Source organism: Limanda limanda, chromosome 14, assembly GCF_963576545.1.
Source record: "Limanda limanda chromosome 14, fLimLim1.1, whole genome shotgun sequence".
Classification (NCBI taxonomy): Eukaryota; Metazoa; Chordata; class Actinopteri; order Pleuronectiformes; family Pleuronectidae; genus Limanda; species Limanda limanda.
This window is the reverse complement of record NC_083649.1, coordinates 6245078-6388161: the sequence shown is the minus strand read 5'-3', so window position 1 is coordinate 6388161 and position 143084 is coordinate 6245078. Positions and strand designations below refer to the sequence as shown.

The following is a 143084-nucleotide window of genomic DNA, read 5'->3' as shown; positions in this document are numbered from 1 at the left end:
GTCATGCAACAAAGTTTCAAGTGAATTTTGCGTCCGTCGCTACGAGTTTGAATGAGATTGTCTCCACGCGTGTTCCTTTTTTTTAACGTTAGCAAAGTTTCGTTACTCCATTAACAAAGTGCGTCATCTCATTTACGTGTATTGTGAAATAAGCACATGGTGGATTTAGCCTCCGCAGCTTTTATTTCTTTTCGGGACTTTTATCTTTCAACATTTGTTTCTTTTCACCTGAAACTGTCGCAGTTTATTTAAATAGATGCAACTCGTTACATCTTAATTACCACAGGCGGTGAACGCATCAATTACCAGAGCATGCACCGAGCACGCGTTCCGTGCGTGATATGCGTGTTTCTCTTGCTCACACACCTGCGGGACAGAGTTATTAAAGTTATTAAAGAAAAAGGTTTTTCATGCAAACATCTGAAACACCGCAGCAGTTCATAGAGAACCACAGGAGCGAACTGGGCACCAGTTAAACCAGCTCCGGGATGGAGGAGGCTGGGTTTGATGCACAGGACAGAACAGTGCATGGCCAGTGTGTGTGGGTGGGTGGGTGTGTGTGCATTCGTGTTTTTAGTACCTGTGTCAGCCCTACGGGGGACAAGAAGTTCCGGGAAAACCCTAATAAGGTCAATAACTCAATTATAAGGTGAAGACATGTGTTTGAGTTATAGATGGTGTTGGGTTTCAGCAAGTAGTAGTTATATACATTCATTATAACCTTAATTATATATTGTACTTGCTGAAACCTAACTCTAAACTGGTATTCACCTTAAAAGTGATTGTTTTACATTATAGAGGCAACAAGACTAATAAAGTCCCCATTATGTAAATCATCTTTTTTCGTGTATTAAGGTTAAGGTTGCCTTAGGTTATTATGAATGTCTATGTAATTTCTTCTGAACTGATTTATTCTTCATTTATCTGCAGATTAGATTCTCTATTAATCGTCCAGTAGTGAAACAAAAAATCTGTTCAGTCCAAAGTCACATCTTCAAATGTCTCGTTTTGTTATATGGTTTTTTTTATTTTTTTCCGAGATGTCTTGTGAATATTCCGATGTATTTCCTGTGGGATGCTCCTTCTTCTTCTCAACCTTCTGGTTAATTGCTTTGAGGTGTCCATCACTCCAGGAGGGTTGGACGGTGAACCACACCTGTCACCACACAACCTGTCAGCCTGTTGGTGTAAAAACACAGATTGGGTGTGGCATCCATTTTTAACTAGATGACTGGATGGGTAATGATGCTTTAAAACACAGAAACACAATAGAGAGTCACAACTGAGCACCTGCAACCAGATAGTGTTGACATGTTGTCTTGAAAAACAAAGAACCAATTAATTGAGGACCGAAACAGCAGCTGATTGATTTTGTGCCAATCAACTTATTATTTCAATGCTAATCTAGTAAATGAAGTGGTAACATAAGGTTAAGGGAACGTAAGGTGAACGGTGATGCTTGTCAATCACAGACAAAATCGTTCTGCCATTTTCATATTTATCTTGTAGGTCTTTTTTGTGTGTGCAGTTTTCCTCAGATTCCCATTATCAACTGGTTATATACTGGTGCTCCATGTGGTCAGCCATCTTATTTGCTTGTAGGCTACTGGGCATCAAAGCTGTCTGGTTGATGCAGCATGAAGCATCACAAATTACTTCACCTTTGTGTTGCAAGGCTCATGATTAAGTCACAGAATTATGCGAACATGCTTGTTTTTCTTTGTTGGAGATCGACCTGGCAGCCGTTTAGCCTCTGTACGCTGCTCCCTGCCCTCGTGTCCCAAGTAACTCAGTTTTCTGTCGTCTTTAAAGCCCAAAATCCCCACTTAAATGATCTCAAAGCACATTGTAAGGTCAAGATGTTACACAACTATAGAGAAACCCAACTGTTCCCACTTGAGCAAAACACCAGTGACAGTGGAGAGGAAAAACCAGCAGGACCAGACTCAGCCTGAGGTAATTGGGATGATTAATGACTAAACCAATTCAGGATAGTGGATTAAAGGAAGAATTAAACTCATGTGAGAGGATTTATTTTTTCCCTTACACCAACAAAAGCATCATGTTCTCCATTGTTACTGTTTTGTGTGTGGAGGCCTCAAATCTCAACACTGTTCTATCAATTTTCACCATTTCAAACAGGTGAAGTCTTATTTGGTGGTAGAGCTGTGTGCTGCATTGATTTTCTCAAACCCCCCCTGCACCCCCTCCCCTCCTCACGAAAACATTGACATTGACAATGGACCCATCTGTGTCCAGCCCCCCCCTCCTCTTCATGCACACTCCGGATCAAAACACGATCATGCACAGGAGGAAGCATTGTTGTTGTTGGCGTTTCCCCACAGAGATGACGGCTGACGTAGCACTCGCACACGGGATTTTAGCCTCACTGATCCATGTGCTTATTGGAGGAATATCTCAAATGGGTTCGCCCCCCCCCGGAGGTGCAAAGACAGCCTGGACCCGAGGTGTTAGATAAATAGAGTCCCTAGAAATCTAAGAAAACACAAGTGGCAAAGCCGTACAGTCCGACCAGTGTGATCAGCCATCCCATTAATTTGCTCTGAATATTTCCAGGCTTTAGTGCTGCAGTGGCAGCTGAGGCAGCAAGAGAGGAGAGGGGGGGCTCAGGAAGGGATGGATGTTGTTAATGAAGAGAGAGATTCAAGAGAGGAAGGGAAGGACAGCGGCCAGAGCCGGCGACAGGCAACAGGTGAGATTGACAGTAAACACAGACATGGAGCCGTGTCCCGTCAGCTGCCACCATAAATAGAATCCAAAACTGTGTTCACTGATGGATTACTTAACTCGAGCAAGCTTTAATCGACATAATTAGACAGAAAACCTTCCTCCAGCGTCTCTCACAACAGGACAACACTCACTCTGTCCTGGCCTTATCCCTCTTTTTCTCCTAAATCCCTGTTTTTTACTCCATCAGCCTAGTCTTAATTGGGTTACCGCTATTTAATCCTCATCTCCCCTCTACCTCCTTCGGAGACAGAGTAAAGCTGTCTGTTTTTGGATTAGATGGTTGTCCTCCGATAGAGACCCCCGGTCGTTTAGAGATCCTCCTAACCCGTCTCCGTCAAAACGGAGCTCCTCCCTAATGGTCCATGAAGGGCACTTACTCCAATACAATTTGTGGCTGAGAGCATTTCTGCCGTATGGAAATAAAGCCGTCCTGAGCATGAGCAGAAACCCAAACATGTAGCTGGGTTGATGCATTGTACTCTGGACTCTATTGATCCCACAGACCTGTGTTCATCAGTATGATGGCCATGTTGTGTGACGGGAATGGGCAAGTGCTCCGGCTGTAAATCAGCGCAGCGGCAAAGCTTTTATGACGACATTTACAGAAACAGAAAGTAGACACGAAGGACGGGTCACGTAGTTCAGGCCATTGTGAAATACTTTTATCCTTAAGTGCATTTAGCTGTAATGTGGATCTTAAAGAATCTGGGTATTTTACCAGCTTGAAACCAGATTTACAAAGGATCTGGCTATCAGACTAAATATGGTAACTTGCTTTGCTTTGACTGTTTAGTCTCTGAGATGCTTTTCTGATTTATTTCATCATTTATCATCATCAGCTGAATATCTGCTCAGTGGGGGAAATAAATCAAAATATTTGAAGACGTGAGGCTCGGGTGTTTGAAAACATGACCTATTCATATATTAAAGTAAAGATGTAATGTATAACATTTCTTCATTAAAATATCTAACCGAAGTTATATATAGTGTATTCAAATATGAAAAATAAACATTATATGCGGTAGGTTTGGTTTACACTACTCACTATGAATGTGTAATTTTCTCAAAGGCTTTGGAGAACCTGTTCATTGTATTATTCATTATGATTTAAAAAGATTTATTGATATTCGTAAATTAAATTAAAACCATTAAATTATAACTCAAACTACCAATCATATAATTGAGATATTCATATTGTTTTGACCACAAGGTCAAACTGCATAAAGGGAAACAATATTTATCTCAATATTAAATTGGATTGATAGAGGCCATAATCCTTGGTATGAGACTATGATCCAGAACCTTCATGCCACCAAACTTTTCTCGATCTTATTTGCTCGTTCTTTGAATCGATTATAAAGCAGTACTGAAGTAGTTAAGTGTCCAAAACTCAGTTGAAAGGTATCCCAGCGAGTGAATGTCCTGAATGTAAATAATGGTGTTGGTCCCTGACCTCTCCTTCATCTGTCTGAATGCCTGCGCTCCTCTGCCGCTGGGCGTGTCTGGATGGGGCAGGAAGTGTGCAGCTGCTGGCTGCAGTTGTTCGTGTGGGATTAGGGACTTTGCCTGAGTGATAGCTGGGCATGACAGCCATGTAATCTAATGTATTGGCTCATTGTTTTCATTAAAGAGAGTGCGCCGTTAGATCCTTGTGGTATTTCTTAAATGTTTCCTCGGTGTAACTTTAAGCATATGTAAAGTAATTCAACCAACATGTATGTCAGCACAGTGAGTAATCAAACAGTATTGAATTGGACTCTTTAATATATTCATTTAATAGTCTACTGACTTTCACATTTATGATACCGCAGCTAACAGTGATGAGTCGACTGGACGTGAACAAGACAGTGGAGACATCAGGGTTCACCTCCTGCGTCACTTCAGATTAGAGATTGATAATCGATTGGCTGATATGAGCCTTTCACAGACACATGGGTAGCTGTGTTTATTCTGATATGTGCTGATATTAAAGCTATATTTTTTAAAGAACAAAATGCTTTGTCTGTTAGATTAGTGGTTAGTACATAGTTGTTTATTATCATTAGATAATTGCAAGATAGCTTCAATGCAGAATTTCCTAATTCTCCTTTTGTATATATAGTTATATATCTTTTTTTAATAGTTATGTACAATGAAGTTCAAAGTTAAACTGTAAAATATCAAGACTCGCTTACATTTTTTTGTCATTAGCTATTTTTCCAGAAATATAAACACTGATATATTGGTATCTGTTTTTTTCTATTCCCTAACATCGGTATTGTTGTTGGCCCCAGGTTACATTTGTTACAACAGAGTTAAGGGAAATATTATTATGTCAATACTTCAAGTCTTGTTCTTCGAGTTAGTTTTGATTAGTTTGGTATTTAACCAAGACAAACATCTTTTCCTAATCTTCACCAAGTGCTGATTTACCTAAACATAGTACTATCACCCATCAAGCTTCAGTTGCCATGAGTGGTTATTGTAAATAAAACCAAATGAAGCATAATATTCTTGGTATAAACAGGCTTTGTTGACTGAAACTGTCCAAAAATAATTCTGTTTGCAATTGCCTTGTTCTAGAGGCTGAGTTTTTTGTGTGTGTTTGTAGTTGGAGTCTATGGTTTAAAGCTTGTATTTGCTCTGAGGATCCAAGACATGTTTTGGAAAATCAAAGCTGTTTAGCTGGCAGGAGCAGAGCTGACATCCACCCCTAAGCCTCGACTGAAGGGTTTTCAAGGGCCTTGTCTTAGCATGTGTAGTGTATTTGCAGCCGGTGGAATGGTTGATGTTTGAGTGGGATTTTATATCCAACAGCTGCCTCTGTAGTTTGATCCCCGGCCTTCGGGGAGGGAATTTCTCCAGTATCGACTTTACCTCTCTGGTGCTGAAGAACTGCCCAAAACTTCTCTGGCTGCTGTGTGTATTCAAAGCACATCGTTCACCACAGCTCAAATAAAAAGAAATCCATACAGTGAACAATCCACCCTGCAGAAGATTGGACCTGTTTCTAGAGATTGCTGATAACGTAAATTTAAGGAGAGGAGATGCAGGAAAAGATGATGGAACATGTGCATTGAGGGTGTGAGGAGCCCGTGAGGGACCGGAGCACTTAACACTTATCACACTGTGTCAGGAACGTGAACAAAGCCTCCTGCAACGCTGCACTACTTTTTTATTTATTTATTCTGTATTTATTTCTTTAAAAAGAAGTAGCAGAAGTGCTGCGGGGCGCCACTGCAGAGGGAGAGTGCTGAGAGCTTCACTTCTTAAAAGCCTCTTTCAGGCCCAAATATTGGATTTGGCTGCACCGCTTGCACTGGATTGATTATTTCGGTACATTGTTGTGAGTGCAGCGTGATGAATGGAGAGGTGTGTGTTGAAGTAGTACCAATTTTTCGCTCCGCAGACATGTGAACTTGTTTGCAGCTTGTAACATCTGTCCTGGCGGTTCCGATTGTGTCCAACCCAGAGGAGTCCTGGGCTATTTTGGCAGTTTTTGAATGCTTTTAATTTTGCCTGTATACAACAGGTGATCAATCTGGAGGGATTGTCAACTCCAGGGGGTAAATTTTATTGAGAAATCAGTTTTCATCTCTAAAACTGTTCAAACCCCAGAGTCTGGGCTGTAAGCAATTCAGGGATGTAGCCATGGTAACAAGGTCCTGCTGGTGCACGCTCTTGCCCAATCACGAAGCAGTCCCAGCTGTCGATCATGTAATCCAAAATGACAGAAACCATTAATGTTCCATCCACTAACATGGACGAGGTGGGGTTTATTACCATTGCTGCAGCCAGCCACCAGGGGGCGAATAAGACGGTAACGGCTTCACTTTTAAAGAGCTTGGTATTAGACATATAGTTATAGATATTCCTGAACAATCTAGTAACTTAATACAGGGTTGTGGAGTAAGCAAGTACAACGTTGAGCCTCACACCTACTGTACCTCGTGAGCAGAAGTACATAAAGTCCGTTTGAATCAATAACACCCTCCGGACTAAAAGCATGTCGCTGATTAATTACCAGAAGGACGACGTGATCAATCCGTCATCGCCACCTCAGCTGAATCGTCCTCTGAGCAATTTGGTAATGAGATCATTGGTCCTATGACGTGGTTCTTGTTTCTCTGGGTGTTAATGTTATCAAACCTCGACTGCTGATGTATCTCAGTCCCAATATGTCACCGCCTCGCAATATTGTCAATGTCAAGATATGATAATTTACTTGTTATCACATTGGGAATTAGATTAGATAATATCATGAGCAATATGATCTGGCTCATTCCGCTGTCCTTGTTTTTGTTGGAGAAGATTGAACCTCCAAGAACAGATTGTTCTTTTTGCATAATCAGGGTTTAAATTAATCTTAAATAAAACCCATAACAGTGAGAGCACTCAGTCTTTTTGTATCAGAAAGTCTTGATCTTTGTCCTCTGCCTTATCACAGTTTGTACTTGGAATGAAGTCATTATGTTTCGTCACGTGAAATGCAAAATGTAACACGATGGCGCCAGAGAGGAGCAGAGAACAATGGGCATATCTCAAAAAGGAGGAGGGAATATTTTTTAAATATCTATATTAAGAAATCTTTACTTTGAAATGTTTTTAACATGTGAGGAAAAATGTACTTTTTTATCGCGCAATATCAGTTCTCTAATCATTTATTATGCTTTATCGACTTACATAACCCTTTTCTTAGGTTGTACAGAGTTCAAGAAGATAAAATACATCAAGAAATGACATGTCATGACAGCAGAAATACCAATGAAGACACTAGAGGACCATTTGTCCTGCAGAGTTCAAATAGGTTAAAATAGGATGGAGCAAGAATGTGAAAAAGAAAAGGCAACAATCTGCTATATCAGCGTTTTCCTTCATATTCTCTCTCTTTTATATTGATTTTACTTTCTCTGTGAAGAGAACAACTAAAGTAACAATTTGTGGTAATGCGTTCTATAGTGCCACTTGTTATATATGCTAAATATACTACAGTTATGCGATACATATATACTTTGGGGTGTGCACATCTCTACGGAATAAGACAGGACTGTTTTCGTTGTTTTTAAAAACAAGATATTCATTAGTCGTATTTCAGTCTTGAGCAGATTTGTCTCAAAAAAGTGCTCAGGCAAAAAAATGTGCCATCTGTAGGTGACGTCCCTTCATATTTGGAGGGCCCATCTGTGGGGCACATGGCGCTCTCATGGGCCACCATCCAAGTCCTGGCAGGAGTCCCAACAGTGCCAGAGGGAGAGACACACAAAAAAAAACACCAACCCTTGAGTCGCGCCTTCATTCAGAAGCGTTTCCTTCCTCTCTTCCCCACTTCTCTCTGGTTCGGCAAACAGAGCTGAACCAGCAGCTGCACACACCTGATGCCCCCCCGATCCGGCGGATGAGGCACATTCTGGTATGGGGTTGGGGTGGTGGGGCAACAAGCAGCGGCTCGCGTTACACAGAAATCGAACACCACAATGGTGTTTGCCTCCTTCCCGCCTTTTCTAGAGGCCTTGTCTCTTCGCACACCTCTCTCATGCCCCCCCGCCTTTCTTCTTGCCGAGCCTGGGAATATTTACTTTGCTGGTGTTGTTGTTCTGATGAGTGCAGCAGCAGCAGGAGTACACAGGACAGGGTTGTATGCAGATGAACTGACCGAGAGAGATTAACCCTGCACATTTGTTTAAAATTCACCGAACTCTGATCTTTTCCAGTGTTAATAATAATCTTTGTGCAAAGTCTGAGTCGATGCTCGGTAATCTTATTCCAGTTGATGGAGCTTTGGCTCATGAAACCTGGCAGCGCTCAACATGCCACCCACATGGAAAGACTCTTTTTTTTTCTGGAGCAGTTCATTAGGGGCTGGATGACTGTACTTCCAAATGGGTCCAAATCGGCAGCGACATGAGATTCTGATGCCAAAAAAAATAATAAAACAGTTCATTCAGTCCAGTTCAGTTTGGTTATTTTCAAAACTTGTGTAGTCTAATGTTGAAACACTGGAAACTTAGAGAGAATCAATAATAAAGTGATGATTAATAGTAAGATACTGTATTTTAGTTGTAGTACTAACCTTAATACTAATGAGGAAACCCTCAAACGTACAATATGTAACTTTGGTCGAGCTTAAACTTTATATTTCCCGTACAGACACTTCTAAGTATAATGACAGATCCAACTGGAGATAGAAAGAAGTTTAGATAATTGTTTGGAGATGTATTTATATTAAAAGTGTGCAAAACAAACATAAAATTTGAGTCTTGAAGTTAGTTGTTATCTTGTTGTAGAATCTTACAGCTTCGTGCAGTCTCCTGACCCAGAGGCAGAATAACCCAGCCTGTAGTCCAGCACACTCAGCACAGTTTCCCATTAATCAGAGAAGCTGTTGAGTTCTAACTTTCCTTGAGGAACTAACTCCTGGAAGGTGAAGAAGCACAGATCCCCCTTTAAATCCTGAGGCGTTGAGGTGTGTGTTTGTGTGAAATGTGACCACAGCCCTATGTCACTGGTTGGAGGGTTCACTTGTATCCGGAAGGCTTCTCTGTGGTAATGGATACGAGGTGGGTTTCTTGGTGAAACAAAGCAGATGCCACTGACTTGTCTCCAGTATTTGCTGCAGGCTTCCCCTCGCACCACGTCATTGTGCCGAGGAATGTTAACTCCTCTGATTTCCTTTGTTCTCTGGCATTGAGTCAGACTGTCGAACCAGCCAGTGTGTAAGTGTCACCTGGGCCCGAAGAAAAATCATTAAGTGTAACATTCAGCTCATCGCCTGGATCAGGTTGCAGAGTGAGATAATGAGGGGATGACGAATGTAACCAAATCGTAAATATCACTCACAGGTAATATTTGTGTTTCTCTTGACATTTTTGGGGCAAAGAGCACAGAGGTGGAGTTTACACCTGATGGTGAGAGTGATTTATTATGACAGCCACCATAAATAACTAATTTATGTTTCAGAGTTCATGTTTTTAAACCAAAGATGCTTTAGGCTGTACTCCTTTTTTGTTTGGGGCAAAAGGATTTTATGTTTAGGACTTTATTTTATGTCTTGACTCATTCAGGTTTCCACTTGTTTTGAATTTTGAGTGCAATAGTATTGATTTTCAACATTTCCAATACCGATATATTTCCAGATGTGTGTATTTTTTGTAGTTTGTAATGATTCCTGAGTTTTCTATTGATCTCTCTCTGAAGCACAAATTTGTTTCCGGGTTCTGGATTAAGCTTTCTATTAAGAAAACCTATTTTTCCTTAAATATGTCTGATTACTTTCATCAAGATCCATTAACTATTCACTGGGAAATTGGTGAAAATGTCAAAAAAGTGAATGATTTCATGGGGTTCTTTCTTGGCCCATGTCCAAGCCCTCTATAAAGTTTTATGGAAATCTGTTCCCTAATCCTTCTGACAAACAAAGCAACCATGCAACAAACAAACCAACGGACAGGGGACGACAAACTCAACCTCATTCCTCGGACATATATGTTGTGGAATGTTGTTGCCATTACATTATGAGACTGCATCTATTGTTTCCTGCCATTCAGCTGAAATGGTAAATGTCTGGCCCTGTGCCAGTCAGTTGCCTGTCACATCGACTTGCGTTCGCAGCTGTTGTGAAATTAAAATGAAGTCGGTTTAAATCAGGACCGACTTTGATGGTGAAAAGCCACGTCTTGTGTTCGGTGGGTGCATGTGCACATGAATATGCATGAAGACCCCGGGGCCAACCAGAGCGTCTTTCATGGTGTTTGTCTCTCTCAGCTAATGGGCTGTGCCATGCCGGGGATACGCCATACATCCATCTGGCAGTGTTGTTGCTTTTCTCTGATTAGTCTGTGTATTAATCTGAATCGTGCAACCAGCTATTGGCTCTGAAATGAAATCGGTTTGGTTTTCAAATCACTTCTGGTTTTTTTGGGGTTTTCTTTTTCATGTGTAGAGCAGGATTGCAGAGTCTTGTGTCAGGGCTGTGAATCTTATCCCAGCGCCGGAGGCTCAACGATCAGTCCGATGGTGGAGGGCCAGATCTAGCTCACATTTCATGCTTTGTGTGCGACTCAAGCCCTTCAGCTGATTCATAGTGCAGGCCTAATTATTTTTGGTCTTTTTCTGTTGTTCAGTTTGTGGTTCCAGAGCATTTGGATGCCAGATTCCCCCGAGGGCTGATCTCTTTGTTAAACGTCCCTCAGGAGAACTTAGACAGGCAGAAAATGCGCCTGGTGAAGCAAAACCAGCAGCAACTGTTGATGGGGCATTGGAATTTAGCTGGAATACTTCCAGTCTCGTCTTTTACTCCTCATCATGGCAACACGCGTGTGGAACTGAATACGTTTGCACGGTGAGGCTTTTTGCAGACGTCCTTGTGAAATGTCAGCGGCACTGACGTGGAACGTGATAACAGGCTTTGTTCACAGATAAGAATCAAGACCCTTAAGGCTGATGTCCAAGTCGCAGACAGGATTTATTAAGGAGCCTCGGCGCAGAGTCGACTTTTGGGGCAATTGAGAGGCTGTCAGACTCAGCCGGAGTCTTTTGAAGACGTGTCTGATGAAAGCTGTAATGTGATCTTCCTCTTCAGCTCAAGTTTGGGGTCTGGAATCTGCCCCCGCAGGGCTTTTTCTACAACTGCCATTTAAGAATAAAGAAGTGTCGGGGATCCAAGCAAAACTAACACTCGCCCAAAAACTGTAGAAACTGGGTTGAAGACTCTCTGAACCCCCATCTGGGATTGATCGGGATTATAAAGATAAAGCTTGTGGTTACTGTGTTGGAAAGCACCTTGTAGGTTTATGTGAGAAGCAGAAGTGAGGTTAAAAGTCAGCCTGTCATTCCTTGAGATGATTTAATGACTGTAACTTTTTTCCAAAAATACAGCATCAACCCTACCTAGAATTTGAAAACTGAAAAAATACAATAAAGTTTGACAAACATCGGATTTGTGAAGCGTGAATTCAAAGCTGGGAATCTGTCCAGCTCTTTGGCAGCCAGTATTATGCTTTAAGCAAACTAAGATTGGTGTCAGTGGGATCAAAATAAATCTCCAACACATGTGGGTTTTATTTTTTGCGGTCAGTGCAGAGGTTTTTCACTTGTCTGTTTGTGCATTGGACAGTTTTACCCATTTTCTGAATATGTGAGGTCTTCTCCTCACTTCGGTCCATCACAAGGTGTTTCTGAAAAAGTAATCTCCTGATTTCCAAGAACTTTTGTTCCTACTCGAGAAAGAACATTGTGTCACCGCCTTCACAAACAGTCACATTTGACATCTCGTAAAGCACCGAGCAGGACTTGCAATCGGGTGTTTGTGCCGTTGAATTAATCTACAAATAGATAATGAGTACTCTCTGCAGGTTGTTTAACTTTTGACTCACCAACTTTTGCAACTTGAAAAACCTTGGAGAAAACCATGTTCCTGTCCTGAATGCACCTCTCAGCTGTGACAGGAGACTGAAACCTTCCTGTCTTCCTCTCTCTCGAGGTGAAGAAACAAGAACATGAATCTCCTCTTAGCCAGTGTCCCTGTAGTTCCTCCGACATCGGAAGCAGACCGGGCTGTCAGACCAGCAGCCTGCAGGTGGTTTGGGCATCTGGCCGCCCCCCCCCCCCATGGAGACTGAAGGAGCTGGATGACGTCAGCGAAAAACAAACGTCTGAGCTTCTGTTCTCGCCTTGTTGTGAAATCGACCCTGAACTGGTTCGATGATCAAGTTGATCAATTCATCGATGGACAGCAAGCAAACTATTTGTGTCACTCACTGCCGAGTTTCGTGTCTGTTATCAAGCTACAGTGCTTTGTGGCTGTGTGTATGTTGTGTTGCTCCTAGGGACGAGGGATTAACCCCATGTATAGGTTGTAGCATATGTCACACTAATTTAATATGCAGTGGTATTGATATAACAGACCCCATCCAGAGTCCATCTTAATAAATGATGACCCTTAAAGGTGCACAGTAATCAGCTGTTTCTTGTCGTGTACAGTACAGTACGTCTGCTGGCTTCAATCATCAATACCATCACTTAAACTGAGTAAATGCAACTAGTTTTATTTTGGAAGCCGTGTCCGAAAATACCCTCGTCAGGTTGACGTGCAGAAAACAAATATCTGACTCTGCAAACCCCCCTGCAGGGCTGGAGGAGTCGTGACGCCATGGGCTTCCTCCACCTCCAGCCAGCTTGGCATCTGCTGCCCAGCGAGACCAGGAACACTGATATCGACGGGCCCGAAAATACACACCCGTGGTTATTATTGGCCGTGTGTTGTGTCCCCATTAACAGAGATGTACAGTTAGAAGTGCTACAGGCCGTGAATCCTGCAGGACGCCGGCAGATATTTTATTTCTGGAGCCAGTTCTGAACGTTGGTTGTTAATACAGAATCTCACCACCCACCCGCTGGGAGTGTCATTTAGATCAGTAGTTCTTAATGACTAAACCTACCCACCATGCAGTGCACGAGACCCAGCGGCAAAGATGTTACTTGAGTGCAACATACATCTCTTGCCTCCCCTCCCCCACCCCCCTCTCTGCAGATGGAGACCAGTTGATTTATGGTGAAAGCAAATCTTGACAGATTCCGAGTGTTTCCAGAGTTAATTCTAACCCCGGAGCTACCGAAAGAGATCAGCTAAATAACAAAATGATGGTTCGGATTACAATACGGCGCCTCCTTCATCAATCTCACAAATGAGTCGTGAGGAAATTAACAGAATTTTTTATCAAACGTTACTCAAACCGGAGGGAATAAGGAATTTGCTGATGGCTTTTTTTGTGGTTTAATATGCATTTGGTTCCGTAGTGACTATTTTGGGCTTCAGTGGAATTTACTGATAATTAACCAGAGTTTATCATAATACAGAAAGTGGTGCGGATACCTGACCTGAGCCGGGACCCAAAGAGTCGGCCCAGGGTCGAACTCGGGTCAGGTTTGATCACATCAGCTGGTCTGTACTTGTTCCTGGAGTCAAGGGAAACTTTGAGTCGGTTTTGGGTCCGACTATGTTCTCTTGGGCTCGGCTGAGGTTGGACAGAAAATTGCTATCTGAGACGCAATCTCTAAAAGAACAAGTACTTATGTGGCTTTGGGCTCTTTAAGGCTTTGGCTGCACAGACAGACCAATGTTGGATTTGAACAGAATCAACATGGATCCCTTAATGGTTCTTCAAATGTCACATTACTACTGCAGTGATTGCAAGAGACAAAGCTGGTAAAACTCTGGATCCTACACTTCCCACGATTCCTTCCTGTCTGCCTGGTTCTTTCAAACTCTGATTTGTATTGGAGGCTTTCTTATGATAAAATGTTCTCCTTCAGGCCTGAGCTGAATTATCCAAGTTTTTTTTAACTCCTCCAGAGTCACAGGACGTTACACGAGTGTTTCCACAGGTCGAGATGGACTCTTCATGGTGAGTCAACGGATTCTCATGTGTAAAATCAGTTGAGGTTTCCACTGTGCCAACCTTTTCATCCTGAAAGATGCAGCCTCACCTCAGAAAACTCTTTGGAACTTGAAATAACTTTAAACTACTTTCTAAAGTTTGGTAAATAAAACTTGTTCCGTGGACCCGATCTACAATGAACATTTGATTGACCATAGTTTATATTTTGTGAAAAGCCATGCAGATTTCCAAATATATATCGGCCAGCTGTATTTTATTGTTTTCTCTTTTGTGAGAGATGCATTAAAAAACACTTATATCTGTTTATAACCACATAAAAGTTTATTATAAACCATTTATGTTGTACTAAATAAAAAGGCTAAAATGTTTAGTGGTACTTTGGCTTCCTCTCACTGTGATGGGCTCTAAGGTGAACTTCATTTTTCCTCTGCTCTATCTTTGGCCTGCTGGTGTTATTTTTGGTGCGTTGCCTTCCTTGGATCCAGTTCATCAGACTCATCATGAACTGGCAGTGCTTCATATTCACTAACACAGGAATAATCCTGTAGCAGCACATCCATCTCTTCTGTTTTATCATAGAGATTAAACCCACTTTCATATTTGTCTCCGAGCTGAAAGGACTGTGGGACGTGAGCTCCGCATCCCAGACGCTGCTTGGGAAAGTGTCCTAATTGAATGAGTTGAATTGCATTAGGGACGGCTCAGGCATTCGTTGAGCATTTCATTCCAGAGAAAACACAGCTTTGACTGGATTACTCATGTCTGACCTGAGCGTGAGGAACAAACATCAAACGCCTGTTTACAGACTCTTAATGTAATCAGAGTTAATAATCCTCCGTGTGTACCGACCCTGCTCGTCTCTGCTGTGCGATGACTGTCGGTCAGGGGCTGCTTGGTAATTCTCCGGGTCGTCTTAGCCCAAAGATCAAGGCGGCTGGTCTGGATCTTTGAACTTGACATTTCAAAAGCCAGAGGATAAAGAGATGCTTAAATATCGAATCCTCCCCCACACCCTCAGCCCTGATATTGGACACTGTTAAAAGATTAACCGCCTAATCAAAGACGAGCGTATCCACCACTGGATTTTTCACGGTGTGCTTGTCTGCGGAATTTAATTTATGCTCATTTCGGCGTTAAAAAGGGGGTTATCTAACTTTTGTCTCATTTGGTTTCTCGTCACAGACCAAGCTGCTGACTTTGCCACGGAGGTTGACTCATATTGTGCCTGATTAAAAACACTCAGCTTCAGGGAGGTCGCTGTGTGTTCTTATCTTTGCAGTTTGAAAGTCTGTACCTGTGACTGACTTCTTTGCCAAGTGGGGAGTGGATGCATTAATTGCGTTAAATTTAATTTCCTCTGGGAGTTTCCTTTTCTGGTTGTTGGTTTCCTCTGACAGGGAGGTTTTGTTTTCACCCCTGGTTGGTGGTTGATTGGTTGGATTGTCAGCAGGACAAACCGAATTTCGATCTATGTTAAAGGTGAAATTCTCAATACGAATCATCATCTATTAAATTTGTCAGGAACTGTTTTTGTCATCGATTTTTGTCGATTACTCGTTGCATCCCTAATGTGTTGCTGAGATAATGTGGATCAGAAGGAAATCAACACTTTCAATAGTTAAGAACTTTGTCCAAAATTAAAGGGGACTGTTCTGTTGGGACCTGGCGCACTTGACTGAGTTACTTGTTTTAAATGTGAAGTATAATAAATGATTTAACTTTGAACTCCGAGTTGGGAGAGAGTTAGAGGAAGTGCAAGATGTTTTTATGGGTGCACAGGTGTGTGTGAGAGGGAAATCAACAAGCGTTTCATTGTGTGTGGTCTCGTGATAACACTCTTCTGAAGTTAACCCTCCCACCACACACACACACACACACACACACACACACACACACACACATCCCAGCTCTCCTCTCACACACACTAACTCTTATTTCCCTCCTTCCTCTGTTCACTGCTCATTCACTTCTTCCCACAAATCACTTGACGGATGTGCTGCCCACAGGTGATTCTGGATCCTCTCCTCTCCAGCTGCCCCTGTCCACCACAGCATGGGAACACAAGTGGTGGGGGGGGGACAATCCTATTGTTCACAGCTGCTTGTGTCAATGTGACATGCCCATCTCCTCCGTCTACCCCCCCGCCCTGGCCTCCCCAGCACAGCAGGATCCTATGCCACCGGACGACTTGGAATCCAGTCATAACCACAGTCCCCGGCTCAAGGTCTTGGCACGCCGCGGCCGACCGACTGAAACAAGAAGTGGATATTGTCTGCTAAGCCCTGAGAACCGGAGCCTCCCAGTCTAGAGATCAAGATAAAGTAGGCGTAGAGGCTGCTCACGAGAACACAGATATATCATTGTGCTGGACATTGTGTCCGACCGGCCGCATGTGTCTGGCGTTAAAGAGAAAGTGGAGAACGTGTTGTTCCCTGGAGGCGAGGGGCCGTGTTTTGAAGTGAAGTCAGGGGCAGGTTTGTTGTGACAATACAGAGGTTTTAGATCTGTGAGACGTGTCAATACGGCTGAAGGTGAACGTGTTGTTAACCTGCGACTCTCTCTCGTGTTTACATGCACACAGCGACAGTGAAGCAAATAGTACGGCCGACGTCATTCCTTGATTAGAACTAGTAAATACATTTTAATAACTATTCGTTTATCCAGTGGGGAGAAAAGTTTACCTGGTTTCAGCTTCTCAGATTTGACTACTTGCTATTTTAGTCGGTTTCATCACTGTTAATGGTTAATCCCCATCGTTAATGGGTTTTAGTCGGTTGCTCAGACACAACAAGCAATTTAAAGACGTCACTGTTGCATTTAATTCCATTTTCTACAACACCTCTAAACTTGGAGTGAGCCATTGATTTTATTGAGAGTAACATCGTGCTGATTACCTCCACAGAGGAGGTTATGTTTTCACCCTTGTCTATTCGTTTTTGCAAGCAAGATTTTGCAAAAACTCGTGGAAAAATTGGGATGTAACTCTGGCAGGTTGCGATATGCTTCAGGGAAGAACCCAGTAAAGTTTCACTTATTTTAACAATTGGAAATAGAGCATTTTCCACATTTTCCTTGATATCTTAGAGATTAATTTAGGGGACTTAACATGCCTGATAAACGAGTCTGTGCAGTTTGGTGCAGATCCAAATAAAAAATCTGGATCTGAATACCGTTTTTACTTCAGGCCAGAAAGAAATGCATCGTTCTCATTCCTTTCAATACCTTGTGTAAGTTATGGCCTGCAGAGAGGGAGGCAGCCCGGCCATTCAGAGAAACAGAGACGGATGATAACATGATTGTTGCCACAATAGCTTTCCAGGGTTGTAAAGTCAAGTCCTGCAGTCGTATAAACAGCCGTGCAGAGTTTCTGAATGCCTGCAGTCATCCAGTAGCAGCGAAATCCCACATGTGCTTTGTTTGCTTCCCATCCCCGCCCTCCTCCTCCTCCCGCGTCCCTCCCCCACTCCCCCACTCCGCCATCGCCTGCCACTGTCTGGGCTGCACTCTCCTTAACCTGCGAGTAATTGTCCTTCACCCGGCATCTCACAGCTCACCAAACAAATGATTTACTGATTAACCAGACAAAACACTGACATCCACAGGTTTAATCTGGGCCCAAAATCTTTCTCTTCTGCCTCTTTCTTTTTTTTTTTTTTGTGGGTTTCCTTCGGCTGCGGTCTGGCAGCTGCAGAGTGGCTGGGGTGATTTGACTGATAAGATTCCAGGACAGGGACCCGACCACCAGCCCACACGTTCACACACAGATCCTCTTATCCACGGTTTTCATCTGCCTCCTCCCTCAGAACAGCTGCTCGCATGTGTGGTCAAATGTCATCTCTGCTCGCGGAAGTTGAAGAAGTGATCATTATTATCTCAAGAACTCACATTTGTACACATTCTTTACACAGAACCATCATATAATTATAACAATATAATAATGATAACGTTCACAGAGGTCTCCAGGAGCTGTAATGCTTACATTCCCACTGGATTACTAACATGAACTCTGCTTTAGTAGCTGATAAGCCTTCGCACTAATGCATCTGTTTCTTAAAGTTGACTTCCAGGATTGTGTTTCATATCTCACTAGTATCTGAGGCAACACTTCTAGAGCAGATTCAAACCTCCATGACGCCGACTCCCCAAAGTCTGTGGATATTGATTTTGAGAGACACTATTCCTTTTGAAGCATATTCCCTCATTTTGTGCTTTAATGATGATGAGGATTCAGTAGTATCTGGAGACAGTGGCAGGCACAGAATTGTTTTCGTACTCCTGTCTCATGTGGAAGCATCTGCAATTACTGTATGCTCTTCTTCTCACTTTCACCTGAAAATCCATCGGTACATGATCCAGGTTTCTGTCACATTCCTCTGAAAACACGCCGCTTCCCAATTTGTGAGGTATTTGGAACTGAGCCCATTTGCACACCTGGCCTATGTGTTTGTGTGTGTTTGTGTGTGTTTGTGTGTGTGTGTGTGTCTGTCTGTGTAGTTAGTCGGACCGGCCTGGGCACAGGCAGTAGCCTCTCCTCTTCATTAACGCAGTTGTGCACCTGTGATCACTCTGATATTCTCTTTGAGAGCATTAGGGTTCACAGCAGGGGATTGGGGGGGGGGGTGACAGGGGGTTCGCCATTTTGATCCCAGTGAATTAGGTGTGGCACGCTCGCCCGACAGCACGCCTCATGTCGGGGAGATGGGATAAAAGGAGAGGGAACGCACAAATAGGCCTTTGTTGTACGACGGGCGCCGCTTGAATGCTAATAAACTGTGATGACACAAACAGACACAGACTTCAAAAATATGCAGAACATTTCAGACGAGTAGGAACACACACAAACACACACACACACACACATGCACACACACACACAATCAGAGTGATGGAAGTTCGTAGTTTGGAAGTTGTTTCTCTGAGGCTGTGTGTGATGGAGGCGTTGTCTCGCAATCACCATTAAAGCTAATCGTGTAAGATCTTTATGTAAAAACACAGCCGACTCATTGCAAGTGGGGGGGGCGACACATCAGAGAACATTCCCAGTGAATAGATTCAGCCTGTTTACATAAATGATTATGACGACCAGAGGAATTACTCACTCGCTGCTGCTGTTGTATAGAACCTCTTTTACACCAAAGCTAGTGGGTCCGGGCAGGTAGAGACACTAAAAACATATTTGAAACATATTTGACATCACGAACACAGAAAGCTGTGAAAACTCCTGTCTACTGCAGAGTGTCAATAAAAAATAAATGGCGATTGCAATTTTCGGAGCTGAGATATAACGAGTCCAACTCAACACAAGTCTGATTTCTCCAAATTGCGGGCAGGTGCAGGGTAAATAAATCAGAAAGCCGATCAATATCTCGTATAGATGCTCTTTTACACCAAAGTTAGTGGGTTCGTGCAGGTAGAGACACTAAAAGGCTATTTCACTTCATTTACACATGTTTTTATTCACAGCCGTTGAGTCATGTTAGACGTCACAAACACAGAAAACTGAAAAGCTGTGAAACTGTCTACTGCAGAGTGTTTTGACCCGAAAATAAATGGCGAATGCAATTGTCGGAGCTGAGATATAACGAGGTAAATAAATCAGAAAGCCGATCAAAACCCCAATAATCGTTTCAACATTTTGTTCTCTCCTGACCCATCGAGTCCCCACAGGCTCGGGTGCGGATCCACACTCGAGTTCACACCTGTACTGAAAGCTTTCTGCTTGTGAATGTTGATGTCATGTCTGAACTGGGTCTGAGTGGGAGGCAGCACATTAGACCTTACATTCTGAAGTGTTATTCATGTGTAAGTCCTCTCCACAGCTCAGGACTCTACCACTGTCGGGTGCTAGTTCTTAATATCTGTCAAAGGAGAGGAGTTACCAACACGCCTGCGTACACATAATGCACAGAAACACCCACACAGTGTAATCTGTTGACCTTCAGCTAGAGCTCGACTCCTTAACTGTTCCCGTGAGAAACCGAACCTCGTATCTAAGATTAACTCCCAAGCTTCCCATTCTCTGCACTAATGCAAAAACAAAAGGGACTTTGTTACTCAAGATAAAACAATACGTGCGTTTGTCTTTTGCACGTTGAGGTCAAACACAAGATCAGTGATTTTTCAGCTAGGTGGGCATTTGAAAAGCTTGTTCTATTTACGTAACAGGACAACCCCCCCCCCCCTCTCCAGGGACAGGACTGGATCCCCACAGTGAGTAAAGCTCGGTGTTAAATGTCATGGAGCATCCTGAGTGGAAGGTGCCGGTGGTGATGGGAGGATGGTGGGTGGGCAGCTAAAGGTGTGACAGGAAGTGGAAATGACAGATAAGATTAAACTAGTGTTGAAGAAATAGCTGAAATAATGTACACCTAGAGAGGGATAATGGTCAAAATACACGATGGTAGACCATGTTCTTCCTGTTTCACATGAATCCTGAACCTTCTTATGTACATCCATCGACCCGTCCATTATCTGTAGCACTTATCCATCCAGGGTCGTAGGGTTGGAGCCAATCCCAGTGGACATTGGGCTACAGGTACCTGGACAGGAAACCAGTCTAATGCAGGACCAACATACTGGGTCAAACAACCATTCACACTCACAGCTGCAGACAATTCAGAGCTGGCAATTCACCCAACGTACAAATCTGTGGACTACGGGAGTTTCTTATAGTAGCTTGTGAGCAGTTTAAACCCAAAATTGAAAATCTTAATCTTATTCTTATTGTGGGTCATAAAGAGATGTGTCATATAACCAGTTAGATTTTGTCCAACTGCTTTTTCTCCACGTCCAGCCTCTGTCTCCGCACATTTCCAAAAAAAAAGTGCCTAAAATAATACTCTATAGGCCCGCTGTGCTTATAAAAGTGACTTTTTTTAAAATTCCGAGTTGAGTTTCTGGGAATGGAACTGGAAGCGATTACCTCAGGCCGGTCCTTTCTGCTGGATGGCTGAGGGAAAGCTGATTGAGTTGGCTCTGGGTTTGTGGCGTTCGAGGATATTCAGCGCTCTGATGATGACCACAGGGACGGGGATAAGAAGGCCTTTGTTGGAGTACAGCGGCAAAGTCAGTGTGCTGTCATCAGAGGTTTGATTGGGAGAAAGGTCTCCTATTTTTAGTGCTAGAATAACAGGCCTCGTACCTGGCCCCTCTTTACTTAATGCCTCGTCTTTCATACACTTTTAATAAGAGACGAAGAAGGACTCACTGATGCTGTCTGATGAGAAATGTCAATTTCTGCTTACTCTCTGCAAAGCTGGATGACTTGACATGTTGATGCATGTTTGGTTTATCAGTTTGATGCATGTTCCGTACTCGTGGTTTGTATTTAGTCCATAGATACCAGATCCATTTAGAGGAAGGAAGAGAATCATGCTTGAAATGGAAACAGAATTACACTCAGCGTTTCCTCAGTGTTGTGGTTCCTCTGGATTATGAAGCTGCATTTGCACTTGTTCCACTTTCAGGGACTTAAGTCTCTCCCGCCTTCTGGTCATAGACTGATATATGACCACAGTTCTTGGATCCGGTCTGTTTTTTTGGCAAGTGGGATAACTGGATAATCCGTTTCCGATGTATTTCCATGTTTTTAGCCGTAGGGTCGAGTTTCAAGTAAACTGTTTCCCCTCGGCTCATTCTACGAGCTTGTTTTTGTTCTGCTGTGACCTAAAGGAACCTCCGATCCCTTGATGTAGATGCAGTGTTTAGCCTGTTGACCTTTAATTTGCCATCCTGTGGCTGTGGAGCAACCTGCATGCCAGAGCCCAGCAGCTCTGCGGGGGGGGGGGGGTCGTCTATTGATGAGCAGTGGATGCCGAGGAACAAGCCGCAGTTCACCGCCGAACATCAGAAACAAGCATTAATAAAACATGAATGTTGCTCCTTTAATGAAGACTCACCCACCGGGTGCGACGATGAAATATTAATGGAGCTGCTGAAGAAGCTGCTAACCAGCGGGAGCGATTAGCAATTCTTTAAACAAGCCAACGTTGGCAAACTGTTGGAGGGCGAAAGATGTGGAGGAACCCCCCCAAAACAAGTGGAGAAGCATTCCGACACGGCAACATGTTTTTGTGAGTCATGCAGGTTGAGAGAGACGCCAGGGGAGGTTCATCAGATCACTTGAAAGCAGTAACTCAGAAACCCAGATTCCATCTTGTGGACACTATAATGCAAATATGTTCATTTTAGACAACTTGCAAAAATAAATACAGAAGGAAAACTGCTGCTGGTGTTAATCTATAACCGATACCAGTGAATTAAAAACGTGTCCATGCAAATCAAATCTGTTTTACGCACATCAAAGCAAAATACACTGAAAGTTTGATCATATTTTTCTTTGTGTAATGTGTAGCAATGTTTTTGTTTTGTCTACGCACCTCTGTTGTGTCGTGTGTTAGCCACAACAACAACCTGTGCTCAAAAACTATCAAAATCCAACAGGTAAATACAGCAGAGACTTTTACTGAGGTTATTCATATTATATGGTCATTTTTGGGGGGGTTGAGCTTAGTAGCTTCCTTTGTTCACTGGCTTTTGTATAGAAACTTTACAAAAGCACACATTATAAAAAAGGTGATGTCTAATTAAAGTGCAGGATTATAGGAAATGTTAAACTTCTTTTTAAAGCGGGTTATTTTTGGGGGCATATTTTATATCCATGAGCACAACGGCAGGCTTATGCCTCCTCCAACGAGTGTTTGCATTGGAAGAAGTGGTTCAAAAGGTATAAACTCAAGTAGGATCAATCCAAACGAGCAGCTAATTTGCAGTCTATTGTTTCTTCTGTCAAACACAACTTCAGCTGCACTTCTCCAGCTGCCTTGGTGCAAGGGGAATTGTTAGCAGCCGGAAAAATACCAAAAAAGGTCCAAGAACGTGACAACTGTCCTGCAGTGAGTTTACAGAATGCAAGTTCTGGCCCAAAGGTCAATGTCCCGTCCTTAGAGTAGTCTTGAGCTGAGTGAGTCCACCTCAGCATTGATCATGGCGGGCCTGTGTGCGTGCTCCTGACCTGGAGCGGTTGTACACTGCATGAAAAGGAGGGAGATCACTGATGCACAAAGAGGAGCCTTTGAGGAGATTTGCAGCGCTGCCTTATCTCTCTATGTGAAAGAATAAAGCCCGGGCCCTTCGCTGCCACTGCCTGTCACCGAGGGATCAGGCTGCTGTGAGATTTGTGCCAGATGCTGCTTTTGAAACAGCAGCAGCATCAGTAGGATGAGAAGCTCTCATCTCCACTGTAGGGCTGTGTGCTTTCACTGGGTGTGAGTGTGGGTCTGTGTGTGTGTGTGTGTGTGTGTGTGTGTGTGTGTGTGTGTGTGGCTCTTTGATGTTGGGCAGTGCACTGTGTCCCCCAGGTGTTCCAGAACACACCAGGGCTGCGTATTGAGAATTCCTCCTCCCTGTCATCCACAGTTACATGCTTGCTTTTTACACCCTCCGTCCTCGGAGGGAAACTCGGTGTCTACACACGACTTTTATTCACGGAGTCTCCGGGAGTCATGAAAAACTCTGAAACGCTGACCTGTTCCTACATCTTCCCTGTATGCAGCTTGAAAATCTAGATTTCTCCCCAATATGTAGCATGTGGAATAAATTGAATGGCACATACATAATTCAATGTGTCTGCTTTTTGCAAGAATTCTTTGTTCCTCTTGTTGCAATATTTAAACCCCAGACACCAGGTTTTCTATAGCTGCTTCCAGACATGACGTTTTCTGGATCGATTTCATGTGAGAGCGTAGATGTCTGGGTCTGTTGTTTTGAAGTTTTTCTTGAAATACGTGAGAATAACTTCACAATGATGTCAACTTGGAAAAACGATAAGATTCAAGAGCTTTTGGTGATAAGGTCTGATGGCAGTGTTGAGCAGAATATACGTGTAATGCCCAGTTTCCTGCTGCTTCACCCAACACGCCCCCACTTGCTTGATAGTTCCAGACATTTTCCTGTTTTTGTAAACGTGTTATACTCCCACAATCTTCTCCTGCGTGAAAGGCAAAGTCCAGACAACTGGGTCTGGATATTTTCCAGAGTTCATGTCTGAAAATGTCCCAAGAGTCCTGATAAACTCATGGAATAGATTACATGTTCATAATGTCTTAGTTCCTCATTCTGTCATATTCAAACACCAGGTTCTCTACGGTGACACTTACAACAAATTACAATTAACACACCTCCCTATTGTTTTCTACTCAGCGTCCACTGATTTATTTTTTTAACTTCTCAGAGACATTCAGCCTCATTTCATGGCTCGTCGGGCAGTGGGAGGATTAGGCTCTGAGTAAAAGAGGCTGATTTGTCGTGTCAGAGGTGATTTGCACTCTTATCAGTGGCAGAGCTGTAGATCCACCAGAGGCCCTAAGCCGACTGGCCTAATCGAATGGGGAAGCCCTCGCTGGTGACCACTTGAGTTAGCGTCTGAGGGTATTGTCTGTGTGTTAGGCACATAATGAGCTACTGTATGCAGAGGCTGTCCTGGAGGAAGCCGCCTCATTACGTCTGTTGTTTGTCTCATTTGTATTGTGTGAGGCTGCCTAGACTGAATGCACAGAAAAAACGTATTTGTTGGAATGATTTGTTCTGTTAATTCTGTCTGTATCTGCTCTCACGTCCTCAGACTCCCCCTGTAAAGGTATTAGAATCATTTTCAAATACATTAATATATATTAATACAATCACTATAAACCCCTAACCAGACTTTAGTCCTACAACCAAACATAGACTTTTATAAACAATCAAAATATAAACAAAACGTAGAATTCATAGAAAAGTAGATTTCCCACCTTTGTTTCGATTGTTTTTAACTTCAAATGCATTGTTTCACGTGTCATAAACCAACATATTGGAGAAATAGAATATTTGACGGGAGTATGGTGCTCGATTAAAAGTTAAGGTTCATGCTCAGTCAACTTTTATCGTTTTGTAGAAATTTGGCTTTATCGACGGAAGGTATGTAAAATATTTTGGTTTTGGCATCAAAAGATGAATTGACACCAGTATTTTTATATGTTGAAATGATATTCAGTCCTTGGCAATATGGCAACACTAAATCTAATTTATTTCTGAGCCACAAAGGAGAGAAAGATGTGGGGAAAGAAAAGTGAAAGAACGGAGCAAATTCAAATCACATCATGGCCGTAATCTTCAGTTTTATTTAATTATAGACAAAGTGTTACTTTAACATTTTAAACAAAGAACCATAGTATTCCACCAGTGGAGAAGTTTACTTTCAATTTGAAATCTAATTGTTATTGTTGAGCTGTGTCTCTGCTGGTTTCCTCCTCGGACCACTCAGCGATTCGGCCCCTTGTCCTGCAGCTCTGATCCTGTCAGCACATTCAAATGCTCCTGAATGAATTAGCTCTGTATCATCCAGACACAGACAGCAGACAGCCACAAATTTTATGCACACAGCCGCACACCCTCAGACGTTGGTTCTGGTTGTCAGGGTCCATAGATCATGGGTCATGTGTGTTTGTGCTTTAGTCCGTGCAGCATAAAGTCACAACAGGAACAGATAAGACCAGTCCCAGGTTGGCTTTGGGAGCCAAATCCCCAGCAGCCCCCCGGTGCTAATCGGATTAGCTGAAAAGTTAGCAGCACGGCCCCAAACAGACACAACATTTTTTACACTGACTTCTGTAACATAGTTTGTTCTGCAGCCGCCATAATCTGCCTGTTGTCCCACCTCATCTTCTGCCACAGTAAACAACAGTCACAGTACATGATGAACTGATTTTAACCTCTGCAAGAGCATATTTTGGTTGTGTGGTGTGTATGTGTGTGTGTGTGTGTGTGTTGGGGGGGGGGTCTGGTCTGCCCAGGTGGGGGAACAATGGCGCGGCCGCTTGTCTTAAAAGAAATGGTTGGCTGAACATGAGGAGGAGGGAGGGACCTGCAGGAAAAGAAAAAAAAAATGAGTTGTGAAATGATTGGGGGTGGGTGATGGGGGAGCAGCCGGCTGAATGGGGGGGCAGCAGGGTGGCCACTGGACTCTTAAAGCTCTTTTCATGCTTGGTCTGTTTCGACCAACGCTCAAAACACGGCCGAGGACACTGAGGCCCGGCTAATTGTTTCTCTTTTAGATTTTTAGGAAACCATTAAATTGTATTTGAAAAGAGAAAATGAAAGGTCCCATGTTTTTTTTTTAAGCCCCTTTTATATTTGACTATTCTATAATTTGGTTCATTTTTATCATAGTAAATACATTAATCCATTCATTAAAAAGGTCTATTTTGCTGACCTGTGTACTCACATTATCCAAAATGTGTTTACAGTGTTCAAACCCAGTGAAATCCACAATGTTACTCAATGTTTAATTTTTGTTCGACTTTTAATCGCGTCATATCCGTTTTCTTATCTCTGCTATAACTTCGGTACAAACAACGTATGACAAAGGAAAAACACATTGTTAGCCAGTTAGATTTGTTTCTCTACTTGCTGCGTCACGTTAATAAAACATAAGCCAGAGTCTCGTCAGGGAAACGCGATCCCGTGATCCCACATGCTTCACAACTTCATAAATCTTTTGTTATTGTTTTGACTGAGAGACCCCTAGTGGCCAAAGTACATTTAAGAAAGTTTGGAAAGATACCAAGTACGTTCTTTTGTGACAAAATCTCTCGTTTAACCCCTAGGTTTTAATTTTAATACAGTTTATTATTCAACCATCATATTAGGACATTTAAGACTGTTATCGTAGCTTCCTGTGGAGCCACAACAAACTCAGGCTGCGATTATCCTGAATCAAATAACACTGATGTTTTTTTAAAGAAGAAAGTGGTTTGCATAAAAACTCGGGGTTCCCAGTGGCAGAAGTCACACAGAAATGGAAACAATCGCTGCTCTGTACTTTCTGTTCTGCAGACAAATGTGAAACTGGAGGCGTGGCAGCTCAGCTGTAAAGAAGGTGGCACTGAAACAGTTAATAACACACGACAGAATAAACCCACTGAACATCCCACCTGCACCGCAACTCCAAACCAGATGAAACCCAGACAACTGACTTTTTTTCGTGCCATCTTGTTTTCTTTTGTCGCTGTACGAGCCATCCCCCCCCCCCCCTTTATAACAGCCAGCCAAGCCCAACATGTATAAGAAAGCTCTTGGCTCTCTGAATCAACAGCCCACTGTCAAACTGGCAATGCTTCCCCATGGCTGCATTCCCCCCCCATCGTCCCCGGGGGAACGGATTTTCTGGCCAAGATGTGGTTTTGTGGTTTTACAGTCAGCCAGGCAGGATGGGTGAACATTATGCCATGTGGACAAGAAGCCTTTTCTTCTGATTCTGCTAACATGGCTGACCGGCTGCAGATTGGCCTGGGTGGACCGACATCTGCCAAACACAATGCATCTTAGAATTATGGAGTATATCAGTTAAATGCCTGTTTTGTGGCTTTGAATCAACCTTGACTAATATTTCTGTGTTTGTGTTTTCCAGCTTGGGCCAGGGTGGAGGTGACCATGCAAGCAGGCGTTGAAGCGTACCTGAGTGACTCGGCTCAGATCCCCTGCCAGTACAGATTCTCCAACGTGGACTCTGAGCCCAGCTTCGTCATGATCCAGTGGTTTGTGGTGAGTGCGTCTGGACCCGCTGCCAAAAACTGACACCGTGCAAAGTTATGCGACTGCTCTCGAGCTCGGCAGGGCTGCAGACTCGGGGTCGACAATTCAAGTCATCAGGCCGAGCTCAGGTTCTCGTTCAGGCTCCAGATTTTAGGAAGAGATTTAGATCTCGAGGGTTAAACACTGGCCACAAGAATTAAAACAGCTAGACTCTTAAACATGAAACATAAAACTACCACTTAGACTCTCCTCTGTTCATTTCTACTGATTTTTCACCAATCTCCTGATTTCAGAGTTACAATCAATGGTGAGTTTATAGAAAAGGAAAGAAAGTTGAGAAGATCTTCCGGATCTGAAAGATACGACATTTTTGGCAATTTCTTAAAAAGAAAACCCGTATTACGAATAGTGGTGGGGGAAAAAATCGATTCTGTTCAGTATCGCGATATTTTGCGCCCGCGATTATATCGATACTGTAGCACAAAGTATTGCAATATTTTTTTTTTTTTTTAATACTTTATTTACAATTATATATGTAACAGACCCTGGCTGGCAAAGCATGAGGAGGAGAGTTTCAGAGTTTAAAAGATACCTAGTGTGTATGCGGAAAGGATGTTCTCCACTGCAGGATATATAGTAACGGCCCAGAGGAGCACTCTAACATCTGAGCTTGTTGACCAACTCCTTTTTCTGAACAAAAATGCCAATTTTCCCAAATGAATTTAACATTTTGGGTCATGACCTTGCAGCCAACTGGACTGGACTCTAGTAGTACACATTTGTTTATTTTTCTCAATTTGATTGAAGCTCTAGGTGACTCTTATTTATATGATTATTCTCAGGTTTATGATACTCTATTATGTCTGCTTGATGTTACTGTATTGTATCGCAATATATCACAGAATCGCAATACTATTGAATCGTCACATTTTTGACAATTCCCACCCCTAATTCGTACCCACCTGCAGTTTCTGGGTTCAGGGGTTCGGTTCTTGTGGCTCTGCACAAGATAATAAACAATTGCAGATCAAATTATACAAAACATTTACATTTTTAAATCCATAATATACTCACATACATGTAGAATTTTGCATTTAAAAACTGCCCTGAACTTATTTACCCACAAAGTGCTGCAGGGTATATGGAAGATGTTGAGTAAGTGGACGTTTGTCTCGTGCAGACCGGCGTCGGCCGCTCACGGACGCGGATCTTCTACTTCGATAGCAACGTTAGCACCGCTGACAACAACACGGACTTCACCGGCCGCGTCCAAGTGACTCGAGACCCTGAGGGAACTGTGCTCACCATCCAGGACGTTCAGCTCTCTGATGAGAGGGAGTTCTTCTGCCAGGTCAACGGGCTGGAGGCCGGGGCCGCCGAGGGCAAGACCCACCTCAGAGTGTTCGGTAAGAAAGTCCAGGACAAGAGAAACTTTTCTGATTGTTTTAAAAAGAAAGAGCTAATTCGATTTCTCTTCATTTTTGTGAACGCAGCTCCGCCAGAGGCTCCGGTGATCGAGGGCGTCCTCACTGGAATATCTGTGACCAAAGAGGGGCCGTCTAAGGTGGGGCCACTTACTTTTACATACTCAGATTAACCAATATCTTACCACGTTAAATACAAAATATATTGTTCCTCGTGTCCTGCTGAAGTTTTCTCAACAACACTGACTCTCCATCCAGGTTGCATCATGTGAGGTGACCAACGGCTTTCCCAAACCCAACATCACCTGGTACAGAAACAACCTGCCGCTGAAGCCAGATCCAGGAAGTAAGTGTGAGCAGCAGATGTGTCACGGGGTTGATTTCTGCCTTGAGCCCATTTTCAGGCTGTGGTCCACATGTGTCTTAATTGTCTTGTCCACCCTCCAGATGTGAACGTGTTGATCCTGACCTGGGAGACCAAAGGCCTGTACTCGGTGGAGAGCACGCTGGAGTACAAGGTGGTGAAGGAGGACAGAGAGGCCCGTTTCTCCTGTGAGGTCAGCTTCTCCGTCCCGGGAGCCATCAGGACAGTGGAGTCAAACAGCATCAACATCACGGTTCACTGTGAGTTCAAGATCAGCCTGTTTTTATATCGAGGTCACGTCAGCCCGGGTCATGGAGCTGATTGAATGTTTGATGTTTGCATCGCATCTATTTCCGACCATAATTGTCCCAGAATGTCCATAAAAGCCTCAAAATGCCAACGTGGACAAAATACCTTTTTCCCACTCGGTCTGAAGTAGAAAGAGACATTCAATAAAATCATTTGATAGCTTAAACATTTGTCTTTGCCCATAAATCATGTTTTTGTAAAGACCAATATAGCCAACATAAGAAGCTCTCCCTCTAAAGGCCGGCGCATGCTTCTGCAACGGCGACTGCGGCTTTTCATGCAGTTGTGACGCAGGACTCGTTGTCATTCATGGTTTTACAAGCGTTTAGCGCAGGAATGCCAGGGTGAAATTGGACAGGGGGCCAGATTTTTTCAAGCAAGACCTCAGGGGGCCGGATTACACTTTCGGACTGAAAATAAGAAATTGCATCGGCACCAAAATAGCCTCACAATGAGGCCTAAAATTACATAGCCTAAAGCAGGAGACAGTTACCCTCTAAAAACGTTACATTTTCCTATCCATGCAAGTAGCCTACATTTATAAATTAGAAATGCAACAAAATAGACTAGGTGCCAACAAAACACATTTCCTATAAATAACACAAGTGTAAACTGTTAATTACTTTTATTATATTTATTGAAGGCTTGCACATGAAAACAAGTCAATGCAAAATAAGGCCAATTAAAAGAAGGCCAGGCCTAAACAAGTCACAGAAAGAAAGCGCCAGAATAAAGTAGTCCAACATTAGACCATGTGATTGAATATCCAGTAGGAATTAGTAAAACAAAACGGTTCTTGAAAAAATAGGCACATATGAGCTATCTAAAAACTAAATTGGCTCAATAACAGATGAGGCACATTAACTTTGCCAGTCATCACCAGTCACCAACCCATATTTCCACACACCCATGTTCCTTTATGGCACTAGCCTGGCTATCAGTCAACCCCAGCCCCTTTTATTCCCTCCCCCCCCATATCACACTGGAAATGATAAATTGGGAGACCAGCCTACTTCAGCTACTTGTCGAAGCCAGACACCTTTTAATTTTCACCAGCTTGTCCATATCGGGGGACAGTTTCTGGGCAGTGGCTATTTTCATAACATCATTCAGATGTCCGTGCGTCAGGCGATTGCGCATTTTCGATTTATTGATATTCATCACAGAGAAGGCCTGCTCACATAAATATGTTGTCCCAAACATACAAAGTATTTTACCTGCAAAGGCCGTGAGCATTGGGTACTGTGGTGGCAAGGATTGATAGAAGGATTCGATTGCAACAGATGCGTAGTTATCCTTCAACTGTGCGCAACACTGCAGTTCTATCAGTTCCATTTGGATCGCCTCTGGGACCTCGGAAGCGTCAATGGTGAATGGAGAGCGAAAAAGCGCAAAGTCCTTTTCCAGTTCATTAAAAACCGTGAATCGATTGTCAAACTCATGCCTGAGTCCGGAAAGCAAGTTTGCGTACTTGTCCATACTCTGATGATTGACAGGCAGAGATTTTAGACAGGGGAAGTGGGCTGCATTGCGCTTGGAGAGCTGCGTCTTCCATAATGCCAGTTTACTTTGAAAAGCACGAACACTATCATAAAACTCTGTGACGACTTTGTTGCGGCCCTGCATATTAACATTCAACACATTTAGGTGTTCTGTAATGTCCACTAAAAAGGCAAGATCCCTGGTCCATTCTGGATCGTCCAATTCAACCACAGGCTTCCCTTTACCCTGCATGAACTCGGCTATCTCTGTGCGTAATTTGTAGAAATGTTTGAGCACTGCGCCTCGGCTCAACCAACGCACATCGGTGTGATAGGGAAGGCCATGATGAATGTCGTTTTCCAATAAAAAAGCGTCGAATTGTCTATGGTTAAGTCCTCTTGCTCTGATAAAATTCACAGTGTCAATAACAACACGCATGACATGGTCCATTTTCAGACTCTTGCAGCACAAAGCCTCTTGGTGCAGTATACAGTGAAAGTTCCAGAATACTTGCTCTGGATTAGCCGCATTTACCTTTTCTCTGAACTTCACAACTACTCCTGCCTTTCTTCCTATCATAGAAGGCGCACCGTCGGTAGCCACACTGACAGCGCGACTCCAGTCCACCTCCAGTTTGTCCAGGGCCCCGACAAGGCTAATAAACAAGTCGTTAGCTGTTGTGGTGTCTGTCATTGGCACGACTGACACAAACTCCTCAGTGACATTCAGGGAAGCATCCACTCCGCGAATAAATATCGCTAATTGAGCTACATCAGTCACGTCAGTGCTCTCGTCAAGAGCAATAGAGAATGCGATGAAGGACTTAACCTTGTCTTTTAGTTGACTCTTCAAATCACCAGAAAGTTCTTCAACCCTCTCCGTCACTGTAGGCCTCGATAAGCTTATGTTAGCTAAAGCTTGTCGCTTGTCAGGACACACTAGCTCGGCTGCCTTTAGCATGCAGGTCTTGACAAATGCACCCTCTGAGAAAGGCTTCGATGCCTTAGCAATTTCCCAAGAGATGATGTAGCTTGCCTTCACTGCCCCTTGAAATGAAATGAAATGTATTGTCATTATAGGTATAACGAAATTGAGACACTCCTCTTTCAATAGAGTTGAAGAAGATATTGTAACATCCCCGCTTCACAGACGACACAGAACTTCTTCTTATATTTGTAACTTTATTAAAGTTAACATGAACATGTCCACTTCTTATTCCTATCTCTTCACTCCTAACATCAAACTCCTAATATTGTCTTTTGCACACTCTGTCTACATATTCTTAAACTCATAGTATATTATATGACCTATTGTATAGTCAAATACTTATATTCATATTCATACCTCTACTATATATCATATATTATATCATACTCTCTGTATATTCTTTGTATACATAAGTCTATATACACATATTTATACATGTGTACATGTTATAATTACTATTATTATATCACTATTACTATTATTATTATATATACTGTTGCTGCCATTATTACTATATACTGCTTTTATATTGGTATAATTACTATCATATATAAATATATATTATGTTATATTATATACTATATATACTGTACTATTCTTATATACTGTCTAACAATAACATTACCATCATATCATCAGTACTATTACCATCATCTTGCCACTGCACCTTATCTACCTATTTTATTTTATCTTGTGCTTCTGTTTTTTATTCTTTCTACCTCAATATTTTTTATTTTATTCTATTGTATTGTTTTTTTGTATTTTATTGTATTCAAATGTACCGGCTGCTATGACAACTTAATTTCCCTTCGGAAAGTAATCTATCTATCTATCTATCTATCTATCTATCTATCTATCTATCTATCTATCTATCTATCTATCTATCTATCTATCTATCTATCTATCTATCTATCTATCTATCTATCTATCTATCTATCTATCTATCTATCTATCTATCTATCTATCTATCTATCTATCTATCTATCTATCTATCTATCTATCTATCTATCTATCTATCTATCTATCTATCCATCAACACTCGTCTTCTCCCTCCACTTCCTCATTCACCCCTGACACGCCAACGAACCAGCCAATGAGAGCCTGTCATCCCACACAGCCATTGGTCAAGAACTGTCACATGTCCGACCCCGACCTATTCACAGACACTCAGGACATCTCAGTACTTATTCAACACGGTGTACTTAGCGGAACATTCATAACAACCACATATCAAGCAGTCAAACAGAACAGAACTCAACTATCAGTTCGTTACATATGTATTCAAATAAAACGAACCTTCGTGTGTATCTCGACATTTGGAGAATACGGCTTGCTGTTTCTGTAGCGATGATGCTAGCTCGTTTAGCTTTTGAGTCCGGAGTTGCCCTGTGTACTCGCCGTATTTCTCGGCGTGGGTCTCGTAGTGTCGTTTGATGTTGTACTCCTTTAGTACAGCCACTTGTTGACGACAGATAAGACACACGGGTTTGCCTCCTACTTCCCAAAAGAAATAATTTTCTCTCCATCTATCCTGAAAGATGCGAGCTTCAGTGTCGACCTTCCTCTTCTTTGACATCTCGATCAGCACTACCGGCGCTGCTGCAGCTGAGGCGGGCAGCAGCAACAGACCAACTAACGGAGTCCACCGAAAATTTAAATTTTTTTTTTTTTTTTAATTCCATCAAAATTAAATTAAAATTTATATTCTCCCCTTATCACCCGCGGGCCAGATGTGATGTACAGTCGGGCCGGGTCCGGCCCGCGGGCCGTAACCCTGGCATCACTGGTTTAGCGTGTTGCCAAGCAATTCCCCGCCAGACCACTAGGGGTAGTAATTTTTTTTGTCGAAGTCGGCTCTTCTTCGTGTGTGGCACGAAGAAGAGCGGTTTATTTACATCGCCACGACGGCTCCTCAGAGCCTTTGTCTGTCTATTTCCGACCATAATTGTCCCAGAATGTCCGTAAAAGCCTCAAAATGCCAACGTGGACAAAAAACCTTTTTCCCACTCCCTCTGAAGTAGATAGAGACATGAAATGAAAGGGTTAGGGTTAGTCTTTGCCCATAAATCATATTTTTAAAGACCAATATAGCCAATATAAGAAGCTCTCCCTCTTACTATGACCAGCTGAGCCTTGAAATTCCGAGTATTTCAGTGAATCACAGCTTATTTCATCACATGTCTTGAAAACGTTGACATTATATACAATGTGCACACGTCTAATCCGGCTCTAAACAGAGACCCAGTCTTAAAGTTAAACACATGAATATGACACATCAGGTCTAAATGGTTTGAACTTCGTTATAACCAGTAACGACAGATGAATTTAATTCTGATCATCTAAAAGCGTTTTAATGTGACTTCCTCTTCCATCTGCTCTGTGGGTCCATTGTCGTTTGAAGCTGTCTTTGTGTGGACATTGTGCCAAACACAGTCTGGGCTGTCAACGCTGTGGAAGTGGCCTTGTTATGTGACTTCAGCAGGCGGCTTAATTTGATTGTGTGTCTGTGTGTGTGTCTGCGTGTGTGTGTTTAGACCCTACCACCATGGTGGAGCTGTGGAAGGAGAAACCCAAGGGCCTGGTCAAAGAGGGGGATGCTGTGGAGCTGCATTGCCAAGGCGATGGCAACCCCCTGCCGACCTTCATTTTCAGCAGAGGACAAGTAAGAATGGAGGGTCTTTTTCTCACCCTAGAAGTCCCCCCAGAGAGAATGGGTGACACGCTGGAGACGTGTAGGGAATGTTTTTGATATGCAGAGCTCACAGGGCCCCATGTAGACATGAGTGGCCGAGGTCTGTGGAGGCCCTGTCAGCTCTGACCCTGCAGATCCAGGGCCGGGGGTCCGAGATCGGAGGCCAGTCTTGTTCCCATGTCACACACGCAGCCATTGTGTGTGCGGACAATGCAAAACAACTCAGCCTACACTGCCGTTATAGCTCCACTATAACTTCACAACCTTGTTCCTGGTTTAATACCTCTGGGGCTTTTCACGCTGTGTTACGACACAACATTTGTACTCACTCCACAGAATTTACTGCTGAGATCTGGAGAGTGAGTTTCTCTGCAGGACGCTGCTCGAACATGTCGGGTCAGAGCTCCGCGTCTGTCGAGTTCAGTACAGAGCAGAAAACAACAACTGCTGCACGGAGGAGAAGGGAGAGACAGATTCTAAAGACAGATTTTTATAAGAGAGTGAACGATGCGTCAGTTCTCAGTTGTCAACACTCATTAAAACCAAACCTATCAGAAACATGAGGACTTCAACAAACATCAGTGTGATAAGCACTACCTTAAAATGACAGAAACATTGTTTGGGGGAAAATTTAGATGCACCTTGAGTATTTAGTTCGGTCCGACTAACAGGTAGGAGGCGGAAATCACGCCTTGTACTGCAGCCAACCACCAGGGGGCGATGGAAATTATTTGGCTTCACTTTTTGGGAGCTGTCATGTCGTCCATCTTCATATTCATGTCTAGGTGTCGAGTATAAACTGCTCCAGAAGACTGACACAGAAGTTTGATGCTATTAATCAAAATTTTTAATAAACTGTGTGAAACTGGCAGTTTGCAAAGTAGCCTCGGACTATTTCCTCCTCCCTTCAGTTCCTCTTTAATGAATTCAATCATGTACAGTCTAGAAAACAACACACTGGTGGAGGTGAATGATCCAGCACAGAGGAAATAGGAAGAAGCTCATGAGTTAGCCTCACGTCACTCAGAGCTTCTGGAACCACATATTTTGTGAAGACATGTTTTAGGTCTTTAGTCAGGACAGGTGTAAAGTTTGACTTGGGAAATACCCTGGAGGAAAAACACTTCACTTACATAAACCAACAGGTATGTAGAGACCAGGTTTTAATCACTGGTGGGTGTGAGAGGGTTTTGAGTTATTATTGGACCTGAGACGAGAGGGTGATCTATTCTGTGACAGTGAAGAGAACGGACGTTTATATGTCAGATGTCTGAAAATGTACTCGATGTTTGTACAAAGTCAAAAGGCAAAGTGAGATGAACCGTATCGCAGACATTCTGTGTTTCATTCCTACTCTTAACGTAAGTGGGTTTGGATATTCGATGTTAAATATTTAGGATTTCTCAGAGTCGGACCACTTGTGGCTCTCGTCCTAATGGATTCTGGTGTAAATTGTTGTGTCCTGATTCCTCAGCTGCTAAACTGGTCAGTAAATATTTCCATTAACTTTAAAACTAGGAACAGGAAGAAAAAGAAAACTGGCACCAACTTCTGACAATAAGTTTCAGATGTCGTCGGGTTTGTCTCTGCAGAGTTGAAAGTAATGACTTCATGCATCATTTGGGAAAACTGTCATTTTAAACTGGAAACCAGAAGGATTCTCACTCTGTGTTGACACACAAGTGGGCGTGTTTGATTTATCAGCTCTTTTACAGCCACAGACTCTTTCTCCACAACATGAAATTGAATCAGATTTGTCATCACCTGCTCACATGATCACAGTGTGTAAACTTGTGTTTCTGTTGCAGGAGGAGGATTACGAGGCCAAGCCGGGCGTCGTGTTGGCTCTGGCTGCGGTTTCACGGAAAGACAGCGCCCTCTACCACTGTCGGCCGGCGCTCGCTGACGGAAACGCCGAGGTCGGAGGGCAGGTGCAGCTCACCGTGCACTGTGAGGAAAACACACACACGACACATTTAAAACCGACTTAGAGACATTCACAACTTAGGACTCAAAAGGTTATTTAGTCAGATTTAAAGGTTTAAGCTTTGTTGAAAAACGTCTCCAGCTCCATCTGATCATTTCAACCATATTCTATTCCTGTTTCCTTTTCAATTCATTCATGTGTCTTGTTTTCTGTGTGTGTCGCCTTCAGATCTGGATCCAGCTGTGGTTGTACCTAAAGAATCTGAGTTCATGAACAAGGGAGAAAGTTTGACCGCGAGCTGCAACGCTCTGTCCTCCCTGAAAACCTCCACCGTCTGGTACAAGGTTCGTACATGTCAGACTCTAGCGAGGAGGATTTATGTTATTATTTCTTCATATCAACACGTCAGTACCTTTTTCAAAGTAGAGCAAAGTACAAAATACCTAAAAACATCCTGACACTGTAACCAAAACTCTGATATGAACATGAGCTACGGACGGTTTGTAGAACAGTCTCAGATCATCTGCTCGCAGCTTCAAATCACTGATTGCACATGTGTGTGTTTGTTGTCTCTCTCTCTGTATGTGTGTGTGTGTGTGTGTGTGTGTGTGTGTGTGTGTGTGTAGGATGGCAAGCAGGTGGGTAAGGGCAACACCTTGCACCTGCAGGACGCCACCTATGACACAACAGGAGAGTACAAATGTGAGGTGACCGTTCCCTCGCTGCCGGCGCTGAAAACCAACGGCTCCGTTAACATCATCGTTCAAGGTCAGTCGCCCTTTTTCAACCAGCTTCTCTTTAACTGTGACGTCAGCTGGACTTCTTTCAGTTTCTACATCAATGAAACACATATCTTAAACCCAAATGGTCATGACATCCTCACAAGCGACTGTTTCTGTTCCAACCGGTGTGATTCCCTCCTCAGTATTTTGATTTGAAACACCTGTGCTCGGTTCTTTAAACGCCAGCCAGGTAACTGCCGGGCTTTATTTTGAAGCCTCAAATTAAAAAACAGGAAACAGAGGGGTTCCGGGCCATGTCAAGACTTTTAATGTGAAACACATGTGCAGGAAGTGTTTGGTTTCCTGGTCAGTAGCTCAACATGGAGCGAGAGTTGAACTGAACTTTGTGTGTGTGTGTGTGTGTAGGTGGTCCACAGCTGATGGGGGTGGAGCAGGAGGTGCAGCTGGAGGAGGTGCAAGGCCAGATGATCAACCTCAGCTGTGAGGCGATGGGTCATCCACTGCCCGATATCACCTGGAGCTTCATCGGAGTCCAGGTAACAGATCTGAACTCGCAGTGTAAATTCGGATTCAACTTACAATGCCTTGTCTCTATTGTTAGTTATTCAAGGTTCTTACGGTCATGGAAAACCTGGAAAAGTCATGGATTTGTTTAAGGTTTATTTCCAGGCCTGGAACAGTCATGGAAAACAATAAAACCCCAAAAGTTTTGGAAAAGTCATGGAAATTTGTTATATTCATATTTTCATGTCGTTCACTTACGCTGAGTCTTAAATAATTCACATGCTTTTAAAGAAATATGTTCAAAATATAAGCAGGCAAACTTTGGTTTGTGTCATTTAAGGTATACTGTATGCCTTGGAATTCTCATTCTTAGTTTAAATACTACATTTCGTCACTTTTTCACGTACACACCGAGATTTCACAAAATGTTTGGTCATGTAAATTTGGTTCAAAGTTATTGAAAAGTCATGGAAATCCATTGGCCAAAAAGTGTATGAACCCTGGTTATTACTCTTCTCATATTTTACTATTTCAATTTATTCTTTCTACTTTCGTAGTTTCTTTGAAGCCACTTTTTATTTTATTTATAACAATATTAGACTTGTTCAGTCTGTTAATGTGTTGTGTGTGTCTGCAGAACTGGCTCGAGGTGGAGGATGCGAGAAACATGAAAGAGCACATGCGGAGGAGCGTGGTGTCGGTGAAAGTCACCTCGGACATCAGCGCTCAGTGCAACGCGTCCAACGAGATGGGCACCGAGGTCAAGACCTTCAGCATCAGAGCCGGTAAGAGCTTCTCTGTCACTGGGGGGGGGGGTACTGGGTGGAGATGATGTCGATCAATCAATCAGTGGTTTCGCTGTCTTGATAAAATGTGCTCAAAACATTAAAAACGTGAGATACATGAATTTATAAGTTACAATTATTATAGCATCTGATATAAAGTGAAACCAGGACCCGTCTCATTCCTTCTTGCATCCTTTTGCCTTTTGTAGAGGACATCGATTTAAAATTTGCATGAAACAGAGTACAAAATACCTCAGAGCAGATCTTCTTTTAGCCTGTTTGTTACCGATCCTGTCCGAACGTGTCAGGAAGAACTTACACCACTCCACATTCTGCAAGGAACTATGATGTAGCCTGTGTGAAAGAGACTAGAAACACGTGCAGTCAGCTCTTCATGCCCCTCAGCTCCAGAGGAATATGGGATTATGTGTAATTACTGAAGCAACTGGCAGTGATTGCATGCGCGTGTGTGTCCATGTGTGTGTGTGTGTGTGTGTGTGGACATGGACAACTGCCCACTTTAAGTGTTGTTCTACTTGTCCACAGTTCCCAGGGCCACCACCACCGCTCCCTTCTCTCCCGGTAAGACTGCTGCCCGAACGCCTCCTGTCTCATGTTCAAAAACAAACAACACAACCACGCTTCTCTTTCCGTCTTGCACAATCTCTTCTGTCTCAGTCTTCACACTCTAACTTCTGTCTGTGACAATGAAGGGTTGGACGAGCACATGCATTATTTATGACTCCCACGCGGCGACTGTGGAACAGGACGGTCTCTGGTTCGCTGGCATATCTTCTCCATGGCCCGTGGGCGTTTTAAATATTCTGTTTGATACAGAGAGCGAGAAAAAAAAACTCTCTACACCAGCAAAGAGCACAAACATTTTCATAACACTTGGACCTAATGCTCTGCTGGAGAAAAACACATTATTTATATATCAAACTTTGTCTTAGAGAAAAAGAAATACCCTAAAATCACACAGCGTCTCACTTTTACTGACTTTTCCAGACAGTGTTGTGTTTAATTGTGGATTTTTACAAACCAGGAAAAAAAATTGCATTTAAATTTGGATGGCGAAAACTTTCTGACTTCATCTTCTCAGTCACTTCACGATCATTAAAATCCTCACAAGCCAGCAGGTAATAATCTCCCATAAAGAAAACTATACACAAGAAAACGTTAAAGACATGTGATATACAGTAGATGGAATTTGAAGTGTTGTGTTTCTGCCATGGAATAAATATTTACAGTTAATAGGGGCTGTATTTATACGAGAATTTCTTCTATGTGTCACACAGTGATTTTAACTGGACCAAAAAAACACTTCTACAGTCCCTCAGAGAAAAAAGGTTTCTGCAAAACCCTTAACAAGAAGTGCAAGACGCTCTTAAATAATGAATTACATCACGGTTTCATGACACAGAACCGTGGCTGCCTCAGTTTCTCAGTTTTCATTGGTTCAGTGGAATCTGGATCATTCAGGTCAAGTCAAATTCAGAAAACAGTTTTATTTATCACTGGAAAAAAGGCTACAGAGGGATGTTAAAGGGTAAATATAACTAACATGTATATGATTTTATATGACTGTGATAAACCGGGGCCCAGATCCCAGACTCACAACAACATCATGAAAACATTAAGAGATGGTAGAAGCTCAAAAGCTGCATTAAAGCCTGAGTGGGGGGGGGGGGGGGGGGGGGGGGGGTTGGAGTCGTTCCTATGCAGTTTCACTCAGATTATGAATTTACACAAGAAAAAGACATGACATCGTTTTATTACATTAAAGTCCTGCAAATATACAGTATATGTATATATACATCAATCTTGTGGGTTGTCTCCAGAAATCCTATTTATATAATTTCATTATGGATAAAGTACATATTCCGCTAAAGGCAAACAGTGTATCTATAGGAGGACAGTGTGTTTTTGTTATGTTAATAAATCAGGTCAAAATAATACAATCACTGATTTGCTGAATTCCATTTAGCTGCTTCAGTCTCCGGATCGTGATGCTACGAACAGAACGGATCCTTTGTAAATATTATGAGAAACATCTCCTCCTGCTTTCCCTGCTTAAGGGAACATTAATATTAATGCATATTAAATGTGGGGGTAGAAATAATGAGAATGTTTTTTTATTTCTTCTTTCTGTTTTATATTTTACCTCTGTCAACTGACCATATAGAAGATAATTACCCTTTCTCATCAGATCCAAAGGTTTTTCATAATTTTTCGAAACCAATTCTGATTTAATAGTTAAAACTTTGACTTTGTCTTGGCGCGTCTGTGATGATCGAATCCTTTTCTGTTCTGTTTTGTTTGTTATTTGTTGTGCGGATTTTTTAACCTTTTAATAAACTGCAGTAGTTTGTAGAATTGTATCGAAAGAAGAGTGATGTTTCTTGTTAATATTGTTCGCTCTTCGAAAAGAAACTTCAACTTGTTCGAAGCCAAAGTCCAGTAATTTGCATATAATCTCTATGAGGTCAATTATTAAGGCTCAAGGTCACAGATGCAAAGAGGAATAAATTAACATTCTCCTCGTCCTCTGTCTCTTAAATATAACCTCTGTCATTTCACACTTGGATAATTATACCTTATGCATAAAATGGACCTCGTTAAATAAGCGGCTTAATGGAAGTTGTTTAAATGATTTGAACGTGAAAAACAGAGTTTTTCTTTATTTAAAAAAAGCGTACGTCGGCAGTTTAGATCGTCTGGTTCCTTCAACCGACTTCACGCAGCCAAACTTTGTTTTTATCAGACCTTAGTGGATGAAAAACACTCGGGGTCTTTCATACTTTACACTACACGGTCTTTGTGTTGCATGTTCAGACTCAGACGGGAGGTTACATGAGGTCGTGTTCCAACACTTTTCCAACAAAGCTGGTCCAGAAACACAGGGGACACTACACTCACTGTTTAACTCGCATGAACTGACTTTATGTGTAAAAGTGTGGAACTGCTCCTTTAAGTCACACAGATCTTAGTGTTTCCTTTCCACTCTGTTGCTGTGAGGTGTGGAAGCATCTAACACGTTGTGGTCTGTGTGTGTCTTTGTGTAGTTGACCGCAGTGGAGGGATCATTGTGGGGATCATTGTGTGTCTGCTGCTGCTCGCCATCCTCGGCAGCGTCCTCTACTTCCTCTACAAGAAGGGAAAGATCCCCTGTGGACGCTCGGGGAAGCAGGAGATGTGAGTACTGACTCTTCTGAACCTGGTCATATATATATAATACATACAATACAATACATACATATAACTGTCTACAGAAGTTAAGTTGCATTAACTTCCTTGTGTCTTTCACTCTGTTATTCTCCTTCTCGTTTTCTCTCGTGTCGTCTGTTTTACTTTGACGTCCACTTCCTGTTTTCCCCTCTCCTTGTTGGTGCCTTCACCTCCTCTTGCTTCCTGTTTCCTCGATCATCACCTGACGTGTGTCACCTGTCGTCTGCTCCTCTATTTAAACCCTGTGTTCCCCCTTGTCTGTTTTAGTTCTGCTTCCCTTCTGATTTGCTCGTGTGCTGTTTCCTCTTCTCGTGTCTCAGCTTCACTTTGTGTTCTGCTGCTTGAGTTTTTAGTTTTGGATCCACTGAGTTTCTTTTCTCTGTCTGCACAATGTCTCTTGTCTCTAAACCGTCGTACAGTAACACACAGATCAGCTGTAGAAACACACAGTCCCACCGGAGTTGTGACTTTCTGTTGGGTTCCATGTGCAAATCTGAAAATGATCTGTGAAAAACCTTCCCAAACAAAACATGCATGAATTAATCTTAAAGAGAGCAGAGGCAGAAATGAGACGAGGATCATTAGAGCTGATCCACAGCAGACGCCTCACTCACTCTGCTGTGGTAGAAAGGAGCAGCTGGATAGTGACAATAGAGAATAAACATGTCTAAATATAAAAAAACAGTCCCTGGGTCCATTCATATCACACAATGACACACGAATGACCCCCCCCCGAGGCTCCTCAGAACCGAGCGAGTCCGTAACGCTCTCTTGTTTCTCTGCAGAAGCAACAAGGAAATCACCAAAGACGACATCGTTGTGGAGATGAAAACCAACACGAAGACCGAGGAGACCGTCCTGCTCAAGGCCGTGAACGGGGGGAAAGGGTCGCCCAACGACAAGGTAAGGGTCTGGAAGGAAGAACAGGACGCCTTTATAATACACTGTAAAAAACAAGAGACCTGAAAGACTCGCCTCTGCCCCCTAGAGGCTGGAATAGTCACTGCTTCAAACAACAAGCATCATACAGACACTTTTATACTATTTTCAAAAAAATGTCCTGAGTTTTGAGGCAACAGAAAACAGTTAGTTACCCTAACAACACATAAGATTGTGTAGATGTTTGGTGCATGTGTAGTAGCGTGGGTTAGCATCATCAGTTCTTTACCGTATGGTGAGGTCTCCAGTTTTCTCTTTTTTTGTAGCGTAGCCATAATTACGCTCATGTAGTTGAAGATGAGGACTCAGAGTATTTCCGCCCAGCTCGACCCTGAAGTCCTGGCACAACGTGTCGTTGTTGACAGGTGAACTGCATGTACACAAAATACACAAAACTCTCATTAGTTATTGAGGGAACACAAAGTACATATAATACCGTAAAGGTCCTAAAAACTTCTGATCAGGGTCATTATTTGTGTATTTGTACACATCGGAGGCGCTGGTTATAATTGAAACTGCATTTAATGTTTATGACATGGACACGGGAGAGTTTGTTGATGATGTCTTGTGTAAGTTTGTGTTGCGCTGACATGCTCCTCCTCCTTCTCTTCCTCCTCTTGTTCCTCCTCCTCCTCTTCCTCCTCCTCCTCTTCCTCCTCCTCCTCTTCCTCCTCCTCCTCTTGTCTCTTTCAGTAACGTCCCTGACGGTCCAGCTGCCTGAAGACGGCAGCGTCGGAGCATCGGACGGGACGAGAGATCTGCAGGAAGACACCACCACACAGACCTGGACAACTCCCCCACCATGCTTTATTCACAGCAGTATTCAATAGTTTTACACAGGAACACATACAGACACACACAAACACACACACACACACTGATGTACATTTTGTTTGCGCTCGGCCGTTCGGAGCCAGTGCTCTGACGTCCGTGTTTCTCGATGCATCCTTTTTGTTTTTTGTTTCTATTTCTATGAAGTGTACATATTATATATATTTTGTTATTTAAGATATTTTGGCACTCTGATTTCTTTGGTTTCATCATGGCAGCGTCTGGCTCGTGTGCACGTTGATCCATGTTCACGTGTCCGGGGGGATTTTTAATTTCTCTTATTTTTTTGTTTATTGCGGACGAGACCAAACGAGACCAAACGAGACCAGCTGCTCGGCCGCGGCAGCTCTTCACCGCCGGTGCAGATCCACCGAGAGGCTCGCCAGCGTGTCTGATCCGGTAAATCAAATGATTGACGCCAATATTCGTAGATGAAACTTACCACCCGCCCCCTAAAATACATAAAATACAAAACCTTTCCTCTAGAATCAGCCGTTGTACCATTAGGGGGCGCTACACCTCAGCGTCCCGCCCCTAAAAGCTGTGGATCAGACACGCTGGCGTCCTGCGAACTACTGTCACGCCCTCGCACTGATTGTAAATACGAGTTCAGACCCGCGAGTGGAGGCTCGGCCTGTCACTGAAGGTGAAGAGGTCAGAGGTCAGTGATCTGCTGTGCCTGTTTCTCAGAACGCGTCGTACACTGAAATCTTTTTTGTGATTTATTTCTTTGGTTTGCTCCGTGTGCTGTTTGGGCCTGAAGGAGCGTTTTGTTCATGTCGTGCATGTTTGAGCTTCACGTTACAGATACGAGTCAGAACTTGGATTTATTTCAGTTTTTGTTTCTGAGCCGTTAAAGTTGTGTTTCTGCAGATTGATTAGAGAAGAGTGAAACCATAGATTGTGTATGAACTGTGTCCTTATACACAGTCTATGAGTGAAACTGGTTTAGAACTGAACAGGCCAAGAAGTCATTTAATTGAATATACATCTGCAGCTAGAGAAATGAACTGGGGATTTTACAAATTTTTTTAAATCCAAAGGTCATTTAAAAACGCTCACAGCTGTTTTAAACGCGGAATCTTTTAAACATCTGGATCCAAATCGGACGAGAGAAAACGTTTCAAGCACAAATTTTTTTTTCATCCACACGCAGATTTGTTTTTCTGTCACAATTTTCATATTGAAAGACACAAACTGATGCCAACCGGCTCAGAACAATGACTCCTCCTCCCTATCTGTAGTGAAGCAGCTCAAACGTGTCACGCTGCTCCAGGCCCGTGTTGTGAATATGACCGATCCCTCACCGTGTAGGTTGTTGTGAAAAGATTGTTTTTGACCTTTTTGTTTTGCGCTAACGTCGCCCCGAGGACTTGCAGCAGAAACAGAGTAGTGACATGTTTTCTTGATATCATTTTGTTTTCTTTGAGATGTGTAAAGTTGTAGAAATTATCCAGGTTCAGATCGTCCTCAGGCAAGAAGCAGAGTCCCAAGTTCCTCTGGTCGGCATCTCTTCGTCTTTTCACACAAAGACATTTTCTTTTCGTTGTTTCTGGATTTTTTCACCTGTGGGAAAGTACAAGTTTTAAAAAGTGAACGTTGCAGTTCTTTGTTTTTGTTTTCCTCAATGTGAGTAATGTTTATGTGATGCTTGCGTGTTTTTATATTTTTTGCAAGAAAATAATGCCAAATAAAAATGTTCCATTTGAAAAGAGACGAGTTTTCTGTATGTTATTGTTTGTTTTCCCCCGTGTGGTTGTTTGTTTGTTTTTCAATTCTATAAAACTTTATTCATCGCAAAAGCAAATTGATTTAGGGAAACACATAAGAGACATGTGCATCCACGTAACTTAACACAATAACACACAATAAAAGAGCTTTTCAGCTTAAAGTGTAGTTTCTTTATGAATATACTAAATTTCTTAAAAAATATTTAGCGCTATAATAAGTACAGTAGCTGTCATGGCAGACAGAGTAAGTGTGTTTAATAAGCAGGATCACACTGAACTTCCACAAAACTTTATGGAAGGATGAGACACTAATAATGTTTTTCACTTTCTTAAACATTGTTTAGAAGGAAGTTTTAGACATTTTCACCCATGTTCCAGGGAAAATTCATGGATCCTGATGGAAAAAAGCAGGTACATGTAGGAGTCTGATATCTTTGACGGCAAATCTACATAGAAATCCACATCTAGCAGATTTACATGTGATTTCTTTGGTGTTCAGGACGAGGAGCAGAAGTGACCGGGGTCTTTCCTGTCGGGCTCCCACCCCGAGGAGAAGCATCTGATAAAGTGTTTATTGGTGTGTTCTGATCTTAATGTCTTTTTCAATAATTTTATGTTTTATTTAATTTTGTACAGTGTGATCTTGCTTTTAAATTGTTGCTTTTCAAAAATTTGCCTTAAAAAAAATAATTGCTTTGAAAGGGGCTATATAAATCAATACAGTAAATAAAGTTTTATATCATAAGTCAAGGGGCCTTGTTGGAGACGTGAACTTTACCGAGACTTTATTTATTTTTATGCAGAGGCATGAAAGAGCAGTAAGAATATAACCGCTGCCTTTTCTTCAGCCTGCGGCCTCAGCAGGAACCAGAACAACAGTGGGTTCAGAGTGTGTGTGTGTGTGTGTCTGTGTGTGTGTGTGTGTGTGTGTGTGTGTGTGTGACTGTGTGTTTCTGTGTGTGTGCTCTGGTGTCGGCCCTGCACAGTCCCACAGTGAGGAGGAGACAGGAAGCAGCTCTGCCTCCAGACCGCTGTCAGCAGCACGAGCTGGAAATGACTCCAACAGTAGCTCAGGTTTCCAGCTGGAGTCTGGAGGAGGAGGAGGAGGAGGAGGAGGAAGGTCAGAGAACACTCAGCTCACATCTGCAACGAATTCCGGCTCCGATCTCCGACCTTCTCACTGTAAAACAAATCAGCCGTCCTCCTCTCACTGGGAAGAAGACACGTCTCCAGAGATAAAGAGTAACGTCTGAAATGTTCCACTTGTCCACCGTGTCTCAGACTGACCCGAGTCCATTCTGTGACTGGGCTGTGTCCTGGTGACAGTTTCCTGTCCTCTCTCCAGTCGAGGGTTAAGAACAGAGGACGTGGTACCTTGTTGAGTCCAATGAGACAAATTGTGATTTGTGAATATAGTCTTTAGATATAAAGATGGATGTATTATGTAGATTCCTGTTTGTATGATGAGAGAAAACTCCAAAAAATATTTAATTATACCAACACATCCTCGCTGAGAGTAGAAGGTTCTCAGCATCATCAGTTATTAGACCCTCACAGATCAGGGTTGTTCATGTTTGCTGATATGAAAACTGCTATTTTGCAGAGTTAAACTTACATTTTACATAAAGAAATGTTTATCTTAAATAAAGTTATATAAATAAAGTTCTTTATATTTAGTTGTATTTGTAAGTTTCTGGTTATACTGTTTAACGTCAAGCCTCAATTACATTTCTGTGTCACTAGGGTTTGATAATATCAGCATCCGCCCCCAGAAAAAATCCAAATCCATCCATAATTTATTGATAAAAACTACAGGAGATCAAATCCAGTGTCTACAATATGTGTTGTTATACTTTATATCGTAAATGTAGAAATCTTTGTACTTTGTGACGTATTTAAGGACAAACCACAGATCAAATGTTAAAGAAAATACTGTTTAATTAAAAATCTTAATGGCTTAGGCATGAAAACATGGCAACACAATGAATGCTGAGGGTATTAAAAAGACAATAAATAAAATCATATTTACACAGGCAATAAAGCGATGAAGACAACTTATTCTTTAGGAGGCAAGTTCCTGTTGACAAGGCTCGTTAACGTGATTACACCACACGTGTCATTAACGGGGGTGTGAAGCGACACGTCAGCTGAGGGGAGTGTGTGTGTTTGTGTGCGTGTGTGTGTAAGTGTGTCTTCCTCACACGCAGACACTTTCATGGTCAAGAGTTGGTCCCTGTTAAAGAGTTGAAACGCCGGGATCAAGCGAACGCGAAGCCAAAGGCCTGACGACACGTCCTCTCGGTATCAGAAGGAGCAGGGGGGGGGGGGTCGGGGGGGGGCAAGAAGCGGCAGCTCGATGCTTTGAAACACTTCTGAGTTTTAGGGGCAATTAAAGCTGGAGGGTCTCGGAGGAATCACATCAAGACAGAGAACTTGAGATGGAAGATCCAACCAGTGTCTCCAGGGACGAGGACGAGCTTCACTTTAACATTTCACTGCTTCTCACTCTTCATCTTCCTCACTGGATCTTTTTCTAGAGCACGGAGGCGTCTGAAAAGATTCTAGAGACGAATATTCAACATGTTTTTTTTTTTTAGAAGAAATTGTTTAAAACTAAAATCTGTCTAATAGCAGCCAGAGAAATTGACCAGATTTCAGTGAATAAGTAACAAGAAAGTGCAGAACTGAAATTACAGCCGCACATTTCATCCACTACATTTAAAAACTTGAGATGATTCGTTATTATGAGCTTATATTAAAATTAGTACATATTATTTCACAATTGCAATACAACTTAAATCAGACTTTAATTGGCTTTTAACTGGTTTTAACGAACGTTGTTAGTTTTTGATATTTTTCTTGTGTTATCTTGCTTATTTTAGTTTTTTTTCTTGATTTATTCAGTGTAGTTTTATTCTTGTAAAGCACTTTAACCTTGTATAAATTGGTGCTATAGGAATTAAAAACATTTTTTACCATTATTCTTTACTGGTGAATGCGATTTTTAGCTGTTGTTTGTCCACCAGGGGGCACTAACACGTTTATTATCTTTCTATCGTTAAATATTCCGCCTAACAACTGTATTAATTATTAGTTTTTGATAATAGCTGTGGATCAAACAACATCATGTGAAGAAGAATCTTCCAACGTTTGACGTATTCTTACTAAATGGACAAAAACTGTAAAATAGCTCAAATTAAAGAGAACAAATCAGTTTTGCTTCAAGCAGTAAATGTGGAGAGGGAGTTTTGGTTTGGTGTTCGACAGAAGGCACAGGTACTGTACATGTTACTATAGAAACATCGTGACCATTAAAGCTGTTTCGGTAAAAGAAAAAAAGGGAGAAACTGCTCTCGGAGTTAAACAGAAACAGAGGAAACGAGTCCGTCTTGTTCCTTAATGTGCACATTAATATGGAGCAGCCATCTTGTTCTCTTATTATAAATCTGTATTCCGCACCGACTCGGATCAGACTCCCTGCCCTGATGACTCAGACTTCCTTTCATCTTCACTCTCAATGTGCCTGTGATCCTGTTGGTTGGTTAATGCTCGATCCCTCGTGTAGATCACATCAAACCCGCGCTGATGAGGCGACGCATGATGAAAGGCGGGGGTGTGGCGCCCGGAGCTTGACTCAGCTGGAGAGAAACCTAAACACCTGATCTGAGGGAAGTCACAACTTTACAGGAGGATTCTGTGTAATTCCTTCCTTCAGTTGCAATTTCTTTGTTGGAGAGTAGATGTGAACGACTCGGAGATGAGGCCGGATCCGACTCTGATGTTCAGTCGCTGAGCAGATCAGTAAATTATTCACAGGCAGCTGATGGTGAGATCTCACTACAGGGTTGGATATCTCATCTATTAAGGTTTTGTCCTGTAACGAGTTTAACGAGCGGCCGAGAGACTGAAACATCGGAGCCGCACGAGAGCTTCGGGGGAAACGACGTCGGAAACCGATTTTTAAATATCAAAACCTGCGGGTTATGTGTGATTCCAGTGTCAGTCAGGAAGTGATGAGCAGGAATATTTAACACCTGGAATGTTTCCGTGAGAACGAGTCCACAACCATCGCCGCTGTCGTTATTACATCATCCCTCTGAGTCCGTTCAGCATCAGATCGTTTAAAACCGACTTAACACCGAGTACCTGAGTCCACATGACAACAGCTGCAGGTGTGTGTTTGTCAGCAGGTGTGCACAAAACAATACTGTGTGAAATTCCACAAAAACCTGGTGGAACGATGGGACAAGAATCCATTAACTTCTGCTGCTGATCCGAACCAAGAGGCAGATCTAGGATCAGTCTGAGATTGGGGCATCTGGTACATTAAGGGGAGCTCAGTGTGAACCCTTTCAATTAGATTCTCATTGTTCTGGTTTAAATATGGAACATTAGCATGTGAGAGGAAATCCAACAGTTCGCCTTTAAAAACGTCTTTTCACTCCTCAGAAAGAAACTATATGAGAATACATACATAAGCTTTGACTAAATAAAAACCAGCCTCCAGCGAGTTAATGAGACAATGAACTTATCCAAAACAATTCAGCCATTGTTAGTACCACACTCAGCACAACACGTTATGAGAGTACTTCAACATTAAACTTGTTATTTCACTACAGATCCGTCAGTGACTCGAGAGCTGAGAGGAGGAGATATGGAGCCGACGTGTCCGATCGCCATGGAGATGACGGAGCGAGCCGCAGGTGACACGTACGACCACGAAGCCCGGCGATACTGCAACTGAACATTCACATTCGTTAGCATGAGCACACGCACGCACGCGCCACCGAGTTAATCACTACGACCACAACGGGTGTCGCTACATCTTCGTACGCCACGATTTTTTTGCCAAGAAGCCCGGAAAGCACCAAACTGAGCGGCTGCCGGCGGAGAGGACGATCCACAGAGGTGACATCAGTGTAGCTTAATGAGAGGCGGTGCCGGGACCGGGGGGGGGGGGGGGGGGGGGACGCCGCTACAGCGCGGCAGGGGTCGAAGCTCTGCTACGGAGAGCACACGGTCAAAGGCTTTGATTCTCTGCGTTTGCTGCATTCAGGTCATAACAAGAACCGGGAGAAAGATACTGTTGCCATCGCCGGACAAGGAAACGTCAATCTCAAAAATGGCAAATATGAGGAAACAAGACAAAGAAACTGTCTACAAGCGTAATCGAAATCCTATAATTTCACCCCAGAATTCCTCTCAGAGAAGCATAACCTGCTGAAGTTTGTTAAATGGGACTTTTTATCGATTAAAGAGATTCAGAAGACGTCTCCGTTCCCTGGTTCATCTTCTGCTATGACGTGAACGCAGCATCGCTCCTCACAGAAAAGCCTTTTGGCAAGTAACTAGTGGCCCTGCAGAAAAAGTGCTTGTTAAATGCTATCCACGGTCATGGCACAGAGTGAAGACAGAGGGCACGAGGAGAGGACGAGCGTCACCGCGGCGACTATGTGGCGATGTGCGTCGCCGAGGGGATGGTGACAAACTCGCGCAGGATGTTCTTGGCCGTCTCCAGGTTGTTCTGGGCGATCATCAGAGCTTTCTGGATGTCCTGGATGGAGTAGCCCTGAGACACCAGGCACTCGATCTCTCCGTTCAGCGCCACGCTGCCAGGGCCCGCCCCCGCCGCCGCAGGAGAAGCTTGAGGAAGAGGAGCGGGAGGAAGAGGAGCAGGAGGAAGAGGAGCAGGAGCAGGAGGAGGAGGAGGAGCAGGAGGATCAGCAGGAGGAGGAGGGGAGTCAGAGGAGGGAGCAGGGAGGTCTGGTAAAGGAGCAGGGTATTCACGGTTGATCGGCCGAGGCCGCCGGTCAGAGTTGGCTCGCCGGGGGAGGGGCTTGGGGGGGCGTTCAGGTTCCACGGCTGCGGCAAACATACCTGGAGACACACGGTGAAGAAGACGAGTCAGTGAGGAGGAGGAAGGGTGTGGATGTTAAACTGATTTTAGTTTTACAAGATCAGGGTTCATACACATTTTGACCAATGGATTTCCATGACTTTTACATGACTTTTCAATAACTTTAAACCAAATTCCTATGACCAAACATTTTGTGAAATCTCGGTGTATACATGTGAAAAAGTGACGAAATGTAGTATTTAAACTAACAATGCAAATTCCAAGGCATTCAGTTCACCTTAAATGACACAAACCCAAGTATGCCTGCTTATATTTTGAGCGCATTTCTTTTCCAAATACACATTTCCAAAACGTTTGGGATGTTATTGTTTTCCATGACTTTTCCCGGCCTGGAAATACACATTTTACAATTCTATGACTTTTCCAGGTTTTTCATGACCATAGGAACCCTGAAGATGATGAATAGCAGCTTGTAAGAACAATGTCTGGCCTTTGGGTTTTTGGATTCGTAGCTGTGATCAGAAACCATCATGAAACACATTGTAATCATTCAGTCACATGATAACTTCTCCCTTCACTCATGTCAGCAGGTCAATGTGCTGAGAGGATTTCCAAAAACCTTGTAGAAGAAACCTGGTGGAGACACATACTTGCTTCCACAGGCCCGTCCATGCTGAGGCTGCTGAAGGCAGCTGAGGAGGAGGAGGAGGAGGAGCCGCTCATATCGGACACGGTTCTCCTGGTCGGCGCAGGAGGGACGACCGGTCGGGGGCAGTCGTACTCGTAAATGTCCTCCTCACTCGAGTCGTCCTTCAGGTCCTGAGGGACGGCTGCTGGAGGTGGAGGTTGGTCTGAAATACATACAACACCGTGATGAGGACAGGCAGCGACAAGCCTTCATATGAGAGAATCCATACAGGGTCATACTGGTGAAAGGACATTTCATTGTGTTTTTACCCAGATCAGACGTCTGTGCTGTGTCACAGGACCCAGCCTGAGCCTGGATGTTAAACATGGACTCGTAGACCTGAGGGTCATCAGAGTCGCTGTCAGCCGCCTCACTGCTCAGACACACACAGAGGAAAACAAATCATTCAGGAGAAGTGTTATAAGTTATTCTTTGTTTCTGGTCTTCACAGGAACTGTAATCGTGCAAACCTTTGTCTTTTTATTTCCATTGTTGTATTTGGAATTAGTATTAGTATCATTGAGAATATCCTAAATAAGGAAAAACGTGTGTAAAACAATAACATTTTAAATCCACGCATCACATGTCTGAAGACGTGATGAGGACATTGTATGATGAGGGATTTATTTCAGTAGAAATAAAAGAGTAGATCTATTATTTGGAATAAAACATTGTGAGATAATAAATTAAGAACAAGACTTTTCCACGCATTCGAGCATTTCTTTTCAATCTTCATTTCGGATAAGCATCTAAGATTCTTTCATATTCTCCTCAAAGAATTCCTTTTCTAGGAGGTGGGGGGGAATGAAAAATAATCTTTTTATTTCCATGCTTGTACTTGAGATTAGTATTAGATCATTGAAAATATCCCAAATAAAGAAAAATGTCATTTGAAAACCACTCATCACATGTTTGAAGATGTGATGAGAACATTGTATGATCAGGGATATATTCCAGTGGAAGTAAAAGAGTAGATATCTAGTATTTGGAATAAAACAATGTTTAAAATGGGATAATAAATCAGTCTATTTCACATCTTCTGCAGACAAAAACATGAGAATTTTAAAGCATTTCTTTTCAATCTTCATTTAATTTTAGTATTGTAGATTCTTTTATATTCTCCTCAAAGAATTCCATTTCTAAACTGGGGGAAAAATAATGTAAAGGATGTGTTGAAGGGTTTACAACTGGAGCAACTCTGGACAAACAGCGCTCCCTGGTGGACACTCAAAGCACAGCACCAGATATTTGCTACAACAGGAAATTGACAGCACAGAATCATGTCAACATGGACACATAATAATCTGTGTAAACTGGGTGTTCTCCTGTTTACCTGATGTCGTTGTGTTGGTTTGCCTGTGTCGGCGGGGGGGGCACCAGAGAGCCTGTGATTACCCAGGGTGCACCAGCGACCGGGAGGGAGGTGGGACTCATGTACTCGTTCTCCTCGCAGTCAGAGGACGACAACTCGCAGCTCAACACGGATGAAGCCGGCAGAGACCTGATCACACACAGGAAACACAAAGTAATGAGGGATTCTGTTTTGTAGTTTATGAATTAGATTCATTTAAGATAAATCTGAGGACATGTAAACATTAACATTGAAAATACAAAACTGACTTAGACAATATAACATTGAGGCTCAGACCACATCACAAACTTTTATGTAAATGTAACCGTTTAAAAATTAAGGCTTGTCAGCCAGTTCCAAAATTTGTCGGCAAGTGGAAAACTGTGTAGCGTGAGAGCCGAGGCAAATTTGCTCTTCCTCAGTTCCTGTCTCCCTGTGTTACTTCCTGTCCACTACACCCCCCCCACCAGCGGCGCTCCCTACCTGGCAGCCAGACAGTAGACGGCGTTGGTGGCCGACTGAAGTTTGCTTCCCTCTCCGCTGAGCTCGCCGCCCTGAGGCGTGGAGGACAGGGCCAGCGGGGGGGCCTTGGTGGCGGGACGCGGGACCATGTAGTTGGAGGCCCAGGCCGGCTGGTCGGGGGTGGAGGGCAGGGGTCTCCTCTGGAGTCTGGAGTCCTGGCCGACCATGGAGGGGCGCTCCGGGGGGGGAGGAGGGGGCAACTCTCTCAGGGATGGAGGCAGAGGTAGAGGCTTGTCTCTGTGAGTCGCTCCCATCTGCACAGAAGACACACACAGACACACACAGTAAACACACACATCCTTTAAACTCTGGGAGAAGCTGGAGGTTTTGGTGAGTCTGTGGTTTCATGGTGGAGCTGCAGCACAACACACTTACACACTAACACACAAACACACACACCTTGGCTGTGGCTCCCTGGGCCAGTGCACTGTGGGAGGTGCAGGGTCTCTGCTGCAAGAGGTCCAGTCGGGGGGGCACCGGGGGCAGCTGGGACACTGGAGATGGTGGACGTTCCACCTGAGCACAGACACACACACCATTACAGATGCTGCATGGAACCAGAAGGAGATTTGAGTTGCGCTTCCTGATATTGTGTGTGTGTGTGTGTGTGTGTGTGTGTGTGTGTGTGTGTCTGTGTGTGTGTGTGTGTCTGTGTGTGTGTGTGTGTGTGTGTGTCTGTGTCTGTGTGTGTGTGTGTCTGTGTGTGTCTGTGTGTGTCTGTGTGTGTGTCTGTGTGTGTGTCTGTGTGTGTGTGTGTCTGTGTGTGTCTGTGTGTGTCTGTGTGTGTCTGTGTGTGTGTCTGTGTGTGTGTCTGTGTGTGTGTCTGTGTGTGTGTGTGCGTGTGTGTGTGTGTGTGTCTGTGTGTCTGTGTGTCTGTGCGTGTGTGTGTGTGTGTGTTGTCCTCTAACCTTGGCGCAGGCCAGCCTGCTCATGACCAGGTGCTGGTCCTCCAGGCGATCGTCGTCTTCATCGTCGTTCCCAGCAGCCTCTGCTCTGCTGGACACCTGGAAGCCAGCGAACGAAGCCCCGCCCAGTTTCGGGTGGAAGGGGTCCACGACGATGGGCTCCGTGCCTTTGATCTCACAGCGACAAAACGGGCAGCCTTGACCCTCCGACTCCTGGTAGAAGACACAGGGACACACATTTTACAGTTTAGCAAGATAAGATCTTTGCAGATATGAGACTGAAACATACAGGAGATCATTCCAGTCTCACCTGCCAGGCGGTCAGACAGGACGTGCACATCAGGTGCCTGCAGGGCTCGATCTTCACGTCCTTGTCGTTCTCTGCACAAATCTTACAGAGCTGGAAGGTGGAGCCCATCTCACAGTACAGCTCGTACTGCTCCTGCAGGGGCAGAGGAGGAAGAGGAGGAGTCACAAGCTGTTTGTATGGAAGACTTGTTGTAGTGTAGCACGGTGGCACTAGTTTGCCAAACGTGGAACTTATGTGTTTGCTGATGAAAAACAAACCGGGTCAAACCTGAGTAACTTTGATGTGGTCCTGTGGAGACGGTTCACACAGCCCGGTGAGGTCTGGGTTCTGTGCACGGCCATCAGGGAACAGATAGCTAAAGAAACACACACACACACACACACACACAGTTCAGTATTTATTCAAACGACGAGCAGAGTTGCCCTCTGCTGGTCATTCAAGAGCATAAAGGTTTCTGAATACAGATACCTCCACATTAGCTTCACTTTCTGGATCTTTTCTGAACTAATGTTTTAAGCTATTTATTGTTAAAGAATAATTGTTTTGATCAGGAGAAAAGAAGTGTATTATACTGCAGCGGTGTTTTTAAAAACAGATTTAACCAGAACAAACCAACGTAATGCCTCTATCCCCACTGTTATCAATTCACAATGATTATCCTTCTCTGTTCTAAATAAAAATTGATTTTCCGGGGTCATTATGGCAATGGCTTATCTTTTCCAACCTGTCCCTGGAGGCAAGTATAAACTATAACATCCTATACTGACAAAACATGCATGTTGGTGCTCAGACACTGGTTTGTAGTGGGACTCACAATCCTTCTCTGTATCCATCAATGAGGGCTTGGAAAAGGGGTTTGTTATGGGGGATGGTCTGCAGGATGTTCCCATCAGCCGTCACGTAGCCGATCGCCCACTGGCCGAGCCGGGTGCAGCTCAGCCTGAAGATGTAACTGAAGGAAAGAACGACAACGATGTAAACAAACTGCAGGCAGACAGTGTTCACATGCAAATCACATGTTTGCTGCCGTTGGAGAATGTGACTGTTGGGACCATCACTCTTCGTCTCACCTGCCAGGTTTGTGGATGAACCGGTGCAGTCGGGCCTTGACCTCATCATAGGTCAGGAAGGCCATGTAACCAGGGTGAGTGACGGCCAGACTGTTCCAGTTCCTTAGAAGAGACGACCATGGCTACAACACAAACACACACACAGAAAACTTAATTATTACATCAAGTCTCCAGGTTATTTAAATCCACCACCATTGAGACATTAAAAGAACCTTGTTCCTCTGATCAACAAGTGGTGGGAAGATGCTTAGAAATGCAGCAATGTCACATTCAGGATTGGTCGGGATGGCAGTGAGTCCCTCTGAGTTTTTTGGACATTTTATGTAATAGAAACAAAAATATTCATGGTATTTACATTGCTCCACTTGAAAAGAGCCTCTGTGGAATCCTGGACTCACTTAAATCATGATGACCCAACATGCACTGACCGTCTTGTGTCAATGAATGTCTTCTCCGACACATCGGATTCTCAAATTGGAAACGATTCATCCCTCTAACACTGCGTTATTTTTATTTTAAGTGAAAATCTACCATCTATGCATAATTTACACACCAGGGCTTTTGTAGAGCTGGTTCATAGTTTAAAACACGTTTATCAGGTTTACCTGGAAGAGCCTGGTGAAGATGTCAAACTCAAAGACGGAGATGTAGTCGTTGCAGGTGAGGTCGATGGTGGACTTCAGGGCCATGGCCTCCAGGCCCGAGCTGATCGGGTGGAACTCGTGAAGAGCCTGACGGAATGTCCTCCAGGGCACGATGGTCCTTCACGGGCGGGAGGGGAACAGGAAGCAACAGGTTTTTATAGGAATCCAAACATCAAGAAAAACTAAGATTTTCTGTATTAAATCTAATCAAGAAAGTACAGGTGCAGATTTGCAAAATGAATACATTAAAACTTCAGATTTACAGAAATTCACATAGAAAAGTACAAGCACAAACCTGTGCTTTTTAATTCATTAAAATACCAGTTCAAATACTAGTTCCTCCAGTTAATTTCTTTCAACTTATTTAAATATTCAATAAAGCAGAAACTCACTTGTCCCCGAACGACCTTCTCCAAAATTCAGCCGCGTCAGCTTTGGTGATCCGGAAGTTGTCGCCCTGAAACAGGCCGTTGGGGAAGATGGCTTTCAGCTCGGCCAGCATGTGACTGAAGATCAGAGACAGCTTGGTGAGGTTCCGCCTGAGTGAGAGAAGAAGAAGAGAGAGAGAGAACTCAAATTAATACAGGAACCAATCAGTCAACCACAAACAAATATTTCACACTCACTTTTTCCATTTATTTTATTAGGCGGGGGTCAAATGGTGAAAAGACTATTTTCACTTTTTTAAATATCTTAGATGTCTTTAATGATTCTAGATTTGCCAAAAATCGAAATACCCTCTTCACATCCTGATAGTTTGACAGTTTAAGTGTGAACAAAAACAACTGCATTAATGAAATAAAGCTGGTTTCATGTCTAATAAAATACTTAGGAACTTGGTAGTTCACTTTTTTTATGTACAAAACGTATGCCAGTTAGTAAACCACTAAAAGTTATTAAAAGACAATAGGTCCATTTCAAAAAGGAACTTTTAGCAACATGTAGGTGGATTTCCTTTTCTCCTCTGCACATAAGTTCTGTAAAAGTCTGGTCTGTTAACTATATACTTGCAATAGCCATTCTGGGTAATAATTGTTTCACTTTTTTAAATATCTTAGATGTCTTTAATGATTCTAGATTTTGCCAAAAATCGAAATACCCTCTTCACATCCTGATAGTTTGACAGTTTAAGTGTGAACAAAAACAACTGAAGCTGGTTTCATGTCTAATAAAATACTAAGGAACTTGATAGTTCACTTTTTTTCATGTACAAAACGTATGCCAGTTAGTAAACCACTAAAAGTTATTAAAAGACAATAGGTCTATTTCAAATAAGAACTTTTAGCAACATGCAGGTGGATTTCCTTTTCTCCTCTGCACATAAGTTCTGTAAAAGTCTGGTCTGTTAACTATATACTTGCAATAGACATTCTGGGTAATAACTTTTTCACTTTTTTAAATATCTTAGATGTCTTTAATGATTCCACGTTTGCCAAAATACGCCTGAACATTTTGTGTCGTTGCGGGGTTTTTTTCCGTTCAAGCAAAAAGCAGAACACATTCACATGTGGCTGTTGTGACATCGCACACATCCTTAAACCCAGACTGACTCAAAAAATCATAATTTGTTTTTTTGCGAACAGAAATGTGTGTAGTTTTTTTAAGCACATAGAGCCGGGAAGTGATATTTGATCACAAGGAAACACATTCAGGACGTATTAGCACGTTTAGATTGAACTATCAAAGTTGCTTTCAGAATCAGTCGACCTGGGTCAGAGCGGTTTTCATGTTCGATATGTTTTTGTAAAGATGGTTTATTGTGCTGTGTGTCCTCTGCATTCTTACACTCTTATGATATAATTGTGTAGTGTATAGTTAGCAGTGGAAACACTTGATAAAAATCTGAGAGGAGGAAGGATGAACTTTAGCCGAGTCATGACTTTTTCTCAGAAACAGAGGAAGTGGGCACGGTTGCGACAGTTTCATCGCGGCTACATCACACAGTTGAGTGATTTTCATTCAGATCGCACCGCTGGTCAACGCTTGGAAAAATGTCACGAGTTGCGTTTCATCACAGTGATGGAAAGTGGAAAAAACTTTTCAGAAACTTCAAATAGCCGTGTGGTGTTTTTCACAGTCGTCACAAAGCCGTGACAGAGTCTGTGTCTTTCTTTAGATCTGGTGGTCAAAGCCCAAACTTGTACAATAATTATCTCAATGGGTCACCGCCGACAGAGGAGCTGTTCACCAACTGGGCCGGAGCAACGTGAATGAGTGACTCTGACATGTGTGTAAATTATGTTTTTCATAGTCTCCTGGAAATAAAACAGTAACACAGACAGAATGGACAGAGAACTCCCACTGACTGACTTTTTTAGTTTGGAAAAGGTTTGTTTCATCCTTGTTCAAACAACAGTCTGGATCCATTCAAAGGTTTTCACTCATTTAGCCTGAAAACCAATACTATGTGCAATACTGATGTGTAAAGACGTGTTATTTATGTTAAATTAAAGCACAAATCTTTCCACTTAAAACATGGAAGTAGCTGCGTTCAGCTCCAGCTCTGCTAAGTCAAGAGGTTTTAAACAATACGGATTTTCAGAATCAATTTTATGGATATGGTACCAGCTCAAATCATGATTAGCTCAATCTGTCAGTTACTCAAACACTTCACAGCTCCTTTCTTCTGCCAGATCCTCATGTATTTCCCCTTCAAGAATAAATAACACTACATCCAGACATGAGACTACGGTCGTTTGAGTTCCGGAAAATGTCCCGACTTTGTCTTTCACATATGAAGAGCGCAGCAGCCGCGTGACCCAGTCGGACTGTTTTCACATTAACAGGGAAATGTCCAGAACATCCAGACAAAGAGGTGACGTGTGTGTGGAGCATGCAGGAGGAGGGACGTGACGTATGAATTCCACTGCGGAAAACAGTGTTTGTGTTTATAGAACATCAACATTGACCCTCATCTCCGAAAGCTCTTAAACCAAGTTGACGTCTACGTCTCTGTTTGGGTCCACTGCACGTTGGAAACATTTTCATCATGTCCACTCACTCGGAATGAATCTTTTCTGGACATTTTCCTGCCGTATTCTCACTTGGGTGGACTCAGACATTAAAGATAAAAGAGCTGGCAGTAAAAGCTCTGCAGCAACTGTAAAGGAAATATAACAGTTGACCATAATAATCATGTATTTCCCGTCTGTTTGATCACAATTGAATCTGTAGACAGTAACCTGGTTTTCTCTATGTTAATGTAACCTTTATCATGCTGTCTCCTTTACTATTGAATGTGTATTGACTTGATTACCATAGCCACTGTAACCATCATTTCCTCTAGACAATGTATCTCTGATCATGCCGTCTTTCCTGTAGAAACTGAATGTTTATTGGCCTGATTAACATTTACACTGTCACCTGATTTCCTCTAGACACAGCCCCTTACTACTGAATGCATTGCTCTGATTGCTAGACTAGGCATTGTTGTTTTGATGTGATTCAAAGATCTCAACCTGTCCTGTAACAGTCCCCTCCAGAATGGGAGGGGTTAGCCAATGTATAAAGACAGTGAACTGTTTCCTATCTGGTGTGCATATTACAGACTCAACCCTGTGGTATGTACCATGCTCTGAGCATTAAAGTGTGACAATACTGTAAGAGAGTTTTGAGTCTCGTTTTCTCGTTGGTAGTGGGATTATTGTGGAAATTGCCACGACCAACTGACTCGCAGATAAGTGTTCTCGCATTCAGCCCCTCCATGAAATGTCCAGACTTCAGTGCATGTTCGAGAGCAGCTTACCTGGGCTGAGAGTTCTCCTCGAACATCCTCTCCTTTGCTTCCTTGAAGAGACTCATCGTCTGCTTCGTCTTGTTGGTCAGGTTCTCCATGACCACGCGGAAATACTCGTTTTCCCCGAGGATCTCGATCTTGCCCTCGTACCGGGACAGAATGGTGCGGAGGTGCTGGTACGTGTCCGGGAGCAGGTCCAGGATGTAGGGGGGGCTGTTCTTCAGCGCCACCTTGGGGTTCTGGCACAGACGTACCACCTGGATAGGAAACACAATGGCCAGATGAGACTCAAACAAAATGAAACATGAAATGAATATTTGACTGAATTCATGAAATTAAATGAATTCAGTCAAATATAATGTTTATATAAGTTACCATGGGAGAATAAATGTGTTAACAAACCTACATATTAAACTTCCTTGTCTGCAAAGCTGGGGTTTGCCCAAATGATAATACTGAACACTAGACCTAATGACATTATGTCACTGGAAACACTTAAACAATCCAAAGATAAAAGTAGCTTTTAACTGGTCCTAGTGGGAGAAATTCCTAAAAACAATGTTAGGACAGTAACTCCTGAACTGTTACAGCTCTGAAAGTATCTCACAAGTCTGAGGGAAGTTAAATCTCCAGAACCTGATCACGATCAGTCAACAACGATCCAATCAACTTATCAATAAATCAAAATTACACCTGAGAGGCTGGTTAGTGCAATTCAAATAAACTCAAATATTAATTTAGCAGCACTGAGGAAGTTGGAGTATCTTTACCATCAGTCACAAATATGAACTGAATCTAAATACACTCTTCACATCCTGATAGTTTGACAGTTTAAGTGTGAACAAAAACAACTGCATTAATGAAATAAAGCTGGTTTCATGTCTAATAAAATACTTAGCAACTTGATAGTTCACTTTTCTTCATGTCGTATGCCAGTTAGTAAACCACTAAAAGTTATTAAAAGACAATAGGTCTATTTCAAATAAGAACATGTAGGAGGATTTCCTTTTCTCCTCTGCACTTTAGTTCTGTAAAAGTCTGGTCTGTTAACTAGACATTCTGGGTAATAATTTTACAATTTGTCAGCGTTTTCTGTAGAAGGTGAGAGCAGATCTGACGCCTCCTGATCCGACGCTGCTACAGCAACACGGCCGCATTCCTCAAACTCAGCAATTAACTCTGTGAATAGAATGTTTTTACTCTTAGAAACAATAACGGTCTGAGCCACGTTGTGATATGCAGGACTAGAGGGACAGAAGCATCAGGGGCCCGAAATGTACATGCATGTATTTTACTGTGACATGGTTTTGGAGATGTGTTTTAATCAACCTGGACTCAAAGTTCCTCAAACATGTCGCTGACTTAATTACTTCACACCTGTAGACTGTGAAAGCAGACTGTGAATTCTAAGTTCCGCTGTTTATTTTAAAACGAACTTTGAGGGCATTTTACTTTCTGTTCAGGCGGTGAAAACAGGAACAAGGAGGGTTGGCGGGCTTCTCTCTTTTTTTTTTACAGCAGATGTTAATGAATAAATAGTGACAGCGACGCTCTGTGTGCTTTTAATGTTTGCTTTGCTCAACAACATGACACTCGATAGCAAACTAATAACGTACTGCAGCAGCGGAGGGGAAAGAGCCACAGGAATATGAAGGTGAATTAAAAAAGGTCAAAATAATAGGACTATTTGTAATATGTACATGCAAACATTGGGGAAATGTATGTGAATATAGATTTTAAAAAAAAGATAATCTTCTTCACTCTTGTGCATCTCATCAGACAGAACTCACAAACATTCTCCGATACCGATTCAGTCACTTCTTGATCATACGAGGAATCATGTAACGTGGAGATATCAAAAGTTTTAAGAAGGTCAAACAGCGAAAGGGATCAGTGGGCGCCACGTGACATCGATGACACATTAACACTGTGGTTGTCAATGAGGAAGCACAGCCACGTACAGACGGGCGAGGTTATATCATAACACGTCTCTGTGATGGTGTCGCTTTTTTAATCCAGGGCTCCTGAATTAATCTCCTCGTCCCTCTCTCTCCACTTTCTTCTCAGCTGCAGTTAGTGTGACAGCCAGCGATACTGTACAAAACCCCCCCCCCACGGCACACAGGCGCTACCTCTTAATCTAATACCAAATATAGTGCGTTTTCCACTAAGTCTATTGCACAATCATAAAGAGATTAGTGCCACTGTGACCCAATTCATTATAAATTAGGCTAATCAGATCATGAATCCAGAGCGTCCGCTGCACGTCCAGTTGGTTTGGGATTCAGTTTGCCCCAAAAAGAGGGAGCTCAACAAGTCTATAAGCAAAATTAGATATCAAAATATATATTTCTTTATGGATGCAACAGCTAATCTATCGATATGGGTTTTGGGAGTAGTGTTTCATTTTATATATAAGGTCGGATTCACAGTAGGTGAAGGGGAAATGTGAATTTAAATGTCAAATATCTTTCTGTATAAATGTGTGAGAGTAAATCTACTGCAATAGGCTGTAATAGTATTGTTTCTCGATTTAAATAAAGTCAGATTCACACTAGTTGAAGGTGAAATGTGAATTTAAATGCCAATTATCTCTCTAAAAAGATTTGTGAGAGTAAATCTAATGCAAAGGCTTGTACCAGTACAGTTTCTCATTTAATATAAAGTCAGATCCACAGTAGTCGAAGGGGAAATGTGAATTTTAATGTCAAATATTTTTCTGTATGAATGTGTGAGAGTAAATCTAATGCAAAGAGCATTAACAGCAGTGTTTGCTATTGTATATAAAGTCAGAACCAAATGAGGTGAAGGGGAAATGTGACTTTAAATGTCAAATATCTTTCTGTATGAATGTGTGAGAGTAAATCTAATGCAGTAGGCTGTAATAGTATTGTTTCTCGTTTTAAATAAAGTCAGACCCACAGTAGTTGAAGGGGAAATGTGACTTTAAATGTCAAATATCTGTCTGTATGAATGTGAGAGTAAATCTAATGCAATGAGCATTAACATCAGTGTTTCCTACTGTATATAAAGTCAGATCCACAGCAGGTGAAGGGGTAAATGTGGATTTAAATGCCAATTATGTTTCTAAAAAGATGTGTAGAGATGCAAAAGGCTTGTAGTAGTACAGTTTATCATTGTATATAAAGTCAGATCCACAGGAAGTGAAGGGGTAAATGTGAATTTTAATATCAAATATCTTTCTGTATAAATTTGTGAGAGTAAATCTAATGCAATAGGCTTTAATAGTATTGTTTCTCGATTTAAATTAAGTCAGAATCACACTTGTTGAAGGTAAAATGTGCATTCAAATGCCAATTTTCTTTGTATAAAGATGTGTTAGAGTAAATCTAATGCGCAAGGCTTGTAGTAGTACAGTTTCTCATTTTATATAAAGTCAGACCCACAGTGGTTGAAGGGGAAAGGTGACTTTAAATGTCAAATATCTTTCTGTATGAATGTGTGAGAGTGAATCTACTGCAATAGGCGTTAACAGTATTGTTTCTCGTTTTAAATGAAGTCAGATTCACAGTATTTGAAGGTGAATTTAAATGTCAAATATCTGTCTAAAAATATGTGTGAGAGTAAATCTAATGCAAAAGGCTTGTACCAGTACAGTTTCTCATTTAATATAAAGTCAGATCCACAGTAGTTGAAGGGGAAATGTGAATTTAAATGCCAATTATGTTTCTATAAAGATGTGTGATAGTAAATCTAAGGCACTGAGCATTAACAGCAGTGTTTGCTATTGTATATAAAGTCAGACCAAATGAAGTGAACTGTGAATTTAAATGCCAATTATGTTTCTAAAAAGATGTGCAAGGGTAAATATAATGCCAAAGGCTTGTAGTAGTATTGTTTCTCGTTTTAAATAAAGTCTGATTCACACTAGTTGAAGGTGAATAATGAAGTTAAATGTCAAATATCTTTCTGAATAAATGTGTGATAGTAAATCTAATGTAATGAGCATTAACAGCAGTGTTTGATTCTGTATATATAGTCAGTTCCACATGAGGTGAAGGGGAAATGTGAATTTTAATGTCAAATATCTTTCTGTACAAATGTGTGAGTAAATCTAATGCAATAGGCTTTCAAAGTATTGTTTCTCGTTTAAAATAATCAGATTTACATTAGTTGAAGGTGAAATATGAAGTTAAATGTCAAATATCTTTCTGTATGAATGTGAGAGAGTAAATATAATGCAGTGAGCATTAACAGCAGTGTTTGCTACTGTATATAAAGTCAGATCTACAGTAAGTGAAGGGGTAAATGTGGATTTAAATGCCAATTATGTTTCTAAAAAGATGTGTAAGAGTAATGCTAATGCAAAAGGCTTGTAGTAGTACAGTTTATCATTGTATATAAAGTCAGATCCACAGGAAGTGAAGGGGTAAATGTGTGTTTAACTCGTATAAAACTTCAGGTTATACACAAACAAATGTGACCACAATGATGATGCTGGAGAAAACAGGGACGTGGCAGCTTCAGCTCCAGCATTTACGTTTAAAACGTGTATTTCCAGTCGTGATTAAAGGATCGATACCTTGTCCATGAGCTTCCAGCACTTCTCCACCATCTTCTTGTCCACCACGGCAGGTTGGTGCGGCTGCAGCGGCTGCTGGTGCGGCTGGAAGGCGTCCTTCATCAGGCCGATGAGTCCGGCGCCCCTCCTCGGATTTCCGGCCATTAAGATCGGTCGACCCCGGGGCTGGAGGGTTGACAACCGGGAGGGATCCTCGACTCGTCCTTCAAGCAAACACCCGCGGTTCCTGCGCCTCCTCCGGGGTTAGCATCGGCTTGTCATGCAGGGTCCGTCCGGTCCGGAACAAAACGCTGTGTGTACACGGTGCTAGCTGCTAGCTAACATGCTACATCCGAGCAGCGTCCCCCACGGAGGCTCCGCGCTTCAGCCGAGCTGCTCAGGACATGTCCGGCAGGTCCGTGGCCGGCAGTCAGCCACCTGGTCCCGGGTGCGGAGAGCTCCACCCTCCCGCTGAGGAAGCGACCCGGCTTTTAGGGTGAACTCCGGGCGTTAATAAGCCGCTCGGAGCGACGTGCAGCCGGGGAGAGAAGCAGCTTCAGCACCGAGGAGCAGCGGCAGCCCGGGGGAACACGGATGTCCGGCACGCACCTTCACAATAAAGGCACGGACAGTGGGCGAGTTTAACTGGGGTGAAATATGATGCAGGAGTGTGAGCAAATATTTATCTTTCCCTTACGTAACACTGGCAATACTATAATGTGATGATTCATAATGATAATATCAGCAGTATGATACTATCGAGTATATTATACTCATGGAGAATGGCCTCAACACAATGAATACATCAATATGACACTGAATTCATGAAAAATTTGGTTTTTATTTATGAAAAATAAATGTGGATCAGGTCTGTGAAGGAGTGTGGGCAAATATGTATATTTTACTTAAGTAACACTGACAATTATTATATTATACTAATTGGAGAATGGCCTCAAAAAATGAATACATCAATATGATATTGAATGCATCAAACATTGTTTTATTTATGAAAAATAAATGTGGATTGGGTCCGTGGGCAAATATGTATATTTTACTTAAATAACACTGACAAATATATAGTACGAAAATGCCTAATGATAGTATCAACAGTATGATACTATCAAGTATATTATACTCATGGAGAATGGCCTCTTTTGAGTGTCATTACTGCATCATTATAAATACACAACACAATGAATACATCAATATGACACTGAATGCATGAAAAATTATGTTTTTATTTATGAAAAATAAATGTGGATCAGGTCTGTGAAGGAGTGTGGGCAAATATTTATATTTTACTTAAGTAACACTGACAATTATTATATTATACTAATTGGAGAATGGCCTAAAAACAATGAATACATAAATATGATATTGAATGCATCAAACATTGTTTTATTTATGAAAAATAAATGTGGATTGGGTCCGTGAGCAAATATTTATCTTTTACATAAGTAACACTAACAACGCTATAGTTTGAAAATGCTTAATAATAGCACCAGTATGATACTATCAAGTATATTATACTCATGAAGAATTACCTATTTTTGGTGTCATTACTGCATTATGATGAATACACAACACAAATACATCAATATGACATTGAATGCATGAAAAGTTATGTTTTTGTTCATGAAAAAAAAATGTTGATGAGGTCTGTGAAGGAGTGAGCAAATATGTATCTTTTACTTAAGTAACTCTAACAATACTATAATGTGAAAGATTCCTAAAAAAAGTATCATCAGTAGGATACTATTATTATACTCATGACGAATGGCCTCTTTTCAGTGTCATTACTGCATTATGATAAATACACAACACAATGAATACATCAATATGACACTGAATGCTTGAAAAATTATGTTTTTATTTATGAAAAATAAATGTGGATCAGGTCTGTGAAGGAGTGTGAGCAAATCTGTATCTTTTACTTTAGTAACACTAAAAATACTATTGTTTGAAAATGCCTAATGATATCACCAGTATGATACTATCAAGTGTATTATACTCTTGAAGAATTACCTATTTTCAATGTCATTACTGCATTATGATAAATACACAACACAATAAATCAATCAATATGACATTGAATGCATGAAAAGTTATGTTTTTGTTTATGAAAAATAAATGTTGATCAGGTCTGTGAAGGAGTGAGCAAATATGTATCTTTTACTGAAGTAACAAAAATAGTATCATCAGTATGATACTATTATTGTACACATGACGAATTGCCTCTTTCAAGTGTTATTACTTTATTATGATAAATACACACAATAAATCAATCAATATGACATTGAATGTTATACTGTATTATAGGTGTACGGAGAACTGAAAAAATACATAATACAATAAATAAAACATCAAATGCATGAAAAATAATTTATTTGTGTTATTAAAAGTATTAACAGCTACATTTGTGAAGAAGAGCAAGAACAATTTTCGGCCTGTTTCATCACATTGGCAGTTTAGAGAGGATATGGACAATCTTTCTGATGAAACAACCAGTAGTTGCAAGAGAATCGACACCACAGGAGTCAACAGAGGAAGTTGCCATATGTATGATGTAAATGAGATTATAACATTTACACAGGAGCTCTCATATGAGACACAATGGCTCACTAAATCGTTTGATGAGTATGAAATGACATGAATAATATTCATTGTTCTTTCACACTCACTATATCTCAACCTGATAGACGGCGTTCTCCACTGACACTGTTCTGGAAGGTCAAGGTGGAACCAACACCTGAGAGAGAAAATTCACATTTCTTTTTTCTTCCTCTTTTCTATGCAACAACTGCATTTTGACATACTTGTGGACATCAATACATTTTACGTTTGACTTATTCATTGTGCAGATTTTAACCAATACGCGCCTCTAATCTCTGGAGCATTGTTGACTCACAGGTCAAACCAATCCTGTAGTGCCTTCAATTGCTTTTGGACAAACAGAGTTCAGGTCAAAATATTAACTGGGACAAACTTAGTCAAACAGCCACAGGAGAAAAGGGAATCAATAACAGCAGTCAAGTCCACAAGTCATGACTCTATGCACTAATGATGTGTGGGTTTCTTTTTCTTATTCCTTTGCAATCCAAACATTCATATTCATATTAAAAAATCTACTGTGCACTGGTCAATTTCGTAGAGGACAGGAACTGGTGATGACAGTGTTGTGTATCCTCTGTTAACTGTTGGGTTTGGAGAGGAGTCACAGGTTCAAACTTCAAGCCTTCAGCCCTATGAAGGCCACATCTTCATCCTGTTTAAATGCAGAACAGTTCAAGACATGTCCATGTAGTCCAGACTCCCATCTCTGATTATACAGTTTTTCTTTGCCATCATCAGATCAGCTCATATTGGAGTTCCTTGAAAACTCAAAGCCATGTCCAACAGCTGCGCACCCAGCTCTGCCTGCTGCCCTCCAGGTAGGAACTCTGCAGACAGCTCTCTGTAGGTGCTGCAAACTCTACGCTCATGAACATGCTCCCTGTGAATGCCGTGTTTCCACCTGTGCCGTGCCTCGTCGTATAACACCACCAAAGATCTGCGAGGGAGATGCAAGGCTACCTGGACATCCCCTCCCAGTCCCAGCTCAGGCAGACCCTGTTCAAGCGACATGGTGAGAGTGGTGTCTGATAACATGTTGATGGTGACCAGGCGCTCCCCCCACAACCAGGAGTCGTCGAGGTGTGGGTCGATGGCAGAGCCTCGCTGAGGATGGTAATCCAGATTGCACTGCTCCACTGGCTGGAAGCAGGAGAGACTGGGCTCCTGCTGCATCCTGAGCACTAGTTCTTGGCTTAAAGCAGGGAGCCCACTGAAGCCAGCCACACGTACTTTCTTTTTCTTGAAGTTCACCTTTGGACCAAAGTCCTGCAACAACAGAAGAGGAGAATTTTGTTTATTTCATCAGATAATAATAATGTAATTTTTGTAAACGCTTACATTTACACGTATTGTACTCTTGGTTTATTCAAATGTGTTGCTGTAATTGTATCTGGGAGGAGTTAAACCTTGTGGCAAAACTACCAAAATGTCAGAGCAAGCCAATGTTGATTTTCATTTGTCATAACCTGTTTCCTTCGCCCAGACTGGGACAGATTCCACACATCCTGGTCCATGGAGCTTATCAGCGCCTTCTCCTCTGCTTCTGATATGAAGTTCTCCCACAGGAAGACACCAGGAAAGGGGAAGGACAAAGCCTCTGCATCATCGCTAACAGCCAGTCTTGTCTCAGGATTGTAGAGAAAATGATGCACAACCTTCGCATTAAATAAAAACAATTACGTTAGTTTTACTATAAATTACTAATAACTGTTAGGTCATTGTGTAATGATAAAGCACAACGTTACAGTAATGAATGAATGCCTTTATCAGAAAAGTGGAAGGTTCATGACTTTAGTTACTTCCTGTCCAGGAAGGACAATGTCACTCAAGCAACGAAGCAGCATAACTGTCATAAACAAAAAAAGATCTTTCCTAGCAGACAGTGGTGTAAGTATTATATTTGAATGACATAGTACATTTAGGTACTTGTACTTTACTTTACAGTTTTTACATTTTACAGCTACTTTAGTAACTTTTTAATTTAATGCTCAAATAATTTTACACACAAAACATATGGTGTGCACGGAAATATGATGCTTTGTTTGATACTTTAAAGTATGAACAAGTAGTTGTAACCATTTAGCTGATCTGTCAATTTGTCCAGTGACAGAAAATACATGTTTGATAATCATGTGAGGAATATTTCATGCAATATTGGATCATATTTAAAGGTTCTATGATGATCTATTTTTAATCCTTTTTAATTAATCACAATGGGTTAACAAAACAAGACGTTTAATGTTGTGACTTCGGACTGTTGCACAACTTTCATAATTTTCTAAATTAATCAAGTTCACTAATCGGATTCCTACAGAAAAACGTATAAGTTATAAATCATCTCAAACTCAACCAGTTGCAACAGTAAAACGCTGCTTACACATGAGTCATAATAATATAGAGCATTGTAGTCAGAGGGGACAATTAACTGAAATAGTTTACTTTATAAGTATTACTTTATCTATATAATAAATGTGCATTTTTTTCCTGATGACTGTCAAAATACTTCTTACATTTCCAACGCGGCTTTTACTTGTGATAGAGTATTTAAGGGTATGATATAAGTAATTTTACCTAAAGGATCTCCTCCTTGCTTTCTAGTGGGCACAAGTGACAATAATGTAGTAACATGTGGATGATTACTTCCGTGTATGTTGTTGCAATAAGAATAAATGGAAGTAAACGAGCTCATGTTTAACATATTTGCACAAAGTAGATTTGTTTCTGAACTTTTTGCAGAAGGACTTGTCTTTTCGGGGAGTCTGGACTGTCCTGTGAGGGCACCCGTAGCTAGCTTTGAGTGCTGTTAGCATTAGCTTTGTCGCTTTCCTGCTCATTGAAAACGATGTTAAGGTAAAAACAGTTTACAGAAACATTCACCTCAGGTTCACTCGGCTCCAAGTGACTCGTTCCCTTCACCTGCTCACACACCAGACAGCGGCGGACGCCTTTACAAGCACAGCGGGGGTCGCTGCTGTCAGGAGCAATCATCCTGCTGCTACTTCCGGTATCAGCCTAGTGAGCTCAAAGTGCTGAGCATCGCCCCCTAGCGGAACCTGCTTGAATATTCACAACCGTTATTAAAACAACTCATTTCAACTGAGAAATTAGAAGCGAGGAAGTTTATTTTTAATTCAAACTATTGTTATCTTTTAAATTATTTTTTTTTAAATTAAAATATTCTGGGCAGGGGTATTTTATCAAGCTGATACATACTCCTGGAATCAAAACTTGAATATCATATCATATCATATCATATCCAGTGTAAATGTATTGTGTACAATTAAGAAATAACACATGAACTCCACACAAAGAGGAATTTCTCAAACCACTGCATTCAGCCATTTATAAATATTTTCTCTTCATACAAACACTGCCCCCCCAATTTGAGACAGTGCCAGGAATAAATTAGGGCCAGGCAATAAAATAAGATCAATAATAATCACAATATAATTATCATCAATGGTAATTTAACAACAGTCAAATATAAACTGATTATACTGCTTATGCATGGTGCCAACACAGTGAGGATGTATAAACAGAACTGATATCTTGATGATTGATTGTTATTTATCAAATGTCAACTGAGAAGAAATATTAATGTCACATTGATAATTACTAATATCGCCTGCTATTGACATTTTTATCTTGATATAATCTTTATCATATCATATAATAACATCCCTGGTGCATATGAGAGGTCCCGTAACGTAGCAACGGCTCTGTGCTTGTCACGCATGCGTAGTACTGGGCTCAGCGCATGGCTGAAACCACGCCCACCGGATGTGCATAGAGTTTTCCCGGGAAAGCTCAGTTTGTGGACGAGCTTCGTTGAAGCTGCTGAGGAGTCAGTGAGTAGTTTAATCTACATTATTATAGATGTATAATATATAATATCACAGCTATGATCAAACTGGTGTTTGCGCTTGAGTTGGATATTCACCTAGTCAAGAATCAGTGTTTTGTTGTATGTTATTATGTGACCGTTAGAGAGTCGAGACACCAGGAAGTGAAAGTGCTTCAAGCGTGGTTAGCCGAGCTTTGTTGTTTATCAGCAAAAACACCCCTCGTTTAAGTTACTTGTTTTTACTTTACAAATATTTTATGATAAATCCTGAAAGAAGAGTTTATGAAAGTAATCTGAACTTTGTTGGAGCTTCAAATACAACAAATATGGCTTTAATTTATGATGAGTGATTCTCTAGCTTTAACTGTCTTGTATATACACAGTGAATGTGTATTTTGATTATAGGAATGATATAGCAGTTGTTATTTTTGTTAAATAAAACAAGACTAAACAATAGGAACCCAAACAGTTTTTAAAAAATATTTACCTCCAATTAAGTATCGCATGTTCCTTATTATTACTCAATGATGCCTGTTTTTGAATGTGCTGCTGTAATATTGGAAACTGTTGTGAGACTGATAAAGGATTATCTTATTTCTATAATATGTAATATTTCCTGTGACCGACACATGTTTTTGGAAGTAGGAGTTTTAAGAATAAATCTGATTGAGCTGTGGTTTTATATAAAATAGACACGTTGAGATGTGGCTGCATTTTATATGTTGAGACCGTTGTCTAGTCACAGAAACTTGTGCCCCAGGGGGTCCGTTTGCACTTGAATATGCGTAAAAGCAATCAAACGAGCTGAGTGGTCAGACGCTTCTCCCTGTGGTGCTCGTACAAATGCAAACTTGACTGAAACCCAGTGAGACAAAGACCTTGTTAAGACCTGGTGTTCCTGCTGAGAGAGCCAATCACACAAGTGCTCAGCTCCCAGTTTGGGTGTGAAAGCATTGAAGTGTTCGAGATCTGATCACTCTCCAAACACCCTCTGTGCTCTGCAGTTGTTTCTTTGGTGTCTTAACTCAAGAGTTCCTCCCTACAGATATACAATGGAGAAAATAACAGAGAAACTACTGCTGGAGAAAGGTTCTCCCAAAACCACCAAACTGGACAAAATCAAGACACTGAAGTAAGCTGGAACTTTCCCTCTGTATTTAGTGTTTGCTCTGTAGGTGTCAGTTTATAACCTACAACCTTCCTCTAGCCAGGAGAGTCAATAATAATGCTGAGATTAAACCATTGCCACAGATTGTATTTAATTCCCTGCTCTGTGGAAACACTAACTTGAAGCTCTCTGCTCCTCTAGTCTGTCCAAGCTCCAACTGAAGCATCAGGACTTGCCCGTCAAGCTGCTGTCCGGTCTCAGGTCCCTTGAGCGCTGGGATCTGTCTGGGAACAGAATCCAGGAGTTCCCCAAGAACCTGGAGCTGCCTGCGCTTCGCTACCTGGACCTCAGCGACAACCAGATGGAGGATGTTACGACTCTGGAGTCTCTCAGCGGTCTGGAGGAGCTGAAGCTGGAGGACAACCTTTATATCACAGTGAGGACACGGTTAAAAATGCAGAAATGAGAATATTCACACTATTTATGCGACATAATGCAGAATATCAGTATTTTCCTATAGGAATGATTGGCAGTAAAACTTCATACTTACACCTCAGGTACTGGAAATGAAGGGGACTTGATTTGGAGCACCTCTCTGAATACATTACCTATATTTGTATGCTAATGAAGTGAATGAAGCTGCTTTAACGTTATTTAACTTTAAGCAAACAAGTTCAAACTAATACCGGACATGTTAAGTGCAAAGACAAACGTGTTGGTATAAAAGATCCTCATTTATTAATGAGATGATTCGCTCAATTAGGGGAAAAGGAATGATAAGTAGACTTTAAATGTTGGTTCTCTTCCTCAGGTGAGTGATAATCACAAGCTGATGGTCCTGTTACCCAAACTGAGGATGTACAACGGTAAAGATATCAGTACTAGTGCCAACCACCTGCGCTTCGTCTACAGTGAGAACCTGAGGACCCGGGTATGAAACTGACTGATTATTTTTGACTGGTGTGTCAGTTATCTACAGTATCTAAATTGTCAGACTCTTCCTGATGTCGGTGAACAAACTGTCTTTTGTTATTTTAGACAATCGCAGTTTGGGAGAAGAGCTTCACTCTCCCGGATCCCGTCACAGCAGAGAAGCTGTCGACCCTGGAGAAGAACTTTGTCAATGCCGCCCGGCAGCAGGTTAAATACGGACCAAGCTCAGTCTCTGACTTCACCAAATGGAGGGTTAGTTCAAGATGTCTTGTGCCGACATTTTCTTTTGTTTGTCCGTCTGTCCTTTTTAAGTAACCATCTCTGTGCTTCGGTTTGTTTAAGGTGGAGATTATAGCTAAAGAGTACCTGCTCTCTCTGGTGGAACCAAAGAAAGAACCGGAGAGCAACGAAGTCACTGAGACAAAAGACAACTGTGTAAGGATTTGAGGGATGAACTGCTATAACTTCATGTTTGGACCAAGCTTTACTGGATGTTCATCGTGACTTTAAACTGGGCACTCTCTTCAGATTGTAATGGTGGCTTCTTTTGCTCAGTGTGGATCTAATCAGGTTTTTTGTTTACTGTGCAACAGAGAAAATTCAAAAATCTGTGGTTATGTCCACAGCAGTTATATATATTCAAGTGATAGTATAGAAAATATGGCATTTTCAATCTCTACTGTGGTTTATATCATGCATTTGCTTTTTTCAGGAAATCTCAACTCCTACCAAGAGGAAACAAACTCCAATAGTAGATGCCAACGTTAGACTGACGCCTCGCAAAAAGCTGCGTACAGATCTCCCAGACTCCCCGGTCCCAGCCAGTCCTCGCAAAACTACCCTCCGCCTCAAACCTCAGACGCTAACCGACGGCGTCCGGTTGAGCCCCCGCAAGCCCGAGCGTACTCCGTCTACCCCCAAGAGAGGGCGGCCGAGGAAGGACACGCCCAAGAGGGCTTCTAACATAGAGGACACGGCTCAGATTGAACAGGAGGAAAATATCATCAGAAAAGTTTCTTCTGCCACAACAAAATACGTGATGCCGATAGTGAAGAGCTGCAGCAAGGTAAAGTAGATGCATCAGATAAGAGAAACAACTGTGAGGCATCAGCATGTGGTCATACAATATCTGTATCGGGTTCAATCCCAATTAGGGTTGCAAAATTCCGGGAATATTCAAAGTTGGAAACTTTCCATGGGAATTAACGGGAATTAACGGGAAAAAACTGGAAATGTTGTGGGTAATTTATACTAACTGTATTTACCTTGTCATATACAGACATAAATATAAACATTTTGTTGTGTCATAGGCTGATTTGAGCCCTGAGGAAACTTTGGGCACTTGACTCTATGCTTCTGCATCGTTGTGTCATTCTTAACATAGGTCTTTGCACAGTATTTGTAAATGCACACAGCCTTTCCTTCTACATTGGATGAGGTGAAATGTCTCCACACATGAGATAGTGCACGTGGCATTGTTCTGTAGAATAAGATGAGAAAAAAGTTTGTAAAAAAACACTAATGCAATGCCAGAGATATAAATAGTTAGCCAAACAATTGGAATCGTCTGTAAACATATTTTACAATTGATGGATAAATGAATGGAAATAGGCTAGATGAACAGATGGACAATCCTCAATCAGCATGCTAATATATTTTCTCCAGTAATATCATGGAAACTTACCTGACTAGTCCTTCACTCTACAGCAGGCCTCAATAGCCCTGCTGTAGAGTGAAGGATGCTGGGAGTTATCTGTGCATGTGATGGAAGAATGCACAGTGAAGGGTTGAAACTCAACGTGCAGCGTGTACTGCATTCCATACATCTTTAAAATAGAGTTTTGAATGATGTTTGTATTGCTCAGCGTTTAATTTGCGTATTTTTTAATTTTTTTTCAAAATTCCCCTTAACTTCCCATGGAAAGTTTCCACCGCTTTGCAACCCTAATCCCAATACTTTAATAAAGTGGTTTTCTTTTCATTGTTCATCTTGTATCTGCACAGAACCTAATGCTCAGTCATTGTGTGTTGTGTCTTAACATTAAACTCCTTTCCTTTATGTTCCTGTTTCTTCCCTCTGCAGCCGTTGCGTCTGAAGCCTCTCCACGTGCTCCAGTGTCACAGTAAACAGGACAACCCAGACGACCTCTCCACTCAGCTGTGGGCCTGTGCTTTCCAGCCGCTGCCAGATTCCACAGGTACATGACCATCACTTCCCTCACTTGTTTCAAAAGCAGCTTCAGAGATCTTTTTAAAAGCTGGATTAAATGATAAAAATTACAGGTTTTAAAAATATGCTTAGCTCTTCTTTGTAAATCTCTCTCCTGTATTGACAGATGATTCTGCTGGAAGCCGCTTGGTTGCGACCTGTGGAGGAGACTCTGTCTGTGTGATTGACTGTGAAACGGGGATGGTGATGAAGAAGTATAATGTTTCCGGAGAGGTCTGTTCCGTTTATTCTCCAAGATTCCAGTAACTTTTCTTAGAATAACTTTGGCTGAATTAGCTTGTGAAGAAAAATTTAAGACGTCATAGAAATTAATCAAATTTTCCATCCTCGTGGTTATGACACAGTTTCCCCCAAATTACCAGGAATCATCTCCTATTTCTTCCCTGTGGTCAATGACATCTGCTCATATATTTCAGCTTGGAAGAATCTTAGGTCATTAGCACATGTGACATGTTATTTTTGTAAGTTTTGATAAATCTGTGATGCACATGATAAAACTGGTGCTGCAGGAAAAGAAGCCTAATCTTAGAAAAATTGTGTGGATTAAAAAAATTGTGTTTATGTCCTAAAATGTTTCTTCTTTTCAAACAGGAGTTCTTCTCGTTGGCCTGGTCCACGGTGTTGATGTCCCGGGGAGGGGGGGCCCCGGCGCAGCACTGCAGCATCCTGGCAGCCGGTGGAAAGAGAGGACTGGTCAAACTGATCCACCCCAGAAACAACGTGGCCTACGGGGAGTTCAGAGCCAGCGGCAAGGCGCTGTCCGTCCTCCGCTTCAACCACCAGCAGGGAAACTTCCTCTTCAGTGAGTCACTTCTTACAGAGTCAAATCCACAGTTTCCACACCAGTCTCCTGGTTTAACTGAGACCCGCTGCATTAAATCAGTTTCAAACAATCAAACATTATTTGCCTGTAAAGTTTTGGACAGTCCCAGTGGTTTTATACCTGACTCAGGATCTTTGACATTCCTACTTTGCGGGCATTTGTTCATCCCACACCTTTTCTCCTGCAGCGGGATCTTATGATAACAAGATCGTGATGTGGGACATCGGTGGAGTGGACAGCCAGTACAACTACAAAGTTGTGTGAGTATTTCTGCTTCTGTAATTCACAGATTAGAAATGTGTCTGTAGAACAACAGTTTGATCGGAAAGTTAGGGCTGTTTCTTTTTAAAACAAGTCACCAAAGTTTAACTTTAATATTTCTGCTCTGTTTGTTGATCCAGTCAGCTGATGCTGTTGGAAACCAGCGCCACCCCCCTGCACATCTGCCTCCCGCCCAAGTCGCCCGGCACCCACCTGCTCACGGCCTGCGAGGATGGTCTTCACTGCTTCAACACACAACTCGGGAACAACAGCACCACCAAGAGGTAAAGACACTCATCACAGGAAGATGCACAAATGTTTGTTTTCTTGTAGGTGTCTCATTCTTTCAAGAGCTTTGCAGTGATGAACATAAACGTACTTACAGATTCCACGTTTTATAGTAAAGATGGTTAAAAGGAATGCCCTCATATTAATGTAGAGACAGCAGCACATGTCTGCGTGAGACTGGGTTTGTTATCTGGAGTTTTACTGTGTATAAAATTATACAGACTGACAGTAAAATATGTGTTTTTATTCTTCAGTAGGTCCAAGGAGATGGAGATAACTTTCCCCATTTATAAGAAGGAAGACAAAGATCATGACTACCACACTGTTGATGGCCTGAGTTTCCTGGCTAATGACATAGTTGGTAAGAAAAGCTCTTACAGTGGATTTGTTTTATTTACGGAAATTCGAACATGTGCCCACATCTCAAATTGTAATCCTTGTTACTCCTCTGTTTCTCCTCTAGCCTCCAAGAACCACCTGCATGGTTCTATTTACTTGTGGAGCTGGAGCAGGACAAAGGCTCAGCGGCCGGACAAGAAGAGCAGGACGGTGTGTGCTGTGGTTCTGGCCGAGCTGCAGTGGGCCAACACAGAGATTCCTTACCTGGCTCTCAACACCTGCCCCGGTAAGTTCACATCAACAGTCGAGCTGCGTTCACCATGTTGGTTTCATTTCTTAAATCATCTTTTCAAGGCACAAAAGCTCAGTGACTCTTTCCATAAATACAATCCGAGTTTATAGTTTGGAGGGTTTATAGCACTTGTGGTAGCTAGGGGGCGCCATCAGCAGTCGAGTGATTTCCACGTTGCTCGCCAGACTTTTATTACCTTCAACTTTAACAGCTTGTTTTGTACAAGGAGGCCGTCGACCATATGCTTGGATTAAGGAGTCTGTCAGTGGCTCGAAGGAGAGGGACATAACACAGACAGTTTGTTCTGCTTCAGTTCAGCCACCAGCTTGTTTGTCTCAGTTTGAGGCTCGACCAGTTTACAGTGTTTCCTGAGCTTTGTCTTTGAGAAGCAAAGAAACAAAGTCTGTATGTGAGGAGCAATTTTGTTTAAAAGCATTGTTCTGAGGATTAAGACTTTGTTTCCCACGAGCCTGGATAGGGTTAAAACCTTTAAAATAGTCTTTCATGGGGATTCATTAAGTTAAAATCAACAATAATTATAATAAAACTATAAAATCAGTTAAGAGGCACAAACACACCTTATAATATGCCATATGAAAATACAAGAATGGTTAAAAGTAAAAAAGAATAAATTATATAGTCGCCTCCCTCAAGAGGGGTAGCTGCCCTGGCTCATCTTTATTGGTATAATGATTAAATGAGTAAAGCAATGTTAAAAATTATATATCATTTCTATCTATATTCAAACATATATATACATGTATAAACATGCGAAGTTTGATTCAAATAGAAACATGTAAGTGCAATTAAAAAAATAAGTGCTAAATCATTAAAATAAAAGGTGTAAGTGCTTTAAGATAAATTGTCATTTACTTAAGCGGTCAGGCATTTAGTTGTGATGTTTAAGATAAGGAGTTAGGGAATGTGTTTTGTGAGTAGTTCCTGCTGTGATAGTGACAGTTGAATATGTGTGTGTTTGTTTGTTCCCCTCTCTTTAGGACAAGTCTACGTTGTGTGTGGTGACGACAAAGGACGACTGTGGACGTACCACATCACCGACCTCCAGAACAACCGGCTCCAGAGCGGGAAACCCATTCAGCCCACTGAGGTATCGCATAGAAATGTTCCCTTACTTCATAACTCTCCTTGCATGAAATATTGTTGGGTAAAGCCTATGGCAAGGACAGTTTGTAAACATCTCTTATTTACACACTCTTTTCTTTGTTTGTCTTGGCAGGTGTTGGAGTGGCCGATGCCATTGAAGAAGGGTCACAGCCAAGTGGAGGGCCCCTCCATCAACAGTGTAGCAATGGACCCTGAGCTACGCTACCTGGTGGCCCTCAGTGACAAGAACATGGTGATAGTGTGGAAAAGAGACTAGTGCTCCTGAAGAGAACAGACTTTAACTCCTGAAGGGAAATCATACAAGTGATTAGAGTTTCTGTACTGGAGAAGCAACAGTAGAGAATGTACCAAATGTTGGTATATGTGAGAATGCGTCCAATACAAAACTGTTTATGTGATGGAACGTTAGGCTGTCAGTGAACTGCCTTGCTGGAAGTTTCTCCAGGATCTGTTTTTTTACTCATTTCCCTCCGTTTGAGTGAGGAAGGTCATGTTGACCCTGCTGCTGCAGCTACATCCGTCAGAGCCAAAAAAACACCAGATAGTTTAGAGATATACGATAACAATTATCAGTATTTTCTATTTGAAAAATATGTTATTCCACACACACACACACTTTTATTTTATACTGAAAAGTCACAACTGGAGGCGATAGTTGAGTAAAGTAGGAAAAAGAGTTATGGATCTTTTTTATGTAATTTGAAAGTACAAATCCCCTAAAGTCCAACCTCTACAAATATGATAGCAAACATTCAACAAACACATTTTCTGTAATTCTGGTATATAGGGGTTAGACCTTTAAACAGCATAAGAACTGTAAATAAATATGCACAATTTAGGCCAAATAACCAACCCTACACTGTAAATTGAGCTGTAATTGGTCTCAGGTATATTTATCTGAGGTCTTGTTCTAAATTCCCTTGAACGTGTGGTTTTATTTTAGTCCTCTGCTCAGTTTCATGTCATGGTTTCAGTTTGGTTTTCATAAGGTGGCTCCGTGTTAAATATTACTCTCCTCAGTTGTAATGAGAAGCTGCTGACACTGGTACTTTGCTGTTCTTTTACTTAATGAGTAACTGAAGCAACTGAACATGGTCCTGTTCACCACTGTCAACGTGTCCTCAAATAACCGAGAGATGGATGAGATATCTGTCCAGCAGCTATTTTCAGTCATACATACAATTTATCCATTTTTAATTATATTTTCTTCTTTCACCTTGAAATGTACATATTTATTTTTAAATCTGCACATGTATGAGCTGTTTAAAGACCAGCCTTGGACCTGTCTGTGTAGTGGCGCCTTGTAATGTGCTGAGATGTTCAGGAATGCAAACACAGCAGCGTCTGCTGCTCTGCAAGGACGAAGTGAAGATGCAGCTGGAAAGAGATTTCAGCGTGAGAACAACGTGTTCCTTCCTGTGTGTTTACATTGATCTGAACACACAGTTTTATCCCACACTAGTTTACTGAGCCTGAGTATTTGTACCAGTTTTGTACATGGACTTTATTCATTTAAATAAAAAAAGGCTTTGAAAAGAATGGTCCAAAGGTGTCTCTATTATTATTTTATTTGAACTGTACCATGTATTGTAATTAAATCCGTCTTTTTCAGATTTAAAACACCTTTAAACCGGGAACATAATCATCCATGATGCACTGTTCAGACTGGGATTTAGTCAAATTAATTACATTTCAATTTATTCCTCTAAAAGCTAAAAGCTGCATAGTATTGTCCCTATGGCATGGAAAGATAATCGTCACAACTTGTGTCTGGATTACTGTGTCAAAGTGTCCCTCACCTCTGAGTAACAACCACCTCCTTTTAAATAAAGACACTCGCTCGTCCTGCGAGGTCTAAGAAAGGAAACTATAATAAAATAAGTAAATACATTTCTCAATTGTTTGATCTGTACTGTTTGATCTATAAATAGTGAGGAAACTGAGCAGCTGTAATGGTCTTCAAATGGCTTCTTTTATCCAGTTCAGGTCCTCAAATGATTCACTTTCTATTTCTATAACTGAGAAGCTGGAAAAACTGACATTTTATAGAAAAGATCATTTGAACGATTAATAGCCGAGCACTTGTTTCAGCTTTATTTTTAACCGAGCAGATGTTTTGTCTGAGTGTCTGAGTGTAACCTTGTATACACAAGCATTGCACACATAATATCCAATACAGCAGGGCTGCAGAATAAAATCAGAAGGCAAAACGCTTGTGAATACTGCACAGAATCAGAATCAGAATTATTTTAATTGCCAAGTATATTTGAACATACAGGAAATTGCCTTGATGTGGTTGGTGCACATAAATAACAATCAGACATTAAACAACAATATGTATATATATAAATATATATATAACAATATAAAACAAAACAATATATATAGTGAGAGAGTTATGGGCACGTACAGTGCTAAGGTGCAGAGATTTTCTGGAATAGGCGGTGACCGTTAATATTCATTAACAAAGAAAACAGCTGTGTGTGTGTGTTGTTGTGTGTAAAAGTAACTCTGGTGACTTGTCAACTGAGGTTAAACTAAGTTAACCTCTTAGTAAACTGAACAGTTGCATATATTGGAAATATTTGAAATTGCCACTGTACATAAAAACAAAACAACAATATATACAGTAATAACAACAATATATGCAGGTGGTGTGAATAACATTTTTTTGAAACAAACAATTTAGTAGCACTTAAACTGCACTTACTTATAGCACTTTGTGGTTTTTGCTTAATTTATTTCCTCAAGAAAAACCTGGAAAAGTCATGGAATTGTAAAATGTTTATTTTCAGGCCTGGTAAAGTGCTTGATAAAATATACTGCTCCATATACTGGAACACTTACTTCACATCATATGTGATATGTGTTAATATAAACCATATTGATATTATATATCATTTTATAAAATAATATTGTCTTTTGCACGCTCTGTCTACATATTCTTACACTCATAGTATATTATATTATCTATTGTATAGTCAAATACTTTTTATTCTTTCTACCTCAATATTTTTTATTTTATTCTATTGTATTGTATTTTACTGTATTCAAATATACCGGCTACTATGACGACTTAATTTCCCTTTGGGGATGCATAAAGTTATTTATCTATCTATCTATCTATCTATCTATCTATCTATCTATCTATCTATCTATCTATCTATCTATCTATCTATCTATCTATCTATCTATCTTTCTATCTATCTATCTATCTATCTATCTATCTATCTATCTATCTATCTATCTATCTATCTATCTTTCTATCTATCTATCTATCTTTCTATCTATCTTTCTATCTATCTATCTATCTATCTATCTATCTATCTATCTATCTATCTATCTATCTATCTATCTATCTATCTTTCTATCTATCTATCTATCTATCTATCTACCTATCTATCTATCTATCTATCTATCTATCTATCTATCTATCTATCTATCTATCTATCTATCTATCTATCTATCTATCTATCTATCTATCTATAAAAGGTGATTCTTTCTATGATATGAAGGAGGGGGTGATGCTGCTTGGCTCCGCCCCCCTCCTCGCTGACCAGCCGTCCTGACGTCACCCCCTGCTCGCTCTCCCATTGGCTGACGCGTACAAAGCCCTTTCTGTTCCTCGTACTGTACCACAGACGTGCGACCATCATGGTTCGACCCCGGTGGCTCCGCAGCAGCATCTGAACCCCTCAGTGCTCCCCCGGGTTTAGGGTCACACGACCCGGTCACAGGCACACAGGCTCCCCGGCTCCCCCTCCGGCTCCTCCTCGCCTCCAGATGCACCCCGGGCTGGCGGGTCTAGCGGCGGAGATGCTCAGCGGGGCTTCGGGCAGGATGAGGCCGAGGCTCGGCAGCCTCTTCCCGGCCGCGGGCACCAGGACCGCACCGCCACCACCACCGACCTCCAGCTCCCGGTTCCGCTCCACGTCCTCCGTGCAGGGCTTCACGGAGCTGGCGAGGGAGAGGTCCAAGTCCGTCACGTCCTTCTACAACCAGTCCGGCATCGACGTGTCCGCGGAGAAGGTGAGGGAGTTGTAGGATCTCTAACCCGGTTAACGGCTCCTCCTCCCGGGGACCGATTGTCTGTCCGGTCGGTCGCGGTAAGCTAGCTGTTAGCATCTGACAGTTAGCCGTTAGCCGCCCGGTGTATGCATGTGTGTGTGTGGTGCGTTCAGGGACACAAGGCAGTGAATGCAACTTTGTATTTGTATTGACAGGTTAATTCACTTCTAGACAACATGTTCCAGACCAGAACCGGTTTCCAGTCGCTCTCTCCCCGCTATTCTGATCGATTTTACCCGCAGGGCTCGGACGCAGTGTCCTTAGCTAGCTAGTTTTCTTATCCCGTTGAATTTAGCTTAATAATCATTAAAACCTGAATAAGATTTATTATTTTGAGTGTAGAAGATAAGCTGTAATTTCCCACTAGGACCACACAGAAGGTCACTGGTATCAGACCAGTAGATGTTGATCTTTGAACGCAGCACTGTTTGATCTTGTCTCTTTTTGGCTTTGATACAGATAATTAAACATTCAATTATATGAGATAGAAATGTACCAGCTCATAAGTAACAATTAGGAAAGTTGTCTTACACAAATATACCCAGTTCTCTTATATAACCCACTTATTTTGGTCAAATCATCCCTCTCTTCTTCTTCAGTCCATGTTTGCCCCAAAGTGTTTTGATCCCTGGCACAACATGGATGTTTTGGATGTTTTGTCCCAGATATCAGATCCACATGAGTCTTCCTCATGCAGCTGCACGTCCAAGATCAAATCCTGAGATATGATAAACTCCTACTTCAGCACTTTTTAAAACACACAAATGACTGGAGTTGCAAAGGAGTTGTGATCTTTCCCTTGAGGCTGAATCTCTGGAGTTATTGGCAAGCTTTGATCTCTTCTCTTTATCTACAATCCGGTCTACTACCACCACTCGCTCCTTGTGTACCGTACAGTTTCCCGTCTGGTACGGACGTGCACTCATGCCTCCCTGCACTTGAGCAAATATTTCCACAGGGTCGTAGCAGCAGGGGTCATTGGAGGGTAAACACGGACACACAGCCTATAAACTTAATGGCTGTTTCCCTCTTGTGCACCACTTTGGCCTCATTTGGACCTTAGGGCATTAACATGAGATCAGATCCCAGTGGGAGTCTGCATTGGAGGATTGTGGTTTGGCTGGTCCCATCTCAAGTCACGTTGCAGGCTTTTACGACTTTTATACATGTGGTCCTCCATATGAAGATAAGAACTCCAGATACAGCAGGTCCCAGCAAGAACTGACTGCAAGAGGAACGTAAACAAGACCTGGGATTTGGGATGATAGAAGCTGCAGCTAAATATGAGGTGTCACTGGAACACTTACTTCACATCATATGTGATATGTGTTAATATAAACCATATTGATATTATATATAATTTTATACAATGTCTTTTGCACACTCTGTCTACATATTCTTACACTCATAGTATATTATATTATCTATTGTATAGTCAAATACTTATATTTATACCTCTACTATATATCATATTACATCATACTCTTTGTATATTCTTTGTAAATATAAGTCTATATACACATATTTATACATGTGTACATGTTATTTTTATTATTATATTTTCTATTATTATTATATATACTGTTGCTGCCATTATTACTATATACTGCTATTATATTGGTATAATTACTATCATATATAAATATATATTATGTTATATTATATACTATATATACTGTACTATTTTTATATACTGTCTAACAATAACATTACCATCATATCATCAGTACTATTACCATCATCTTGCCACTGCACCATATCTACCTATTAATCTTGTGTTTCTGTTTTTATTCTTTCTACCTCAATATATTCATATATATACTATATTCGAGACTCTAAAAAAAAAGGATTATAGTTAATTTAACTCTGAATGAGATGATCACATCTTTGTATGCCATCATCTGTAGGTGTAACAGTCTTGTTGGTTCAGTGACCTGTGATTCACCACCTGCTGTCTCGCATTAGCACGTTTCCCTGGCTGAGCCTTGTATAATATACTGTGTGTATAACACTATATCATTTATCACTAAGTAGATTTCAAATAAATGTTTGGCTCAGAGGTTTAAATTAAACTGTAGGTATATTATTTCTCGTAGAGCACAACCATTTCTGGACTGTCAAACCCAATATTGACATTAGAGAGTTAAAACACATGATAGTAAATTGGTCAATAATCATTTGTTAACATGAGCTTAATGACCCTATTTTAATTAATTTGTAACAGAGTTAAGCAAGAGGTACAAACAGTGTTTAATTTAGGATTGATTCTTTTGTGCTGCTAATTTAATATTAATAAGATATAAGCATTAATAATGGGAAACTTGTCACTGTACTCTTAATTTTGGGAATGTGTCCTCCTGAGGAAATGGTGAATATATAGCTGTCTTTTTCTTTATCACTGTTTATAGAAGAAAGTCTCTTTCCCCTTGAACCTGCAGTGTGAACTTTATTGTCTGTGTCTTTGTTTCCTTTAGGCCTCAGTGCGACTGACCTTAGCCACCCTGTTGTATTCTGGGAAGTCTCCTGATGGGCATCACATCTTGGTAAATACGTCCTCCACATTGAGGGTACCTGTAAGGAGAAGCTGTTTGATGTCTTTGACTCTTCACTCACTACCATCCCTGTGTCTGTGTGTGATTTTCAGAGCAGTGCCAAGTATCTACAGAAAGAGCTGCCTGTACGAATCGCTCATCGCATCAAGGGCTTCCGCAGTTTGCCCTTCATCATCGGCTGCAACCCCACAATCCTGCAAGTGGTAAGATAACACAATTCTCCCCCGGCTCTGCTCCTGGATACAGAGTGAAGCTTTAAATGAAGTGCGGGTGTGTCAGTGGATGTTATAATCAGAAGGGGACCAGGAGGCCACAGCACAGTAGAGGCCTTGACTAAATTTTGGATGAAATTAGCAAAGTACTTTCTCACAGTGAGTGTGTGCGGCTGCAGCCTCCATTGTGGGCAGAGCACTAATTACGGAGTTGGCAGATCCGTTTGTCCCACATGTCCTGTCCACGTTTTCAAGTGTTCCTGGGCTGGACATCAAATTACCCCTGATGCCCGGGCCAGCACCTTGCATTGGAGCTCACTGCCGTCAGTGTGAGTGTGATTGTTGTATGAAAAGCTCATTTAACAGCAATGCAGCCATTTAGCGTTTACTCTGTGTAAACCATATATACAGTCTATGGTGTACACACAGCTGCTGTGACAAGGAGGGCACAGCATGTGACTGAAAAAGACAAAAATACTTTTGCATTGAGCCACTTACATATAAGTTGTACAATTTTGTACAATTTTAAAATGTTCTTTTTTTAAAGGAGACATATTATGCCCATTTTACCGCAGTTGATATTAGAGACGGGAATCGGCAGGGACCTCCCGATACGATACTATCACGATACATAGGTGGCGATACGATATGTATTGCGATTTCTGTGGGTATTGCGATTCTGTAAGTATTGCGATTCGATATTACGATTTCCTGGGATTTCTTTTGGTTATTTTTTTTTTTAAATACTGGACCATGGAAAAATGTTGAATCATTCCTTCAAATACAACACAGTCAAATTCACTTTGAACTTTACAAGTTTTATTTCAAATATTAACATTAACTTAATGACTGCCGGGCAGCCAATAGAGAAAATAAATAAAAATGTGCCATATTATTGTATTGCCCCAGTCAACTGCACACAAACTGACAGATTAAGAAATGTATGCCACTTAGGCTACTTTTAAACAATAAATAAAAGGTAAATTAAATAGAATGAATAAAAGTTTACTTAAAATATAAACTTTGAAATAAACAAAAAGTAGGCTATTGTTGTTTGCATGTAGGCGATACAAAGCTAGTGCTTGGGTATGTTTAGATTCTTGTGCAAAAACAAGAGCTGGTCAACATGTTCTGGGGTCATGTTGCTCCCCCAATATATCCCCCCCGGTATAAACCAATAAATATGTTTTAAAAAACAAAACAAAATTATTAAAAAAAAAATCGTCTTTCACAAGAATCGCGATTTGTAACTGAATCGATTCTTCCCCCCATCCCTAGTTGATATGGTTCCTTGGGGTCTTAATGAAATGTCTGAAACATATTTGGGTCAAAATATGTAGTATCATTTAAAACAGCACCTTTTACCCTGTCTAAAGCAGCCCTCCTCAGATTGCCCTGGACGGTAGACATGCTAGATACCCAAATTAACGTGTAGAAGAACTACAAAAGTGGAATTTTCATAATATGTCCCCTTTAAGGCTCGACACGTGAACTCAAGCTACTTTAGGAACACAATGTTTTTCTGCTGAAGCCACTTCCTGTTTTCGACGCTTTGAAGGTTGTTCTGATGGAAACTGTCCACAGTCAATGGAAGCATTTTGCACATACTAAATTCTTTTGTATGGAGGTGTTGGCATAAGGCTCATTATACACAGTTGTCCCAAACCCATAAATCTGACTCTGACACATAAAAGCAGTCGTCAGATTTTCTTGCACGCAAACAGAAGCAGTAAAACAACACCAGAGTCTGGAATCAACACGTGTGTCATGGTTTCTATTTTCAGGGAGAGTTCCTCGTTTGTCTTGTGCAGCCTTCACGTGGGAAACGTGCTCTGTCTCTCTCCCTCCCTCTCTCCCTCTCCCTCCCTCTCCCTCTCCCTCTCTCTATGTATTTCCAAGCAGGCCCTTGAACTTTCACCCAGATCCCTTCCTTTTTGGCAACCCGCAGCTCCTCTGTGCCGATTACATAAAGCGTGACTCCCGTTTGAATGCCACCAGTTGAATCGAGGTTATGGCGGCTTAATTCACTGCCGCAGCTCTTTCATTGACCAGTAGCACAATGGGCGCCGCAGGTTTAGAGTTTCAGCCGATTCGCATCATGAATGAAAAGCCCCCGATATGATTTCAGCTCGTACGCAGCTGTGCACTAGGCGTTGTTTTCTGTGGGGGAGTTGTGCAAGCTTTGTCCCTAACAAAGATGTTTTTCTAAGAAGTGTTCTGTTTTGCAATGTGAGCCACGTGTGGAGCTGTGCTGCCTCAGGGCCCAGGCAAGGGGCTCAGCTGCTGGTGTGATGATTTCTGCCTGGGTGGATGATGACTAAAGAATCTGTTTAACCACAGACTCCACCTTCTTTCTTTCTTTTACAGCATGAACTGTATATCAGAGCGTACCACATGGTCAGTGACTTTCCACAGGTGAGTTTCCTAACCACACCAAGACACACAAACACACTCAAACAAACACAAGGTGACAAGTTCAAGTTCTTCCTTTCTGCACGGAACATCATCATCCATGACCTCAAACAGGAAGTGGGAGCATTTGCTTTCATTTCTCATAGTCTTGGCTGCTGCGACTTCAGAATTGGTTAAGCTCAGCTGCATGTGGTCTTCACTCAGTGCTGCAGATCAACTAAACCCAAAACAATAATATAGTTTCCATCACATCAGGTCTGAATAAAAAGCCCCAAGTGACGTGCAACCCCCTCCTCCATGTTATTTAATTTACAAAGACCTATAGAAGAAAGAGACTCAAATCTGATTGATTAAATTGAAAAAGGTTTGTTTCCCCCTTTTAAATTCTCTTTGGACAATTTCCCTAACATGCTGTTCCCTGCTATAAAAATAGAAATACTTTCCCACCCATGGAACAGGCAGCAATAAAAGTTGTGTAATAGGTTTTATTCTTGTATGTTTGTAGCGGTGCTGCGTGTTTTCCAGAGTTTGGAATGTCTGAAACTAAGATCACGTATGATTTTAACGTCTTTTCTAGTCATTATTGAAACTGTCATAAGCGCACATCTTATGCAATCTTAGTTCCCTCTGGATTCAGTTACAGAAAACATGTGCGTGCTGGAATGTGGGTCGGTCATCGTGGTTGTTAATTCTTGACGCTGACAGTGAACAGCCTCAGCTTTGGCTTCTTACTCAGTCGCTTTGTCCTTATGGCGACCCGGCAAAAAAGGCAAACGTGTCCTACTTGGTCCTGCGTTCATATTTATTACACTGCAAATATTCATCGTACCATTCTGTTCGGCTCTATATAAAGACAGCCGGGAGTGTGTGAATGTGTTTGTGTGAGTGGGCATGTGTGGGCCTATTTAGAACCAGATCATTCTGTCCTGAGAACGCACCCTCTTCTATTTTCAACGTACATATAGATTCTGCAGAGGCAGAAGAATGTATATGTTACAGTGGATGTACAGTACGTTAAGTGTGCCCCCTACTGGTGGGTCTTTATAGCATTAAATCACTATGGATGTTGTCTGTTTTTTATCTGAAAACTTTGAACAGATAAGAGGAATATATGACGTTGATCTACCAATTTGATAAAGTAATAATCAAAGAGATTTTCACTGTCAGAGATACCAGCAGGTGTCGGCCATTATTAGCTCTGAAGAGAATGAGGTTGAGAAATCGCCTTTTGTTCAGCAGAGGTCAAAAGGGTTCTTTCATATGCACTTTTTCACAAAACCAATTCCCTTTTCTCATTTTCTTTAATTACAATTTCTGTCCATTATTATCATTATCAAGCTGCAGGTTTTTCACATTAAAAGCCAGAAAAGGATGTGATTATGCCCTTCGATCAAATGGGGGCATTTGTTGTGAAACATACATGAAGTATATGAGGGTCACTTATCAGCAATAGGGAAATAAACACTAAATTAGAGGTACATGGAAACAATGAATGAATGATAACTGAGTTTTTGTGGGCAACAGAGTGGTTATTATGATGCAACTCTGTCGTTCTACTCCTGGATTTATCGCAGTGAAACTTTACATTCAGATGAATTTATGAAAGCCTCAGGTAAACATAATAATAAAACATTTTATTTATAGTTGCCTTCCAGAGCACCTTACACGGCAGAGATCAAAACATGAAAACAAAAAACAATGTATCCAAAACACCAATAAATTAACAGTGAATAAAACATGGTGTTTTCAGTGTTTACAGCAAAATAAAGCGTGAGTAGAGAAACCAGTGACTTTGATTTGATCCTGTCACAATGGAAGGAAGTGACCTTGACATGTGGTGATTTTGGTTTTGACAGATAAAAGATCAGGAATCTGATGCTCGGTTCTGTAAACTGGTGCAGCAGCTGCTGGACGACCACAAAGACGTGGTCACCATGTTGGCTCAGGGCTTCAGGGAGTGTCGCCGGCACATCCAGGTGAGAACTGCCCCCCCCCTCCGCACCTCATGATTCAAGACAGAGACAGTTTAACTGCAGCAGGGATGTTGGAGATGATTCATAACTGATGATGCAATGAAGGGACTTACACTTAAGCTTTGTTTAATTGAAATCAGTCTTTATTTAATGAGAGTTTCGTCTGTGACGCAGGGAACTTTTCTTTTCCCTTTCATTTTTTCAGGACGAGTCACTGATCCGAAGCTTCCTGGACACGACGCTCTGCTCTCGACTGGGAATCCGAATGTTGGCCACGCACCATCTCGCCCTCCACGAGGAAAACGTACGTCTGAAAATATCTACGATTCAAATGATTTTAACGTTTTTGAAGTGTTTTGTTTGCCTAAATTTTCAAATTACTCTTTCATAAACATTGGTGGGATGTGTCTGAACAATCCAATCTCTTTCTCAATGCTCCACACTGACTGTCAGGGTCATTTCTCTGTGTTCTCAGCCTGATTTCGTCGGGATGATATGCAGACGCCTCTCTCCCAAAAAGATCATCGAGAAGTGGGTGGACTTTGCCAGGTGGGCGCTTGTGTACACGGCCGTGTTTGTTTATCACCTTCCGATGACTTTGTGTGAACGAGATATGAGCTATCAGTCCTGTTTACTCTCAGTCTTATCATGAAGTGACATTCAATGAGGTCAAAAAGAACATTTCACATGTCAAATCTCTGTTTGTGTGTGTTTGTGTGTGGACTCATAATCAGTGAATAGCTGGGAAATGAGCTCGTCTGTTATCGATTGGGTCAACACGAGGAAATCAACACCTGATAGATATGATTCTCTGGCATGGATAAGTTTCAACAACTATGCTATAGATTACTGGGAAATTAGTGTTTGGTGAATTAAACACTAAAGTTCCCCAAATACTGTCCTGTCCATTCAAGCATTTAATACCAAATTAAAGTTTATATTTTTGATTTATAAACCGCAAGATGAATACATGCCAAATTTAGGTGAAACAAAATAAAACCTATTTAATAAAAACAGTCTTTGTGGTTTTCCATATGTTCCTCTTGTCCCACCAGACGTCTGTGTGAGCACCAGTACGGGAACTCGCCCCGGGTGAGGATCAACGGACACGTAGCCGCTCGCTTCCCCTTCATCCCTCTGCCGCTGGACTACATCCTGCCCGAGCTGCTCAAGAACGCCATGAGGTGACGTTAACACTCGTTGATCTGCCTGACTACGTGATTCTCCGGGAAACCTCGAAGAATTTAGCTATTTTTAGTTTGTGTCCTCCATAAATCATAAACTGTCCATAACAAGTGTCTCTGTCCCCCCCCCAGGTCCACCATGGAGAGTCATTTGGACACTCCGTACAATGTGCCTGATGTGATCATCACTATTGCCAACAATGACCTTGATTTTGTCATCAGGTGAGTGGCTGTTCAACTGCAGCTGGTTTCATGAATATTTCAAGTTCAAAATCCTTAAATGAACCAATCATAATCAGTAAGATTGTTGTCTGCGTGTGTGTCAGAGAAAAGGACGCAGCAGTGGAGTGTTGTGCGACTCACAGGCTTTTTAACACACAACATGGTTTGTTTCAGGATCTCAGACCGTGGAGGTGGAATCCCTCACAACATCCTGGACAAGGTGATGGATTATCACTTCAGCACGGCCGAGGAGAGCGCCCAGGATCCTCGCATGAGCAACAACCTCTTCAACAACATTACCAACAGTGGAAACCAGTCCAGCCCCATGCATGGGTAAGACTGGGAATGTACACTTTGTTCAGTATAACTTTTAAGTTGTGAGTGTAATTGTTCACATACTTTCCGTGTACTACATGTGTACTATGCCTGTTCCTGGAGTCGCTCACTAGATGGGACTTCACAGAACGTGGGCACATTTCAATTCTGTAAAAAACTAGAACGTACTGCCCCTACTGGTCATATGCATATTGCATCCTGGTGCTTTCTGAGGACATGAACAATAAAAGCACCAAACGGATGCAGGATACATGAAGCAGCCCTGATGTGGACACTTAAGACTAAGTGTCCACATCAGTGTTCCTTCCACTGACCTGAACAATCATAAACGGTCAATGATTAGTACACTATCTTTGTCCGTAAACATTGAAGTTGTTTTGCAGGATTGTGTTTTATCGTCTATGAAATGTCACACTGACTTTTTACCTCTGATTGCACGTGTCTAGATGAAATCCCAGATGTGTATTTGTCCAGTAGATGGTAAAAGGTCTATTTATAAAGCACTTTCCTGCTCCTGATGATCAATACTCTTTGCAGTACAGTCATCCACTCATTCAAGCTGCATTTAAGTGCAGCACTTACATCAATAATCTGACCGCACTTTCCTAAGTAACATGACCGGACAGTCTTCCTCTTGTGAGATAAGTTTGGAAAAGCTTCATTTGCTGATTATTGTCAAATGAAGACAAAACGCATCGAAAAACACAATTTCAAACTTCCTCAAATTGTTAAAGCGGATGTTCACCACTTCCTCCCCCACTTGTTTTCAACGCTTTGCGGACAGGCGACCATTTTCATCCAGCTGTGAAACCCTCAATGCTCGATGATTCATTGCCTGTGTCTTTCCCCCCCCCGCCAGGTTTGGCTTCGGCTTGCCCACGTCTCAGGCCTACGCCGAGTACCTGGGCGGCTCCTTGTCCATCCAGTCCATGCAGGGCATCGGCACCGACATCTACCTGCGTCTGCGCCACATCGACGGCAAAGGAGAGAGCTTCAGGGTGTAAAGCTGCCCCCCCCCAGTCATCCCTGTAGACCCCCACCTGGGATTCAGGCCGTGCAGGAGTGCAGAGGGGCTTCCTCCTCCTCCCGGGGGGCTGGCATGGACTACAGGACGTTGGTCCACAGAGTGATAACCTACACAGTATGTTGTCTCACAGAAGCTCCTCATTTCACCAACCCACTACTTGTTTGTATTGTGTTTTGTTTCTTTCTGCCTTAGACTGATTATAAGCTATGTTAGCTGTCAACTCGATGATTTCAATTGTTTTTTTCCTCTTTGTGTATTGTACCCTGTGGCTTGTTGTCTTGAAGGTTTGCTGGGGGGGGGGGGGTGATTGTGTAGGTTCATGGGACAAACTGTGCACGACAGTGATAGTTAGCTAGAGAGGAAGGAGACGTTCACTGTGAAGTTAATTGTTGCATACGCCTCAGAATGGGGACGGACGTTTTGATGGACGACTGTTTCAGATGTTTCTTCAGAGACACTCCAGCGACTCGGTGGAAATCTCCTCCTCGACCGTTTGGATCCACAGATCCTCGCAGAGCGTTATCCGCCGGTGGGTTTTAGTTCATAAGGACGATTGCGACCGTTTGCAGTAACAGTAGTTTCACTTCAGGGTCTTTATATTAAAGGAGACATATGATGCTTTTCCTCCCGTTCGTCTTTCCTTCTGTCTGTCCTCTGCGTTCTGTTTGTCAGTATTCATGCTCGTCTTCTCAAGGTTTACAGATACAGAAGAAACAGCAGTAGCACAGGAAACTGGAGGCAGTGTAGCCAATCAGCGAGAACCATGAGGAATTTTCTGAGGAGAGACTTGTAAGAATCTACTACTCATATACATATATGATGTTACTATATGACGGCAGCTTTTGCCTCTTTCTAAAGAGGAACGTCATCACAACCTCCTCCACGTCTCGGTTGTTGTTGTCGGAAACATCTCGACTCTGCGCTGCCCTCTAGTGGATGTTATTGCTTAAAAACAATGTAAAAAAAACACTTGGAAGTCATGGTGAGATTGTTTGGGCATCATTCGGACCGGGGTCAAAAAATCGGACTAAGAAGAAGACAGAGGCTGATGAGAGGAGCTGCAGCAATGGATGTGCAAACATTTCAAGTAATAAAGATCAGGAACCTGAATATGAGCAGAATATGTTTCCTTTTTAAAGACCATACATTTGCCAGGATGTGCGATAAACCTCGGCCCTCGACCTCCAGTAGCATTCATTTTACAAACCCGCCTCCAGTTCGGTTCGGTTCAGCCGTGGCTGAGAAAACCCAGAAGATAAAAACGCCAAAAAATCACCAGATGCTCATTAACAGATTTGCGTCTTGTTCTGTTTTGAGAACAAACGACAACGAGACGACAGTAGATGTTTGTGGATCTTTCAGGCAGAGAAGCAACCCAGATGTTCAGTTGCCTTACAGACGCTTCCACTGCATGCTTTCACTCTTCTCTGCTTTCTTTATTTCTCTTATTATTATTTTCCGTTGCCTTTATTGGTTCACACAGATGCATGCCGTGTCAGTCATTCATTAGTTGGATGTTTAGTTATTTTTTCACAGCAGATTTTGAGTTTATTGTTCACACCTTCAGAGTAACAATATACCAGAGAAGTATTATCTTGCATCGTCTGCTATTTCAATTATTGTTTTTTTCGACTTAGAAATTCTGTTTGGAAAATCTCATTTGTGTTTTTGAAGTAAGTTTTGTATGAGATCACATCTGTGGGAGTTTAGATCAGCGGCGGTTGTTAAAAATTATCTCCAGATCGCGACTGAATTTCCATAAGACAACAAATGGCCACTTGTGTATTTTGTATAGTTTATTTTAGGAGTTTTGACCCCTTTTTTTAAAAAAAAAAGAAGCATCTCTACTTCCTCCCACTGTCCAGAAATGAAGCTTAAACTCTCGAGTGATGGAGTCCCGGTAGTGAGGTCCTGTCATTTCACGTTTTGCATAAAGATGGTGGGATTGTCTGTCCGGTAGCGATTCTGCCATCGAACAGGAACTTTCATTTTGTTCCAGAAGTGCATCACCAAGCAAAACTTAAGCATTATGTATAAACCAGGTTATTATCTTCAACACTAAACATTTTATTTTTGATGTCATTATCTCAGGATTACAGGCTTCTGAACTTTGTGGTCAGTCCGAGTCAGTTTGTATCAGTCATTCCTTTTTGACCTGAGGACAAACGGATGATTATTACAAAACACAAACATCCCTCTTACGGGAAAAGAGAAAATATGTGAGATGAAATTTAAATTAATATATTCAAGTTGTGATCTTTCCCCGAAAGTGATTAGTAACCCTTACCCCTCTGAGTTTCCAATTTAATTTACATGAATCCGGTTTTACATTTTCAGCAGATGTCGTCTCCTTCTCATCTGCGTAACATTCCCCACTCGTTCTCAAGCAGCAGATCAACCTGACGTCTCCTCGTGTTCTGGGAGCAGGTGTCATGATACTGATGTTGGGAATCTTAACGGGACAAACGGGAACATCTGTGAACTTTGTAAAAAAATCACATGACCTTGTGTTTAAAGAAGTTAGATTTCCGATTTTTTGGGCTGTGAGAGATTCACCCTGTGCATTATCGGTTGTATCACTGGCCTTGAGCTGTAACATTTCAAATCTGCATCTTGAAAGCTTAAGAAATCGCATAGATATTATAAACAGAATAATGGAAAAAGGACTGTTTGTTTCACAAGTTATGAATAATGGAGGATTCTGAAACGTTTTTTTAAATCTTTCAAATCAAGTAACTGGTTCCCTTGAATGTGCTTCATTTCTCTTTCCAGTTCGTTTACATTCAAAATGTCCCTTAAGTTTAAGAAAACACAAGTGAACCAGTTATTTCAGTTGTTAGAGATCAGTGACACAATCTGATTGAATTAGTGAGAAGTTCGTCTTTATGAAACATAACTTGTTAAACTGTGTAACCTGTATTCTTTGCTGAGGCCATGTGTTTATGACTTCATGTGTTTTTATTGTGGATTTGAAGGTTCAAGATGTCGTAGCTTGTGCATGTGAAGCTGAGGGGGGGGGGAGAGGGGTGTAACACCACGTAGCTGAAACATGGATTAAAGTCTGTGTCCTTTTTCAGGCATGTGATAAAGGATTTTTATTTCCTCTAGTCGACCAGGATGTAACTTCTTGAATTTTGGAAACCAGCAGTGTCATGTATGAATTGAAACATGTGCACTGTCTGCCCTCTGCTGGCCTACACAAGAAGTGCATCCAGACCGAGCATCGTTTCAGTTTTTAAAGAAAAGGAAAAGAGGTCATGCAACATAAAAAAAAAAAAGAAAAGATAGATTATTTCCATTTTCCAGGTTTGGGGTTTGTTATTTTTGCAGATAGAAATGAAGATGATTCATGTTACTGAGAAACTATGCTGCCATGATGGAATGTGTTTGTCTCCTTGACTAAAATCTGCTTCTCCCACATGTTTTTTTGTTGTGTTGAGGAAATTTTAGACAATAAATTTTATTTGATTGGAACTTTTGATTCATGGTTTTTACTCGTTTGTGATCAGACAGTTGAATTTACTCAGAATAGCACATATACAAGTAGTCACAGACTGTGTGTTGACCTGAGCTTTGCAGGGGAGTTTTCTCAGCTGAGCGGGAAGAGGACATATAGAAAACAAGCCACAGACTAATTACACCTGACAACACAACAATAAACACATTGAAATGACAAACAGTATATTTTCACATCCAGGGGCAAAAATATAAGTCACTTGGAGTCTAGTCTGAAGCCAAACTGATGAATTTAAGAGATTTTCACTCTTGCTCCGTCTTTAGCATTATCACTTATCTGGAGTCATGTTTGAGTCCGAAAATTATTCATCTGTTAAAGGTGCAGTTATTATTGAGGGATTTGCTTTATGAAACTCATCTTAAGCTTATTAGGTGGCTTCCACTATTCATGGATTTAGTTTTCTTTCTCTATTATCTTCTCGTACAGCACTCTGGTTAAAATATCAATAAATTTGAGTTGCTATAATTGAGTGAAAAGGAGAAACGTGATGTGAAAGAGTAAGGAGGTGGAGGGAGATGGAGACATTCAGCAACACTTCCTACATTTGAACGACTGAGTGGTTATAAAAAGACGAGGACACTTTGGAATTAGCATATATACACATTTTAATGTTTGAAGTTCTGTTGCCGGCTGTGATTCTCATCATCTCAATGAGCTCCACACTTTCCATTTAAGAAGCACGAATCCACAAACAGTCATTTTGCCGCAACAGCTACAAAGTGCACTTTCTTTTTCCATCTCTTCGGAGAAGCAGGAAACAAACAACCGAGCGTCACTTTGGTCAGTCATCGTATTGTGGAATGTGATAAACAGGTTGTGATAACGTTTTCCTTTTTTCATAATATAAATCAATAAACAAACAAACACAGTAACATAGTCCGGCCTCGTCCAACAAACCATCTCCTGCTTCTCTCAGGTAACACAATCTTAAAGGAAGATCGAAGCCTTCACTCGTTTCCATTGTGACGTTTGCACATTTCCAGACGACAGAAACAAAAGATCTGCTTGTGTTGAAACCTTACACGTTCATAAGAAGGCATCGTTCAGTAAGGCAGAGCTGTATTTGGACAGTAGCACATTCATATCGAAGCAGCTTGAGCAGCATCAGTTTGCTGAATCGACAGGTTTGATATAAAAAGCTCTTTGACGGAAGAAAACGATAAAAAAGGTCAGAGGCTTGCACGAGTTTTTCAGGACATAATAAAAACAAACAAACAGGGACAACAACGTCTTTGCTATTTTACATCGACACTTTAAGACTTGACAGTTTGTTGTTTCTGATCCATGCTGCACACACACACACACACAGTGCAGACACACACACTCCATCAGCCACAACAGAGCAAAGCAGACAAGCAGGATGCGGTGACAACATTTTCTGTCCATAACCAGTTCGGTGAAGCTTGAGACTGAGTGTGATCGGGGGGGAAGGCCGTGGTTACCGGGCTGTTTGTTTGTGGGCAACAACTAAGAAACAGATTTCCACGAAACTTGGTAACGCAATGCAGAAAGTGTGAGAAAAGAACACATTCAATTTTGGTGCAGATCCCCGACAAAGATACATTTTTTTGTTGCTTCTCTCTTTAACATCGTGAGATTAGGCATTTCTCAACCTCTTCATAGTTTTCCAGGAAAATAATACATGGGCCCCACATTTAGGGGCCGATATCTACGAGTGTGTGAACTTACTCTAATGTGGACGGGTTTTTACTCTTTCACCCAAATCAGGCTCATTTTAAAAAGGTCTGATATCTACGAGTGATTGCAATTTGGTTTGGATCCAAATAAAGTTGTGGATCCAGCAGATTTAAATGTGGTTGCACTGGGGTTGAGGCTTTAACTTGTTCAATCAACCCATCATTCTTCCAGAATAGAGATTCTGATTTTGTTTTTTTGCTCGTTGAATATGAATCCTAAGAAATCAGAATCTCTTTTGAATCCTTTCAACTTTTGTGAATAACCACATTTATGAGTAAGAGTTAAACTGATTTAAGTGGATGACTTAACTTGTAAAAACTTAACTTTGGCACTTCTTATTTTTCGTCTTGCTCCAAATGCTGATCCTGGCTCATAGTTATTAATTTAAAATCAGTGTAAATTATTGATGTTATATGAATTTAAAAAGAGATTCACGCCGCTCTGTTGATTTAACGGCGATTCATTCATTGTCTACATATAATCTTTGGCAGAGCACAGTTCAATAAGGGATTCCAGAGCGAATCTGGATATCTTGCCGACGGAGAACCAGACCCTGAATGAAACAACTCATCACACGACGCTTTCACGCAAACAACATGGCACATAGAACCTAGTAGCCCTTTTGCTGTAAACCTTTTTTAACGTTATTATTTGACCGACACAGACGACACATCGCTAATGGCACGAAAACCTACGACAGAAATTGACCTTAAGAATAAGTTAGCGGCCCGACACGTAACAGCCGTTTGAATCGCAGAGAGCGTTAAAGCCTCCGAGTTCCGAGCAAGGCAACATCAACGACCAGGAGTCAGAGCGGTGAGAGGGTTTAGATAAAAAATAAGATACAAGTGGAAGTTCTTGAAGCTGCGGTGAGGCCGTCACACAGTCTGGAGGGATCGCTCGTGGCCGTCCAGCTGAATCTTAATCTTGTGCAGCTCCTCTATCTCCTCGTGGTGCCGGTCGGTCTTGTGGCGCACCAGAGAGCGATAGAAGTGGATGGTAAACAACACGAAAATCACCCCCACCGGGACCATGATGATGGTGGAGGCCAGCGCCGCGTCCCGCCCACTGTGGTCCGAGGTCTTGCACTTTATCGTGGCGCCCGTCGTGGCGCCCGTCGTGGCGTTCTTTGGGTCCAGGCACGAGTCTATGGGCAGGAACTTGATCCAGCAGAGGAGCACCACCTCCGTGAGGAACAGGAAGATGCCCAGGGCGGTGGAGAAGCCCCAGGCCAGCTCGATGTAGTAGTGCATGCGCTCGTGCGGCGACTCGCTGACGGAGTTGAGGTTGTGGATGTTGCTGACGGCCTCCACGTTGGGCAGGATGCAGGTGCTGATCAGCAGAGCGAAGAGGTGCACCGCCACCAGCACCGTGGTGCACACGCTGAAGGCGATGAGGAGCACCCGGGGGTAATCGTACTTCATCTCCAGGTTCACCTCCACCATGGCCACCTACAGCATCCAGACACATGCAGCAGAGGGTTAATGCATAGAAACAAACCCCTGGTGCCCTGAGGTCAACGGAACCTGGTTCATATCAACACGATTCACATATAGGGTTGCAAAGGGGTGGAAAGTTTCCGGTAAATTTCCGGAAACTTTACGGAAACTTTACATGGGAAGTTTAGCTCGGGAATTTTGAAAAAAAAAAAAATACGCAGATTAAATGCTGAGCAATAAAAACATCATTCAAAACTCTATTTTAAAGATGTATGGAATGCAGCACACGCTTCACGTTGAGTTTCAACCCTCCACTGTGCATTCTTCCATCACATGCACAGATAATTCCCAGCATCCTTCACTCTACAGCAGGGCTATTGAGGCCTGCTGTAGAGTGAAGGACTAGTCAGGTAAGTTTCGATGATATTACTGGGGAAAAGATATTAGCATGCTGATTGAGGATTGTTCATCTAGCCTATTTCCATTAATTTATCCATCAATTGTAAAATATGTTTACAGACTATTCCAATTGTTTGGCTAACTATTTATATCTCTGGCATTGCATTAGTGTTTTTTTACAAACTTTTTTCTCATCTTATTCTACAGAACAATGTCACGTGCACTCTCTCATGTGTGGAGACATTTCACCCCATCCAATGTAGAAGGAAAGGCTGTGTACATTTGCAAATACTGTGCAAAGACCTATGTTAAGACTGACACAACGATGCAGAAGCATATAGTCAAGTGACCAAAGTTTCCTCAGGGCTCAAATCAGCCTATGACAAAACAAAATGTTTATATTTATGTCTGTAAATGACAAGGTAAATACAGTTAGTATAAATTACCCACAACATTTCCAGTTTATTCCCGTTTATTCCCGTTAATTCCCGTTAATTCCCGTATATTCCCGTTAATTCCCATGGAAAGTTTCCCACTTTGCATATTCCCGGAATTTTGCAACCCTATTCACATATAAAACACAGATTGTAACCTTGAAATTATTATTACACCAATGTAGAAGTTATGTCTGTCGACTCATAATAAAAGAAATTTCAAACTGGGTTCTGCAAAGCCGAATCTGATTTTGAGACCGGAAGCTCCTGGTTTCCATTTCTACTCTGACCAATCACCAATGAGCGTGCATTGGTTTCCTGCAGGTAAACACTAACATCATATATCCTCAGTTTACTGGCTGAGACGTTTCAGAGTCAAGCTGCGGTGGGAAACTGACACAGATAGAAAACCACGAGCTGGAACTCGTCACGTCTCCGCTGCTGAAACCAGAGAATGTTTTGCATTTAACTTCACAGACGGCCGAAGCAAGGAATTGACTGAAGACTATGAAACCACGTGTTCTACATATTAATGAGGCACTGCAGCACAAACCCTGGCTTTGAATATCTCAAAGCAGACGTGATGCATGTGACTTCCACTCAAAGATCAGTTCCCTGTCTGAATAATACATTTAAAGTGGTAACACAGTAGGGATGGGAATCGGCAGGGACCTCCCGATACGACACTATCACGATACTTAGGTGGCGATGCGATATGTATTTTGATTCTGTAAGTATTGCGATTCGATATTACGATTTCCTGGGATTTCTTTTAGTTATTTTTTTTTTTTAAATACTGGACCATGGAAAAATGTTGAATCATACCTTCAAATACAACACAGTCAAATTCACTTAGAGCTTTACCAGTTTTATTTCAAATATAAACATTAACTTAATGACTGCCGGGCAGCCAATAGAGAAAATAAATAAAAATGTGCCATATTATTGTATAGCCCCTGTCAACTGCACACAAACTGACAGATTAAGAAATGTATGCCACTATGCCAGGCTTCTTTTAAACAATAAATAAAAGGTAAATTAAATAGAATGAATAAAAGTTTACTTAAAATTAGGGCTGGGAAAGTTAACTCGTTTCAATGGAGTTAACTAACTCGAGTTAACTCAAGTGATGAGTTAACTCGATTAATTATTTTATCTCGCATTAACTCTTTTGATTATTTATTGTTTTATTGTGAAAGTCAGGCTTTTATTTTGTGAAAGTCTGTTGCTGACTGCTGCAGAACAGGAAAAAAGAAAATAATTGGCGGATAAACAATCGAGTTAACTCATCACTTGAGTTAACTCGATTAAAACGAGTTAACTTGCCCAGCCCTACTTAAAATATAAACTTTGAAATAAACAAAAAGTAGGCTATTGTTGTTTGCATGTAGCCGACGCAAAGCTAGTGCTTGGGTATGTTTAGATTCTTGTGCAAAAACAAGAGCTGGTCAACATACTCTGGGGTGGTGTTGCTCCCCCAATGCATCCCCCCCCGGTATAAACCAATAAATATGTTTTAAAAAAAATCGATTTGGGAGGCAGCATATCGATTTAAAATCGTCATTCACAAGATTTGTAACTGAATCGATTTTTCCCCCCATCCCTATAACACAGTGATGCTCAGTATCCATGAAGCTTAGTCTTGTGGATCTGAAACACGGTGAAACCAGCAGCCTGCCACAGGTCAGCCCAGTGCTTCCTGTATGAAACTGATCAGCTGACACCACTGACCATCGCGAAGCCGGAGAGCAGAGCCGACGTCCGGCTGGAGGCCTTCAGCTTGGCCCGGCTCAGGTAGAGCTTCCTCCAGGACAGGGCCTGCACCGAGTGGTGGTTGGAGCTGACCAGCTCCAGGTAGCTGCGCCGGACCCAGTCCCTGTAGTCCATCCCCCCCCCATCAGGAGGGTGCTCCGAGACCCCCGGGGCCGGGGAGCCCATCGGCACATTCAGCTCGCTGGTCATGGCACCTGGTGGAGAGGAAGGAGAGGGAGAGAGAGAGTCAGTGTGGTTTCTGGTTCCTCATCGAGGGGAGAGAACTTTAGAAGCATAGAATATAAAGATGGACGACACCACAGTACAGATTATAAACCCCCCCACCTCCATGTTAGCAGATGGAGAATGGACTATGAACTACAAGTACATTTTAAGTAGTTTTTAATCACACAGAACTAGCGCTGGGCAAGTTAACTAGTTAATTACGAGTTAACTCATCACTTATTTAACTCAAATAATTATTTTATCTCGCATTAACTCAGGTTTGATTATTTATTGTTTTGTTGTGAAAGTCAGGCTTTTATTTTGTGAAAGTCTGTTGCTGACTGCTGCGGAACCGGAAAAGAGAAAATAATTGGCGGATAAACAACCATGGATAAGGCTACGGAGCTTTTACATGGCCATTTTCATTTTAAAGTCCTTCCAGACGGCGGAGTCGACAGAACCAAAGTAATTTGTAGCCACTGCCAAGGTGAATTTTCTTATCACCGGAGAACTTCCAGTCTAAAATATCACCTGAATGCAAAACACACAGTTGATATCTACAAATCACTCAACGAAACAGCGAGTGGAGCGAGGCTTCGGCAGACTACGTTAGACGCAGGGAGGAGTATAGTTTTTCATAACGAAGAGGATAACATTAATGCCCTGGCAGTGGCATTGAGCTTTAATTTTGTATTTGCTTTGATAACATTGTTAAGTTGAGATTTACACTGAATATTTTATTTAACTGCTACTGTATTAAATGCTGATGTTAAAAGTGTTTGCACAACAAATGTTATGGCACTTTCGTTCATATGGCAGAACATTGAAAATAAAATTGCGCTATACACTACTTTTTAATTCATTATTAGATTTTGCGTATACAAATGCGATTAATCGTGATTAATCAGGGAAATCATGCGATTAAAACTTTTAATCGTTGCCCAGCCCTACACAGAACATGAAAACATTGTTTTTAGGGTAAAAGTGGTAAAACAACAACCATCTGCTAAATATAAACTGACTTATCGTCTCATCGTTGATACCAATCTGCTAACAGGACACGTCCGAATGAAGCCGTTACATTTATGAAATCCATGTTTGTTCTCACATTCCACAGCAGTGATAACCTCAGACTGTTTGCCAGCTCCCGTCCCTGAAGAGACTTTCTTCAAATATTAACACAACTCGACAGGAACACACAATAATCCACCAAAGATAACACCACATCAAACTCTTTCATGAGAAGCTCCTCATCATCAAGACTGTTTATTTTACAATCTAATGACACTAAGCAGATAATCACTGAGTAGATAACACAATGATTAAAGTAACTTTGACTCTTTACTCAAAACAAGTATTTATCTATGTATAAATATCCATTATATGTAGAATAGTATTTTTTGTAGTTTATTATGTTTAAAAGCAAACTGGAGCCTCAAACTTTAGTGTATCTTTTAATATTAAATTTTATGTTTTTATTCATTAATGTCTATTTATACATACAAGTTGTTTTTCAGATATCCTTTTATTCTGTTATTTATTTAACTATTTACTTACTTATTAACTTTCTCCCCTTGAATACCCAACTTATTATCTCTGGTTTTACATTCTCCTCCTCAAGCGTGTTATTATTTTAAACCTTTACCCTTTTCACATGTTATTATTTAATATATCTTTATCACATCTGTCACATTTCTTATCTTATCATTTTCTAATCTACTTTAGTGTTTAAAAAATAAGTTTATCTTTTTTATCTGCCTCTAGTTTCCTCATTTCACTTTTCTTAGATGCACGACACGTTTTCCTCACTTCATGTTTATGTTGTTTTGTCTGGTTGGTTTAATTCTAATTGTCTCCCACCCCCCCGTTCTGATGCTTGAAGGAGCAGTAACACAAACCACGTACAGAGCGACATCTCTGCATCTCGGCCTCTCTACACAACGCAGAGCACTCGGTGTTGTGTGTCCTCCTTCCTCATCCATCACTGTCGCTCCACGTTTCTATCCACATCCATCACTCGGCTCTTTTTAAGAGAAACCCAAAAATGTTCCCACAACCCGGAGTGAACTTTCTCCAGAGACTTGAGAACCATCTGTCACAGTAACTGCTGCTGAGGACTTTCTCTCCCCCCCGTCCGTCCGGTCGAGTTTCATGAAGTTAAACCAGAGGAAGAGAATCTGCTGTACTTCTACTTCCTGTTTCCTCACAATACTTTGGTACTTAGAAGATAAGGAAATGACTGATATGATAGTTGTGGACAAAAAGGACAAAATAAAGGTCTTCACGTTATTGTGAAATGTTGTAAATATTGTAATGTGTTATTTGCAGTTGATACTTATACAGTACATTATACTGTAAAATAGATTTATTTCCGATATTGCCAACAGGTCATTAAAAGATATAAACTGAAATAAATTTTCACCACTTTCTAACTTTCTGCAAATTTTGGTAAGTAGTTGAGCATGGTAAAGTCCTCAAAAAGCCAATTCATTTGCCTGAATAATAATAATAATAATAATAATAATAACAAGAAGTAAAGTAAGTGAATCAATTTAAATGCCCACCTTGTTTCTTCTGTCAGTCAGTAAGGGCAAGCCCAAATTGTCATTCACTGCGGTTACATGTGTCCGATTGAAACCCGATTTCTGGCGTTGTCGGGTTTCGATCGAAGATCCATGTCATGTAACTCCACAAATCTAGATTTCTTGTGTCTGACTGAAGTCGGATAACCACCCCCAGATAAGTAGATCGGATTTGGCTGTATATCGGACAACGCGCGCATGTAACTCTGGAAGCTAGACAACAACTGGAGATGACGCCTTTGCGCATGCTTGAGATCCTGCCCCCCCTCCTCCCTCCCTGGCCGTGACCCGGAAGTCGACACGTAGATAAAATGTCGCTGCCCGGTGCCGGCCGGCACTCGCCATTACCAGTCTAATCAAATGCGCCGTTCGCATTCGCTCGCAGTACTCCTAGAAACATGCACAACATCATGTAGAGGGACGTAGCTTCACCTTGCTCTCCGTTCGTCATCTTTCTCGCATGCTGAGTTGAAGGCTGTTGTTGTTTATGGTTGCTAGTGGTGACGAGGTCAAGCAGAAATGGCTGTATCACCACTAGCTGTAATGAAACAGCGCCACCTATCGTAGCGGGGTATGAAATGCTTTCGGACAAGAGTTGGATTTCTCAGTGCCATGTACCCTGAGATAGAGCAGTTAACCCCCCATGGATAGAGAAACCGGGCTTCAGCCGAAATCGGGTTTCTGCCATCATGTAAACGTAGTGATTGATTCCACACTGTTTAAAGGCACCGTTGAGCCATTTTGCGACGCCGATTGAAAATTCCTTCAGAATATGTAAATTTTCACCACTAACTTTCTGCAAATTTTGGTAAGAAGTTGAGCATGGTAAAGTCCTCAAAAAGCCAATTCATTTGCCTGAATAATAATAATAATAATCCTTACAATTTCAATAGGGTCTCACCTGACACCTTTGATGTCAGTGCAAAGGCCCTAATTATTATTATTATTAGGGCCCGAGCACCGACAGTGCAAAGGCCCTATTGAAATATAAATGATTATCACGTGGTCTACACGTGTTTAATGACCAGACGAACAAAAAAGCCTCATGGAGCGATTTAATAGGCCAAACAGGAAGTCGGCCATTTTGGATTTAGTGGCGATTTTTATGTGGTATTTCGACGAACTCCTCCCACAGCTTCCATCAGATCGACTTGAAATTTGACTTGAAATTTCACTCACAAATTCATCTCATCTCAACAAAGCCTCTCGGACAATAAGTGTCCTGCACGATGGATTCATGCTAATTTGCATAAATGTCAGGATAAATCATTGTAAATTATTCTGATTGGTCAAAGATCACGGCCCTTATTAACCATACACCTTTGCCAAGGGGCGGGGCTTAGAGGGAAATTGACCATAACTCTTTAAATGTTTGTCAGATCATCGTGAAACCTTTAAAATACGTTTATATTTTATTGTAAAATAGTGGTGCTAAAGCATTTTGCCGGACCTGGGCCCAGTTAGAACTGGTTTCTTCAACTTGGCCTGGGTGAACTCGACCTTGACCCCATCCGAGGACACCTCTGGGGAAGAAGGGAAATGCAAACGTCCGACTGGACCCCAGCAACAATCTGAATTCAAGAAAACACCCGGAGCTGCTTTTTCCCAAAATCTTGCAAATAGAGAAATGTAAAGCCACTTAATCTACAGGGTTTAGTCTTTTTCATAGTTTCTTAACTTCCTGCCGATGATCCAACGTGACAATACATGTCAGCCCAGTACATTCCCAACATTCCCCCCATTGCCTGACCTTACATCTTTAACATCACTCGTTCACAGACTCGTTCTTTATGCCACAACACTTGACAAACCCTGTGACACATGACATATTTGACCAAACAAGGACATGTCCCAAAGTGGCTCCTTCGCGACCCCATGTTTGTCAGGGTTCCTACAGGTTTTAACAAGATAAATTTAAGACTTTTTAAGACCTTTTTAAGACCACTTTGAATAGAATTTAAGACCTATTTTACGACCATACTGGCAAAAAGTATGAAGGAAAATTACTATGAAAGAAGAAATAAGTCACAGAATTACTTACAAAGTAAATTTATACCCATTCAACATAAGAACAATAACAATACACAGGTCAAACAAGCTTTAAACATGCTTTAAACATGGATTAAACATGCTGAAATAAATTGAAATAAAAGGATGTTCCATAAAACATGTCCAGAGAAGGAAATTAAACATCCCATCGAACACTACAAAACCTCTAACTTCTCAGCTCTGGCCGAATCAAATTTAAGACCTTTTAAAGACTTTTTAAGGCCTAAAATTTCGATTATTAAATTTAAGACCTTTTAAGACTTTTTAAGACCCCGCGGGAACCCTGGTTTGTTTTGGGAAACACTGGTTTGACTGGGATATAGTTTTTTTTAATTCACACTAAATGATGCATTTGCAGTGATTATACATGTAAACACTGTGATGACAGTAAAAACAAACTTGTACAAACTTGTCAAGTTGGTTTTACTCATGCATCCTCACGTATATTCAGTTTTGTGACTATTTTACTTAGTTTTTCCTTTAAATATTAATTGTTATTCTGAGCTGACACTTATTCTTACAAGTAAAACTGCTGGAGCTTCTTCTTCTGCAGCAGCACGACTGGTTTTCTTTGCCTGTACAAACACGAACGAACTGGTTTTTCCGGGTTCGTGCAGACTGGTGCAGACTCTGCAGAGAACCTATATTATATTTAGCACCAGGGTGAAGTTAGCAGGATACGTTTACCTAGCATTGGGCTAGTAACCCGGGCTAGTCCACCAGGGCCATGCATTCGGGCTAAATATAGATATATATATATATAACTTGATTTACAGTTAGAAGTGGAAATCAAGTTAAAAGTGACAGTAAACACGCACGCATGCGCTCTCTCTCTCTCTGTCTCCCTCTTGAAGCTAGCTAACAGTGAAGCTAACAGTTTGAAGCTAACTCCTCCCACAGGGAATCGAACCTGTGATTGTTTTTGTTGTTGTTTATCTCACCCGTTCGAGCTTTAAACCGGACCCGGATCTTCTTCTCTCCTCGCGTTGCTCGAACCTCCGGCCGCGCTGCTACACCCGGGGTTCTGACGCAGGCAGTTTGTCTATCGTCAACCACTTCCGCTCTTCCGTGTTTTCAGATGTTAGCATTAGCATTTAGCTCCGGTGGATGGAACAGCCTACCCCTCACCCGCCTCCCGCCCGCCCGCCCCGCTGTTCTCACCTGGGTGCTGTGTCGCCTTCTCTGCGCCGGGTCCAGTCCACCGGGTCCGGGTTCGGGTCGTCGGGACCGGAGACCCGCGGAAGACCGGGAGGGAATCGAACCTGCAGCCGTAGCGGGAGGACTTCCGGATGGGTGTGTGTGAGCCTTCAAAGTAAAAGCACGACTCTCCTAGGGTTGTACGCGAGCCGGGCAGGTATGGAAGCACATTGCTGCCATACCTGACAAATAAAAATGTATCACTATCAAGAAATGTTTATTGTTGTATGTTTTTTAATGTTATAACTGAGTAGATTCCTGTTATTGAGACTGTCCTATAATTAAATATTTTGTTATATTGTGAAAAGTTTATTTTTGTAGCAATAAACAATTTATACAGAGCCCCTGAAGTCCCAAAATATATATTTTTGTTATATGCGTGCAGCAGATATTTATGCAAAGAGGTTTTTGTGTTTTATTCACTCAGATGCACAGTCATCATATTCGTACCATAGTTAGAGAAAGTTTTATTTTCACCTGCGTCATACAATGAACTGCTTGTTGCACCGAGACACAGGATTGTCAGGAATCATTTGCTGAAGGAAAACAGGCTCAGCCGACAGAAGGACTCTCATTCAATCATAATATGTAAGAAATTAACAAACTCTTGAGAGCTATAAACACAACTTAGTGTTGTCTTCAAAGCATCGGCTATCATGTCTTTACTAGGCAGATATTAACTCTGTGTGCACACAACCTATTTTTCTTGTGGGAACAAGATACACATATATAATCTTTTGGGACTCAGTGAGGTGTTTATGTTAAAGTTCTATGCAAACGTTCAGGCGTAGAAGTGAATTTATGCCATACCAGAAAAAATGTAAATGGATCTCTATCCCGATATATAAAGTTTGCTGTTGTAAACCATGATTAACATCAAACAACACAATACACACAATGTTCAAATCCAGGGCTGAGGCGCTAAGGAATCAACCGTCCCCACTCTGGAAGTTTCTAAAGAATCTCAATTCACTGAGCAAGTGAAGCCACCAACTGATGACAGATTGGTTTAATCAGGGACGAGCTGGAGGAGAGACAAGAGGAAATCAGGGACAAAGAACAGGGACAATCAGCCAAGTGTCTGTTCACTGATGCAGAGTGAAGAGAATATAAATGGATTTCTGTTGAACATTGTGTTCAAAAAATCATCCTCAGGATATTGACGATATGCTTTTGACGGCGACAGTGGCAGATCTGCTTAAATTTGTACAAACAGGACAGTGAACATGAGGCGTGTGCAAAGAAACTGTATAACCTTCCGTTAAAAAATGTTTTACAAAGATCGACAAACTTCAGATGGAACGAAACGGGTGTAGATTATCATCACCTGAAGCCAGTATCTGGGTTAACACAACCCACATCAGAGCAATCCTGCAAAACTAGAGATAATCAGACGTTAATCCACCGCAGTGCAGATTCTGACTCTCCAGTATTATTTCCTTAATCTCAGAATATTTGCATCTTTAATGTGCATTTAAACCTGATTAATTGTAAAGGCTTCATGTCATAGTGTAATAGTGTATTATTGTTATGCAACATTACACACAGATAAAAAGGGGATTATTTGAATTGGGGGAAGATTTGCTATTCTTAGCTAAAGCCATGAAAAGAACACGGAATCCCAGCACTCAAGATAATGCACGGTCTGCAAAACAAACAGTGAGAACAAATGCAAATAAGACCGAATAGTTGTTAGATGGTAGAGGGGGAATTGGCAGGAGAATTCGTTGTGAGCTAAAATTGATCATTCTGGATGTGAGGGGTCAGAAAAGAGTCATGTTAGAGGATATGGCTGGAAGTATCTTTCTTATTGTTTAAAAAACGGAAACAATCTAGCTGTCTCTCAGGCTTCTCTAACCAATAAGGTGTAAATCTTAGAAATTATTTACAAATATATATATATAATTCAAGAAGATTCACTCAAACCTCTGTCAAGCCCCAACAGTCCCCTGGTGAAACCACATCTAAATTTGGAGTTGTCCTCAAGTGGCCACTTGGTGAACTGCACTTTTTTAGCACTTCAGCATTGGCTCCATTTCTCATCCCTGGAAGCTGCAGCATAACAAACAACGTGGTTCCACTCATAACACAAGCGAGATGTCCGAATTAATTCTTTTTTGGTTTTGGCATGAGTAATCGATGAGTAAAATCTTATAACCAGCCGTATTCTTTAAGATCTACAGAAGAACCATGCCACAGTTCCTCATTGTGGAGTAAATAACAAAGGAGTAAACGGCATATTTTAGACATTTATTGAGTATCATCACAGACACCAAGTGAAAAGTCAGTGTGGACTCAGCAGCTGTTACAGGAACATCTCAAACAAGGCACAGTTGTATATGCAAGGTGCTGTCATACAAAGAAGAGCCGCCCCCTAACACTAGAGTGTTCTGAGCCAGCTCCCTTTTCTTTTAAAGTAGTACATTAATATTTTTTATGCATCACTGCATTCCGTGAATACGATTCTGAATTTTCTTTTACGCGTAAAACTTTCTAGAGTCTGTTTTGGAAAAAAATACAAAGTAATATAAAATATATATTTAAAAAAAAGAGCTAACAAACAGAACTCTGTTACAGTGCAGTACAAATCAAGAGGCTTCGTCGGGCATTCACGCTGCTTAGCAACACAATCAGCAAATCAACAATCCCAGCAGAGCTGTGTCACGGCCTGAGGCTGCGTTCAGACACGCACTGAAGTCAGAGCATTTACCTGAAATCTTCTAGAGTGGTTGTATACGTGAGAAGGCAAATGTCAAAGTCAGTCCATGTGAGAATACTGCAAGAAAATTTCCGGAAAAATCCCGAGCGAGCGAAGGAGCTGATGTGTTGACGACGTTTCTAACGCAAGACAGATGAAAAACTGGAGGAAAACAAATATCTCAGGATGAAAAAGAGGCTTCATACACACAGAAGACGTCAACTTGGAAAGACGACGAGATTCAAGAGCTTTTGGCAAAAGGGGCTGATGTCGATGTGCAAAAACAAAAACTTAATATTTACGCCATGTCCTGCGTCCGGCTGCGATGAACAGATGTTACTCCGCCTGAATGATTAGATACAGATGTTTTCGTGTTGATTTGAACGTATCGGACCCAAACAGTCTCCAGCTAAGTTCTTCTTATTAAAAAGGTAAACTCCGGAAACGATTTTGGGGAGTTAATCCCCAAAAACGTCTTGAATGTTGCCTTTTTTAAAATGAACAAATTATGCCAGTGTCAGTACAACACGTCCATTTATGAACTGTTTCCGAGTACTCACGAGTCAGAGTCGGATTTTGACGTCACGTTGTTCACGAATAATTGTCGGTGATAGCTACACAGAGTAAATCTTTAGAATCCTCTCTACAGCTGCAGCACATTCGAACGTTGGCCAGAAGGAAAAGCTGCAGATGCAAATCGATAATTCTCACAGATTTAAAGCTTTACGAGGAATTCTTCAAAGGATCTGGGGTGGAACAAATTCTCTTTTCTGACGAGTTAATGCTTTGTATGGTGACAGCCCCGCCCCCTCCCGTATCTACTAATCCCCAATGACTGCTTGCAGCTTGCATGTGTTAACATATCGAAAACAATATTTGTGTGCGTCGCCAAAGCAGCAGATAAAGTGAAAAACACAAATATCTCCCCCCCACAGTCGCTCAGCACAGAACCGTCTGTGTTGCTTGCATTGATGGTGCACGTTGGAAGGAGGTTGTCGGAGGTTTCACTCGGGACGGTTACTTCACGCTGACCACGGTCATGCTGTGGATGGACTCCATGACGGCGGCCAGGCGGCTGCACAGGTCGTGGGCCTGGTGGACGTGCACCTTGGGGGGGTCCTGGAGCACCACGGCCTCCGCGGCGCCGTCCAGGACCCGGGGAAGCAACTCGCCCAACTTCACCTGCAGTGAGTCTGCAAACAGAGGAAAAGTTCGGTTAAAATGAGAAGCAGCTAGAGTGTAGTTTCCGTGGTTTAAGTTGAAGATGTGTTTGTTTTTTAAAACAGCAGTGGGGAATGTCCACATTTCTCAATACAGCAATTTATTGTTTCTGCAATAAAATAAAACAACAGCAAATAACTAACTGAGGCAAACCTGGGAAACTTTGAGGATCATCAGCATCACTACCATTTGACGTCAGACCAAAATGACGTTCCAGCAATCGCATTAGACATATTAATGTGATATATGTGTTTTATAAGGCAATTGAAGGATGACTACATCCCTACTACTATATGTTTAGAAACCTACGACAGTAAATTGCAGTAACAAGTAAGGTCATGAGGTGTTTTTGAAATTCAGTTTTGAGCTTATTCGTTGGAATAACAGATGATTGTCGGTACATTTCTGAAACCACGTGCTCAAACAGAGGAAGAGAACAGTTAAAATGAGAAGCAGCTAGCGTGTAGTTTCCGGGGTTTAAGTCTTAGATTTGTTTGTTTTAAAACAGCAGTGAGGAATGTCCACATTTCTCAATACAGCAATTAATTGTTTCTGCAATAAAAAAAACACAACAGAAAATAACTAACTGACGCAAACCTGGGAAACTTTGAGGATCATCATCATCATCATACTGTTGCTGCTATTATTAATATATACTGCTATTATATTGGTATTACTATCATATATAAATATATATTATGTTATATTATATACTATATATACTGTACTATTTTTATATACTGTCTAACAATAACATTACCATCATATCATCAGTACTATTACCATCATCTTGCCACTGCACCTTATCTACCTATTTATCTTGTGTTTCTGTTTTTATTCTTTCTACCTCAATATTTTTATATTTTATTCTATTGTATTGTATTTTATTGTATTCAAATATACCGGCTGCTATGACGACTTAATTTCCCTTCGGGGATGAATAAAGTAATCTATCTTTCTATCTATCTATCTATCTATCTATCTATCTATCTATCTATCTATCTATCTATCTATCTATCTATCTATCTATCTATCTATCTATCTATCTATCTATCTATCTATCTATCTATCTATCTATCTATCTATCTATCTATCTATCTAAGGCAATTGAAGGATGACCACATTTCTACAAATCTTCTACTGTATGTTGGGAATATAACGACAGTAAATTACAGAAACAATCCACCATAAGCTCATGAGGTGTTTAAATGAAATTCAGTTTTGAGCTTATTTGGTGAAATAACTTCCAATTTCCATACAATAATGTATGGAATGGGAGGAGCCACAAACAGATGATTGTCGGTACATTTCTGAAACCACGTGTTCATGTGTTAGCTGGTCTCACCCTCCATGTCCTGGCCCAGGCAGCAGCACCACTGGCTGCGGATGCTCTCCGTGACGTCCCGATCTTCCTGCGATGGAACCAGGTCCCGGCTCATCAGGTGAAGACAGGGGATCACGGCCTCGTCCATGATGGCCACGCCCTCCTCCACCTTGCTCTCCTCGCCGCTGCAGAACAATCGTGAGGCGCTCTCGTTCAGCGCCTGGAGGAGGAGGATGGAGAAGGAGGAGGAGGATGGAGAGGGTGTCTTTATTAAGGTCGCAAAGTTTCTCCTGCATTTTCATCATGATACTGATGCTTCACATTAATGAGATGTTGCTCCACACAGCGACAGTGAGAGCTGCTTCACTCACAGTGAGACATTTCCTCCTGTAAACGCCAATAAGCGACCTGTCCACGCCACGTTTCTCTCCGTTCTTCAGCAGAGAGGAGTTGGTCTCGTACGCATGAGCCAGGTAGGTCAGTGCCTCACGCATCCTGCAACACACACACACACACACAGGCACATACACACATTTAAGTCAACACAAGTATCATACAACCAGTCCCAGTCTTTTTATACGTGTATATCATCAACACAGCGTAAATGTACATTTTCAGTCCTAAAACATATAATTAATGAATGTACATCAATATTATACTGAACAGTTTAAAATTGACTGACCAACTGAACTTTATGAACCAAGAAAGGAGATCATTATCAGTTATATAAACTTCTTCATAAACAAACCTTTAAATTGTTGTTTTTATCTCTTCATTTTTATACAGAATGAATTTTTCAACATTCTTATATATATAATGACTATTGACTTTGATGTGACAGTTAGTGATCGGGTGGAGCGACGGTGAATTGATGATGAATATAGTTGCCACCTACTTCCCGTGCTGGTAGTGCTCCAGGCCGGTCAGCAGATACACAAACACCGTCCTGAACAGCCTGTAGTCGTCCTGCCACTGCTGCGAGAGAACAAACACACAACAACCACAGTTGGGTTTGTTTCCTGTCGTTGCATCACACTGTCGAGCTGCAGCTCCTTTTTTTGTTTCTGCCTCCTCTAATTCAAGCTTTTATTATTTGTACTAGAGAACAGGCCAGGCTTTTTCTGCTGATTGATTCTTCTATTTTTAACCTTAAAGAGACCAAATAGATTTTATTTGTCTTACAGGGATATGGCTGGAAATCTTAAATCCAATAAAAAGACCAAAATAAACGGTTCTCAATACTTTTACCCTTCTTCAACCTGCCTGTGACACTGTGCTTCATACTCATTAGTTCCTAGTAAAGCTTTGAATACTCTCTGAGAAACTACAATGACTTCTATTGGGTTTGAATCCCAGTTTGGCTGGTTTCTCTCTGTGTTTGTGTGCGTTTTTTCAGGTGATAGACGGTACCAAGTATTCATCCATGTCCATGTCGTCTGGCTTGATGAGGCGCAGCTTGGCCCGGGCTTCCCTCATGATGCTGATGGCTCTGCATGTGAAGAACACAAGAAGAGATCAGACACTTTCAAACTACAGCTGCACTTCTCTGCTCTGGACACTAGGTGGTGGAATAAGCTTGGTTTTAGTGAAGAGCTGCTGCTGCTTTAGTCACTCACCTGTGCTACGTGTAGATATTGTACATGGTCAGGGCTATTTAAACATTCTTATCTGTGCGATACCATGTGCAATTATTTTTTACATTAAATAAATATTTGACACCAACATTTTATATATCCTTATGTCTAAATCGCATGTTTCCTTTTTCATTACTTTTGCACTGATGCTTCCTATTTGCTTTTTTTGTCACCGAAACATTTGAGGGACTCTTCTCTTCTTAATATTCTATTTTCTTACATCTTATCATCTTATATGTTTTATCTCAATCACCTTAATCTCACAACTCATTTTATTAAATGTCCAACAGAGGTTTTTCTCCTTGATTTTAGGGTTTGTGATACATTTTCTTTCAAGTAGTCGATTCCTTCCAAGATGAAGCCAGTATATTATCTGTTTTTCTAATTTTTGAATAATTTTAAAAACTCATTTTGTCTTTGTTGGCTGTTTGCGTGCACCTCTCGTCGAAGCTGAGGTTCCGGTCGGTGAACTGCTCCAGCAGCGTCCTCTCGATGATGCGTTTGGGCGCGTTGTTCTGGAAGAAGTAGACCAGAGCGTGCTGCAGCCGAGGATCCTCCTGGGGCGTCGTCTCCTCCTGGGAGAGCTCAAACAAGCGGCAGTACTCCTCGTGGAAGGCCTGAGGGAACCAGTGGGACATGTTCAATACTTCAATTAGAAAAACATGGAACAGCATGAAAACACATCTGATTTGATCCAGTCTCATCGTGACCAATAGACCTCACACAGGGACTGAACACTAGTTTTGTTAATGCAGCGACGCTAACTGAGTGAAGACAGATATTTCATTTGAATCTCATCAAAATACACAAACAAGCAAATTGTGCCTTTTGGCTTCAACACAAGTGAAGGGAGCAAATGGATATTTAATATGTTTAATGTGTTATTTCTGTGTGGTCTATAAAACGGGAGATTATCATGAGATTGTTCAAGTTTATGAGTCAAGAGACAAGGTCAAAAATAATACTGTGGTTTATAGAAATGATAGTCTTTATCATTTATTGAAGGGAATCTTTCGGAGGCTACTTATAATATTGATAATTGTTAACACAGTGTTTGATGAGGATTATTAAGGAGGAAATCTGCAGCTGAGAATTGTAGCCTTTCGCAATATTAAATATCTACTGAGTATATTTTCGAGTCACATACATATTTAAAACTGCAGAGTGATTTACTTCAAAAGTAAATTCAAAGTAAAATCATGGGGTGATTATGTGAAATGGATCAAACCTTGATGAGGCCGGCCTCGGGTCCTTCCTTGTCGAAGATGTGCCGGGCCTTGGCGATCGCCATAATGACGCCCTGCATAGCTGGAGTCAGCATCATCTGGGAAAAGAGGAAACAAGTGAGAAGAGGAATGAAATGAAAGAGAAACTGGGCGGCAAACTAATGACAAACTACCTTAATAGGAACAAAACAACTTCCAGTTCTTCCTTACCTCTTCATTGTATCCATCAGCATCAGCCCTCACCATGATCCGGCCCACGTTGGGGATCTCCACCTCCGACACCTCGTCCTCGGTCGGTCGCTGCCTCACCCGGGGGACGTCCTGCTGCTGCGTCTCCTCCGTCTGCTCTGCTTCCTGTTCAGAGGCTCCTCCTCCTCCTCCTTCTCCTCCTGAGGCCTCGGTCTCGTCTTCAGCTGTGGAGCCGAGGTCCGTCGCCTCTGAGTCGTCCTTCTCCACATGGAGGTCGGGGGATGTCGGGTTTCTGAGCTCGACTTCGGGGTCAGGGGTCTGTCAGAGGAAGATTTAAAAATTCACATTGTCATGAGTTTAATTGAATTATGTCGTAGTGGCACGGCATCTATCTGAAATAATGTATCTACAAATGAATATATCGGAGAAACACCAGGTCAAATAAAGTGAAGACACTGAAACGCAAGTGCAGCTTTTTACAGCTGGAAAACATTTGAGGAGGAAGATTTTCAAGTGCTTAACAGTCACTACCTTTTGTAAATTATGTTAAAGCCATCTGATGGAATAACTTACAACAAATCCTACATTCAGGAAGATGATCTGTTGACAGTTTGTGTGTTTGTGTGTTTGTGTGTTTGTGTGTTTGTCTGTTTGTCTGTTTGTCTGTTTGTGTGTTTGTGTGTTTGTGTGTTTGTGTGTTTGTCTGTTTGTCTGTTTGTCTGTTTGTGTGTTTGTGTGTTTGTGTGTTTGTGTGTTTGTCTGTTTGTCTGTTTGTCCGTCAGCAGGATCCAGATCAGTAGGTGGATCAGGGAATGTTTTCTTGTGTCTTGTGACATCTTCAACAATTTCCCAGGATAAGTTTGTTGTTTCTTATCTATTTTTATATATCCAATGCTATTTATGTATCTGAACAAGTGACTGAGTGTAAAACAACAAATCAGTGGATGTCTGTAATTACCCGTGACCTTTAGTCGGGCCAGATATTAAGTTCAGATTTCCATCGCTATGCTAAGAGGTGAAACACGACTCTTGACCCAGATATACACAATTATTTTTGTTGCCTAGAGTTTCTGACCCACATCCGACAGGGGGGCATACAGACGGGGGGGATGGGGGAGGGACCACCTGACTCTGCGGCTCCTTCTCAGCTGACGTGGAGCTCGGACCGGACCCCGGGGCGTCGGTGTCGGTGACCGCTGCCGTGCTGCTGGCGTCGGGCTGGAGGCCAGGGCTTTGTGGGGGGGGCGGTGATGGTGGTGATGGTGTTGACTCTGATTCTTCTGGGGTCAAAGAGAGTGATGAGGCTGTGAATAAACACACATGTTGATACTGGAAAGCTTCCAGGATGTTGAAATGACTTCCTAATCCTAACAGCTGACCTTCAGGCTTCTCTCCGGGTTCGGCCTCTGCTTCCTTCTCTGCTTCCAGGTCCGCCTCCTCCTCCTCCTCCTCCTCCTCCTCCTCCTTCTCCTTCTCCTTCTCCTCCTCTTCCTCCTCCTCCTCCGTGCAGGGTCCTGACTGAGGCGCCGGCTCGACGGCTGTTTGCTGGACGTCAGGATTCGGGATTTCGGCCGAAGCGGTGGTCTCTCCCTGTGGCGCGGCGGTCTGGCAGAACTGCTCCTCCCACTCGCTGAGCTCCTGCTGGAACCAGCGATTGTCCTCGTGGACGTAGCGCCGGAGGACGGGCGGCAGGGAGTCCATGCCGTGCAGCATCTGGCCTGTCTCGTCATCTGTGTCTTCTAGGTAGATGTGAGGAAGGGTTAATATAAGGGACGGGAATCGGCAGGGACCTCCCGATACGATACTATCACGATACTTAGGTGGTGATACGATATGTATTGCGATTCTGTAAGTATTGCGATTCGATATTACGATTTCCTGAGATTTCTTTTGGTTATTTTTTTTTTTTTAAATACTGGACCATGGAAAAATGTTGAATCATACCTTCAAATACAACACAGTCAAATTCACTTAGAACTTTACAAGTTTTATTTCAAATATTAACATTAACTTAGTGACTGCCGGGCAGCCAATAGAGAAAATAAATAAAAATGTTCCCTTCATTGTTGTTTGCATGTAGGCGATGCAAAGCTAGTGCTTGGGTATGTTTAGATTCTTGTGCAAAAACAAGAGCTGGTCAACTTGCTCCCAAAAAAAAATCGTCATACACAAGAATCACGATTCGTAACTGAATCGATTTTTTCCCCCATAAAGAAAAAGAGGCAGAAATTAAATAACTTAAATAAGATTAAATAAAATAATTAAAAAAAATACATATATAAAAATATAAGAATAAATGGAAGTAAATAAAGACATAATTAGACAAATACAAATAGATAAAATTAAATTCCAATCAATCAAATCAAAAGCCTAGATAAAATAACGTTCTCTTATTCATAATATTAGTAAGTTACAATAAATATTCATCCTTTTAGGTGCTGCTATTTTATTCTGTTTCACTCATTAATTTCCACTTGGTCGCTTTCCAAAAATTGCACGAAGGTGTCCCATATTTCCTTGAATTTACTGTTTTTCCCTCTGAACACATATGTTAATTTCTCCAAGGCAAGGCAAGAAGCCACTTCCCTTAGCCACATTGCAGTTGTAGGACTGTCCACACTCTTCCATCTCAAAGAGATCACTCTCCTGGCTTGAAGCATACACAGGTTAATCAAAGGTGCTGTCTTTCGGCTTGGTACAAAGTGATTAGGATAGAAAGCTAATATACAGAACTTTGCCTCAAGAGGGTCCTCTATGGCAGCTATACGTGAGACCAAGGAGGGGTTAACTTACTCAAAAAACTATATTTGACCTAAATGAGTCACACAGCAGTTCCCACCCCTGCATACGGTATTAATAAGCACATGGCGGTGTACCTGTGATAAGGTACGGCAGCCTGTCGTCGATGTACATCAGGCAGTAGGCGCTGGCGTTGGTCATGCCCCCGAACGAGTCGCGCTCAAGCTCCTCCCACGACGACTCAGTGATGCAGATGTCGTTGTACTTCATCCAGCGCTGGTTGGCGTGGTCGTAGATGTAGGCCCAGTAGTGACCCGCCGACGCCTGGCCCTCGTGGACCAGCACGGCGTGGAGCCTGTAGGGCGCCTGGGAACCAGAACAGACCAGATTCACTGTGTGAGACACTGAGGCTCTGCAGTACAACAGGGATCTGATTGGTTCTTGTTATTACATGACGTGATTTTTATGTTTCCTCACAGAGATCGAGATAAATTCACGTTCCACATCTTCTGTGTGTGTGAGAGTGAAGTGTAGGTCTCACCTGACAGAGAGTGTTGTCTGTGTACATGCCCTCCAGCTTCTGACTGAGCCTGTCAATGCTGGCCTGTAGCTCTGACACACGCACACGCACACCAACACGCACACACAGCAAATCATAACTGAGAATTAGTATATTACACATACAGCTCCGTGAAAATGTATTTCTTTAGCAGCATATCTTATTCCTTTACATATTTCTGGCCATATTTCGTAGTTTATCTTATTTTACATTACTCATCTCATCTTCTCGTATCATTTTGTATCTTATATTTCATTAAATGACCTTTTCGTACATTAATCATATCGTTTTGTACCTTATCTTATCTTCAGAGGTGTCAAGTAACGAAGTACAAATACTTTGTTACCTTACTTAAGTACAAATGTTGGGTATCTATACTTTACTGGAGTATTTATTTTTCAGACGACTTTTTACTTCTACTTCTTACATTTTCACGCAAATATCTGTACTTTCTACTCCTTACATTTAAAAAATAGACTCGTTACTCCTATTTAATTTTGGCTTGTTTTCATTCCGGTTTGTCATTGTTCAAAAAAACACACAAAAAAAGGCAACACGACCTTGTTACTCACTTTTAATTCCTCTAGATAGTCAAGTTTGATTATTGGTAGTGTTGAGTCCAAAGGTCTCTTCCAACAATATATGTATTTGCATTGTAATAAAATTTTATAATTTTCAATGGGCATATTTGCAGTTCAAACGGGTAGCCTAGTGCATCCCACATTTTTCAACATAACTTTTTTTAATATAACATTATAGTCATAGTTAAGAGTTTGTCCTTAGTGGAATTTTTTTTCCCCTTACATTTCTTTTACTTTTATACTTTAAGTAGTTTTGAAACCAGTACTTTTACACTTTTACTTAAGTAAAAAGCTTGAGTTGATACTTCAACTTCTACAAAAGTATTTTTAAACCCTAGTATCTATACTTCTACTTGAGTAATGAATGTGAATACTTTTGACACCTCTGCTTATCTTACATTGCTCCTGGGGCACCGCACCTTGTCTTCTATCGCTCATCTCATTGTCTCGTATCATTATCGTTTGAGAAAGTGAATTTCTCCAACTGCCTCTCAAGTCACAGAAATACGACTCATCTCGACACGTCACATTTATCGTTGTCTATTCTCTGGAACGGCCGGGAGTCACAGGCCGCTGAGAGACAGCCTGAACCGGTTATTAATATATTCACATCCACATCGGGTATTTTTAAAACCAGGTATTCTGCTGGAACAAAGCGCAGTGAAGGAGGCGCCTTTGGCAAAATCTTCAACTCACTGCTGTTTTATCGAAGATTAATCACATTCTGCTCCATCTGTGGTCGCATGTTAACGCGGCAGAATAAAACATATCTTTTTATTAACCATCTGATCGACCCTGTTTCTGTCAATTAAAAGCAAACTCTAAAGTCTAATTGTAGAAAACCTCTTCAGCGCCATAAAAACAGAGATACAATGAGATACAGGTGATGCCTTTCATATCTAGAAAACAAAGCCCATGATACTGAATCAGAAGTGAATGTGATAATTGTGTTGGTGTGTATGTGCATCAGAATACCATTGATATCATTCTCTACTTCGGTCCTCCAGCGCTGCAGGCAGTTCTTAACAAAGTGGAGCTCCTCGTCGGTGATGCTGTGTGGGGCAGGGTGGGGGGGGCAGTCCACCGGGGGTCTGCACTGGGTGAAGGGCTTGTAGATGGGGGTCCGCTGGCAGCTGGACACGCTGGACACCGGACCCTCGGATGAATCTGTGTCTTCCTGTTCACTGAGGGCAACAGAAACATGGGTGTGTAATTATTAAGTTTTATATAGAAGCAACTATGTGCAATACAAGTACCTGTTGTTCTGTTTTAAACACTTTTCTGCCTATAACACTACTTGAGCTGCTTTTATGCTTTGATATTAATATAAATGAAGTGTATATTAGAATAAAATAATAATAATATCATGTAGATTTACACATTCTCTTTCAGATCTGACTTCTCTAGATTCCAGGGAACGAATACAAAAAAGGATCTTATTGCTATTACTGTAAATATGAAAATATGTCAACTTGTAAATACTGTAAGTATACTGTAAGTCCTATGTGTTCAGTGCCTTGTACAGTTTTCTGGTTCCCAAAACACAACAATAAATCACTAAACAGAACAAATCACAACACAAAATCCAAATAACAAAACACAACTGCATTCCTCTAACAGAAAAGGGAAGGTACCTGCTATCGACAAGGCTCCGTCTTTTTAACAGCAAGGAAATATAGTAAATATGAACTGTAAGTATACTGTAAGTCCTATCAAATACGTGTGTTCAGTGCCTTGTACAGTTTTCTGGTTCCCACCCGTTCTCTCTGCATGTGGGTTCACTGGGGGGGGGACTTGTCGGAGTCGGTGAAGACGCAGAGAGTCTCAGGTCTTCAGCCGGGGAAACACTTGTTGGTTTTGTCGTAGCAAACTCCAACACAAACTGCAGCATGTCAGCCAGAGGATACTTGGTCGGTCCGGAGCCGTAGTTTTTGTAGCTGTGAATGAACACGATTAGAGACGATTAAATTAAAGATAAACCAAAGTCAGATCTCGGCTTTAACGATGAACGTACCACTCAAGCTTCTGTTGAAGGACGGCAAGTTGCTCCTTGAGTTTTTTCACTTCCCCTCTCCTCTCATGGCTCTGGTCTATGTTTCTGTGCAGATATCTGAAAACCAATAATGGATCAGTGTGTAATATTTGTTAAAGGATTAATACAGACATGTTTTTATCCTCCATTCTACATTGATAAAACACTGAGCATTTGAATAACACAACTGTCCTGGTGAACAAAAGGACCTTCTCTCCTACTGTGGTAATTTTTACCCTTTGCTAATGAGGTAATATTTTAATCTGCGTTGTTGAGCAGGATTAATCAAAAACTACAGGACAGAATTTTCATGAAATATCATGGTGTTGTGGGGCATCAACCCGGGAAGACCCCACTACATTTTGGAGCAAATCCAGGAATTCCTTTTCACTTTCTAAAGCTGTTTTCAAAAATATATTTACTCTCTATGATATAATATCTGCACAAAGCTCACCTGTCCATGTGAATGATTTGTGGGAACTCCAGTTTCTTGTGAATCTTTTCAGGACGACCGAGCTGAGTGTTGAACTCAAATCTGGACAATTCGAACGTCAGGACCGGAGGTAACTTGTTGAACCATCTCTGCAAACGAGAGAAAATACAAAAATCGTCTGAGCACAGAATCAGATTTTCACAAACACTGGATGAAAAGTCAAAGAGTCAGACGTTCACCTCACAACCGGGTGTAACGCTGTGTTCTGAATGCAGTGATTCAATCTCCCTCTCGACCATGGCTCCTTCCAGACATTCATCCAGGTTGTTGAAGCCGTTGACTTGAAGCGGATACTGACCGAACTGCTCGGTGTTGCAAAGCGTTTTACCTAGAAACAGAATCACAACAACTGTGAGATCAGCTGAGAAGGAAACTCACATTGATTCGACAAAACTACAAAACCACACCTTCATGTTTTCTTTCAGTTACGAAGGTGCCGTAGAAAAGCTGGACCATGGGGTTTTTCTGTTTGTCCTCTGCGTTGCTAAAAGAAAAACATGAGATTATGTTCATGCATCAAATAAAGAATAGTCATGAAGCATGCATGAGGGTGTCATCAACTTACTTTCCACTGGCAGAGAGTTGAAATGCGTCCTCCAGCCATTCAAGCAGCTTGTGGGAAAACTCGCTTACATCCTAGAATAAAGACATTAGAAAGGAAAGATTCTCCTTAGACTCCACGTTTTGATTTGATTATTGCTTATTCTGAGTAAGACCTTATTCTGGTTTAGGTATTAAAGGTTCGGTGTGTAAGATTTAGGTGAAAAGGATCTATTGACAGAAATGGAATAGAAAAGAATCCTTTAGATGTTTTCACGAGTGTGTTTCATCTCAATTGTAAGAATTGTTGTTCTTTACCCTAAAATGGAGCTTTTATATTTAAATACGTATTTATATATCGGGAGCGGGTGCTCTATACAGAGGCCACCATGCTTTTTACAGGATCCCAGACTGGACAAACTAAACCTTTTGAGTTTTTATGACATGCTACCACAGGTTCTCTCCCATGTTTGGAAGGGGAGGAAGAGGTGAGGGCTACTCAGCTGCAACATGCGGCTTCACCACTAGATGTCACTCAAATTCTACAAACTGAACCTTTAAGAAAATGCACTGTACATGACAGAGTCTTAATCAGACTATTATGAACATTGGTGTCCATGTAAACCTAGTCACTGTATTTAACCCTAAGTCTCAGTGGTAGCTCAAGAAAGGAAGTGGAGACTGTGCAAATCTTCCAAAACAAATGTAAAATCCTCCCTGCTTAAAAATATGTGAGGGAAGACATTTTTTTAAAATGATATTGTGATTAAATATCCCGATGATCCAACACTCAGGTGCTGAAATGTCCAAGAGGCGATAATAAGGAGCTCCCAGACATGCACCCTGCCTCCTGCTGGTGAGAAACAAGCCACCCTCGGCACGTGGGTGATTTCGAAGAGATGTTTTGGTAACTGACAAGTACAGCATGTGTGTGTTGTACCTGTTGGGCCTCACTGCTCCTGAAGGCATCACGCAGTAACTCCACGGCAGCAGAGGGATCCACGAACCGGCGGGTGGAGCCGAGCATGAGGGCGAACAGGCAACGCAGCTCCTGCATGAACGCGATGTTCCTCTTGTCCTGGAAAACACAGAGTCAGAGATTCAAGCTTCGACCCTGTGTTGGCTGAAGTCGTGTGGAGAAGTTCTGATTTACTCACCGAGTGGCTCTTGCACTTCTCCAGGAGACGCTCGGACAGATGGTAGTTGAGAACCAGCCTCCGGAACACAGGCAGGTGGAACAGAGACTAGAACAAAAAGGAAGTGATGGAGCATTAGTCCCGAATAATCCAGTCTTATACTCAAACCACGGATAAAATATATAAAATATCTAATATATCATTAAATAGAGGTACAAAAAACAAAAAACAAAATTAATACAATAAAATTGGGTTTTCCAAAAGGAGCAGATTGCACATTAAAGACATTGCTTATTTACACCTCTGACTTCAGCACTCAGCTGTGGAGCTCATCACTTTATCAAGCAGTAAATTAGTAAATTATCTGAATGAGATATTAAAAATTGACTCCAATTGCTATTAAAATCACATTCAGAGTTTCCTTCGACCTCATGAATATACAGTGGGAGATAATTGTGTCGCAGGAACCTTTGGAAAAACTCCTTTAAGAAATACCGCCTGAATTTCCAAGCTTCAAAATCTGGCGTTTCCTGCTAAGAACTTTTGAAAAACACAGTTTAATTCTTCCAGTTTCCAGATTTAAAACTAAACTAAATGATTAAGTTTCAAGGAAATTCCCTAAAAGCAGAGTTGAGATGTCACGTTTAAGAGGCCAAAAACATGTTCTGTGAGGTTACAGTGACATTGACCTTTGACCACTCAAATCTAATCAGTTATAATAAATTATCTGAATGAGATATTCAAAATTGACTCCAATTGCTATTAAAATCACATTAAAAGTTTCCTTCGACCTTATGAATAAACAGTGTGAAATAATTGTGTCGCAGGAACTTTTGGAAAAACCCCTTTAAGAAATATCGCCTGAATTTCCAAGCTTCAAAATCAGGCGTCTCCTGCTCCTGATCGTTTCAGAAACACAGTTTAATTCTTCCGGTTTCCAGATTTAAAACTAAAATAAATGATTTAGTTTCAGTATAATAGCTCTGCACACATGCCTTGCCACTAAAAACATGATAAGCTAAACACATTAATACCTGTCAGCTCGTCTTATTGGTCATGTGGGTCGGTGAGTGGAGCCTCTGAGCACTTATGATATATTTTTCCGTTTGCGTGGGAAATTCAATTACTGCTTATCTCCGTTTTACTGTAATTTATACCACAAAGGATAATAGAGGGATAATGAACTGCCAATTGAATCATGTGGTCACTCAGTCTAAATCTGATAGTATAATTACTTTGTTGAGGGAGACGGCTTTATCGAGAGCCGGGCTCTGTTTGACTCGTAAACAAATATGTCAGTTAAATTTGCATTCAGACTACAAACGCCTCATCTTCTCATTTCCAGACAATAACCTCTGTCCTGAGAGGGTTTGGACGTCTCAATCGAAGAAGAAGCACGATTGAGTTCAACAGAGACAAATAGCTGCCGTCTTCTCGTCCTCCATTTCAGGCTGTGACTCGGAAGTCCTCCGCTCTCTCCATCATCGTGTCCCTGGCTCTTTAATCATCCTCACGGCCCGAGCCGCTCGATGAGGCTCCGGTTTCTGCCGAGCCACCTGATAGGTCTGACTACCTTCAGTCGGGAATGGACTTTTAATAGAATTAGCAGCTCAGGAAAAATACTGGAGATGTGAAGATTTCCACACGCTCGTTTTCCTTCTGACGTTTAATTTTATTATCATGTTATGAGTTGATGATTTTAGGATTCAGTGCTGTCACTTTAAAAGCATGAAGACATCAGTCAATATGAGCCCTCACACATATATCAGTATCAGCTTTCATGTTTATGCACTGATGTGAAATTGATATGTGTATTCATGTTTACATTTTACTCTTAAAATTGTGTTTACTTTCTCAATCGAAGCTCTATATATCTGGTTGTATTTGTATTTTCTTTTTGTGTTTAGCTATTTATAATTTATACTATTATAATAATCTTTGTCATAAGGGTTTGATAATGACATCTCTGAAATCACTGGAAATTTTTTATTTTTGTAAATATTTATACGTATATATTGACTCAGTGAATGAATCAGTATCAGAAATAAAAGTCTGTTGCTACCTGAAAACAAGGTTTGACACCTCTGACGGACTAAAGTTAGAAAACTTGGAAGGCGAACAAGTCTATAAATGTCCGTAGAGCAGAATGAAGGAGCTATTTATCTCTGTTGGAGCAGGTGGACACTCAGCAGGAGCTCGGTGCACCTCATAGAACATTTCCTCTGTGTGCTTTGTGCAGCTGCATTATGAATTGTATTATAATACTTGTATTACCTGTATGACGGCACTGAACCAGCAGGTGTTTCCCACGTTGCGGATGCCCACGGGCCAGTCGTCCTGACGCATCCAGTCTGCCGGGTTGCTCATGTCGCCTTCACATCGTTTTCTCTTTATTCTCGCTGCGTTCTCCTCTGCACTCGCCTCCAGAGCCCTGACACAACATCAGACCCGACTGTTAGACACAGGCTGACGTACTCACATTGTCTGTCCTGTGCACAGGTTGTATAATTTAGTCTCAATCAATTAGATGTTTGATCCACAGTCTCCTGCAATAACTTGTTTGAATTTCTTAACAATGTTTTTTTTAATTAATTTCCAATAAGAACCTACAAAAGACATTGACACATACCACACAAGTTGCACAATGAAATGCAGGCAAACTTCACTGCATACACATACATACAAACAAAAAATAAATAAATAAATAAAGATAAACACGCACACAAACATACATACCTACGGTAAATAATAACAATAATAAATAAAATAAAATAAAAATGTCACACTCGATATCCCTACAGATAGATATAATCTACCGTTGCCTGAGAAAGTCCATTAAGGGTGCCCACACCTCTTCAAATTCCTGTGCTTTACCCCTGATTACATAGGTTCACTTTTCTAATGTAGCATACATTGCCATCTCTCTAATAACTTGTTTGAATTTCTAACTTAAATCAAACCAGAGGCAAAAGCTGAGAAAGCACCTGTGAAACTCCCTCTCCTCCTCCTGGGCATTGCGGGACTCCTGCAGGCTGAGCTCTATGGCCGCCTGCAGCTCATCTTTACGAATTCCTGAAGAAAAATACACAACAACATGCAACAATCTTACTTTAGCATTTGAAAACAGGTGAAACAAGCATTGACTAATCCTAAAGGGTGTAATTGTATATTCATCAAATAAAATTCAGTGTATTTTGGCCCTTGCTGTACCTTTCTGGCCCTCCCAGGCCTCTTCAGGGGCCCCTGGCTCCTCTGGGTCCCCAGGATCCTGAACCTCTGCCGGTTGTGTTGTTAACAGTCCCACAGCATGTCCAACGTCCCCCTGACTGGCCTTTAAGAGATGAGACAAGGACATGATAAAGGATGTATAGTGTCTGCAGAGGAATCAGCAATAAAATACTTACGAAGTATTGCATTAGTACATACATTCAACACTGTGAAGCTCCTTTGACTATAACAACAGAGAGCTCTTATAACATTAATCATTTAGATTTCGATTAATTACAGAACAGGTTCCTGTGTGGCTCTAGCGATGGATTGTCACGACAGTTTGTTCCTTTTTCTCCGCAGCGTGAGTTGTCGTTAACCATCTATTGACACTTGATGATCTTACCTTCAGGGCTTTGTAGATAATCTGTGGGTCCTGGATGCCGGTGATCTCCTTCAGCTGGTTGATCAGCATCTCGCTCTGCTGAGGAATAAGATCAGACACAAGGCGACAACAAGCATGAGATCAGCCACACGTCTCTAGAACTGACATTTGTTTAGTGGCCCTCGCAGAGTTTGGGTTATTAACGGACTGGCTTTGGAAATGCATGACACGTCTTTTTGGCTTAACTTTGGGGAGCTGCCACATCCTCCATCTTCACAGTCTATCGTTCAAATCCAATATCTGTTATTTACAATATCTAATTGACTAATAACCCTGACTATACGACCCTGTATGCAACCCAGGTTTAACCCTTGGAGGAACAGGTAGATATCCCCACATCTTGTACATAACTCCCTGACTCACAGTCAACCATGACTCATGTGAACACAATGTGAACACAATGTGACTCATGTGAGGGCTGAAGATAAAAGTAGGCCTCAGTCGTGACGCACACACGTGTCGACACATCATTGTGTGTGTGTAGATGTGGAGCTGAAGGACAAACACGTTACAGGACGATGCAGCTTGAAAAATAACCGGGGAAAATTTACAGCATTAAAAGTAATAGTTTTGGTGTTTTGGGAGATTTGTTTGCTTTTCACTGGGACCAGTCTCATTCCTGTACACAAGCACTTAATGAGGATGAATTTCACTTCCTGGTTCACGCGACTGATCCCTGAAGACACTGAAGAAAAATCTGTTATTGTTTTTTTGGGATCTGTTCTGTGTTGTTTCCAGACTTTGTGCCAACTTTGCCGGTGGCTGCTTCACAAAAATACAAATACTTCCCTATTCTTTTGATCCAGTTTTTTGAAGACTTGAACAATCAACTGCCCCCCCCCCACTCCCCCCTGATTTGACAAGTGCATCCTTGACCAAACTGTTAACCTCACAGAAATGTATTAATACTTTACGATTAGTCGTCATCAAATACAAACTCTCACAGGCCGTCATATGTTTTCACTTAACAGACACAAGAAAGAAATAACACAACTCTGCTGAGCGAGAGGTGCTATATAAAGCCCCCCCGACAGCAGGTGGACATGTCAGGGTCTCTTTCTGACACACACACAAAGTTACACACACACACACACACACACAGGCAAAAGCAACCAGACTTATATGGAGTCCGGTTGCTATCTGAGACCCTCTAGCTTAGCCTCTATTTAAAGCGTGTGACATGGATAGCACAGACTTCTGTTTATCATTCCACTCAGCATGCCACCAGAGCTGAGTGACAAAGCCAGTGGGTGTCTCTCTCTCTCTCTCTCTATGACACACACACACACACACACACCAAACACACACACTTCCTGTGTCAATACCAAAGAGAAAACACATGCAAACACATGATTTTCTTTTGACATCTCATCATTTCTACAGTGTGAGTGAGGGTTCGAACGCCCGAACCCTTCAGCACCAGAAGAGACTTGGCTTCATGTGCTGTATGGGGGTGGTGGGGGGTGGGCGGGGGGGCTGGAATTAGAAAAGGCCTATTGATGAAGTCTGGTCGGATGGAGACAGAGCCCAACACTGATTTATCTCAAAGTTACAGCCTCAAATAACACACATGGGATATTTTACAGCCTGTGGAATTTGTTTTGAAATATCACATTATTATTTATTATTTCATTATATATTCTATAGTTATATATAATGGAATGTGGTAGTTATAAGCTTTAGCCTTATGTGACTATATCTGAAAACATCATGTATTTGCTATAGTCACATATAATTAAAACGCATTAGGTCCATATCCCATTATATATTCTACAGATATATATATATAGTTGAATATGGTCCTAATACGTTTTAATCTTGTGTGACTATAGCAAATACATGACCAGGTATATGACCAAAAGTAATCAGAACCACATTCCATTATATATTCTGCAGATATATATATAATATATATATATAGTTGAATATGGTTCTAATTACTTTTGGTCATATACCTGAAAATATCTTTTGATTATAAAACTTTCTACTTATTTATGTGATTGTGATTTAGGGAATAAGTGTGTATTATTAAGAGAAGAAGCTAAACGGATTATAGACAGAAATTACTGTTTGCTCAACAGCCATATTGGGGACATATGAATATGGATTTTATTAAACTAAAAGCACTTTGAATTTTATGTGAGCCGAATTTTAAAGTGTTACCTAAATTAACAATCTAATAACGTTTCATGTGTTTTTAACCTGTATAAATCAAGTTAAATTATAGTTAAAGTGTAAATTTGGTGTTATTTAAGGCAGGTCAGGGGTTAGTGTTGGATTTGACGTTAATTCCTCACGCAAACACTCATGGTTACTTATTGTTACGCTCCCGTCATGCACTGCGCTCACCGAGTTGGTCGAGTTCTCTCCCTGTTCACTCGGTTCGGTTCTCATCGCGGATGAAAAACCCGGTTTTCCTCCGGTTTTTGTCCCAACGGGTCGGAAGAGAATCCGGAGTCACACCAGTTCCATCCGTCAGCGGCGGGAGCGAGCACCCAGCTGCGCGCGTGCACGTGTCAAGAGCATGCACGCGCGTGCACCGGGACCCTGGCGAGGCTGACGTCACAGCGTGCGCGCTCTTGCGACCGGAACATTTTATTAGATTGAAGTAAGAAGTAAACTTTACAGTAAAGTGACGTCAAGTTTACACTTTCTCATCATTCAATACTTTAAATAGATACAATGTAAATATTTAATAAAAACAAACTGTAAAAAAACAAACGGATTTTACAGGATGACGTTATCTTTGGATAATATAATATTAATATAATGCATATATGTTTATAATGTATCGGATAAACCCTGTTTCTGTATATTTAGGCATTTTTTCCAATGATTTTAAACTTGTTCTTTTTGGTTATAACTCCTGTTCTTAAGTCTATAAGAAGCTAAAGGATATCTGTTGATAATATCCGATATTTTCTGGCATCGATGATTTGAATTTTAAAGTGATTTTTTCCCCTTATGCATAAAGAGAACATTGTAAACTTTAAATGTTGAATTCCTGATAGATACAATGTAAATATTTAATACAAACAAACTGTAAAAAACAAACGGCTTTTACAGGATGACATTATCTTTGGCTGATATAATAATAAAGTAATGCATATTTATGATTTATTGGATACAACTTTTTCTGTATCTTTTTTTCAAATGACTTTTAACTTTTTTTGTTAGAAGCTAAAGGATGTCTGTTGATAATATATGTTTTCTGGCATCGATGTTTTGAATTTTAAAGTGATTTTTTTCCCCCTTATGAATAAAGAGAACACTGTAAACTTTAAATGTTGAATTCCTGAAATTAATTAATGCAAATAAGTGTAATTCAGCTTTATCCATGTCTCTCTCTTTGCTGATATTTAGTCCTATTTTCAAATGACTTTGTAAAGTATCATTCTTCCAGTATAACTCCTGTTTTTAAGTGTAAGTAAAGCCATAGCATGTTATTATGATCAATGATGATATTGCTAATAAATGGTATTTTTGGTTCCTCAAAAATGTTTTTTTTCTCCATGACAACATATGTAAACTTAAAATGTTCTAAATTAAAATTAAAATGTTGAATTCCTTAAATGAATTGATGCATCTAACGTCATCACAATACGACCCTGTATATTTAATGTAGCTGATGCAGGAAAAACACCATTTAAAGACTTTTCAGCATTAATTTTTTCATTTCAAACTGGACTTTATTTCTTTCACACCAGTATCTTCATTAGTCTTCATCAGGATTTGTGTGTAAATTCCACTGTGAAGAATGAATTTAATCCCAACTTGCTCTCTTCGGTGTCTTAAAATCACCTTTTGTGGCCTCTAGAGAAGACGGTGGTAGAGGGGCATTATGTTCCTCTCCGGGAGTGGCTACATCTCCCAGAATGCACTACTCAGACAGGTGTTAATGCCTCAGCCCTCTGATAAGGGTAAGCATTTTGAAGGATAACTGAAGGTCAATGAATTGATGGATTATTGTCAGTAATGGTCAAGTATCTGAGAAGAATACTATATGATATTGATAATATATGGTATTTTTGAAGTTTCTCAAATTTTGTAATTTTTCAGGTGTTTTTTTCTCTATGACAACAAATGTAAACTTAAAATGTTCTAAATTAAAATGTAAATGTTGAATTCCTTTAATGAATTGATGCAAATAGGCAATTATAGTTCAAATTAGTCAACAATAATTAATCCCATCTAACCTCATCACAACACGACCCTGTCTATATAATGTAGATGATGCAGGAAAACATCATTTAAAGACTTTACAGCATCTCGTTCAGGAACATTCATGTTACAAACTGGACTTTATTTCTTTCACACCAGTATCTTTATTTGTCTACATCAGGATTTGTGTGTTAATTCCAATGTGAAGAATGAATTTAATCCCAATTTGCTCTCTTCACTGTCTTAAAATCATATTTTGTGGCATCAGGAGAGGACGTGTGGTAGAGGGGCGTTATGTTCTTCTTCGGGAGTGGCTACCATAGATAACTGAAGGTCAATGAAATGATGGATTATTGTCAGTAATGGTCAAGTATCTGAGAAGAAATACTATAAAGCAGTCCTGCAATCACAGTCTATGGTCAGCAGCCAGCAAGATCACGATCCACCATTAAATTCATATGCCACCATAATCCACAGTCATTGTCCACTGCCGCCAATCAGAATCCATCATCTGCAACAACGCCGCAAGATGGCTGCCGGGAAAACTACATCTCCCAGAATGCACTACTCAGACAGGTGGAAATGCCTCAGCCCTCTGAGTAAAGCTGGAGCTCAGGTGTGGGAGAGAGAGAGAGAGAGATCAAAGGAGTGGACATGCAGTTTGAAGGACTCAAGTCAGGAGCAACTTTATGGAGCCTATGTTTTTCCTTTGAAGAACTCTATCATGTTTTACTTCCTGAAAGACTTTTCGTTAGTGAATAATTACCACGTGGTATTAATTGAAGGAAGTTGGATGAAGTTGGATGAAGTTGACATTTTTGTTATTTTTCATCGACACCATCGCCGTCCCTCCTCCGTGATGCCTGCGGCCGGATGCGCTCCGCTGACCGGGCCTTTGGGCAAGCAGCTGCTGGCCTCGGTGGACTCGGTCCTGTTCGACTGCGACGGGGTGATCTGGCGAGGGGAGCAGGCGGTTCCCGGGGCCGCGGAGGTCGTCCAGCTCCTGAAGGACCAGGGCAAGAAGGTCTTCTTCATCACCAACAACAGCAGCAAGACCCGCAGGATGTACGCGGACAAGATGGCCCGGCTAGGCTTCCCGGTGGGGGAGGAGGAGGTGTTCGGAACAGCCTACTGCTGCGCCCGGTACCTGCGGACCGTGTGCGAGCTCCGGGCGGGGAAGGTCTACCTGATCGGGACCCCGGCCATGGAGCAGGAGCTGGAGGCCGTGGGGATCCAGCACACCGGGGTGGGCCCGGACCCCGTCGAGGGGAAGCCGGCCGACTGGGCCGCCGTGACCCTTGACCCCGAGGTGAGGGCGGTGGTGGTGGGCTTCGACGAGCACTTCAGCTACATGAAGCTGAACCGGGCCCTGCAGTACCTGAGCCGGGAGGACTGTCTCTTCGTGGGGACCAACCGGGACTCCCGGCTGCCCCTGGAGGGGGGCAAGTTCATCCCGGGGACCGGCTGTCTCCTCCAGGCCGTGGAGACCGCCGCCCAGCGCCGGGCCCAGACGGTGGGCAAACCCAACACCTTCATGTTCGACTGCGTGGCCTCCCAGTTCGGCGTGGACCGGGACCGCTGCCTGATGGTGGGCGACCGCCTGGACACGGACATCATGCTGGGGTCCAACTGCGGGCTGAAGACCCTCCTGACTCTCACGGGGGTCGGCACGGTGGCGGAGGCCGAGGCCCACCGGGACAGTGGGTGTGCGGAGAGGCAGCGGATGGTTCCGGACTACTACGTGAAGACCATCGCAGATCTGATCCCGATTCTGCAGGGATGAGGTCTACTGGTTCTGCTGGTTCTGCAGGGATGAGGTCTACTGGTTCTGCAGGGACTTGAGAGGAGCTACTGGTTCTGCTGGTTCTGCAGGGATGAGGTCTACTGGTTCTGCTGGTTCTGCAGGGATGAGGTCTACTGGTTCTGCTGGTTCTGCAGGGATGAGGTCTACTGGTTCTGCAGGGACTGGGGAGGAGCTACTGGTTCTGCTGGTTCTGCAGGGATGAGTTGTGCTGGTTCTGCAGGGACTGGAGAGGAGCTACTGGTTCTGCTGGTTCTGCAGGGATGAGGTCTACTGGTTCTGCAGGGACTGGAGAGGAGCTACTGGGCTAGCTGCTGCTAACTGGTGATGGGACATGTCGAGGCTTGTGTTGATGACGTATCTGGTGACGTTCAAAGCACTGTGGAAAAGTTGTACGGTAATTTTTTAAAACAAATTAATAAAATGTTATATATATATATACATTTTACGTGTTAAATGTTATCCCTAATAACACAACCCTCTGCCCAATTTGTTTCCACTTTCCCTTCCGACCCCTGCCATTGTATCATAAAGACAGACACAATATTAATAAGTTCATAATCTAGGTATTGGCATCACGCACATTATTAATTTATTCAATTCAAAGCTTCACACACCAAAGCCATGGTGTCATTATAATCACTCTGCCTGTTTTATATTTATTGTTCACTTGAAGCTTCGGCCCATGAGTGAACCAATATGATGGAAATAGGGTTGCAAAGAGGCGGAAAGTTTCCGGTAAATTTCTGGAAACTTTCCGGAAACTTTACGCCCCTTTTTCGATGATATTACTGGGGAAAAGATATTAGCATGCTGATTGAGGATTGTTCATCTGTTCATCTAGCCTATTTCCATTCATTTATCCATCAATTGTAAAATATGTTTACAGACGATTCCACTGGTTTGGCTAACTATTTATATCTCTGGCATTGCATTAGTGTTTTTTTACAAACTTTTTTCTCATCTTATTCTACAGGACAATGCCATGTGCACTCACTCATGTGTGGAGACATTTCACCCCATCCAATGTAGAAGGAAAGGCTGTGTACATTTGCAAATACTGTGCAAAGACCTATGTTAAGAATGACACAACGATGCCGAAGCATATAGTCAAGTGCCCAAAGTTTCCTCAGGGCTCAAATCAGCCTTCAAAATAAAATGTTTATATTTTTGTCTGTATATGACAAGGTAAATACAGTTATTATAAATTTCCCACAACATTTCCAGTTTATTCCCGTTTATTCCTGTTCATTCCCATGGAAAGTTTCCAACTTTGAATATTCCCGGAATTTTGCAAAACCCTAGATTGAAAGCGTCATCACTACGTGCTAACCTGAGGAAGATTGGTAGCCTGTCACACACCAAGAATCCGGTTTATTCACTAACGAAAAAAGTCTTTCAGGAAGCAAAACATCAGAATTCTTCAAAGGCAAAACATAAGCGTCATAAAGTTGCTCCTAACTTGAATCCTAACAACTGTAGTTTCAAAATCAAAGTTCCTCAGACGCCAAACTAAGTTTGTAACATGAATGTTCCTGAACGAGATGCTGAAAAGTCTTTAAATGGCGTTTTCCTGCATCAGCTACATTATATACACAGGGTCGTGTTGTGATGAGGTTAGATGGGATTAATTATTGTTTACTAGTTTTAACTATAATAGCTTATTTGCATCAATTCATTTAAGGAATTCAACATTCAACATCTTGTGGAACTTAACGCCCCTCTAGCACACGTCCTCTCGTGAGGCCACACTTTACAACACTAGATTATCCTCTGCAATGAAGCAATAAACAGGCACTAAACAAACCTTTAGGGAGTTTCCTTTCCAGCGAGTTTCATTAATTTACGTATCGCATTACTCGGGAGAAGTGGAAAATCAATATCAGTGCAGCCAAAGTCTCTGTGCTGCTCCGGCCATTGTAATATCCCTCCGCTCGCTGCTGCTTCTGCTGAACCTGTTCCATGAAACTGTGGATTTTCTTTGTGTAAACATATCAGACTTCTGCATGTGGCACCTGGAAAACACCTGGAAAACACCTGGAATCTGGAAGGTTCTAGATTTTTTTTCAAAGCCTCATGTCTCTGGTTTGGCTCATGCTGCTGTTCTCAGGTAAGATGTTTCCTCAGTGATATATTTCCTTCGTGGTGTGAAATATGTATCACCTGCAGGGTTTCTGATTTGTGAAATGTTTCTCAAAGTATGTTAGTGTGGTGTTTTCAAATATTTCTGACTGTTTTCCCGCCTCATATAACTTAAATAGGTCAGTTATCTGTCACAGATTCAGTTTGTGTAATGTGAAGGTCTATTTTAATTTAATATTTTAACCATAATTAAACATAACCAAATGCATGTACATATAGTAATTAATGCATTCAAAAAATGTGTTTCATTTTATTGCATAAGAAGTTGTAGAATAATAAAACTATAAAATGTTTATTTTACTTTACACAGTCTTCATAGTCTAATATCACAATACAACTTTATTGAGATCTTGCATCCCAGAAATATGACACATGAATCCATACATCCACCATTTTATTGAAGTTTGTTTACCATTATTTATGGATTGTATTGCATTGAGAAACTTCCTGCATCTGTGCCTTGTCAGTAACTCAGCTTTGTCCTGCAGCTCATCTGTGTGAATGTGTGCCAGAGAAGCCGAAGCGCTCGGCTCTGAACCAGCTCACCAGGACCCTCCTGAAGAAATACGACTGCGGAGTTCGGCCGGTCCACAACTGGACCAGTACCACCACCGTGTCCATAGACCTCATACTGCAGTCTGTCCTCGATGTGGTACTGCAGGACATCAGTACCTCTAGAACTTTACGCTTTCTCTTCCACTTGTCAGGAAAACCAGAATATCTTTAAAATTAACACAAGGAGTAAAACAAATGTTTGTGTTGTATTGAAAGTTGTACAGTCGGTCTTGTTGCACCACACAACTTTGACTAAGAGAAATTAGGTCGAATCAATTCAAGTCAAACTGCTTCATTTCGAGGTCTTGATATATAACAAAAGTTATATTTTGCTCTTTTTACCCAGGATGGAAAGACACAGAGCATTACTATTAGTATTTGGTACAGACAGGTATGTGGCCCCTCATCTCTCATTTCATTCTTCAAAATCCTGAGAAAAACAATTAACCTCTCTATAAAAGCCCAGGTTTACAATATATATTTTTATAATGAAAAACAGCTAGTTGAATTATGATGTATATTTACCTCATAGAATTTACATTATAAAAGTATAATATCGTATGTGAATTGGTTTCTATTATTGGTTATTAACAAGTTGTGTGAATGTGACTTTTTGTCAATCATTCCTTTATTGACATTGTAATTTTGTTCTATTTAAACATACTATATATTCATATTTTACTACACATGTCTCGTGTTGTTTGCAGACCTGGACTGATGAGTTCCTGGTCTGGGATCCAGAAGAGTTCGATGGCATCAACGAGATCTCTCTGTCATCTGATGCCATCTGGATACCTGACGTGATCGTTAGTGAATTGTGAGAACGGAAACCTTGTACTTTCAGCACTCTTCGGTTTTACCCAGTTCTAATGGAAAAAGCACTAAACACTGAATCCTCAGTATTATTTAAAGTTAGAAACAAGTTTTTCTGTGTCTACAAATTTGTCTCGACATCAGGATTCAGGCTTCTAAACTACAACACTTTTAACAATATAGCCCTAATCAAAATGTGTTTAGAATATTAGCAACAAGTAAACAAAGACTTTCTCTGCTATGAGCCTTGACTTCACAATACAAATCATCCTTAACTTTACTGTCACACACTTTCAAGTGGTCAGCATCAAAATAGTTTGTGCGAAACATAAGTTTATATGTCAAAATGTGTTATATTATATGTTTAAACATTAAATAAATGAGGATCAGCAGATCTCACATACTTTCAAATATTATTCCCTTTGATTTAAGTCTCTTCAAGTTGATAAAACTAAATAAATCACTATGAAACTGTTAGGTAGACTAAAAGGCTCAATCCCATGCAAAAGTATTTTCCTTTTATATGAATTGATTATTTAAATTGAGGTGTTTGAAAATTGTAATAAAAGAAATAGCCTAATTTTCTTAGGTATATAATATAATTTCTGTTAATTAAAATCTTACTTAAAAAATAATCCACAAATCAGTTAAATGTGACCTGTCCTGAAGTCGCCTGTGAAACACAAAGTCATGATTCCAAAATGGCCACTTCAGTTAGGACAGTCAAGTTGACATGAGGTTAATTCTGACGTGTCTCATATTCCAGCTTGTTTTCAAAGTCTCATCTTACCTGACCCCCCCTACTCCTCTTGTGTCCTCAGTTTGAACGCTGGGAAGTCCCCACCCATCCCCTACGTCTACGTCAACTCCTCCGGCTCGGTGAAGAACTACCGGCCCATGCAGGTGGTGCTGGCCTGCAGCCTGGAGATGTACGCCTTCCCGTTCGACAAGCAGAACTGCAGCCTCACCTTCCGCAGCTGGCTTCACTCAGGTCTGTGTGCCCGCCTGGGAGCCGGTGCTGGAAAACACATTAAATTCCTGTTACATCACCTACATACACCTGCAATGGTTAAACAGGGATCCCATTTCTATTTATTTGTAGGATGAAAGTATTTGATTTGTTCTGGTTCTCATTTCGAAAGCTTACCTCCTCCAAGGCCCCCGTGAAACCACAATTACATTGACTACACCCAGATTTCTATTTGTATCCTCACCAAATTGCACACTCATAGATATCATTCCCCCAAATATTGCTAATTTGTCCGTCAAGATCCATTAATAATTCCCTGGGAACTGGAAACTTTCAAAAAAGGCCCAATCACACAATGGTACACAAATTCCTGGATCTGCCCTTTTGTTCGGGTCAACGCTAAAATCGAATGGGTTCTTTTCTTGAACCGTTTCTCATCCTCTCACCAAGTTAAATACAAATCTGTGACACTGTTTTTCACAATGCAACCAACTGACCACCGAACCAAACAATCAACAAATAAACGGACGGGTGAAAAAGAGAAAGAAACATCCCGAACCTTACAGGAGCTTGGTTTTGTCAGTAGTTTTCTTCTTTCATTGGAGTTTAGTCATTTGTCATGAATTTGGTTAAAGATGAAGACGTATATGACACTGATAAATCAGCAGGGATCATCCGGAGCTCCAGCAAAGTAAGAACCTAACCCTAACACTAACCAGTATGAGGAACACTTCAATATCTGGCAGGAAACCAGACACACAAATCCTGCCTGGCAACAAAAGTGATCCACCTAGTTTACCCTCCATCTTTTTTGGTTTTAACCCTTCGACCTCTCTCCCTCTGCAGTGAAGGAGATAGACCTGACTCTGTGGAGGAGTGCAGAGACCATCGCTCACGATCAGGGACAGTTCATGAACGACGGCGAGTGGGAGCTGCTGTCCGTCCCGTCACGCTACTGGCAAATCCACCAGGACCAGACGGACTACGCACACATCCAGTTCAATGTACGTCTCAGTGATGCAAGGTCGGCATTTGTAAAGGAATGATGGAGAAACGTTACTTTAATCAAACCCTAATGTGTGTAATTGTGCTGCTGCTCTCCAACAAGCCACTCCTAGTGAGCGAGTTACTAAAGTGTGATTGGTGGTCGAGCCCTCTGTGTGTTACCCCCCCCTCAACCCCTCGAATCGCAAAGCACAGAGCAACTGGCCGTGACCTCCATGGATCGGACTGGTGGGCTAATGCCAAATGATGAGGCGGAGGCTGTTTCTCTGGCAGGAAAAGAAACAGAAAGAGAGAGGGGGGGGGGGGGGGGGTGTAGAGCCTCCATAATGAGACTGTCTCAGCGGCTGCCTGATCAATGGACTTCTTGTACGTGGTGTGGGGGGGGGGTGAGGAAAACGGCCTCGGAGCCCAGTGCAGGTGGAGCTCAGGGAGGTTTATTTATTCAGCTCCAGGACCCAAGGAGGCTTCTGGGTAACGGTGCACGAGTGTAATGACTCATTTGGATTTTGTTAGTGGTAGTTTAGGAAGAGATCATCATCTGCATATATTTACATATATCATCTACATAATGAAATTAACACCCTGCACATGCTATTCTTTAGTATTAACTTTATGTTTATTGAGCTGTTAATGAAGTTCAATAAAGCAAATGAATGAGAAAATTATTAAAAAAGTGAGAAATTTATAAAAATAATATATAACTGAAATATATTAATAATAATTAAAATAATACAATGGAATAATAATATACATGTATGCATACATGACATACAAATTGGATAATCATAAAATAAAATAAAAAATGTTTGTAAATGAAAAGAAATTCAAAAAAATATTGGAAGTCAGCCTGTGGTAATGGTGGATAGAATTAGATTCCGTACTAGAGGTAAGAAAACCTAATTTAAAATCACGCTGACATTTGTAATATTGCAAACACGCCTGAGAATATACAAATACATAATTTATATGTTTATATCATTTCATTTTATCCTTTTATATGTATTTTTTCGAATGATCCGTTGTATTTTATCTGTGTCTGAACATTAAAAGTCATCACAAATAGACAAAATAGTTTAGAAGCTGGAAATGACATCAGAGTTGACTTTAGATGGATAAATAACAAACCACTGCACGATGACAGACTGAACAGTTTTTCAGAAACTACAGAATCAGTGGTTAAATAAAAACATAGCCTCACACCTTCTGCCATCAGTCTCTCAAAGTGTCTCTGACCTTGTCTCTCACTCAGGTTCTGATCCGCCGGCGCCCCCTGCTGTACGTGGTGGGTCTCCTCATCCCCAGCATCTTCCTCATGTTGGTAGATGTGATGAGCTTCTATCTTCCTCTGGACAGCGGCGTACGCATCGCCTTTAAGATCAGCATTCTGCTGGGATACACCGTGTTCAGAGTCAACCTGGCGGGCGACCTGCCCTCGTCTGCCCTCACCACTCCTCTCATAGGTGGGCTTTAATCATGGTTGTATCAGCAAACCATCTTATCAATAGTGCTTTACTTTGTTTATTGGTCTTTATCGTGTTTTTACCCTCCCCTCTTCTCTCTACTCAGGTGTGTACTTCGTGGTGTGCATGGCCATGCTGATGCTCAGCCTCATCAAATCCATACTGGTGGTGAAGCTGTTCCACCACAGCGAGAAGGAGGTCAGGCAGATGTCGGTGTCCGCCTGTCTGCTGGACAAGTACGGCTCAGGTGGTCCCAAGTTCACTGAGAGCGCCTTCACCTCCATCAAGACCCTCGACCACATCAACACGTCTGCAGGTAAACAAGCTCAGACTGGGATTTTATGGGTGGATGTTTAAAAGTATGTTCTTACTTTAGGCTTCAGCAATCAAAGGTGCTCAGTGGAGTCGAGGGTGAAAGAAGTTACAGGCTACAGATGATAGATACTCGGCCTCTGGGATAGAGATGATAGGGACATGGACGCCAGAAATCAGAGTTCGGTTTTGCTTTTAGAAAATCCAAATAAGGACATAATAAATATGGATCATAACATGTTACACAGTTTCTTAAAGATTAAAGAAACAAACAAGCGAGTTATTTTCTCGTTGTTCCACATTACCAGGGCTCCAATTCTTAACTCACATGTTCAACAATCCAAATCACAAACTCAACAAATGATTATTGATCAAACCATAAATTCAACAAATTTTCACCAACTCACCCAATTTCTGATATAGAATTTGCAATAAACTAAAATTATCTCTAACACTGTCACAGGGACCATAGGACATTATTCATATATAGATAAGTAACTAAATGTAGGATTATTCTTTATTAGAAATCTTGTCAAACTTGAGCTATTTTCTAGATTTGTTCATCAGGTGAACAGACAAACCCACAATGTTCTGAAATGAAATGAAATTTGATTAGAAACTGAGAACACTTGGAGAATGTAAAGAAAGTGAAAGAATAAATAAATCCTGCATCCACCCCCTTAATTGAATCAGCTCTAAAAGTGAATGGGTTCAACCTTGGCCGATACCCCAACCTTCCTCTAAGAATCAATAAATCCTGCTGACAGAGCAAAGAAAACATAACCTCTATGGTGACAATACTGGGTTTATGTATTATTAAACTGTTTGGTCTTACAGTTGTAACTGTCGCCCTCTCACTGCCTCTATCCTTCCAACCTCCTTGATTCCCTAATTTCCCTCCTGATGGGTTTTGATTGTTCACATTTATCTATAAACATCTGTCCACATATATTGCTTATGTCTGAAATCTGATTTGTTGCTCTTCTATAGATTACGAGCTGGATACCTCGCTGGACGGGGATTTGTTGTCTCTGACTGAAATCCAGGATGCTCCCTCTGGGCCGGAGTGGCTCCTGCAGGAGCTGGTGTCCCTCCGCCTGGCTTTGTCTCAGGAGGACGTGGAGTCCTCGGCCCAGGCTGATTGGCTGGCCCTCTGTTCTAAGCTGGACCGCCTGCTGTTCCGTCTCTACCTGCTGGTGCTGACCGTGTACTCTGCCACGCTGCTGCTGCTCTGGGCCACCTGGAGCTTTGCCTGAACCAACACACGCTCAGAGACTCATTGATTCTTTAAATACTGGACAGGACGTCTGGATTTATGGTGTCTGGCACATTTACAGAGATTCCAGATGCAGAGCTTTAAAAGGAGAACGAGTGGATTATTCTGTGTGTATTAAAAATGAAACTAAACTGCACTGTGTTTCAAATACACGTCAAGAAGTGGTCATATTTGATATCTGCTGCA

The 143084-nt window shown here is 41.6% G+C and overlaps 9 protein-coding genes across 10 annotated transcripts; 5 read left to right on the top strand and 4 right to left on the bottom strand.

The window, feature by feature from the left end:
* The first annotated feature begins 27425 nt into the window (after window positions 1–27425).
* On the top strand, window positions 27426–50384 carry mcama (melanoma cell adhesion molecule a). Its single transcript, XM_061086327.1, has 18 exons — window positions 27426–27453; window positions 27571–27704; window positions 28876–29101; window positions 29189–29259; window positions 29378–29465; window positions 29567–29743; window positions 34796–34923; window positions 36762–36903; window positions 37109–37224; window positions 37507–37648; window positions 38029–38159; window positions 38765–38912; window positions 39459–39494; window positions 41978–42107; window positions 42926–43043; window positions 44215–44309; window positions 46627–46760; window positions 50260–50384. The coding sequence occupies exons 1-18, from the start codon at window positions 27426–27428 to the stop codon at window positions 50382–50384; spliced, it is 2169 nt and encodes a 722-aa protein (XP_060942310.1).
* Window positions 50385–50635: 251 nt separating this feature from the next.
* On the bottom strand, window positions 50636–65795 carry LOC133019418 (E3 ubiquitin-protein ligase CBL-like). Its single transcript, XM_061085901.1, has 15 exons — window positions 65267–65795; window positions 60733–60980; window positions 57380–57526; window positions 56949–57105; window positions 56344–56465; window positions 56088–56225; window positions 55541–55628; window positions 55274–55405; window positions 54967–55176; window positions 54458–54574; window positions 54020–54312; window positions 53519–53686; window positions 52455–52558; window positions 52148–52348; window positions 50636–51517 (listed from the first exon to the last, which is right to left on the bottom strand). The coding sequence occupies exons 1-15, from the start codon at window positions 65408–65410 to the stop codon at window positions 51090–51092; spliced, it is 2697 nt and encodes an 898-aa protein (XP_060941884.1). The 5' UTR covers window positions 65411–65795; the 3' UTR covers window positions 50636–51089.
* Window positions 65796–68517: 2722 nt separating this feature from the next.
* On the bottom strand, window positions 68518–70847 carry alkbh4 (alkB homolog 4, lysine demthylase). The gene is made up of 3 exons (XM_061086091.1): window positions 70736–70847; window positions 69325–69513; window positions 68518–69124 (listed from the first exon to the last, which is right to left on the bottom strand). The coding sequence occupies exons 1-3, from the start codon at window positions 70844–70846 to the stop codon at window positions 68603–68605; spliced, it is 822 nt and encodes a 273-aa protein (XP_060942074.1). The 5' UTR covers window position 70847; the 3' UTR covers window positions 68518–68602.
* A 1907-nt stretch (window positions 70848–72754) lies between these two features.
* lrwd1 (leucine-rich repeats and WD repeat domain containing 1) lies at window positions 72755–79357 on the top strand. The gene is made up of 15 exons (XM_061086515.1): window positions 72755–72834; window positions 73012–73246; window positions 73622–73741; window positions 73849–73995; window positions 74086–74178; window positions 74456–74809; window positions 75827–75941; window positions 76080–76186; window positions 76565–76775; window positions 76984–77056; window positions 77198–77341; window positions 77603–77706; window positions 77809–77970; window positions 78975–79084; window positions 79214–79357. Exons 1-15 carry the CDS (start codon window positions 72755–72757, stop codon window positions 79355–79357), a joined length of 2199 nt encoding a protein of 732 aa, XP_060942498.1.
* Window positions 79358–82757: 3400 nt separating this feature from the next.
* Window positions 82758–93375, top strand: bckdk (branched chain ketoacid dehydrogenase kinase). The gene is made up of 11 exons (XM_061086402.1): window positions 82758–83130; window positions 85644–85712; window positions 85814–85924; window positions 88301–88348; window positions 90202–90321; window positions 90524–90622; window positions 90794–90867; window positions 91374–91502; window positions 91635–91724; window positions 91899–92057; window positions 92920–93375. The coding sequence occupies exons 1-11, from the start codon at window positions 82885–82887 to the stop codon at window positions 93062–93064; spliced, it is 1290 nt and encodes a 429-aa protein (XP_060942385.1). The 5' UTR covers window positions 82758–82884; the 3' UTR covers window positions 93065–93375.
* A 4884-nt stretch (window positions 93376–98259) lies between these two features.
* orai2 (ORAI calcium release-activated calcium modulator 2) lies at window positions 98260–108428 on the bottom strand. 2 transcript variants are annotated; one of them, XM_061085687.1, is made up of 3 exons: window positions 108344–108428; window positions 102306–102541; window positions 98260–99753 (listed from the first exon to the last, which is right to left on the bottom strand). In XM_061085687.1, the coding sequence occupies exons 2-3, from the start codon at window positions 102534–102536 to the stop codon at window positions 99181–99183; spliced, it is 804 nt and encodes a 267-aa protein (XP_060941670.1). In that variant the 5' UTR covers window positions 102537–102541; window positions 108344–108428; the 3' UTR covers window positions 98260–99180. The 2 variants fall into 2 exon arrangements, with proteins under 2 accessions (XP_060941670.1, XP_060941669.1); XM_061085686.1 differs by lacking the exon at window positions 108344–108428 and adding an exon at window positions 108124–108218.
* A 3666-nt stretch (window positions 108429–112094) lies between these two features.
* usp28 (ubiquitin specific peptidase 28) lies at window positions 112095–130797 on the bottom strand. Its single transcript, XM_061085933.1, has 26 exons — window positions 130753–130797; window positions 128365–128442; window positions 127962–128082; window positions 127736–127823; window positions 127026–127182; window positions 124773–124859; window positions 124556–124693; window positions 123641–123711; window positions 123483–123559; window positions 123255–123403; window positions 123037–123164; window positions 122565–122660; window positions 122308–122487; window positions 121526–121734; window positions 119952–120022; window positions 119548–119776; window positions 118051–118410; window positions 117797–117942; window positions 116693–116989; window positions 116485–116580; window positions 115695–115873; window positions 115033–115111; window positions 114518–114597; window positions 113994–114117; window positions 113644–113842; window positions 112095–112270 (listed from the first exon to the last, which is right to left on the bottom strand). The coding sequence occupies exons 1-26, from the start codon at window positions 130795–130797 to the stop codon at window positions 112095–112097; spliced, it is 3660 nt and encodes a 1219-aa protein (XP_060941916.1).
* Window positions 130798–133423: 2626 nt separating this feature from the next.
* LOC133020009 (glycerol-3-phosphate phosphatase-like) lies at window positions 133424–134347 on the top strand. Its single transcript, XM_061086609.1, has one exon. It carries the CDS (start codon window positions 133424–133426, stop codon window positions 134345–134347), a length of 924 nt encoding a protein of 307 aa, XP_060942592.1.
* Window positions 134348–136441: 2094 nt separating this feature from the next.
* Window positions 136442–142878, top strand: htr3b (5-hydroxytryptamine (serotonin) receptor 3B). The gene is made up of 9 exons (XM_061086326.1): window positions 136442–136475; window positions 137020–137159; window positions 137409–137453; window positions 137770–137879; window positions 138697–138866; window positions 139692–139849; window positions 141100–141310; window positions 141417–141626; window positions 142613–142878. The coding sequence occupies exons 1-9, from the start codon at window positions 136442–136444 to the stop codon at window positions 142876–142878; spliced, it is 1344 nt and encodes a 447-aa protein (XP_060942309.1).
* The last annotated feature ends 206 nt before the right edge of the window (window positions 142879–143084 follow it).

Bases quoted from the DNA above. Each gene is read 5' to 3' on its own strand.
- mcama (XM_061086327.1), top strand. From the start codon at position 27,426: ATGGCTGACCGGCTGCAGATTGGCCTGG. The intron at 39,495-41,977 runs GTAAGACTGCTG...GTCTTTGTGTAG, and splicing joins CACCGCTCCCTTCTCTCCCG to TTGACCGCAGTGGAGGGATC. The intron at 43,044-44,214 runs GTAAGGGTCTGG...ATTGCGGACGAG, and splicing joins AAGGGTCGCCCAACGACAAG to ACCAAACGAGACCAAACGAG.
- htr3b (XM_061086326.1), top strand. From the start codon at position 136,442: ATGTCTCTGGTTTGGCTCATGCTGCTGTTCTCAG. The intron at 137,880-138,696 runs GTGAGAACGGAA...TTGTGTCCTCAG, and splicing joins GACGTGATCGTTAGTGAATT to TTTGAACGCTGGGAAGTCCC. The intron at 141,627-142,612 runs GTAAACAAGCTC...GCTCTTCTATAG, and splicing joins CCACATCAACACGTCTGCAG to ATTACGAGCTGGATACCTCG.
- bckdk (XM_061086402.1), top strand. From the start codon at position 82,885: ATGCACCCCGGGCTGGCGGGTCTAGCGGCGGAGATGCTCAGCGGGGCT. The intron at 88,349-90,201 runs GTGAGTTTCCTA...TGGTTTTGACAG, and splicing joins TGGTCAGTGACTTTCCACAG to ATAAAAGATCAGGAATCTGA. The intron at 90,868-91,373 runs GTGGGCGCTTGT...TTGTCCCACCAG, and splicing joins AAGTGGGTGGACTTTGCCAG to ACGTCTGTGTGAGCACCAGT.
- alkbh4 (XM_061086091.1), bottom strand. From the start codon at position 70,846: ATGATTGCTCCTGACAGCAGCGACCCCCGCTGTGCTTGTAAAGGCGTC. The intron at 69,514-70,735 runs GTGAATGTTTCT...TTTAATGCGAAG, and splicing joins TGGAGCCGAGTGAACCTGAG to GTTGTGCATCATTTTCTCTA. The intron at 69,125-69,324 runs GTTATGACAAAT...CTGTTGTTGCAG, and splicing joins AGTCTGGGCGAAGGAAACAG to GACTTTGGTCCAAAGGTGAA.
- lrwd1 (XM_061086515.1), top strand. From the start codon at position 72,755: ATGGAGAAAATAACAGAGAAACTACTGCTGGAGAAAGGTTCTCCCAAA. The intron at 73,742-73,848 runs GTATGAAACTGA...TTGTTATTTTAG, and splicing joins GTGAGAACCTGAGGACCCGG to ACAATCGCAGTTTGGGAGAA. The intron at 77,707-77,808 runs GTAAGAAAAGCT...TTTCTCCTCTAG, and splicing joins CCTGGCTAATGACATAGTTG to CCTCCAAGAACCACCTGCAT.
- usp28 (XM_061085933.1), bottom strand. From the start codon at position 130,797: ATGAGAACCGAACCGAGTGAACAGGGAGAGAACTCGACCAACTCG. The intron at 127,824-127,961 runs GTACAGCAAGGG...ATTTTTCTTCAG, and splicing joins GGCCTGGGAGGGCCAGAAAG to GAATTCGTAAAGATGAGCTG. The intron at 122,488-122,564 runs GTACGTTCATCG...GTTCATTCACAG, and splicing joins CTTCAACAGAAGCTTGAGTG to CTACAAAAACTACGGCTCCG.
- LOC133019418 (XM_061085901.1), bottom strand. From the start codon at position 65,410: ATGGCCGGAAATCCGAGGAGGGGCGCCGGACTCATCGGCCTGATGAAG. The intron at 56,466-56,948 runs GTAAACCTGATA...TTTGTGTTGTAG, and splicing joins TCTTCACCAGGCTCTTCCAG to CCATGGTCGTCTCTTCTAAG. The intron at 55,406-55,540 runs GTTTGACCCGGT...CTGCCCCTGCAG, and splicing joins ACCACATCAAAGTTACTCAG to GAGCAGTACGAGCTGTACTG.
- orai2 (XM_061085687.1), bottom strand. From the start codon at position 102,536: ATGACCAGCGAGCTGAATGTGCCGATGGGCTCCCCGGCCCCGGGGGTC. The intron at 99,754-102,305 runs GTCAGTGGTGTC...TGGATGCTGTAG, and splicing joins TGCTCTCCGGCTTCGCGATG to GTGGCCATGGTGGAGGTGAA.
- LOC133020009 (XM_061086609.1), top strand. From the start codon at position 133,424: ATGCCTGCGGCCGGATGCGCTCCGCTGACCGGGCCTTTGGGCAAGCAG.